Source organism: Atractosteus spatula, chromosome 3 (genome assembly GCF_055471065.1).
Source record: "Atractosteus spatula isolate fAtrSpa1 chromosome 3, fAtrSpa1.hap1, whole genome shotgun sequence".
NCBI classification, from domain to species: Eukaryota; Metazoa; Chordata; class Actinopteri; order Semionotiformes; family Lepisosteidae; genus Atractosteus; species Atractosteus spatula.
In genome coordinates this window covers 75,714,050-75,835,906 of record NC_142708.1, presented here as the reverse complement: position 1 = coordinate 75,835,906, position 121,857 = coordinate 75,714,050, and the positions used below count along the sequence as shown (strand labels likewise).

The 121,857-nt window shown below is 46.3% G+C and overlaps 8 protein-coding genes across 15 annotated transcripts; 6 read left to right on the top strand and 2 right to left on the bottom strand.

Annotated features, from left to right (window-relative positions):
* Positions 1-526: 526 nt before the first annotated feature.
* On the bottom strand, positions 527-1,671 carry dharma. Its single transcript, XM_088910168.1, has 3 exons — positions 1,395-1,671; positions 1,011-1,159; positions 527-697 (listed from the first exon to the last, which is right to left on the bottom strand). The coding sequence occupies exons 1-3, from the start codon at positions 1,669-1,671 to the stop codon at positions 527-529; spliced, it is 597 nt and encodes a 198-aa protein (XP_088766294.1).
* A 4,760-nt stretch (positions 1,672-6,431) lies between these two features.
* alkbh6 (alkB homolog 6, nucleotide demethylase) lies at positions 6,432-13,591 on the top strand. 4 transcript variants are annotated; one of them, XM_088911485.1, is made up of 7 exons: positions 6,432-6,480; positions 7,105-7,182; positions 8,446-8,514; positions 9,091-9,151; positions 11,250-11,401; positions 11,511-11,615; positions 12,526-13,591. In XM_088911485.1, exons 2-7 carry the CDS (start codon positions 7,126-7,128, stop codon positions 12,796-12,798), a joined length of 717 nt encoding a protein of 238 aa, XP_088767611.1. In that variant the 5' UTR covers positions 6,432-6,480; positions 7,105-7,125; the 3' UTR covers positions 12,799-13,591. The 4 variants fall into 4 exon arrangements, with proteins under 4 accessions (XP_088767611.1, XP_088767609.1, XP_088767610.1 ...); XM_088911483.1 differs by having other exon boundaries at positions 11,511-11,660; positions 12,526-12,931; XM_088911484.1 differs by having other exon boundaries at positions 6,443-6,480; positions 7,109-7,182; positions 11,511-11,660; positions 12,526-12,931.
* A 2,780-nt stretch (positions 13,592-16,371) lies between these two features.
* Positions 16,372-37,404, top strand: LOC148838776 (uncharacterized). 3 transcript variants are annotated; one of them, XM_088911270.1, is made up of 13 exons: positions 16,372-16,684; positions 28,451-28,785; positions 29,250-29,400; positions 29,772-29,954; positions 30,426-30,563; positions 31,320-31,514; positions 31,984-32,227; positions 32,506-32,609; positions 32,692-32,767; positions 33,002-33,192; positions 34,257-34,445; positions 34,842-34,903; positions 35,990-37,404. In XM_088911270.1, exons 2-13 carry the CDS (start codon positions 28,472-28,474, stop codon positions 36,222-36,224), a joined length of 2,082 nt encoding a protein of 693 aa, XP_088767396.1. In that variant the 5' UTR covers positions 16,372-16,684; positions 28,451-28,471; the 3' UTR covers positions 36,225-37,404. The 3 variants fall into 3 exon arrangements, with proteins under 3 accessions (XP_088767396.1, XP_088767394.1, XP_088767395.1); XM_088911268.1 differs by having other exon boundaries at positions 16,377-16,684; positions 34,839-34,903; XM_088911269.1 differs by lacking the exon at positions 16,372-16,684 and adding an exon at positions 28,067-28,113 and having other exon boundaries at positions 34,839-34,903.
* Positions 37,405-45,006: 7,602 nt separating this feature from the next.
* Positions 45,007-52,410, top strand: LOC148838775 (uncharacterized). Its single transcript, XM_088911032.1, has 2 exons — positions 45,007-45,332; positions 48,723-52,410. The coding sequence occupies exon 2, from the start codon at positions 48,906-48,908 to the stop codon at positions 51,618-51,620; it is 2,715 nt and encodes a 904-aa protein (XP_088767158.1). The 5' UTR covers positions 45,007-45,332; positions 48,723-48,905; the 3' UTR covers positions 51,621-52,410.
* Positions 52,411-55,423: 3,013 nt separating this feature from the next.
* Positions 55,424-72,324, bottom strand: tmem87a (transmembrane protein 87A). The gene is made up of 21 exons (XM_088911267.1): positions 72,111-72,324; positions 70,386-70,458; positions 69,915-70,006; positions 69,155-69,274; positions 68,889-68,945; positions 67,939-67,989; positions 67,418-67,507; positions 66,891-66,999; positions 66,599-66,660; positions 65,670-65,853; positions 64,565-64,664; positions 63,837-63,930; positions 61,737-61,805; positions 60,576-60,684; positions 59,913-59,971; positions 59,173-59,276; positions 58,442-58,512; positions 57,942-58,003; positions 57,191-57,243; positions 56,736-56,766; positions 55,424-55,739 (listed from the first exon to the last, which is right to left on the bottom strand). Exons 1-21 carry the CDS (start codon positions 72,243-72,245, stop codon positions 55,698-55,700), a joined length of 1,767 nt encoding a protein of 588 aa, XP_088767393.1. The 5' UTR covers positions 72,246-72,324; the 3' UTR covers positions 55,424-55,697.
* A 2,402-nt stretch (positions 72,325-74,726) lies between these two features.
* Positions 74,727-88,522, top strand: capns1b (calpain, small subunit 1 b). Its single transcript, XM_088911266.1, has 11 exons — positions 74,727-74,903; positions 79,272-79,369; positions 80,112-80,148; positions 80,378-80,470; positions 82,745-82,802; positions 83,161-83,225; positions 83,405-83,473; positions 84,599-84,677; positions 86,852-86,968; positions 87,238-87,296; positions 87,581-88,522. Exons 2-11 carry the CDS (start codon positions 79,323-79,325, stop codon positions 87,605-87,607), a joined length of 651 nt encoding a protein of 216 aa, XP_088767392.1. The 5' UTR covers positions 74,727-74,903; positions 79,272-79,322; the 3' UTR covers positions 87,608-88,522.
* Positions 88,523-91,621: 3,099 nt separating this feature from the next.
* On the top strand, positions 91,622-113,535 carry LOC148838772 (synaptosomal-associated protein 25). Of its 2 annotated transcripts, none has more exons than XM_088911801.1 (8): positions 91,622-91,783; positions 101,215-101,292; positions 103,538-103,579; positions 104,570-104,618; positions 105,274-105,391; positions 109,383-109,520; positions 109,965-110,109; positions 110,943-113,535. In XM_088911801.1, the coding sequence occupies exons 2-8, from the start codon at positions 101,221-101,223 to the stop codon at positions 111,006-111,008; spliced, it is 630 nt and encodes a 209-aa protein (XP_088767927.1). In that variant the 5' UTR covers positions 91,622-91,783; positions 101,215-101,220; the 3' UTR covers positions 111,009-113,535. The 2 variants fall into 2 exon arrangements, with proteins under 2 accessions (XP_088767927.1, XP_088767928.1); XM_088911802.1 differs by having other exon boundaries at positions 91,648-91,783; positions 101,220-101,292.
* Positions 113,536-114,395: 860 nt separating this feature from the next.
* Positions 114,396-120,853, top strand: LOC148838771 (uncharacterized). 2 transcript variants are annotated; one of them, XM_088912227.1, is made up of 5 exons: positions 114,396-114,519; positions 116,005-116,198; positions 116,743-117,306; positions 117,905-117,958; positions 118,351-120,853. In XM_088912227.1, the coding sequence occupies exons 2-5, from the start codon at positions 116,063-116,065 to the stop codon at positions 118,788-118,790; spliced, it is 1,194 nt and encodes a 397-aa protein (XP_088768353.1). In that variant the 5' UTR covers positions 114,396-114,519; positions 116,005-116,062; the 3' UTR covers positions 118,791-120,853. The 2 variants fall into 2 exon arrangements, with proteins under 2 accessions (XP_088768353.1, XP_088768354.1); XM_088912228.1 differs by lacking the exon at positions 114,396-114,519 and having other exon boundaries at positions 114,848-116,198.
* Positions 120,854-121,857: the final 1,004 nt, after the last annotated feature.

Here is a 121,857-nt window from a genome sequence, read left to right as displayed (position 1 = left end):
TCATGCTCAGTATTAGATACAAAAATTCAAGTGGACGTTTCTGAAGGTAAATGGACTGGCAGGCACAGCACAAAAACTGCTTTCTGTTCTTATTTTGAAAAAATGTTTAAAATCCTTGTAAGAGTCAGAACATTACCCTTGCACAATTAAAGAAGCCAGAATACACCAATTTCTTAAATGTGCATAGTACAATAGTACTCCCACACGTCTAATTTATGTTTTTGGGGTAGTTCTTGTCAAGTTAATGTTCTCTGTCAAGAACTCCGTTTTATTTTAAGTCCACAAGCTAAATTTAACTACGCAAATTTTGCACCGTTGCCTTTTTTTTTACTTACTCTATTGATGGCTGCCAATTCGCAGATGGCGCCGCAGAATTTTTCATTGAAAAAAATATGTTATGCATAAGCACCTTGCGTTTCAGAATACCATTACTCCTCTTTGCTCTGCCTGTGTGGACATTGCTATGGCCACAAGCAGCCCGATTTCTCTTGGGTCGAGTCCACAGCGGTGTCTCTGAGCACCTTCTTTAAGTCTGAGAGAGTCCCAGATGGTTCTCCTTGTCCGGACCTCCGGCAGCAGACCGCAGACCAGGAGGCCCAGGGGGGCTCTGTGCCGAAGCTGCCCCCGCCGGCTCGCCGCTGGGTTTCTGGCTGTGCCCCTGTCTCTTCTTTCTGGCGCGACGATTCTTGAACCAAACCTAAAAGCGGAAGACAAGTCGCACGTCAGACGCTGCCCTGCCCTTCCTGACACTGCAGCGGGTGTCTTGCCGTCGGCCGCGTCACTGCGATGACACGGGATAGCCCAGCCGAACTGCGACTGTAAAAAAAGGGCGCGCTGTTTGAAACGTGCGCAGGCCTGGGCTTCCAAGGGTTTTGAAAAGTCGCGACGCGTATCTAATACACATCATTAACACACCACGAATGGGTTTATCAAAAACGACAGTCTACAGATAATATGAAAAGCCCTTCGTGAAAAAACCCTAAACGGTTTGCAAAGTTGGGTTTCCTCACCCGGACAGCTTCTTCCGAAAGGCCCAGTCGCCTCGCCAGCTCCTCCCGCTCCTGCGGGCTGGGGTAGTCGGTCCGGCCGAAGAGGCGCTCCAGCTGCTCGGTCTGGCTGCGGGTGAACACCGTGCGCAACCGCCGCCGCTTCTTACCGCCTGAGGGAGAGAGGACAGAGGTCAGCTCCCCGCAGCGCAGCGCTAACACACGTTGCACATGTGAGCTGGTTCGTCCCGAGTGGTTTGCACGGATGAAGCGCCGTCAGTCTTGCATCCATTGCTAACAAATACCCTGTTTTCGTGCACAATTTAAGCTTTTTCACGGGAGACAGCCCTGTCTAGCCAGTTGACGATTATTTGAATGTAAGGCTTGTATTAACCGTGCGCCTCTTACCGGCTGGGCCAGCTGTCGCGCCGAAGTCCGGCGGCGCGTAGCTCCCGCAGTGGCACACGCTGTAGCCGGATCCATATGGGCACCCACGCTGGAAAGAAGAGATGGGGAGACCCGAGTCGTACCAGCGAGGGTACCCGCCGCCGGTAGCGGGACCTGGACCGAGCCCGGGACCGGCCGCGCGCCGCAGAGCTGGCGGGCAGCACGTGCCGCCGGGGGCCGCAGGCGCCGGAGACAGAATATTGTCGATGGTGAAGCCGAAAGACCTGATTATTTCCATGTTAGGCAACGTCGTTTAGCGAAAAATAAATAAATTTGGGTTAAAATAAATGAGTCCTCAGTTGCTCAACAAAGTAATCGGCTCGTTGTCCGTTTTGTCCTTAAAATGCGTGGTCTCCCGTTAGGCGCTCGCCTGGCGCAAAGCCCTTGCGTCGTTTCGCACCTGATGTTTACGGCTCATCTAAAGCACAAACTGAGGAAAATCGCGATTTATCGTTCACCCTGTCCTCTTGGAAGCAGTTCTGAAGAGAACTTCACCCCTCGTCTGAATTTGTACCCTCCCAGCCGAGCTGCGATCGTGCAGTACACAAATAATCAGACACCTGATTGAATCCCATTACCACGCCCGTGGCGGCGCGGCAGGTCATGTCCCAGCTGGGGGACTGGGAAACGCTCATCGCCGAACGACGCCGCCGCACGGAACGGAAGCGTATTTGAAGTGTCTGGTCCAAACACAAAACACACTTTTATTCCGAGATAAAAGATTAAAGAGAACGTTCGTGTTTGCAGATTTAAGAGACCTCCTCTTGGATAGATTAAAAAAGCGTTCGAGTTTGTCGTTCAGTATGACTCTTACAAGGTGTAAACGTTTTGTGACGCTTTGCCACGTCGACATCTGCATTTCACTTCATGGAAGAAATGTTATTTTTTTAAAATATCCCGCCACATAAATGTTTTTATTTTTTCCATGAACTTTAACTTAACTCATGACCAAACGATAACAGAAAATAAACCCTCACAGGCATTATGGCTATATTTAGGACTCCAAACCCCTGTAGGAAATGAGGAACAATAAAGAATCCTTATAAATTAATTTTATATTCCACTTAGGTTACACGGCCGACAAAGACAAAAATACACACAGTTAAGGGAAACAATAAAGATGACTGGAAATAAGCTTCGTGCTAAGGTAAAGGGTGAAAAATGTCAAGAGTTTTTTCAAAGAATATTGTATACAATCCTTCTATTTTAAAGCATTTACAAAACTCCCGGTCTGTTCCTACGTGTTGAAGTGTCTAGTCCACTGGTGCTCGTCACAGGCTGGTCTCAGCGCGCTTTGCTCTGAGCCAAACGAAAGAAGGCCTTTTCTGTCCAAATCAAGTCCTTAGCAACTTCCACACTGAAGGGTCAGAGCGGCGCTATAATTCAAACATGATCGCCTGTCACTGGGCCGGCGTTCGCAAAATGGCTAGTTAATAGAATCGCAGTCGAGTGGAGGCCCTACATGAAATCGTACTCGACATTTTAAAAAGTTGCTATTTTTAGCGTGAAATGTTAATTCTACGTGAAGCTAGAAGATCTAAGGTCCGTTTGATGTCTGATGTCTGACCAGCTGTTCAGTCAGGCTGATCGCAGCTTTCGCTTGTCTAGTTGTAAGCAACTAATAACATGTCAGTTCAAATAAGAAACGAATATTATACAAAAAGCACAACTAGACTTTGCAGAAAAACGTAAGGCTTCCAAATCTGCAGCACAGCAAAGTCTGGTGACATATGAAAATGAAGAGCATAAGAACAGTTGGTTATTTAGAAAACATCGATTCAGGGTAAGAGATTTATAGGACGCGAATAAGTACTTAAAATTGTTTACTTGTTGCGATAATAGTAGTAAACAATATATGATACAGAGGAAAAATATCATATGTGAGATTCAACTTTTCAGACGTAAATAAAAACAACGAAAAAAATCACTTAAATTAGACACTTGTTTTCTAACGCACCACAGAAAGGGATTGACGGGCGTTAACCTGACGTAGTCATCGGCGCTGCGCTTTGCGGATCAAGAAAGAGGATTTGTTAAAGCTCTCGTGGAGGCTGAACAGAGCACAAAGCCAAAATAGCGCACAAGGGCACTTCTACACAGCAATACAATCTACAATTGTCCCACCTCTGGGGTCAGCCTGCAGATACCACTCCTTTCAAAAACTTTCTGATTACTACCTGTCTTCATTTAACACCTCTGACTTGCCCGATTAATTATGAATCTGGGTTGTACATGTTCTCCTTTCCTATGCTATAAAGAATATACTTCCTGAACTTAATATCATCATATGACAGCAAGTGATAAAGTTAAAATGACAAATTCTCAAAAAAAGCATGCAAAACCTAGACATTCAAGTGTTTTAAAAAAATACAGTCTGTCTGCCAAGCTGACTGTCTGCTAAGACTCGTCAACATCCATTAAAGACTCCTAACAGTGTGCAGCAAGCAGTTTCACTGAAACTTGGAGAAACACCAAATAAGGTGGCAACACCATGTGGAGTATTAATTCCATTTTCACTTACTTGTACTTACTTGTAAGGCCTCAAGCTACTGTTCCAACACTGGAGACCGATTGGTCCATGTCAGCCCACCTGGAGCGATGAGAACGTACAAAATGACAAAATTGCTGAAATTGCCATATGTAGTGTACAGTGAAATCCCAAATGTGTACAGCAAATTTCAATACAGGTGCAATCTGATTAGCTCTATGTTAGTAATAATAATAACAATAATAATAATACTTTGCATTCATATAGTAGTTTATCCCAAAGAATCACAAAAACATTTTAGAAAATATTTCGGAAAACATCTGAAAATATAAGAATATGCCTCTTACACAGACGTGATGATACATGCACATACATTAAAAGTCAAACAGGGAGTGCCATTCAGCCTGTATAGCCTGTTTTAAAACTAATAGAATGTCAACAAGCTGCTTGAGAGAAAACTGGGAATCAGCCTCAACAACATGGCTGCGCAGCTCAGTCTATTCTGTCACAACCCTTTGGGCAAAGAAGTGCCTTCTGTTCTCAGTTTTAAACGCACTTCCACAGAGTTTCCACCTGTGCCCTCCAGTTCGTGTTTCACTGTTCATAACTCTGACAGAGGACAGCACAAAGCTAACTGATCCAAAAGATTCACAGCACTTAGCCCAGGGATTCCACAAGGAGCTGTCACCTACAGTACGTGTTTATAAAGCATCCACGATGGGCACCGCGTCATGCGAACCAATCACAGACTCTCTAGAGAGCCGTCTGTACACTAAGGGTCACAGTTGTACTGCTGGGCATCCAGACCAGGAACAGTTGGTAAATCATGCAAAAGTAGAAATGTCATCACAAATACACCATATTCACTGACACAGGGCTGCACTGCTCTTGGCCAGCTTATAAAGTTTGGTGAAATTCTGAGAACATGTTTTAGATATTAGATTTAAACTGGCATGTGTCAGCAGTCTTGGTCCACTGAAAATCCACACGATTAATTCTTGAATGCGCCCATTCGTTCTCACTACATTCAAGCTCAATCAGCCCAGCAGCAGAGGATGTGCGTCGAGAGGTGAGTTTGTTTCACCTGGGATGGTCCCCACCCGTGCAGCCACCCCGGACGTGTGATGTGACTGCACAGCCCCCTCGACACGTCTGTGAGGCTTGAGGACAACAGCTGCAACAGGCCTGGGAAGGGTTGTGGGTTCAGAAAGACACTTGTGAAGTGTGTTTCTTTCTTAGGCAAAAGAAAAAATCGAATTACATACTTCAATACAGCTGAACGCAGCAGTGACCAGGGCCCAGGAAAATACATTTTCACTATCACTGGTGATGGAGAGTTTACTGTAAGATCATTTTTCAACAGTGTATATATGAGTCCCATCATATGCGTGTGTAGCAACATTTGTCATTCACTGATTGCACAGTTCTGTTGTCTGATATGTGTTATAGTTATTGCACAAAAAGAATCAGGTCTGAGCTAGTGACCGGCTGACATTTATTTGCCCTGAGATCTGGCAGACACCTATTTGTGAACTACTTCAGTCTACCTGGCAGCAAGTCTCAGCAGCAGCTTATCTCAAATGTATCACTGCCCTGGGATCAGTCCTGAAAAGAGCATACAGTTACATTCCCTGTTCTGCATCTTTTTTAGTCTTGAACAGAGAGGACTGTGGGTCCCTGATCCTGTTATCAAAATCCACAAAGACAAGTCATGGACACAGGAACAAGTAATAGGTTTATTTCCTGCTGAAAAGAGAAGAGTGAAAACACAATGTTTCGGCTGTGAAGCCTTCTTCAGAGGGACACACGGGGGACACAGGGACTCATGGACACAGTCAAGCCAGTGAATCACAACCATGGGGCACAAAAGAACAATATGGGATGTGCATTTAGAAGAGAAAATAGGAGATTATTTTTACACAAAGTGTTGTGGCAGTAGTGTGGAGCAAGCTGCCCAGCCATGACGGCCACACGTGGAGCTGAATCATGGTCTGTAGCCTTTCTTATGTTTTTACATACAGGTCAATATCATATGGGTTGCCATGACCCAACTGGGAAAAGTGGCTAAGCCAGGGTTTCCCAATTCTGATCCCGGAGGAACTCAAAGCTACTGGTTTAAGTGGAGTATGAATTGACTTAATAAAATAATTAATTACAACTGTTTGTTTTCAGGTCTTAAATTTTTTTGACGTTACCTTTTAAGGATTACAGGTCGTAAAAATAAAATACCAGTCGCAAACATTCAATCAGCCCCTCGTTAGTTTAGCTAAAGCTTTGATGTAGATTTTTAAATTGGGTTTGAACGCACACCAGCAGGCCTGAAGCACAACGATTGGGGTAGTTGCATTTCAAGCGTTATACAGTAAACGGCCACCAGGGGGGGGCAGTGTTCCAGACCTGCAGAGCTTGCTGATGGGGCGGTGCTGCTTGCGCTTAGCACCGCCTTCTCCTCAAATCTCAATTGGTTATCAGTAGGTCCTTGTCCGCTCCGATTGGCTGGCGCTGCTGTTTGTCTCGCACACCCGGAAGTGCGTGGTGCTCCGCCGTACAGTAACGCAGGTAGAACTGTATAAGCATTTAGTTTATCACGATTAATGTAAATACGTGTAAATTGTCATTTATTTCTATCTAAATCGTTTTTTTCCTGTTTAGAAAATGATCATTTTCTGCTTTCTTTGGGCTCACATATCCTTGATTTCGTGGTCGCGCTGATATCTGGGTCCTGATCTGTAGCCGGGGGATTTTTTAATAAATGAGGTTTTATAAAATACTCAAGTGTCTGAACAGTTTCGCAGGGCATGTCTCCGGATTTATTATTCACGGCGACACAATTCCGCTTCTTCATTATAAAACAGTGTTTAGTTTTCCGAAGCACTGCGGCACAGAAGAAGTGTTGTGGTGTCGTTAAGCGAGGTTGGAGTGCATATCGCAGATTGAAATTTTGTTCAAGACATTTTACGTTTATTTTACGATGCGAGGAATGTCCCCTTCTGCTTCGAGTCACCCCAAACAAACTAGCTTTAGATATTTAAATGACTTGGTACTGCACACATCTGTCACCGAAACTGAAGATAGGCTGTTGACCTCACCTGGAATGGTGTTAAAAAACAACAACAAATTGAACTGAACACATTGTAAAAAATATTTTTACGTGTGTTGCTGTTTACTAAATGTGTTTGATAGGCAGATGCCGGCGGCAGCATCATGGAAGAGCCCCAGTCTCATGTCCTGAAGGAGCTGGAGTCGTACACTGTGAAGGAGGTAGGAGGATTCGCCAGGCTTTTTCAGTCAATATCTTTCGCCCCCGACACAGGAACCAGGTTGGGAATTTTCAGAGCTCCTTCTGTCGGGCCAGATGGCTCTGATATTAACTCGATATGGAGACCTTCTTCGGCGTTTGAGCAAACTCACAGTTACATCAAGAACACGCGCATTTAAAAGGCGATCGACATGAATCTTCCCACATTTAATTCTGATATATATATGCAAAACCAACATCCCCCACCGGAGCTGGGAGTGCGTAGGAAGAGATAACGCTTTTAACTTCTGCATAAAATTTCCACAGTCCATCTTGCCGACACTTATTTCAGTAATCTAGTGGTGTATCCTCATCTTTAATAAGTGCACGGTTGTAAGAATGCGAATAACAGAGAAAGTTTGCCACGAAGAGGCAGTGTTGTATCACACTTGACCCGACCTGACTTCTTTTCTACAGGGGAAGCACTTTTGAATGGTTTGACAACGACCATAAACTATGCTTTTATTTTAGGTGAAAAATAGTGTTTAACACCAAAACGTACCGTAGCTGTTTAAATCTCTTTAGATAGATAGATAATACTTTATTAATCCCGTAGGGAAATTGATGTGTTACAGCAGTCCAGCCCGAGACAAGCAAAAACAGACATCAGAATAGTTATAAAACAAAAGACAACAAAATAAATAAATAAAAAATAAATACATAGGTGTGTGCAAAATGTGATGATTGTAGTCACTGTAAAAACAATAAAATATTGTTTAAGGAGCAGTAACCCCCAACAAGAACTGACAAAGACATACCGCAGCACAGGTTCTGCATGTTACATTCACAAATGACTGTTTCCAGAACTGCGTCAAGTACTGTATTTTTGCCATCAAAGGACTAGTGACGGGGTGAGGCTGAACGTCAGTAGCTCACAGACCCTCTTGCCTGTAAGAAGCCTGGAAACACGGGCAGAGGTGCGAGTGATCTGGGAGGCGAGGTTGTGTCTGATGTCATGAAATGCTTGTTTCTTCACCTGTGGTGTCTAGGGTCCACTTCTCCCAGGCCCATAAAGCGACAGTACTACCACATCAGGCTTTTAGCAGAATTACTTGAATAATTTCTAATCAGTAATAAAAATTACTGGTCATCTTACAGGTTTTAACTTTGTTTTGCAACAAATCTCAGGCACTTTGATTTGTTACTGTCAGTAGAGGCTTGTAGACGACAGAAAACCTCAGCATGTTTATCTGTAACACTTATTGTCCTTTTTTCTTTGATCCCAGGCTCCTCCGACTGTTTACTATGTTCCTGGGTTTATAACGGAAACGGAGGAGGCCTACCTCTTACAGCAGGTCAGATGCGAGGGCGTTGGTTGACGTTGCTTCGCCTGAAATGATGCACTCAGCGCAGTCACCTTTCGAAAGAGCTCAGACGGCTTGTACAGCTCTACAACAAAGACTTGATAAGAGAATAAACAGGACAGAATGTAAAAGCTTGGATTATCCTGTTGCAAAAACTAAAAATAAAGCTTTTTAATGCTCCCAGTACTAGACTTCATACAAAGGGGAAAAAAAGGAACCGTTTAAAGATTAGAAATATCAACTGAGAGCCACTCGGGTATTTCTCACCGCTCACTCGGCAAGCCTATAATGAAAATAAAAGCTCTCTAATGAGCTGCAACTCTCAGGATAACTTGTCAAGTTGAAATGACATCTTTAAGCTAAAAAGAAGTATGTGATGTTGAGCTTTCTATTCCCTGATGTGATATAGTGTAGCAGAAGACATATTTGCTTGCAACCACATTTGGAAATAGTTTTGTTCTCTATGGATTGGTAAGGAGCTGTTACTGTATCTACACTGCTATTGCTCTGTGGCAGTCCAGGGTTATCTGAAAATGTGATTCCCACTCTTATCTTTCTGCTCCTTAGGTATACAAAGCCCCCAAACCCAAATGGACCCAACTGTCAGGCAGACGGCTGCAGAACTGGGGTATCGTATCACAGTGAAACACTTCTGAATTTCCAGAAAAACGTCTCTCTTGGATCCTTTAAATCCTTTAATTCTTATCAGTTAATGGGCCCTGTGTGTGGGTCCTGCAGGGAGCTGGTGTCCCGTCCAGGGCGTGTGTGGGTCCTGCTGTGGACCGGTGTCCCGTCCAGGGCGTGTGTGGGTCCTGCAGGGAACTGGTGTCCCGTCCAGGGCGTGTGTGGGCCCTGCTGTGGACCGGTGTCCCGTCCAGGGTGTGTTTGGGCCCTGCTGTGGACCGGTGTCCCGTCCAGGGTGTGTGTGGGCCCTGCGGTGGACTTGTGCCCCCTGTAGGTTGCTTTACCTCCTTGCACCCTGTGCCTCATCATGCAGATAATGGACGGCCAGGAAGGCCAATATCCAAGCATATCCGGGATCTCGCCAAATGTCATTACAGCATTTGCTTTCACCTTAGAATTTAATGATGACGTACTGGTAATTTACTTTGATGTATTTAAGATGTCTTTTCAATGAAACGTCTAAAAAGACCTGTGCGAATTGAAATTTCTAAAGATTAATTTAAGCAGCAAAGATCCGTGTGGCAGACAGGACATTGCCCATCAAAATTCCTGTCTACTAGGGCATCCATCTATTCACCACCAAAAGGAAAAGTCCTGGAATGACATGAAAGCGTCTGTCTGTGACTGGTGACTGACGCACTCTTAATTTGGATTCACAGGTGTGGCTCAGATACACATGTCCTTTATGGTAATTTAGGTTGAATGTGTATTGCCCCAGGGCACTCTCAAACTTTAGTTGAGCATGGTACAATAGGGGCAGTTTATGCACAGGAATCCTGTCTGGGGGAGCTGCTGAAAGAAGCTTTTGTTTTCTTAGGAAATGCCTTTTGGAAAAGACAGTTGCCACTTTGTTACTGTGTGTATTTAATCATGATCCGGTGTCCAAGCCTTAAGTTTTAGAAGACATCAAAAAGAGTAAGCAGGACACTTTCCAACCTTAAAGGGTTTCCCCTTAGAGTCTGGTTGTGATGCTAACACTGTGCTACAGAGAGTGCAGAGAAATTTCCTGTTTCACATCTGTTCTACTTACTAAAGATGGACTTTTGCAAAGTGCTCAGGGTTCCGCCTTATTCAGAAGATCTTACTCCTGTGCTATTTTTAATAGTCTTTCTTTTATACAGCTTAATCGCCACAGTAGTCATTCTGGTGATTAATACAAGCTTTTTCTTGAAGCAGATTTAATGGAGTCGATTCAAAGCACCTTCACCAGAACCTGATGAGCTCTTATCTGTAGGTTTGCATAGTGAAGGGCTTAAAAAAAGAATGTGATTCTTAACAATGTCAAGACATCTTTGCAACACCGATATCCTAAATCAAGTCTTGGCTACTGCTCCCCAGCTTATAGAACATAACAGACCTCTGGGGTTTAATGAACACTTTTACCCAAACTAGTTCACAAGTTACCAAAAAACATCTTCCAAAGATCCAAATATGGAACTAAAAGCATCAGCCTTACTTTTGCGTTTTTGAGTCATTGCAGTTTGATTTACCCCTTAAACTTACAATGTTTATTTTAAGTTTTGCATTGAAAATTGAAAATGTCTTTTATTAACCTGATTCCTTCTATAAGCCAACTAGAGGCCACTGATTTGCAACATGTGAAAAAGGAAGGTCACGTAAAGTTGAGTCTTTGAGACTTTGAATAGGAAAGTAATAAGAGCTGCAGTTTCTTGTGTGTAAGGCAAGGCCCTATGTTGCATAAGGGTCTGTTGTAACTCCTATGCCTAGATAGACAATTGAAGTTAATATTAAAAACCTGTTGCTTTTTTGCATCATACATGAGCCTGCTGTGCAGTGGGAGTCTTATTTTCATTCTGATGGAACACATCCCAGACAGAAAGGACAATCTGTTCCCTGATTTCACACAAAGGGTTGTGGGTGTCTGGAACAAGCTGCAAAGCCATGATGTAAAAGCCAGAACCCCGACTGCTTTCAGGAAACAATGACAAGATCCAGGGATCAAAGATCTACTAGCAACCAAACAAGCTTGATGCGCCGAACGTCCTGCTCTGGTTGGTAATCCTTCTCCTGTTGTGATCCAGGAGGGCTGCCTCATCCGAAGGGAATGCTGGTGGAAGAACTTCCCGACTGGCTGAAAACGTACGCCAATAAAATCTCCGCCCTTGGGGCATTTTCCGGAAAGACCGCCAACCACGTCCTGGTGAACGAATACAAACCAGGAGAAGGGATCATGGTAATGTGCAGAGCTCATTTGCCAAACCAACACGTTGGCGTGCTAGAAAAATGGGTTCATATGGGGTGACGGGGTGCTAATGTGCACCTATCTGTTTTTTTCCTTCCAGCCTCATGAAGATGGACCCCTCTACTTCCCCACAGTGACAACCATCAGCCTGGGATCCCACACTCTCCTGGATTTCTACCGGCCCATTAGCATAGTGCAGGAGCAGGTCAGTGCCAACAGGGGGAGCCACAGGCCACATGCACTGCCACAGGCAAGTCATGCATATGCAGTTTACAGTGCACCGAAGAATAAGTTAAAGTTTATTGTCATTATACTCACACAGGTATATGGTATAATGAAATGCTATTTAGCTAGCTCTCAGATGGTAAGTAGTACAAAAAACAACAACAATACAATCGTATAAGAAAAGAAAGACAGAGACAACAGGCAATGTGCAAAACAACAACAGGTAACAGGTAATGTGCAAAACAACATCAGTTGTGCAAAATCATACATCAACAGAATGAAATAAAGGATAGAAAATTATGGGGAGTGAGCTTCTTGACATGTGAGGCAGAGGTAGATTTCAGTGTGTGTTTGAGTTTTGATGAAGAGAGAAGGCACCATGAGGGTTCAGATCGTAGGTGAGAGAGGCTGGGAGTTTAATAGTTTGATAGTGCAGGGGTAAAAACTGTCTCTGAGTCTGGTAGTCCTGGTCTGAATGCTCCAGTACCGTTTTCCAGATGGTAGAGGGTCAAACAGTCTGTAGCTGGGGTGTCGGGGGTCTTTGATGATGTTTAGAGCTTGCCTCAAGCACTGTCTGTGATAAATTCCAATAGCATTATTGGAATAATAATGGTGCTGATAAACAAGGTGTGTGTAATTAAACTGGGGAGGCCATGCATGGAAAAATCAGACTGCATCCTTTACAATGTTGTTTTGTGGATTTAAAGTGTTCAAAGACTTTTTTTAGGATTTCTATTTCTAAGACCAAAGAGCTTGATATGGGCTTGGCATCCATAAAGTAAGCAGAATCCAACAGGGATGTTGGCAGGACAGCAGGGAATGGGGGTAACAGGACAGGAACAGCCAGGGGGCTCGGCTGACTCTCCTGACTCTGCGCTGCCCCCCCCCAGGAGGGAGTCCCGCAGACGGAGGAGAACCGCTACCTCCTGTCCCTGCTGGTGGAGCCGCGGAGCCTGCTGGTCCTGCAGGACGACATGTACACGCACTTCCTGCATGGCATCCGCGGCGTGGCGCGGGACACCGTCACCGAGAGCGTGGCCAACCTGCGGGCCGTGCCGGCCGAGCCGGGGGACAGCCTGAGCCGGGGGACCCGGGTCTCTCTGACCATCCGGCACGTTCCCAGAGTGCTCAAGACGGGCCTGCTGCTGGGGAGGAAGAAATGACACCGGGGCGGCACCCCCAACGCCCCTGCACTGGACAGGGTCCTGCAACGGGGGGGCAGTTTCATGGAGGCCGAGACAGACGGGTGACCTTCTGGCTGAAGCGGACAGTCGGTTCCACACACTGACTGCAGCGAGAGCCGCAGTGGAAACAGAGGAGCCTACAGTCAGCGACGAGTGGAGCCCAACACCGACAAGAACCGACAAGCCTGCCGAACAGAAAGCTTCGAAAAACCTGAACTCAGATTTCTTGGCCTTGACCGCTGAAGCAGTGCTGAAACATGTCCTGTTAGATTGATGGTTTTGGTTAAGTAATAATGATCCAGACGGGCAGTAAATGGTGCAGTCTGTACAGAGCTTCTTCCCTCTGTCAATCCCTCAGTAATCCACTTGGACTGGGAATTTAAATCAGGACCTCGAGTATCAGCCTGCTGGAGTGTAGACACACGGCTGCCAGGCTGGAAAATGAAAACTGCGCAAGAGCTGGGGCCTGTTCTAACTAACAGTCTTGACACTGAGACTATATGGGTGTGGCGCAACACCAAGAACAAAATGGACCAGACACAAACACTGCAGTCTATGTTTGCTCATCCTTACACATCAACTGATCGTCCGTGCACGGTGTGACACTTTTTCCATGGAGTGCAAAAGTGTTGTGAGAAATCTAGACAGTGCCCCATTACATCTGTGGAGTGCTTGCTTTAATGTATCCAAGCCATGTAGGTTGCCTGCAGACTGCCTTGGCTCCTGGGGGTCTGTTCTGCCTTTAATAAAAGAAGTGGTCACACTGTTTCCCTTAACACATTTTACACTTAGCCCTCATTTCCTTTTGTCCTTTTTGATTACAGAAACCTAAAAAAAAACTGAATTTAGAAAGTTTTAACATAGTGTTACAATTCCATTATCTATCTGTCATCATCAATTCTGTCATTTTAAGGTTCAGTTCTTTAACTGATTTCACAAAGGCACAGTACATGCAAGACTTGCCCTATACTGCAATTCACATATCATTCTCAAGTGCACAGAGCAAGTACAGTGCATCTGGTAAGGTTTTACAGTGACAGACATTGCATTTTACAATTCTCTGCCTTCACTAATAGTAAATACAGTAAGTGTTAATCTACTTACTCTGCGTATTTAACAATCATTTATCTTAGGATTTGGGAGTTGCATTTTGTTGTGCTTTTGGCAATTTAAGAAAGGGTGTGAATACTTTTGTAGCTCCATGAGAGTTGACTTCACTCGGTATTGAATTACAAACAGAATTTGTTGTATATATAGAGTAAGAGATCAGTACAGATATATACAGTAAATTTAAGACTGCTTACTCCAGTGTATAAAGATAGATGTAATGAATGATACACTCATACATTAACACCCTTTGTTTTCTATAGTCCTGGCAAATAGAAGAGATGGTTTCTCGTCTGCGATGCAGAACTTTGCAGGCACAGCCTTTCTAGAGTACACAGCAGAGCAAGGCAGCGACGCTCTGCAGTATCGTGCCCTCGGCGCTGATGAATGCCGTTATCCGGGGAAGCTTTGCTGCTCATTAGTGTTTTCCCTCGCACAGCCTCTACACTTCAACTCGAAGGAAATTGTTTTATTTTTTTTCTAACTTTTGTTAACAGCCAGACATTAGTGCCTTCACCACCCGCCCCCTCCTTTAACACCCGTAAGACAAAATATTTGCCTCAGCTGCATGTTTAATGTGGTTTCTCCGTCAGGAATTATGCCGGCCCTAAGGGTCTGGCGCTATTCCTACATCCCAGCGATCCCACTGCAGCCGGAACAGTGCAACACTACTATGGGAGGCGGCCTGACACGTTGGGATCTTCTTGCACACAAGGCCATCGGTCTGAAGGGTGGAGTGTGCACAGAAGGAACACAGGGGTGAGGTACAAAATCCATCCACCTTATAACGGCTTCTTCCAATTCAGACTCGCGGGCGAGCCAGCGCCCATCTCGGTGAGCAACAGACGAGGCAGGTACACCCTGGGCAGGACGCGCAGGCACAACACACTCACAGCAGGGCTAACTTTCCCAGAAGCCAATTCACCTACCAGCATGGCTTTGGACTGCGGGACGAAGCCCACACAAACCTGGGGGGAACATGCAAACTCCACACAGACAGCGCCCCCGGTCTCGAACCCAGGGCCCCAGCTCGGTGAGGCAGCACTGCTCACCGCTGCACCACCCTGCCGCCAACAGTAGAAAATAGAAAGTTAAAATAAAGTGTGAATCCGAAACCCTGAGCTAAGCTTTGGCATTCCCCCACCCTCTTGGAGAGCATGACTGAATTTCTAACCCCCAGGGCTGCGTCGCTGACATTTTTTCAGCAGAAACTTCCTTGGCTGAGATCCTCCTACAAGCTTCTTGCTAAAGGGAAGGTCGCTGCACGATGAAGGTTCAGGAAGAAAGCAGACGGGCTACAGCAGAGCAAACAAACCGCAGCTGGAAGGGGAAAAAGTGTAAAAGGAGCCCCATTTCCTTGTGGGGTGCCGCTCAGGGGCTGATGGAAGATGAGCTCAAGGGTCGCGCCGATGAAAGTCGGCTCTTGAGCTGGCCAGTCAGTAAAATCAGTAAAAAGAAAGAACATTAAGGGAGATGAACGCTTTCAGTCCCACACTTTTCCTGGTCCGTCACTAGCGTTGGCATTGATCAAGTCATTCAAGTAGTAGCTGCGTCAGGGGGACACCTGACGAAGGCTCCACAGCCGAAACATTGTGTTTCTTTTCTTCTCTTTTCAGCAGGGAATAAACCTTTACCTGCTCCTTTGATAAAGTCAGCCCACTACAGTAGATCCCCTCAGGATCAATAGAGTAAGGCCAGCCCCATAGATCCCCTCAGGATCAATAGTGTAAGCCACACCTGGAAACTGGACAGGTATGTATTGAAAACCGAGGAACAGGAGGCCCCCTTTAGCAGCCTGGAACGAGCTGCACAGACATGTTGTGGGAGCTGGTAACCCTGGCGCCCTGTGGAAGTGCCTGGATGGGACCTCAGCTCAATTCGCTGCTAAACCCTAAACCAGCTGGGCGGGTGGACAGGAAGCCTGGCTGTGATCCCTAAACATTCTCCTGTGCTGAAGTACTATTTGATTAAACAATGAGACTCTGCTTTGCCAAATAAATAATGCACACAATGCCAAAGAACAGCTCCCTATTAACTGTTCACTCCTCCTCTTGTAGTCTTCACACAGAATTGATTTAAAGACAGCGACGCAAGGGTGTCGTTTTTAAGTTTGCGATTTTTGTTTATTGTTTATAAATCCTGAAGAAAACAAGCAATATTTAGAGGTTTTTTTTTCCAGATAAAGTCTCGGAGCTAATAATGCTGAAATTATAGTAACAGTTAAATTTTTTGGCTACTATGAACGGAGTCGTGAAAAATAAAGGGAATAAGTCAGTTTAAAGGAAAAAGCGATCCTTTCCACCAGGGCAGTGTTCATGCAGTGGCGCAGTGAAACGACAGTCTGAGCCCTCGCACCCCGGCGCTAGCGCCGAAGGTGTGGCCTCTGACTGGAAGGAGCATCAGATTACCTGTAACCTCGAAACGCAGGCAAGCCGCCGAGCGCGCAGTGTTTGCTCACCTGTGGCGCTACTCAGAGCGACAGGTTGGTTTCTGGTCAGCACCACCCAGCCTCCTGCTTCTTTGGTGAGATCTCGACAGTTGGTTGGAAACGGAAGAAGCGTCGGTCACCGATTTTCCGTCTGCAAGCAAGCCTGGTGCGGAAGTCTGTTTATTAGTGTTACATATATACATATTGGGAAAAGTATTACGGGAAATGGACTGATCAGGTAGTGTACTGACCTCACGTTACGTGAGTTCCCCAACAAAGAAATATACAACAATTCTCTCCCTGGCTCTGGTATGAAGAGACAACAGGAGCGTAAGTTTTCAAGAGTTTAACTGTTTTTTTTTGTGTGTTTGTGTCTGTGACAGAGAGTTCTTCTAGCGTGTAGTTTCGTTTCTGTTGCATCCCGAGTGGCTTGGGCGTTTGCAGACTCGCACGCTCGCCACTTCTGTGCCGGTGAAATAGTCTGCATTTGTAAGAACGTTTCCAAGTGGTGCAAAGACGACACCGAACGCGACACGCTTGAGAATCAGACTGACCTAACGTGGCATCTTGGGAACACAATCCCGTCGCTGATCTGCGATCTATCCGATAGGACGGAAGCGAACTGATTGAGAGACACCTGCTACAAAACACTCTGCTTGAGGACACAGCGCAGTCTGCCGGCCTCCGTCCGGACTGGGGCCAAGAAGGTCAAGTCGTGTCCAGTTAGTGTGAGGGGCAGCTTTAAGCGGCTCATGTTTCCGATCATAGCGAGGAGTTAAAAGTCATTTCGCTTTACAGCTGGTGGCGCTTTTCTCTTACTTACCGTTTGCATACCGTCACCCTTGGTTTTACCAACAGTAGTTAACTCAGAACTGAATACGCGATTTCTGATCGTGATCAAGGCAAATGCCCACTATATAACTGGGAGACAAAGCCGAGGCTGGGACTGTGTAAGACAGTGTTTTTATCAAGAGAGCTCGAGTCATGAATCTGCACCAATTTTTAAGGTTTATGGCGCAGGATACAAAAGTAGTTTGTTTTTTTTATCCGTGTTAGTCTGTCAGCGGTCATGCGATAGTGATGAGAGGCAGGGCCATGAGCGTGTGAGGGCCTTTGGTAAACAGTATGTAAGCAGCCCTTGCGCTGACACTCGAGGCCTTGCTTAAGAACCGGTTTTTCCTTCGTTTCGCATTAAGGTTATGCCAGTAAGTTCGGGGCATGAATCACAAGTTACTTTAGGGACACGCTTTGTCACACCCGCAGGGTAGGGTATCTGGAATAAAAATACAATATGAGTGTGTTGCGGAATCTCAAACCAAGCCCATAGTATAGAGTTCTTCTTGCGGTGTTGGATTAACAGACTAATATGAGTTGAGTTCGATATTGCGGGGTTGTTTTGTTACAATTACTGGAACCAAAGAGACATCACCTGTCGGCTTTATTTCTCAAAAGGTCATAGCTTTCACAGTCTCGTTTACGTTCCAAATGATGAGCCACGTTGTTCTTGCACTCCCGAAAAACCTTCTACATCAGATTTTACTACAGAAACCCCCCGTTAATGCGAAACAGCGTCGGGATATCTCCAGAAATGCAAATGAGACTCCGAGGAGCCAAACAGAAGCGCTCCTGTTCTTGGGTTTTAAACTTCAGTGTCTGGGTTTAGAATATTCCCCTGAAGGCGTAGAATTGTTTTAATTTGTCCCCTGGGGCTCGTCCTGTGTAAATGAGAAGTCACTTGTTTCTCTGCTTCACCTGTGAAACCGGCCTGCCTTAACGCTGACGTCTTGTTTTGCTCTTTAACAAAGATGTGGAATCCATCGTACTTCCTCAACCTCTGCTCCCTGATTCAAAGCCGCTCCAAGCTCTCTTATCAACAGGCTGCGGAGAAATAATCAAGTACTTCCTTTCTTGCCAGTCCCTGACCCTGGACAGGAGGTAACTGCTGCTAGTAGGGTAACAGCCCCAGGTGTCAGAAACACGAGCTGCTGCCAAGCTGTGCTGCAGTATTGGTTGCCCCAGTGAGGGTCTAGTACTGGAGGCTCTTGCCATGCTGGTATTCACACACTGCTTGTCCCCATGGCTGGGTTGCCTTCGGGCGCCATGTTTTTGCGGAGGACAGAATCACGAAATTGAAATCACAGGGGGAACTGTCCTGGAAAAGCTGAAATAAAGGATAGACTGGTGTCAAGGCATTAAGGGTCTCCTGGAGTAGAGGGTGACATCCGGCTGTGTGAGAAAAATAAGAACGCGTGTGGTGTGAATGAGCTCAGGTTTATTTTTATTTGTGCTCTAAAACACCTGCGGTCTTACAGGTAGTACAAGCACTAGAGACAATAAGGGTTAAACAAATGGATAATTAGATGAAAGTACGCTGAGTGGCAGAGGTTTATGGAAAGTTTCTGGAGTGTTTAATTTAAGGATGATTTTGTGTTTCAGAAACTCCAAAAAGAGAACATAGCCGAGCTTGTACAGCATAATCAGGGCACAGTTCACATCTTTGTGAACCTCGGTAATGTCTGGGTTCTTAGCCTATATACTGTACCAGGTCACTTGAATTACAGATCCTATTATTGAAAAGGTCACAAAATCTATTACCTTGCAGTAAAATTAAATACAAGTAATGCAAATAATTTGATTCACTTTGTATAGGAACTGTTTTTTTCCTTTTTTATTAAAAAAACCTCTAGTATCACAGTGTTTCTTTCAATCCTAATGACAGCTGCTGAGCTGTTGATAAAGAAGACTTCTGTGCCTGTCGTGAGTGGTTTCCATAAGAAACTACTGGCACTGGCATAAGCTAACTTTCTTGTCCTTGTCCTTTGCTGAACATCTCTGGTTATTTTTCCACATCCTAATCCGAGCAGGGAGTACAGAGCCCTGTTTACTGCTTCTGACGCGGTGTTTTTCCAGGAAGTCGGTGCTCCGGGACACTGCCATCAGGGACAGCTTGCTACGAATAAGTCGGGTCCCAGCGTGATGCTTTTTGTCCGTACAGCAGCTGTCAGTTGATTGAAAACAAGATGGCTGCTGCTGGGACTGCACATTTGCAGCGAGATGTGCTGCAGCAGAAAACAGAATAGCTTCCCCCTCTGGACAGGGATAAAAATACCCAGAATGAAAACTGAGGAGTAGGAGCTCAATTTGGTCTCTGTTGTCATCTGCAGAAATGACAGGTATATTTGATTGGATAACGCTGGATTTAAAGGGAGATTTCCTGGGTTTAAGCAGGGCAAATGTTAATGCAGCAGACATCAGACTGAACCACATCAATATTGATACGCTTATCTGGAAAGACTGTGCTGGTCTGTTTTTCTCAACACTATGTTACATGGCTTCACAGTGCACCTTTTTATCAGAACCTTATCAACTTGAAAAAAAGTTTAGATGAAAAGCCTGGCTTTGTTGTTTGAGGTTGTCAAGTGAAGTGATTTATGTCTAAACTGTTTCTTTAAAGATCTTTTAGGTGATAAAGGTGATATTTCAGTGATCCTGGTTATTTGCCAGATATTCATATAATAGCTTAGATTTAAGTGTGACCTAATATGAATAATAAAGGTTTTGCTGTAGTAATTCCACCATGGATTCCCTAATGGAGATAGCTGAATACTTGATATTTATCAACGGCTTATAGAGATTGCTTCCCTGCAGCTGTCTTAATGCTTGTGGGATTTTTGATTACAGAGCCTTGCTATATTAAAAAGAGATCCCTGTCCATCAGGTATATCTGCACCAAGTCTAAATGTGTTTGTGCTTGATTCATTTTGCTCTTGGTGTTGTCTCACAAATATAACTAGGACCTGCAAAAAAAAAAACTATTTATTCAAATCTGGTAGTGATCTGTAAGTGTTTCTCTGTGATGTCCCACTGGGTTTACAAATCTACCATAAAGAAGTGCAAATGGTGTTGCAATTTGTAAGACTGTGTGGGCAGGAGAAACCTTCCAGACTGGAAATAAAGCTTAAATGCAGTAAATGTAATCCCAGACCGCAGCCTTTCCATTCTCAGTCTGCTGGTTCAGAGCTGTGATGTATAAAAACACGCCAGCGCTCGTATAAAATTAAGGACGAAAGAGTCGGGCACCGTACAGAGCCAAGCGCTGAAGCTACAGGAGCGATAAACTGCAAGCGCCTGCAGTGTGGCGGAGTGTGTTGACGTGCGGAGTGCGCTCATCTTGCCAGTGGCCTGGGTGCCATGTCCAGAGGCTGGCACCGGAGCTGCTGTGTTTTCTTCTGGTTTCTTGTTTCTCGTTGTTTTGTTGCAGCAGATCGCTGTGACGACAGACGACAGGTTTGTTTTTTTGTAATCTCACACCAGGAAGAAAAAAAAACAGCCCTGCAAATGAAACATGGCCTACAGCCCAGTTTCGGACTCACGCTTGAGTCACAAAACAAAATGGCTACAGTGTTTTTTTTTTGTTCTTTATTTAACAAGGCAAGTCAACCAACAGTAAATTCACATTTACAGCCATGATCAGTACACTGCAGGGCATTTACTGGAGCACTCTGAGTGTGGCTCCTCGAGGCCCCTCAGGGATGGGTGATGGGCCTGGAGCCCTGAGCTCCACCCACTCTTTGTGCCAACATGGCGCTCTGCTCTTCCCTGTGGGCTGCCTTCCTCCCCCTGGGGGGGGCTAAGCAGTCGTCAGCGTGTCATCGGCGTGACCTCGGGGTGACTCCTGTGAGCCGCCTTGTTTGTCACGACAAGGGGCTGGAGCAGAGCGAGCAGAATGATCTTCCTCGAACCCGTGCATTTCCCCAGGGCTCCGTTCACTGTCAGGGAAACGGATCAAGGAGTGAGCAACAAACGCCAGAGCTGTAGCTAATTGTTTTTTTCATGGGAGTTTTAATTGGGTGGTATGCTTAATTCAGTGTAACTGCAATTGTTTTGTCATTTTAGTGCATTGTTAGGATTGTCTGCCTGTTAATTAGATATTCAGTTTTCTAATGATGATTTTAATCTTAACGTAATAACCTATTAAAAAATTCAAATAAATAATGACACGGCTTTCAGTGCAGACTCTCGTAATAAGTCTTGAATGGCTTTAAAAAAGCCTGTGTATTTAACACCCGGGAGTTAAGAAGTTAAAAGTAACATTAAAAATAAATAACAAGGAACTGTCGTAGCCCTTGCAGTTCTCTCATTTTGCCAGCACTCAGCTCCCTCCAAGTGCCGGTCCTGCTGCGGTGAGATTCAGAAGGAACTCGTCTAGAAGGGAACAGCGAAACAGTCAAACAAAAACATAAAAATTCACCTGTCCGCCTGCTGTCAGAAAGCCACTTGTTCCTAGTGAGGGTGATGGCAACTCGGAGCATCACCTGGAAGCACAGAGAGCAAAGCAGGATTCCGCTCTGTTCTCAGTGCCATTGCAGGGCACACGTACACACAGTCACGCACGCGCAGGTGCACACACACACGCACGCGCAGGTGCACACACACACGCACGCACAGGTGCACACACACACACGCACGCACAGGTGCACACACACACACACGCACGCACAGGTGCACACACACACGCACGCACAGGTGCACACATGCGCGCACGCATGCGCACACACAGGTGCAGGCACAAGCAGGCACACACACACAGGCACACACGGAGGCAATTGCATACACACACGTAGACACACACATGCACACACTGGCAAACTTTAACCCAGCCAGCACCTCCACCTGGAGAGGAGAGGAAAGTCAAGGCTCCATTCGATCCTCGGTGGCAAACTGCCTGCCTAAACAGTTTGACATCCAGAGCAAGAGGCACCGTCTAGCCCAGTTTGTTGGGGGTGTACGGAACGGGCTGCCCAGCCTTGTGGAAGCCAGGACCCTTGAGACTCCTCAGATCAACCAGACTCGATGGGCTTGTCACCTTTCCTTTGTTCTTAGGCCGACTAAGGACAAGGCAGTTTGTCCACAGTGAAACTGAAGGGCCAAAATGTCGCCTACTATACTGCATCTCCCCCGTCCCTCCCCGTCTCTCAGGCGCAGAGGTGCTGAGGAAGGAGGCTTTGCTCCTTTCTGCACTGTGCCCCTCTCTTCTGGAGAGAAGAGCGGCTGCAGGTCGGACAGTGCTCACAGCACAGGAGAGGCAGGAAACGCAGCCGGAGGGAGGTGCGGATCACACACTGTGCTGCGCTCTGTGGAGGGAGTCTCTGGTCCTCAGCCGGGGCAGATCGGGTGTCGGGGGCGAGTTCTCCCCGCGCTGTTGGCGAGCGAGAGGCAGATGTGTTTGTTAGATTTTGGGTGCTTTTGTTCTCCCCATGACAACGGCCTCTCTCACTCCGCTGGAGCAGAGGGACGGGGCCAGCCTGTCTCCGGCGTGTCCCGGAACGAACAGGGAAGACGGGAATCTCTCCTGACAGTGGCAGAGAGCCCGTCAGGCAGGAGCAGCAGGGGCTGGGGGGGGGGCAGTGTTTATCTTCCTCGCTGGGAAAAAAAGATTTAGTTTTTATGCGACCAGCTTTGTGTGATCTCGACAGCGTTGACTTGCTGTTGATTTATTAATACCCCAGGCACCTGACACGGTTCCTGAAGAACCGAAGGGGTCACCTTGTTTTGGTAACAAGTTGGCGTTGCCTTTAATTGGATTACTGCATGCCTCGCTTGATGACCCCAACAATTGTACAGCTCGAAGCTTTAAAGATATCTTTATAACAGGCTGGACATACACTAGGGCTCCTTCTGCAGAGAGCAGTCGTCTCATGTAGGCTGGAGTCCTTGTAGGGCCGATGAGGGAACTGTTATACAAGACAAACCAGAGGACAGACTGGAAGCAGTGGTCAGTTAGAAGATTTATAAATATTCAGCGGATACAGTGACTGCCCGCAGAAGGATGGAGAGACCTCTGTGTGCCGTTTGAAAATCGCAGTGACAAGGCATGACCCAGGAGACAGCGTGCAGGATGTGTGTTCTGTGCTCTCTGGAATTGCCCAGTGAAGCGCTGTAATTCTCAATCCCGCATCAGTTCCTCCGGTTTTTGCTTATCTGAATAAAGCTGGGGCGTTGTGACGTGCACCTCGCAGCCTGTCTCGAATAGCAGTCAAAGTAATCACAAGTAGAGCAAGTCCCACAAACACTGAATGTTCGCAAGAGCCTATAGCTGAAGACCACAACAGTCCCGGGAGGCCAACAGCACCTCTGTAACCCAGCAGCAAGCCTGTTGCAGGAAAGGATCACACATCACTTGTTTTTTCTAACTCATTTCCCTCCAGGGGGAGGGAGAGCCCTTCCAAGACGGGACCATTATGAGTTTTCCATCCTGAAGCCCTTTTGTGAGCTCACTAAACACGGCAGAGCTGCAAACAGAAAGTCAGTTAAGTTAGAAAGCATTTAAAATCACTCTGTAGTTGACAATTGCACATTTTCAAGGCCCCCGGCTACACAGAAACACTAAGTGGTGGTATTTTTCATGGATTCTGCAGATCTACTGGGCTATCTAGTACAGAAGCATTAGTAAGGCTCCTTTTCCTTTCAGAGTTCCCTGTAACATACTACAGCGAAAGGAGAAGCAAAACAATGACACCAGAGGGAAATCATGGTACATCCTACAGTGGCAGAGTAGGACAGGATACAGTTTTGGGATATGGCAGGAACTACCAGCTCACATCTCCACAGTACAGTGGTCACACTGCATCGTCCTTCAGTCATATCAAGCTGTTTCAATATGTCAGTAACAGCCAGCTCAATATCCACAGCTGCATCAATGAACTTGCCAGTCGACCCAGACTGTGCGTAAGTGTATTTTTAACAGCCTTACCTCCAGATAAGCAGACGTTCTAAGATCAATGTTCACATTGACTGTAGTCCCTTATAGTTGGAAGTCTCACTTATTTTGTGATAGGTGACTCTTTTCTGTGTGTGTATTTATAAATAGCTTTACCGCTTATAACCTAAAAGTGGAGGACAAATATTAGTTCAGTGCCTGGAGAAGATGGGCAGAGCTGTGTTTGTTCCTAGATTCCCAGGAAATGTTTTATTGCTGGGCTGCAGTCTGGGGCCATGAATCAAACAGGCTGGCCAAGAATAGGCAAGGCACCTAACTTTGATGTAATCGAAAGCTCATTTTAACAGAACTAAAGTGGTCCTGCTTGTCTCAAAGCTCACTGCTCGCTGCCAAACACACTATTTGTGCTAATCCAATTGCCATTCATCTGTACCCAGAGAGACTAAAGTCGTAGACACTTTGTTAATATCTACAGGCTACTTGGTAAGAGACAATGATCAACAAATGAGTTTCTTACAATTGTTCTTGTCCCAATTTCTTACTTTTTTATCCTTTAATGATTTTCCCGAGGCAGAATTAAAAATGTCAATTAAGTATAAACTATTTGACTGTTAATGTCTGAAATTATCTAGGTCACCTCTTTTCAATGTGACACCACTTCATAAAATTATAACTTTGTTAAATATATTTCAGGATGGGCTCCTTGTTTTCTTATTGCAACAAGCTTTAAGCATAGTTTTGCTTCATGCCTTTTCTTATTTCTGTAAAAGGGAAATTAAGAAAGGCCTCTTTCTTAACCAGATATCAGAATGTGCAGTGGTGGGACTAATCACATACTGCCACACCAGCAGGGGGCTGTCCTTGCTCTTGTGTCAGCTTTCCAAACCAATAGTCCAGTATGATGGCAGTACTGCAGGAGGTGGAGGTCTTTGTTAAAAGACATTAAACTGAGGTTCTGACTACTTCACCATAATAGGTCCCAGAGCACTATTCATGAGAGTAGGACTGTTAACTGTGGGGTCCTGGCTAAATTCCACTCTGGGACTGTATAATTTGGCCATCCTAAAGTTCCCCTTAATTTAACTGGGGAAGCAGTTTCTCACTTTCTCTGATCTGATCTGCTTCCAAGACACAACATACTAACGCGGTGTCTGCTACAGGCCATCTCTTCATTTCTCTCACATAAAACATCCAAATCATCACTTCTCTGATTCTGATTCAGCCTGTTGTGCTTTCTTGTAAGGGCTCTGTGTCTTAGGCTCAAGCCATCTCAAGAAAAATAACTTTTCTGAGGAGCCTAAATGAAACCTGACCCAATTTTAAGTACAGGATCCAGGTCAGTATGTCACACGCAATGAATAAAGCTGGAAACTTGATATGTCCATATACTCCTGCTGAAACCCATCTCCTGTTTCACTCAGATTGCTGAAGATCTGGCACAGGCAGCTTTGTTTTGCCATGCTGAAGAAACTTAAAGCCCTGCAGCAAAGAATACATTTGCACGGTATTATTTTTAAACAATGATTGAAATTCTTCCCAGTATAATGTTATCTAACCAGGCCTTTATTCACAAAAAGACAGAAAGGAACCTATCCTTACATTCAACAAAAAGCAACAGTGAGACGGCAAAGGATTTTTTTACTTTCCTTGGGTATAATTATATATATACACACACCTTGGGTATATATGATCCATACTCAGTATTGAGAATGTATAGGCGTGTTCTCTGCTGGTGTTTTTTTTTTAATTGCTGCATATTGCATTTCTGCATTGTCGTCAAACTTTCTTAGACTCGAGCTGCTTCCATGCTTGTTTGATAGTCAGAATTGTGCCCTTGTGTGTGAAGCATATGTTATGCTGAAATGTGGAAAGGAATTGTAACTGGTATCAACCCTGTACCATTTCCTGAGATTCAGGGCTCCCCTCATTGTCTGTTGTCTGAAATGTATCCAAATGAACCTCTTAAGATAAGATCACTTCATTGGCCATATTCAATCTCTTGTATTAGGAATCTGTCTTTTCACATACCCCAGCTTGCTCTCCATGAGACACACAGACAGGGGGAGAAGCTGGGGGTCAGAGCGTAGGGTCATCCATTTATACTGCGCCCCTAGAGCAGTTGGGGTTAAGGGCCTTGTTCAGGGGCCCAACGGAGTAGGATTCCTCTGCCAGCCACGGGATACGAACCGGCAACCTTCCAGCCACAGGCACAGATCCTGAGCCACAGAGCCACCACACCGTCCTCAAAAAGCATTAGCTGACCCCAACGCGATTTGAACACGCAACCTTCTGATCTGGAGTTGGACGCGCTAGCGTTTAATACATTGACACCCCCAGCTGTTCAGTCGGCAGCAAGAGTGAGCAAGAACAGGAGAGGCTGTTTAAAGTTCTGTGTGCTAAAATTGCTGGAATCAATACCCTTGAAGCAGGGTATCTTTGAAAGTCAGGACTGATGTGCAGAAGCAGTGAAAGGTCTAAACGAGTAATCGGATGTATTAAAGACATCAGCAGGCGCTGGAGATTTAGAGCTCAGCGGGAAGGAGGGAGAACCAGCAAGCACAGGCGTTCCCTAGGGTTTGGATCAGAAACCACTGTTTACAAGCACCAGCTTCTGAAGAGCAGTGAGAAGCTATTTAATTGGTCCAAATAAGCCGGTATTGAGCAGATTTAAGTTTTTAAGAGCTGAGATGGAATAAAGCCTGCTGGGAATCAGCAGTCTAGGACCAGGACTGCCCAGCCCTGCTCTAGTTCAAGACCAGGACCTGGGCAGGAGATGCCCAATTTAAACTATACTCAAAACCTCCATCTTCTAACCAACAGTATAATAGGGATAGACATCCCTATTACACAGGGACACAGGGATAGACAATGTACTGGGGCTGGAAACTAAGCTGAGATCTGGAAGGATTTAAACAAAAAGTTATGGCCAGTATAATGGTGATTCTTGGGGAAAAAAGGAGCTGAATTCCACTAATTACTTGTAGATTTTCCTCTAAGCAACTGGCTGCTGTTGTGGTGTACAACACATATGTTTATGACAGGCACTAAAACCTTGTTAACAGTGTTTGCCTCACCTGCCTGCCACCAATTTCTCAATACACTGTTCTGTCTATCAGGCTGATAAGACTTTTATTACTGGGCTCTGTGACCTTTGGAGCCCAGTGTTTAGAGAGAGAGGGAGAGCTGGGAGGTAAGGGGACAGTAGAGGGGCTGTTGGTTAAATTAGCTTTGCCAGGAGCAGTGGACAGGGTCAGTAGTGGCTAAACCCGTCTCTTATGGTGAACAAGTTCTGGCCTGGTGAGCAAACAATCACTTCTCCATCCTTGTAATTTACTGACAAAGTAACGTTATTGGAGGGGGGTTGACTTCAAGGGCATGTCGTATTAGTTCACGACATACTGTACAAAGTATCTGTGTGTTGTCTCCAGAAACACCTTATGAGCCACTGATTACGTGGAGGTTGACAGGCACTCTGTTGCCTGGGGAGCAGGAAAAAAGCCATTGTAAAACTGGGCTCTTTGAAAAGGGTTTCCCCTGCTGAGAGCTAAAGGAAATAAAAAACTTCTGTACAGCTCCCAGAATCTCCTCTGCAGACATACAGCCACTCAATTAACACATTGTGACAGTCTGCCTCTGCAAGCTCAGGCAATCCTCTGTACCACTAATATATTCTGAATTCTTCTCCAATACGAGTCACAGGCTACGAATCACTGACTGAGCCTTTTTTCCTGATGGGGTCTAACCAGATGAGATTTTAGTGCGGTGCTGCTGTAATTGTGGCTTGAATTATGATGTCTAATTACAGGTTGAGCAGTAAATCTCAGAGTAAGGCCCTCTTATCTTTCCAACGCAGGACTCTGCTGATCAAGTTCTGAAGATTCTCCGATGTTTCCACCAGATTTTTAATCTAGCATGATTACAATTAATGGTTTTTGTACAAACATGAAAGTAAAAAACATAAAAGTCTGTTTTCTCATTTATAGACGCCGTGTACCACAACCAAGATAAGAGCACTGGAGTTTACTGAATACAAGACTAGGTCAGAGAAAGCCACAGTGATCACAGATCGCTCCTTTAAATACAGCTGTTTTTATCTCTGAGAGGGCTCCTCCATGTAGATTTCTCTCTCCTTCTAAGATCTTCTGTCTTAGTCAAATGTTATACGTTTGTGGTTAGAATTGCTTCCAGCTTGATAGTTTTATACTGGAAAACTGTCAGCCACAGCAAGAAGGAACACATAGCGTTCCAGCCTGTGCTGTGCCTGACCTTGCAATGACTGAAGCCAGACTGATGTCTTTCCCAGGTGTGAATGAGGTGATTCTCTGTGGCCCCTCCAGGACCGCTTGGCCAACGGCTCTTCGTCTCCCATCCCGCAGGTTGTCCTCTGTGATGCCGAGATGCCCGGAGATTCCCCAGTGGGAGGAACAGGGAGCTCTGGTGGCCAGCTCAACCCTCCTGGCCTCCGCAGCCTGGAGGCCCTAGGCAGTCGCTGGCATGAGGAGGACCGGCGAGAGGCCCTTGACGGACACGAGGCCCCCGATGGCCGGGCCCGCCGTGGGGAACTGGACCCGGCGCCGACTCCTGAAGTCAGCCAGTACCTCATCCCACTGGAGATGAATGGAAACCACCTATATCCAGCACCTCCACTGGTGATGGGGTGCCAAAATACCCACTGCCATGTCTGCAACACCTCCTTGGAAATGCATATCCAGTGAGTATGGTTGTGCTCATGCTTTTCTTTCTTCTCGAAGAAGAGACCTAGGATAGACAGCGTACTGGGGCTGGAAACTAGGCAAGGCTGAAATCTGGAAGGACTGAAACGAAGAGTTATGGGCACAGAGAGAAAAGCCTCCAAGCTGTGCAATCTATATTTGTCCTCTGGAGTCTTTCAGTCATTTTTTGGTTTCTCACAACATGTACCTGCAAGCAAGCAGGTAAGCAAGACATAAAGGACAGGTGATCTCTCGGATTATTGCGCTGTGTGCTAGTGTGTACAGTAGCATCGGTGACTTCTGCGAGCACTCAAATGAAAGGTGAGGGTCATTGGGTCTTCCAGTTCAATTTAAACTTGCAATCTTAGTTGTAGTCCGGTGTGTATATAAGCGGTGTAGTAGCACTTGTTTCACAAAGCCAGGGTCCTTGTTGCATCCAGCATTGTGTGGCTGTGTATTTGAGGCTGGAGCAGGGCTGGAGGCTGTGGCAGCAGTTCCTGAAGGCCCACTCACACTTCGGCGACTGGCTGCGATTGGCTGAGAGCTCTGCCGCCAACCCCAACTCCGCCCAGGTCCCGTACATCACTGCCAAGGAGGAGCTGAGGAAGTTTGAGGTGAGGTGAAGCATCCCGCCCAGCTAAGATTAGCCTCTTCCTTTCCAGGCCTGCACATTAGGGCTCAGAAATGAAAACTCGCATCTCTCTCACCTGGAGACAGTTCTTCCAGTCCTCATGCAGGTGAAAACAACACTAAATACCATCAAAGAACAGAGTTTGATATCTCTGCATTTTAGAGCCACAGACTGGTTTCTTGCTGGGAATGTCCTTGGTTTGCAATGCGGCTTTAATTAAGCTGTCAAAGGCTAAAGCTAATGAAGACATGTGACCCAAACCTTGGCTTGTCAGGCAGGGTTCTCCTAAGCCTAATTGTGCGAAGCGTGTCTCAGCTGCGGTGTGTTCCAGTGAGGTGTTGTCTTTGGTGCCAGGGCTTGCAGAGGGAGGTGAGAGCTCGTCTGGCTCAGCTGGAGTCCATGAACCAGCAGTACCGGTGCCTGGCGAGGGTCTACGGCTGTGAGGTGGGCACGAAGCTGCAGCTCCTCTTCCAGGACAGCAGCCAGCGCTGGGACCTCCTCAGCAGGACCGTGGACAACGTGTGCCGCAGGCTCAAGGTTGACTCTTCAAGCCACTTTCCAGAAACACCCCCTCAGGGAACCACTTGTTTGCACAACACCGACGCAGAATGCAACATCTAGGCTACGGGGACGGTCCAAACTGAGAAACTTCCTGAGCATGGCGAGAAACAAACCCACAGCACTGCCCAGCTCCTCGGTGTGGTGAGATGTGTTCACACTGTAGGCAATACATATATGCTAATAGCCCAAGGCAATGAGACAGTGGAACCAGATGGTGAGAAGCAAGTTAATGCACAACTGCTAAATCACAGGGGCAGCATGCACCTTACAAAAGCTATATCAAGACAACACAAAACCCACAAGATAGAGACAATTGGTAAAAACACCTGTACTAATTCATTACTCGGAAGAATGGAAGACGTTTCCTCCCCCCCACGAGACAGAGCAGCTAATCGATGGGACTGCCAGTGCACTGGTGAATGTGTTGTATCTTCTGGTCTTCTGCAGCACTTTGTCAACCAGCGGGAGGAGTTCGAAAGCGAGAGAGAGGACATCGCCATCTGGCTGGCAGAGCTGAACCTCCGGCTGACTGAAGTGGAGCACTTCTCTGGGAACAACAGCTCGGAAAAGATGAAGGAGCTGCAGGTGAGAGGGAGGGAGAGATGAAGGAGAGGAGGAGAGATGCAGGAGCGACGGGATAGAGGGGAGGAGAGATGGGGAGAGGGTGGAGACATGAAGGAGGGATGGGGGAGAGGGGAGGAGAGATGGGGAGAGGGTGGAGACATGAAGGAGGGATGGGGGAGAGGGGAGGAGAGATGGGGAGAGGGGAGGAGACATGAAGGAGGGATGGGGGAGAGGGGAGGAGAGATGGGGAGAGGGGAGGAGACATGAAGGAGGGACGGGGGAGTGGGGAGGAGAGATGGGGAGAGGGGAGGAGACATGAAGGAGGGATGGGGGAGAGGGGAGGAGAGATGGGGAGAAGGGAGGAGACATGAAGGAGGGATGGGGGAGAGGGGAGGAGAGATGGGGAGAGGGGAGGAGACATGAAGGAGGGATGGGGGAGAGGGGAGGAGAGATGGGGAGAGGGGAGGAGACATGAAGGAGGGATGGGGGAGAGGGGAGGAGAGATGGGGAGAGGGGAGGAGACATGAAGGAGGGATGGGGGAGAGGGGAGGAGAGATGGGGAGAGGGTGGAGACATGAAGGAGGGATGGGGGAGAGGGGAGGAGAGATGGGGAGAGGGGAGGACAGATGAAGGAGAGATGGGGAGAGGGGAGGAGAGATGCAGGAGTGATGGGGGAGAGGGGAGGAGCTACAGTGACATACAGAGGCCCGCGGCAGTGACGCTGTGTGTTGAGCTCGCTCCTCACTGGGCTGACTGGTGGGAGTTGTGTGCGAGCAGACTTTCCAGGTGCTGGTTGGGGAGAACGCGGAGCGGCTGACCGGCCTGCTGGAGTGGGGCGAGAGGCTGATCCAGCGCAGTGAGCCTGGCGACGCCGAGGAGATCGAGGAGGAGCTGCAGGATCTGCTGCTGTACTGCGCCCGGGTCTTCGACGGGGTGGCGCGGCTGCACACGCGTCTGCTCAGCATGCGACTGGTGAGCTCTGGCACTCCGCTCCTGCAGAACTCCAGGGCGTCTCATTTCCCATCAGCACCACTTCCGCGAATTATCGGCTTTATTGGAGTAAACACGCTCTGTTTCTGGTCTTTTAGCCATTGAGGGTTTTAGGTTACCTAGAATACCTCCAGGTCTGTAATGATCTGTGCTGATCCTGAACACAGGGATGGTCAGCTGTCTTCCTGCACCAGGCATCCTGCAGCTTTCACGGGTGAAGTTTAATGCGACGCCCATTTCAGAGCTGAGTGGTTGTTTTGATAAGTCGTGTAAAATTAGATTGCTCCTTTGGGGATGAATGAAGTATTTGGAGTTGGAATAAAGTCTTGATGTCTGTCTTCCGAATGCAGGGCTGGGCTCAGGAGTGAGCGTTGCGAACTCCAGCGCTGTGTGCTCAGCGGTGTTCAGGTGTGCTGGGTCCTCCCTCACTTCCGTCCTTCCTGTCCCCCAGGTGTTCGAGGAGGACTTGCTGCTGGACCAGCACTCCGGCTCCGACTCGGAGGCGCAGTGGGAAGACGAGGGGATTTACGACCGGAGCAGCGTGTCGGATCCTCAGCGCTCCCTCTCCCCTGCCGCAGGCCTGGGCCCCGGCTCCAGCCTGGACTCCCTGGCCCTGGAGTGGGACCCCTCTGTCGACGTGGGGGGATCCGGTTCCCACGACGACGCCGACTCCTCCTACTTCAGCGTCATCACGGGTAAGCCACGCGCCTGCCCGGAGAGGATAAGAGAACTGACTCCGGCTGCTGCCAGTTTCGATTGCCCAGATTTCTTACGAGTAAAGCTTGCAGTAAAGCTTGCCATCCAGGGCTGGCGGCAAACGTCTTTTTCTTCTGTGCCTGTATCACTCCCACACCCCTGCCTGCTGACGCTGCTGGGGCAGGCAGGCAGCTTTCGTGAGAGGTGAAAAACATCGGCCTTGACCAGTGGCTTCAAATTAAGATGTACGAAAGTCAGACAACAATTTGTTTCACAGGGCTGCCCCACAAGGAAGACAGCTTGTCCAAGGACACGTGTGCCAACAGAAGGAGTTTCCTGAGTTCGCTGGGGTCGCAGTCTGACGTGATCACCGCAGACATGGTGAGGCCCCCGGGTTCGTGTAATGAGCAAGCTCTGGATGGAGATAAGAGGCTCATGGTTTGTTCCCCTGTGTTTGCTTCAGTGCACAGAATGCGATGTGGAATACGAGGGTACGAGGCGGCCTGGCCCCTCTGCGCTGCCAGGCAGCCTGGAGTCAGGTAAGGTACTGGGCCTGTGGGACGCCCATGCACACCTGCACACCACAGCCGTGCGCAGCACTGTCTGCAGCTCAGCCTGGAGCGACAGGGCCCTGCCATTAGAAAATGAGCACCTCAAACACACTGCGTTTGTCTTATCACAGAACGTTCCTCCTCATCCTTTTGCCTCAGCTTCATTCAATACCTTCGCACACCTGAGTAGAATTCATTCGAACGTTTCGGTGTGTTTTTCAGGTGAAGACAGTCCTCACCACATTTCTGGGCCACGCTTGACGCCCAGTGGACACCTGGCTGAGCCTGTGACCTTTGACCCGGAGCGCATCAGTGCGTGGCTGGGGCAGACAGAGTCACCTCTGCGTCAGGCCCCCAGAGCACTGGAGGTGCCGGCTCACGGTGAAGCCTTGGAGACTGAAGACGCTCGGGAGGTACTGACTGTATAAATCGCCTGTCTACCCCTGCTCCATAGCTTAAAAATCAGTTTTGCACAGTTCCTTGTGGCAATTCATTACCATTGTGAAAACACAATGGATATCGGAAATAAGTTATGGGTGTGAAATAATGTGTAAACTGAATAATCACACTCATTCATATACAGCTTTGTTTTAAAAACACTTTTCTGGACGCTCCACTCAAAACACTTTACAGGTCATGGGGATCCCCTCCACCACCCCCAGTGTGCAGCCCCACCTGGATGATGCTCCAGTCCTCTCCCCACACACCAGCTCTCAGTGGGGAGGAGAGCAGAGTGATGAAGCCAGTTCAGAGATGGGGATTATTAGGAGGCCATGACTGGTAAAGACCAGTAGGAATTTAGCCAGAACACCAGAGTCACACCCCTACTCTTTTCAAGAGACACTCTTGGATTTTTAATGACCACAGAGAGTCAGGATGTTGGTTTTATGTCTCACTCAGTTCCAAAGATGACCTGTGTAGATGATTCTTTTACTCTGCAATCAAAAATCTGGAAAGGGCTAAACACAGAAGTGCAGTTCACCTGACAGAATCCTGTTGAGTGCTTAGCTTAGTGGTCAGCCTTGGGCCTCTGGACCTGAAGAGCCACAGTCCAGCAGATCTGGTACAGAAGGTGACCCACAGATCAGCTTGTATAGGGTTCAAACATATGATCAACTTAACATGTCAGTGGGTTTAGTTAATTAAGGGGTGGCCACCTGTGGTCCTCCAGAGCACCATGGTGTTAGGGGGTGTCATTTCAAATGGTCTCTGAACTTTGGTTCAACACTGTACAGTTAATGTTGTTTAGAAATGGATGGTTTGGGGGTGACTCCTAAGACCTGCTGGTGTGCACCAGTGCTCCACGTCCTGTGCCAATTATCTCCCAACAACCCGCCTCATTGGAGCGGAGAGGGAGTGTTAATCACTATTGCTATCAGAACTGTAGAAGCCTGGTGTCGGATCTCCGAGACTTCACTGTCGGGGACTCCATGGCGTAGCTGCGTGAACAGTGAATCTGTCTATATCCCTGTGCCAGTGCTTCAGGCAGCCACAGGAGGGCATGCCATGTGTCCCAGGAAATGTCTCTCCTCTTCACCTCACTTCCTGTCCTGCTGGGGAGGGGCGGAGCGCCCAGAGTCAGACACAAGGGAAGGCGTCGTACGCGAATGGCCCCGCACCGTGGAGCAGACGCAGGAGACACCCGGGCGTGCACCCGGGCGTGCAGGTTAAACATTCGCTCATTTACGTGTTTGTTTCAAGCCCTAGTGTGGACAGCTCTGGTGCCCCCAGCTGAATAGCTGGGTAATGCCTTTACTAGGGTGACTAGCACCCCATCTCTGGGGGATTCAGGTACTCAGGTACTCTCTCCTCCTGGTTCTACAGAAACCAGACTAAGGGAAGGTCTAGACTCAAGTGCAGAGCAGAGCAGACATGGCTGTAGTATAAAGAAATGCCACATTCATTTACTGTATATCAGACCTGAGGCACACTGGTGACATCCAGTCTTCCCACAATACCGTAGCACCTGTAGTGGAAATGTCATCTTACACCCAGAGATATCCACCCCCACCCTCAGCCACTCCCCACCTTGTCTTTCTTTCACCTCTTCTGTTTTCAGCAGGTCCAGGACAAGAGCATCAACTGCGCTGGCATCCCCGAAGTCAAAATCAACATCGACACCGAGTGAGAGCTTTGTTACCTCCTGGAATTCAATCAGACCAGCTTAGCTGGAACAAGAGAATCGGATTCTCTCCCTTTCCTCCTGCTGCCTTTCAGCAGACAGTTCAAGGCTTTATTCCTGAAACTAACTTGTAAAGGGCATTTCTAGATACAGAGTTAGAGAATCGGTAAGATTACGGTATTAAACTGTTAACAGGGATTCTGAGTTTTCATATTTCCCCCTACGTCTGAGTCAGTAAAGTGCTATTTATTTACTGTGAAACAACAAAACTGTCATTTATAATGTTCATTTTTCATAAATAAGGAGAACACAGGAGGGACGTAGTGCAAACTGAAGCACATGATTAGAATGACAAACATAAAAATTGATAAAAACAGCTTTACGTCTTTGATAAAAATTTGTGTACATAACTAAAAAATATATTTTAACAAAACATGGCACTCGCAGTCTCACGCATGCTGTTTTACAGTGAACGCGCCTCTTAGTTGTAGCTAATTTTCAACCACATTCCTACAATAAAGGAGAAAATAAAGAGCAGAACAAATTCTAACCCAGAAGTACAGCTGGGTGCTGTGAATGACGTGATACCCCTCCTTTATATCCTGAAAATCACTTTGAGATCCTTTGGAATAAAAACACTCTACAAATGGAAGCAGATTTTACTTTTCTTAATCATCCGTCGTATTTCTGGCAAGAAGCTCTGGGTTACTGCAACCACACTACACTGCAGCCTGGATGGGGTGCCAGTTCATTGCTGGGCACAAGCACACAGGGACAATCTGGGGGCACTAAATAACCCAGCAAGCTGCAGAAGAAACCAGAACACCCTGAGAGTACCTGCACAGACCTGGGGAGAACATGCAAGCTCCGCACAGAATCCTCTACAAGGGTCTGCGTTGGGCCCCATGTCTGAAGAGAGGAGAGGCAGCTGCACTAACTGCCACACCACTGTGCTGCCCACTATTGCTTCATAATGATTAAATGCCCACTGTATGATCACTGTGTAATAGAGTATGTGTTGTAATATATTCACATTGCACACAGTGTGCCTCTACCTGATAGCGTCTCCCTGTGTTTTGCCTCTGCAGAGCGGAGTCCGTCCCACAGAGCAGGACCGGTCGAGCTGCCCGGCTGCTCCACGTCCCTGTGCTCCTGCGCTTGGCCAAGGCCGCCGTCTTCCTCTTCCTCTCGCTGGCCCTTGTCCTGGCCCTCCTGCGCCAGCTCCCGGCCGGCACCACAGACTCCCGCTGCCATCGCGCCAACACCTTCGCCCGCTCCCTGCGGCTCATGCTGCACTACGTCAACGGCCCGCCCCCCACGTGAAGGAGCCTCGAACCCGTCGCCGGTACCCGGAGAAGTAGAGAGAGACCTGCCAGGTTTACACGGCGCGTTGAAGACGATGGCCATGCCTGCGGGCTGACATGCCTTTCAGGGCTGTGGAAATGAAGGAACTGTCTTCCTTTCATGGAGACATGGAAAGTCCCATTAAGAAAAACAAGGACATTAATGAAAGGTAAATATTTATCAGGAACACGTTAAGAAAACGGCAGCATGCACCGTGTGGCTCTAAACTTCAAATACTGTTTTCTTGTAACCAGATTTGTCTATTTTTGGAGTAGGTCATCTAAAGAGACCACTTCACTGGTTACTGTAGCAGTGTAGAATTCTGAGGGTCACCTTCGAGATGAGATGAGACAGTTCTTTTGCACTGTGATCTACAGAAGAATGTGCCTTGAACTCTGTACTTTATGTTGTGAGCCTCTGTTAGAGTGTTGTCTTGAGAACAGGATTTGCAACACAATCTGACTGAAACCTGTCTTGTTATAAATATTTCCATTCCATTGCACACACTTCTCACACAGACACCTGGGTTGTGTTTCGACTCACGACCTCCAGCTGTGTGCTGGAGATGCTACATTTTAAACCGTCCACATGTGCTGGATGAGAAGTCATCCTCAAAATCATGGCATGATTGTGATCTTTTGTGTGTACTCAGAGAAAACCAACATCACAGATGGAATTTTGTACAATAAAATTTAGTAGTGCAGAAAGTATGTGAGTTTTTATACGAAAGGAGGTCTTTTTTGTCAGCTTCAGTTCTGTCAGCATCAGTCTTACGCAGGTAGGTTGTTTGATTATCTTCGTTCCTCTGACATCGGTCTCCTGTCTGTCTCCCAAGTCTGTCTACACTCTATTGGTGACGTAGCCTTCTCCTGCTGCACCCCAGAACTCTGGAATTCTACCCTCAGGGATATCAGAGACTGAATTAGAGTCCGGACTCTAAACCTTTCTCTTCAGGCTTTTACTTAATTAACATCTCTCTCTTCTCCACTTTCTCAAGACCATGCATCTTCTGCTGCAGTTCTATTTGTGTTTCTTATATGTGCTTATTTTGAATTTCGCTATCCTAAAAACTGTTTTTAACCTTTTTTTACACCTACTATAAAGTGCTTTAAGATGTTACTTTTAAAGTTGCTATATAAATAAAGATGATGATGATGATTATCTATCTATTATTATTATTATTATTATTATTCTGTTAGAAAATGGATGGATACATTGTTATTTGTGACATGCCTCAAAGATGCAAAACTTTCAAAGGAGATCTATGAACATTTATTCTGGAGAATTGTAAACAGTACTATTTTGTGTCTGAACAAATTAATCTCATCTCATATTGATCTTGAATAATGTGCTGCCAGTACAGTCTATACAGAGAACACCTGAATGAATATTTTGATAGTTATTTTTATTTGAGCATTTTCTAGATGTCGCAATTGATGGTCAAGAACGAACATTTTCTCCAAATATGTTATACAGTAGCTGCCTCTGTGATGGAAAACAACATGATTTTGTGTCATTTTTCCATATGTTAGCTGTAGGGCACTTGACCAGTTTGCAGATACCTAAGGCACCCTGGGAGCTGTAGACGGACAGTTTAATTCCCCCCATATCTGCACAGAGAATCCAGACCAGCAGAGAAATGAGCTCAACAAAATGAAATCATTGCCTCCTCCCCAGCCTTCATCCATCACCTCTTGCCCAGACCCTGCTGAGCCCATGACCTAATGAGAGGGGAGAAAGCTAAGCGATGGCAGAGAAAGCGCTCTTGATCACGTGTGCAGACGCCTCCGTGCCTGCTGTGTCTGCGTCTCTGGGGGCCTCGCTGGCTGGAGCGAATCTAATTTACAGCAGCCTGGAAGACGAACGCAGAAGGCTGGCAGAAAGATGGAGATTCGATCCTGGCCAGAGATTTATGAATGAGTTTGTGGTGCTGCAGCAGCATGCCTTTAAATGACGGGGGGTTGGGGAGAGAATAGATCTTCATGCTTTCCGTCAGCTAGGGGAATCGATCACCAGCGTCGGGAGCAGGAGCATGTGGGCGCTCCGACGGAGAAATGAACGTGCCCTCGGCAGCGGAGGACACTGGAACAGAAGAGCGCAGAAATGGGAGTTGAGAGATTTTAATGGGAAAACGATGTGTGGCCACCAGCCTAACGAGGGACACGGCGGGCAGCGCTGGGCCAAGTGCCTAACCCACCTCGTTAGCTTGCTCTTTAACTCAGCGGCTCGCCTCTCAAAGCTAAAGCATAGCGTGAGGCTCATCTATGAAGGCAGCTCATCCCGAGAGGCTGCTCTCCGCAGTCCGGGATCCATTATACCCGGCGCGGGAAGGCTTTCTGTCGGTGCTGTATCCCGGTGGAGTGCTGACCTCTGACTACCTCCTTCGATATCTGTATTCTGAGGCGGAGAAGAAGGATTCCTGAATGCACGTTACGAGCGCAAAAAAAACACACAGAAACACCTGTCTTGGTGTCTGCCCAAGACTGCATTCACAGAATAGTAAATTAATATTCGACTCCGCTTCTTGGTCAAATTTTTCTGCTGCATCCAATTCCCTGAAGAGAAATGTGGTGTAAATGAAAGAATCCCCTGAGCGTCTGCAGCGCGTCTCCCCTGCCTGTCCTGCACTCCGGAGAGGCAGACAGCAGTCTGGGGCTAATGGGGCCTGTTAGATGGACTGTGAAGCACAGGGACCAGATTCTCTCCCTGCGGCTCCAATTCAATCACAGGCCTGGTCAGGACTGACGGGCTGCTCCCTTCCTGAGTTTAAACACTGCAAGCCAAATCACTGAAGGTATCGCATACCTCACAGCAGAATCACCAGGGACTGCAACGGTAAATCCACTGTTTCCCCTGCAAGTCTGCCTGTTATTAACTCCCAGTGTTACTAAGAAGACGGTATTAAGGCCTGCTTTTATTACACCCACATCCGTTTGGGACCTGGGTCTCCAAGCCTGGTCCTGGAGCATAATTGTCACGGAGCGTCTTTCAGGACCCTGTGCAGACAGCCCTATCCGGAGGGGAGTGAGCAGACACAGGGAGGAGACGAGGAACTGGGCAGGTAGACGAACAGGGGGGCGTGACGAAGGTGCTCGGGGGGGGCGTGGTCCAGGCAAACAGTCCAAAGGGTGTGTGTAGGGAAATCTGTAGGGAGGCAAATGTCCAGAGCCGGGTGGTCCATCCATGACGAAGACAAATGAAGTTAAAAGCCAGAGGGATCTGGCGAAGGGTCGGGGGAATAAAAGGGGTAACGGGGTCTGGCGCTCCCAGCCCCGGACCCAGATGTTCAGGACGCCGGGGAAAAGGCCTGCCTTTGGACAGGCCGGAAAATAGGCCAGCCTTGTGGCGTCCATCTTCCAAAGCTGAGCCCGGAACAGTGGGAGCGTCTGGCTTTTAAAGGGGAGGCTGGAACAGGAGGCATGTGCAGGAGATCAGGTCAAATGCGAAAGAGCCGGAGCAACCTTCAGGGGGAGGGATTAGAATCGTGACAATATTGTCAGGTTTGGATCAGGTCAAGAAATAATTTGCTTCATGAAAGGAAGCCTGATCCTTGTGAACGTATAAGGGTATTGTTTTGTTTCATAGGAGTTCAAAAATGAATTGGACCTACCACACTGCCGGAGTGATTACACTGCACGTGGGGTTGACCCCAGACCTACACTATACCGCACTCTGGTCACGCAGCCAGATTGCCAGTGGATTTATTCTCCTAAAAGCAAACCGCCTTCCTCGCAGCACTAGCATTGCCAGCTCTGAATATGGAGCGCTCCACTGCAGCCTCTTTCGTAATTATCTTAATCATTTCATCACCAGCTGGACCCATCCGACTCTGAAGCACCTGCTGTGTTACTGCAGTCCCAGTTTCCCACAATGCTTATTAAATATCAGCCACAAAATAAATTCATAATCGTGAACTTTGTGAAAGTACTGCAAGTTGCCATGTTGTTGCAAACTGGTATTCTAGTTCCCACGAATTGCGATGTGAAATGACCCTTCCTGCTCACTAGTCACTCTAATGACTAATGTACTGTGATGGACGAGCGAATAAGTACAGCTTGTGCAGGAGATATTTCGCCGAAGAAAGTTTCCGTTGTGATCCGCATGAGGAGGTATTTGTCGGCAAAACTCTCGAATCCCAAGAGCAATATTCCTATGGGATTAAAAGAGCTGTATTCACAGGCCTGCTTGTTTAGGATGTAATAGAGCCACTTCACGCCACTGGAAGTTTTGTTGCCTCGTTCTGAAGCGCAGAACATGGCAGTGTGCATCCCGGAACTTTTTGTGAAGTGAACTGGAGATGCTACAAGTTACTGTGTACATTTAACTTTCGTCGCGGTTTGAAATGCACTCATCAATGCTGATTCTTTCTAAACTGAAATATGAACGTAGCTCGGCAGTGGAGTGAAGGGGAAAGGCGCTGGGTCAGTGGACGTGGCCCCTGGGCTGGGGGTCCATTAAGACTGCAGAACTCTCTTGCACAGCTGCGAATCAGAGGGCACGTTCTGCTCCACGCGACGGGGAGTTTCTACTTCGCTAGCCAGTGTAATATCGTGAGCAAGATTAGCTTTAGCGCCTAAAGGGTGAGAGAAAAAGAAATACAGAAATGATCTCTCGGTTCTGTCTCTCGCTCGTTTCCTCGGCACGCACAATAAAAAGATCTTCCCTGTGCAGTGTGGCTGTAAATCTAATTATGCAGATTAATGTCCCATGGAAGGCGTCATTACCTAAATGAACTCAGAGAGGACGAGTTTCAGCACATCAAGCCCTTGATTTCAGTCTAAATGCTAATAGGCAGATCTGAAAATATATAGACAGAGCTCTGCCATTTGAGTGTGAGCATTTGAAAGGCCCAGAACAGTGGAACACAGTTTTCTTGCTGCACATTCATGACAATGGGATCAACTTCACTCTCCTGCATCAGGCCACACACTACACACAAGCCTGCCATGCACTTGTATGATGTGTGCTCCCTTGAGTTATGTTCACTGTGCAGTGCACACATAACAAACACACATTCTCAATATCAAATTATTAAACAGTAGACCCCTGCATTGCAACTAATACAAATATCCATATTGCGGTGTACTGTAGGAACAAGATGGTATTTCTTTGCGTCTTCTTTTTGAGACATTGGCATTTGCCTGTTCTACGTAATACTATTATTCTTCAATGCATTGCAGCGCTCTGGAGCGTTATGTACTGTAAGTTATTATCTACGTCCCTGACATAAAAGGAGAAGATTCAGACTGTATTTGAACGTGAGTGGCAAAAATGGAACGGAGGTCGTGGGCCCTTCCAAAAGCTCTTTTCAAGCTTATAAGCAGCAGAAGAGCTTGCTATTTGTTGGGGTGTCGTTTGGTGGAGTTTGCATCTGTTACAGCTCCTGCATCATGAGCAAAGCAAGGCCCATCTCCTGTATCCCCTGGTGGCAGAGAAAAGAATTGCATGTATTCAGGAATTTGATCTTAACGTGACTATGAATAGTTTATTTTTTTTATTATATATGATGTACTACATATGGAGTACTAATACAGTTTGGATTTATATGTTAATAATGTTTTTTTTATTTAATTTAAGTTTCTTAGCTGTGCCCCAACCCTCGCCATTTTTAAATCTAAATCTTAGTTTGATTGTGTTTTTTCATTATTTCTTTTATGATATTCTTTTAATTTATTTTTATTTTTTGTTTTTTTATGGTTTGTATTCGTATAAAGCACTTTGAATTACCTGTGTGTGTACGGAAGTGTGCTGTAGAAATAAATTTGCCTTGCCTTCCCTTATTTTCTCTTTCAATTCCTCACTCCACTCCTGATTTAGCTTGAAAAATCCCTGCAACTTTAAGGAGTCTGTAACAAAGGTTCAGGAGGGATGATAACAACCAAATTCAATCAGACTCGGCTGTCGTTAATTAGCAATCACTCCTGATGTCACTTCCTCTGCTAAAACACTGCAAATACCTGCGTGATCTCCCTCACACGTCTTTTTCCATCCCTCCTCCACCCCATCTCCCCCTCTGCTGCTGCCCCTCGGTCACTCCTTTCTCTGCAGGGGGTCCCAGCCTCCTCGTCCTCTGGCCGGGAGGTCAGCCCTCAGCCAAGCCGGTTCTGCCACAATTTCACGCCATCCTTTCACCATGCTTTGTTCTTGGGTGTTGTCATTCCGAGTGAATCTGCATTAACACTAGTCCTTGGTTCGTCTCCTGGGGTTCACCCGTGTGGTGATGAGTGACGTCGGTCAGGGCTTCACGACACCGATGCCGGCCCTGCTGGCGCCTGTCGCGGCAAGTAGCTGTGGAAATTCCTCAGGGCAGCCCAAGGCCCGGACCACCCTGCAAGCCAGACAGCAGAGCACAGGGCTGAGAGATCTGCGCCCCCCCCCCCTTAGGAATCCTCCTCACATTCATGGCAGGTGCGCAGGGAGAGGGAGTTTCCTACATGCCATTTCTGTCTGAGTCCCGTGCGACAGCCCGGGGGGCCGGCTGGGCTGTGTGTCACCCGTCTGGATCGCGCGTGCCCCAGAGGACAGCGAGACCGAGACACGCGGCCACTGCTTTGGGCAGGCGATGAAGATGAAGGCTCGTTACAAAGGGCCCGTGCCGGAGAAGATAAGGGGGGGAGGAGGCGGATGTACTTCCATCAGGGGTGTGAAATCAGAGGTAACTGCGTCTGTTCAGAAAATCCCACACTGCATTGCAAGCACATACTGTTGCCGCCCAAATGTCGAAGCCGCCCCCAACCGCAGCTCAAAGTGGTCTTACTGAGGGGGCCGCCGAGCTGTGGCTGCAGTCTCCTCTCTGTGGCTGTGCTCCGTGTCCGAGCTCCTGCGCCTCGCAGACGGGTCCCGGCGACGAGAGGCCTGTCTGCGCAGGGAGGGAGACGAGCAGCGGGGGGGGGGGGGGCAGCCTGCGCCCCCAGAGTGGCGAGTGGCCCTCAGAGGGGCCCGTGGCAGACGCAGGCAGCCTCACCCTATCCGCCCCCGCGCGTCACAAGGCATTCAGCTGTGGCAGGGCATGGGGAGGTAACAGAGCACTGGCTTTCCTTTCGGAGGGTGAGGCTGTGGGGACACCGGACTCTGCACCCTGGTAGTAGTGCGTGGCGTCCTGGCACCCTCTCTCTGCAGCTGTACTGCAGTGATATGGCCCACTCCCTGTCTGCCTCCTTATCTGTGCCTTCCCAGGCTTTGGCCACGGCGTCCCTGTGTCTTGCTGCAGCTTGGCTGTGCTTCTAGCGGGGTACACCAAGGTAAACTCAGTAAGGAGCAGCCTGGGCACGTCTGCGAAGAGTTTTGTTTTGCAAGTGTGCATCAACCCAGAGCGAATGAGAAGAAGCAGAAACGTAAAGACTCGGTAAAAAGGCTCCTGGGTTAAGGTTGCTGTAATGAAACAATGTATAAAGTGCACCGCTGGAAGAAGACGAAATCAAGTTTATTCCCCGTGATTTAATCAAGGAGATGCGCCCACCCCACTGCACAGGACACAAACCAAGGACACTCGTCACGAGCGCCGGGCAGCAGTGGAATTCTGAAAGCACCCCGCCGTTAGCAGCCCAGGGGATATGTTTTAAAAGCAAACGCTTCATGTGGATTTTATTTAGGAGCTGGGGGGAGTAACTGGAGGGGGATAGGAGTGGGCCGAGCCTCCCAGGCCCCCAAGCCCACACTGGTGGGCACAAGTGGGCACGCTGACAGGGTGTCACATGTGCCCCCTGCCTGAGCCCCTGTCTGCTGTCCTTGAGCCCAAGAGCACAAGAAGTAAATGTGGAAGGATTCCTGGATACACTGATGAAATATTAATCACAAAAGCAATACTTTCAAACGCGCCACACGATTTATTTTGTCCACAAGGCAAAATGTGCCCTGATATTGAAAAAACTAAGCAAAGAGGAAATTTGATTTTTTTTCATCACTTGCTGCATCTTTTCCTTTTTCTTTGTCATTGGCCCCCGAGCTACAGAAGACGGGTTTATCATTTCTGCCAAGACACAAGTTTTTATTATGATTTTTGTTGAAGACACCGGGACCTCTGCAGCATGTCAACTCTCACATAATCCTCTTGATTTGCAAAGTAGATGTTTATACACATAAAACCAACCCCTGCAGCATCGCGTCAAGGAAACTGTTTAAAAGAGCAAGTCTGATCACAGCACAGAACCTAATGCTACTGGCGATTAAATGCAACAGCTTCAAAAGTAGTACTATAAATAACAAAGTGGCCTGGTAATCATGCTTTCAGTACAACATTTGTAGAGAAAACATTCTTTTTGCAGAGTGTTCTTCATTAAAATGTGACAAATTAAAGATGATAGTGTAGCAGCGATTAAAAGGTAACGCAGCACAATGAGGTAAAGGCCTCTGTTTTGTTGAAATAATTTTATAGCTTTGCAAAGGAGTCACAGATTTGTGGAACAGAAATGAGGTTCTAAGGATTTGAGATGTGGGAGAAATCAGTTTTGCTCTCCTAGGACAAACTAATGGAAACTACCCTAGTTTTCCTTTTTTAAGGATTTTTAGAAATCCTTTTAAGATTAAAAAAAAATAAATCATCTGAGAAAAGTGTATTAACGTGAAGAGGTTTATATACTTTGGTAAACAGAACTTGAAAGAACACGAAGCACGGAGCTCAATCTCCAGGTTTCAAAGCCTCTGCGTATGATGTCATGTTTGCTGTGGGGCGACTAATTCCTCTTCGCTGGAATGAAAACGGCGCTCCTCGTCCCCAGAGCGCTGGCAGATGTCACATGGGCGGCAGACGAGCGGGGTGCACGTAGCAGGCTGGAAAAACAACCCGCCGGAATGGAGCAGCAGGAGGCTGGTCGGGCTCTTGCGCGGAGGCCGTGCGCCGCGGCTCCCAGCTCCGAGCGCAAGTGAGAGCTCGCGAGGGAGGACCACCCCAGCCCAGCCGCCCCGAGCTCGCTCGCGGGGCCCCGGCCGCCGGGGCCGGTTGCTAGGGGCAACCGGGCGAGACGGACCGCCCGCACGTGCGGAGCCCCGGCTCTCCGAGCAAAACTCTCTGTCCTGAAGTGGCACAGCAGCCAGGCGCACCAGCCCCAGCGCAGCAGGCTCCAGGAGGGACTCGCCCCGCAGACAGAAGTGAGTGCATGCTTCTTATTCGATACCTGGGATGGATTAGGATGAGCAGCTGTATTCGTATTGCTCTTTTAACGCTGTGCAATCGCAAGGCAACTGTTTTGGCCCCTTGTTACGGTTCGTGCATCTTTTTTGCTCTGTTCCCCGATTTCTTTAGCAATCGAAAAACAAGAAGACTTAAAGGAGTTTAAGCGCCGGAATTACGCAGACGGAGTTCAAACCCAGTGTTGCAAGAACAATGCTGTTTCTGTATAGATATTCCTTAGTCTGCTTTCTGCCTGTGCTTGATCATGAATAGAAACATATTTTAATGTATTTGTATTCGTTTATTTTCAAGTAGATGTGTATGTGTATACAGTATACAGTACAAATATATGGATACAGACTTTCCTTGAATGATAGACCTTAGAATTACCTGAGCATGTAAGTGTATAATGATGCGGAATTTATAAAACGATTAATTACCCGTGTGTTTAATGGGCGTCCTGTGGATTGCAGGAGGGTGTTGCTTGATTTCTGAAGTGTCTGTCGGGTGCAGACCTGAACAGGCTTCTGAGTGATACTGGAGATATTTGCTGCAGGTTTTAATTCCTTCATTTTGACCCAGCGGACACACGGCGTCTCGGCGCAAAGACTGTCTCGCAGGGTATAGCTGAGGTAGCTCAACACGTCAAGCGCTGGTAGGAGTGAGGGTCTTGTTGCCTCTTGACTGCCGAGATGCGAGAGAGCACATACTGAGCTGCAGGTTAATTGCAGGTCTGCCCACTCTCAGATGCACTAATTAAAATTAGCCGGGTGTAAATTAAGCTTGGGTCCACTTCGCTCTGACACGAATTACTCTGCACTGGAAATTCATGGGATCCGCGCGCCCGATATTAAAATGAGCTGATTAAACCATCTGTCACTCGAGACGCAGCCCTTGCTGACAAAAGTAGACTTGCGATTTTTTTTGTTGTCTCGAGGTGCTCTAATCTTGATGCTTCTCGGGCAAAAGAGCTCCCAGAGACCCGGCGTTGTACCAGTGAAAACAGCGCGACGGATGGGGCAAGGGGTCGCGCGAAACTGGCAGCTGTGAACCTGCCGTCTCAGCCTGCAGACAGTCTGTTGCTTTGCTGAAATAAGCTTCCTTTTGTCTCACGGGCTTCTGCGATCGCCATCATAACTCTCCCTCGCGTCGTTGTGCGAGACCCCGGAAACAGCGGCTCTCAGCACAGCCGAGCGATTTCCAGGCGCAGCTTGATCGCCGATGTCTGCCTCCAGGCCACCCTTAGGGGCGAAACCAAAACGGATTGTGGGACGATTTACATCTATGTTCCTAGTTATAGCTTTGATTTTAGAAAACGTTTTTTATTGTAATGCTAACGTATTACACCCCCCCAAATGCGTTTCTTTGTGAATTTGAACAGAAAATGCTTTTATGCCCTCTTCAACATAAGGGGCTGTATAGGAACGTTATATATAGATTTTGTCCATCATTTAAAGCTGATTTTAAAGTATCGTTTTGAACTGGTAAAATCTCCTAGAGGAGACCCTTTTAACTTGTCTTCCCTGTGGTATAGTCTCCAATACACACTGTACATGAAATTAAGTTTGATGTTCCAATTAATGTTTTAGTACAAAAATGCCCATGGCGTTTCATTGCGCATTGAGATTCAAAGCTAAATATTGCGTTAAAAAACACACCCTTGATTGAAAAAACAAACAAAATGCTGTTGTTGTTATCACAACAAAGCAGCGCAGTCGCCGCATGAACACAATTTAACAATTTTCTTCAAGGCTGTTGCCCAGCTGAAGCTGCTGGAACAGCAGATGTCTTTATTGCATTGTAATATGCAGCGTTAATAGACATCCAGGGGCACGTTTATCTGCGAGACATATTTACTTTAATTTGCTGTGCAAACGGGAGGAGAGAATGACTTGTTCTCCCCGTAGACATCAATGCACCGCCGCGCGGTCGGATAGGTTTATTTTGCAGGTACTGAGAGGTGTGTCTGCAGCAGAGGAGAATGAAATGCTACTGGAAATCGTTGTAAAATGCCAATGGGTCCACCTGCCTGCCTCGTGCCCCGCGCGCTGGCAGCAGGCGTTCGGGACCAGAGGGCGACTTCAATTACCGACCCGTCTCCGCGCGGGCCCTGTGCTCCACGTCACGATGAAAAGAAGACCAGCCCCCCCTCAAAATCAAGCAAATGAAAGCTTCGTTCTACATGTTTTTTGTTTAATTCAGCCTGAAAGAGTCCAGTTCAGACGGCTAGTGGCTCATTAAACCGCAATCAGCGCAGCTGTCGGGGGATGTAGGAGCGCTGCCACACCCCCACACCCGGGATCAGTCTCTGGCAGCCGTTTCGAATCCAAAGGCTGCAGCTCACTAATGATAGAAGCTGTGTGCATTTAAAAAAAAAAATACTGGACTCCAAGAGCTCGTGAAACCATGCTAAACTGCTGCAGGGGGTGAAATCTGTTTTAGTGTCTGATTTTGAATTGACCTTGACCTTAGATTTCCAAATACATAGACCCCTGGGTTTGGTCTGTCTCTTGCTTCAGAAGCCTCCAGGCCAAGGGCTTCAAACCTTCCCAGGGAATGGTTTCTTTCCCTGGCAACCAGTCTGTTTCTGCCTTCCATTTGCTTTTTATGCTCAGCTACATAAACCCTCCTATGTCTCATTTTTTGCGTTCCATCAACAAACCTATTGCAGTTCACTGTCTCCTAGGCAGTCCTGTGCAAGCCAGCTTTGTGATTTGCTGTTTCCACAAAGCCCAGATAAACGCAATTGAACAGTGCTGTTTGCTCAGGAAATCACACAAGGGCTGTGCTCCATGGCAGCCTTTTCAGCACAGCATGGAGATGGGGGTGTCATGTTTTACACCAGGACTCTTCAGAGACACAGACACGTTTGATAGCAACCATCTCACAGATTCCACACGCGCACGAGGTGTTTTCAGGATGAGAAATGTCACGAAATGGGGAGACATATTAAAAAGAAATGTACAGATGTGCACATAATTACGCGCGCATAATAAGGTTGATTTATGAGCTCATTATGCTCTGATGTTCTAACCTGTCATTCGTTTTTCATCTTTTATGAAGAGAATACTTGTTTCATCACAGCGCACCGATTCCTTCAACATGCACTACACGGCACTGCAGAATTATAAGAGTTACGTTATGAAATGCTGAAGATCAGCTGATGCGACATTGTTAATCCCATAAAGCTGATATTGATCTCTAAGCATTTAGACTTCCAACTGTTTTGCTGTGTAAATGACAAATGCCAGCAGCATTGAAACAAGCACTCGCTACACACTGACTGTGTATCTCTCCACACTGCACGCACCGCCGGGCTGGTGGCAGACTGATTTACTGTGCTGAGTGCTGTTTCCTTCTTCCTCCAGACTGGAAACAAGCACCTGAATGGAGAGCGGGATTCAACCCATCCAACTTCTCTGCTCCTGAAGGGGAACTGGAGGGACACAACGGTGCCGCCGGCTCACGATTAATAAACTGATTTTAAGTTGATCAGGGAAGGAAAAAAACCCACCAAGCAAGAGGCTTTTCAAAGTTCGAGGACGAAAAGCATGGCAGCAGCTAGGAGGGACAGTCCGGCTGCGGGAGAAGGCACTGAGCTGCCCCCAGCGGAGACGATGAGCTCCGAGCCCGGCTCAGGACAGACGGAGGTGCGGCAGTGCTCAGAGCTGCCACGGGACAGTGGGAAAGCACAGCCGTCTTCATCCGGGACCGAAAGGCTCTTCGGCTCATTGTGGAAGAGCAGAGGGCTGGGCAAAGTGATGAGTGGCAGGAAGAAGAGGGACAATCCCGTGGGGGCCGGGGAGGCAGGCGGAGGGGACCTGGACCGCGAGCAGGAGGCGGGAAGGCCTGTAGCTCAGAGCCAGCGCACAGCAGTGGAGGAGTGCCTGCTGTCCCCAGGCCCTGCAGCACCAGGTCCCAGCGAGTTGGACAGCTCGATTCGAGAGGCAGAGGACAAGCACACTAAGAGGCAAGAGGCAGAGGAGGCTTCTGTGGAGCCTAAGCCGTTGAGCCCAGAGCAAGATGCCAAGCCGAAGAAGATGGAGAGATCCGGTGTCCGAGATTTCATCCGGAGACCCGTCTCCAAAATGTTATCGCACAAAAGCACAGACAAGAGGGATGAAGCAGTTGCCAAGGATGGTGGTGCTGGAGCCCAGGAAGATTCTGACAAGATGCGGTCGAGGTCTCTAGACCGGCTGCTGGACTCGGACGTCTCTGCTGCCTGCTCAGACCGGGCCGCTGGACCACCCGCAGAAGGGGAAACGCCCAAGGCAGTGCCACACGGAACTGGGCACATGAGACGATGGCACTCCTTCAAGAAGCTGATGGTTCCGAAAACTCTCAAAAGGGCCACAGACAGTGGAGCAGAGCAGGATGCTGATGCAAAAACCTCGGATGTATCAGAAACACATGACAGGTCAGACCTTGCAGTGCAGAAGAGACGGAGGATGAAGAGATCATGGACATTCCAAGGGCTCAAGAAAGATCAGTCTTTCTTCAGCAGCCACAACCAAAAGGTGCTCAGCAAAGACGCAGCAGAAGGTCATACAGAGGCCTGTCAAAGCGAACCGGCAACATCTGGTGACCCCAGGGCTTTAAAAACTATGGGGGAAGAAATAAGCCCTGAGGAAAATGATTCGGACCAAGCGGAAGATAAGGGGACAGGCACACACAGCCACACAAAATCAATAGACCAGCAAGCCCATGAAGCCTGGGTATCATTTAAAAAACTAGTCATCCTGAAATCAAAGAGAGCCCCAGATGCCACAAATGAGGAAGGAGATGCAGCGACTCCTGCAACAGATGAGCAGGTTGTCCAAGATCTGAACAGGTCAGAAAGGCAGCCTTCAAAAAGGGCCCCTGCCTATAGAGCTGTGTCCTTGAAAAAATTCATACTCCGCAAAGGGAAGAGCAAAAGCATGGATCTAGGGGACACTCCAGGGAGTCCAAAAGGAGAACAGGACAAGGGCATCAGCTTCACGCCTGCAGAAGCTATAGATGAGCAAGGAATGCAAAACCAAAGCACCACAAGCAAAGCCAGCTCTATAAGTCTTAGTTACGTGGACATGAAACCTACCCACTGCAGTACTGATCAGGAAGAGGATGTAGAATCGGCACCACATGGAAGCATGTCTGAAAATCTAGTCTCCACAGACAGAGAAGATAGCCATGGAGAGGTTGTGACCAAGAAGACAGCTGCTGATGCAGAAGACACCACTCAAGAGCACGCACAGGACTATACAGACAGGTCACACACTCAAGACCCAAAACTAAAATCCAACACCACAGAACCAACCTTACACAGTGGATCTGAGGAGGCAATGAGAACAAACAATTCTGAAAGCAAAACCCCAGCAAGTCTTGTGTCAAAACTGGCTTCTAATGAAGAACCTGACAGCTCAGAAAAGGAAGCTTGTGAAAGTCTCCAGGACACATTACCAGATTGCTCACAGGAAAGTGAGAGGCGGGGCATGGCAACTGAGAGGACAGAAGGTAAAAGTTCTCATCAGGCAGGTGAGAGAACCGAAGAAAAAGTCGAAGATTTTTCTGTGACCGACACAGACGATGCAACACTCGACCGGGCACCGAACACTGAGGGCGGACTCGACGATCTGGAATCTCTGGAAAGAGCTAAAACTGTCCCCCAAGGACCGCATCAAGCACAAGGAGAATCGGGGGAAGGCAAAACATTTTCACGTACTGCTGCCAGCTCGAACGAGGGCCTTTGCTCAGATGACACCACCGCAAAGACACTGGGAGGCCAAGGACCTTCTCCCGCTTGCCCAGCTGTCCAAACCACCAATCCAGAAGCAGAACAAACGACACCTGCGGAGGAGGGGGACTCTGTGAAAACCACAGAGGAGGAACAAACGGCTGGAGGGGCCTACTGTTCTTCAGAGAGCCCTCAACCAGCCCGTTCTGTGCTTGAGGAGCCACAGATCACAGAGGGTCTACATGACCAGAAACGGTCAGGCGACCAAGATACCGGCTCCTGTGACACACTGCAGCATGGGGATGAGGTCAACCGCAATGGAAATCCACTTCCTGGCCTCCAAGAGACCCATCCTGACGTCACTGACCCGCAGGAGGAGCAGAAAAGGATGTTTTACGAAGCAGCAGCTGCCATCGTCCAAACTGTGGTGAGCGCGGCCACCGAGCAGATCGCCAAGGAGCAGGACCTTCTGGACAATGGGCTTAAAGGCCCCTCCCCCAGCAATAACGACAGCTGCAGCTACCAGGATCTGGATCTGCAGCACTGCAGCTAAGCAGAACTGCTCCCCAACCCTTCTGTCTCCTAATCCTTACGTTTAGGAGGAAGACAACTCAAAGTCTTCAGAAAACTAGGTGGACGTTCGTGTTTTTTTTGAGTGATGTGTGTAAAGTGTATTAGTTGACAATATGAGTAATTATTAGTACTACTACAACAGGAGCAGCAAAAGTAATAATAGGTTTATCACTATACTACATCTGCTCCTACTGTACTGTAATTAATGGTAATTATTGTAATGCTTTACTTTAAACCATCCTAAATAATCCTTTTCAGATTTTATTTTGGAAGACATTTTATTTTTAATAATAAATGAAAAAAATAGGATCTGGTCAATGAAGTAGGCATTAAATGCAATTGGTTGTCCGTACAGTCAGAAGAAAAGCCGTTTGCATTTTCAGAAACAATAAGGAATACAGTAATATGCATTGAGTTTCTCTTAATGATATTATGCAATACTGAAAGTAAATACATCTTCACAAGCAATAATGAGAATCGGTATCTAAGTCTTAAGAGGCAAGAGCCTTGAACCGGGAAAAGCAAAGAAAAGCATTACTTAGTAATAACCTTATTCATTAATATCAAAGACAACGCAAATTGTTTCTAATTATTTAAGATAAAAGACTTCATAGTCATCACTCCTACTGTATATCGCAAGTCTTTACATGGTAAAGACGAGGAGCATCTATGACTCAACCTTCCTCACAAGCCATTTCTGGAGCAGCAATATGAAAAATCACGTCAACTGTGCATTTGTGTCCAAAAAAATAAATCATTTCAAAAACAAAGATGTTGCTGAGTTGTTGCTGCCATTTGCACTGAAATTTAGAAATGTTCGGTTAACAGGAACTGAATTTTTCTCTTCAAGTCCTGGTTCATTGACAAGCATCTCAGTCGAGGAGGGAGGCACCAGGAGGACATACAGTACTGTAGCAATATGTTCCCCGAGAGAGGGGACAGCATTCATGTGTGAACAGACCATGCACAGACACTCCTTTGCATGCCTCCCCAGCACATACTGTATCTCCAGCCACAACAGAAAGTAATTTAGCCCGTGAGTGCACAATATTCCTCATGAACATTCATATATTTAATATTCTGTACATTACAATAAACAAGCAATCATTAACAGAAGCACAGCTGGAGAATGAAAGCTTCATTTCACTTGTTTTAAAAGATGATAATGGGCTTAACAGTCATGTTAAAATTTGAAAACACTATAGCTATTCAAGGATAAACCATTTTGTAAATGAAAATGTGGTTTGCACTTTCCCAAAATACCTTTAATGTCATTTTAACTGGTCTTTTTATGAGAGTAAAAATGAAAAATCCTTTATCCATGTAATTTGCTAAGAACATAATCAGATCAGGGTATCTGCTGCACTTTGACCACCTGAATACATCAACACAAGCAGCTCTAAGTGAACCTGCCAGTGTACCGTTTAGTCACGAGCTGAAACGGTTTTTAACACGTTACAGCCTGGTCTTCCAACACGCCTGGACTACGTGATGCTGACTGGGTGCGTACAAAAAATATTTAGTTGCATGGTCCTGGCATGCAAAATGTTGTTTGCATGAAATGGACAATTTGCATTGTTTGTGCAAATGAGAGTGAAACCAGAACGCACTGGATGTTCCTTGCCTGGATCGAGGATATTCGACGTGTAAATCTCTCACCTCTGCTTTCACCCAGGTCTGACCACGTTAAGGGCACTGCAGGTGAACCAAGGAAAGCAAATCGCTCATTTTGAACACGATTCTTACAAGATCCAAAACAAAACAGTACAGCTGCATGTCTGTTTAACACTCATTACCTTCATCACCAGATCTGGTACCAAACGGAAGTCTGAACTACTTTGATCGAGAGCGATGGGTAACATCACAGATACAGCGAGATCGAGTGTGCAGTTTTAAAGGACATTCCTGTACAAATTGTCCTACATGCACATTAGGGTAAGTCTGGAATCTAAACAGAAGCCTATACAGAATCTATTACTTCACTCAAGCAAAGTGAAACGATTGTGTGTAATCCTGGCATTCGAAAACAAACCTTCATTTTGAATCTGTGAAATAAGAGCAACTGGTAGTTCAGCAGCACAGCAGTCAGTCATTCCTCGAGGAGTTTTCACATGCTTGTAGTGTTTGTATGGATTTTCTCCAGGTTTGCCAGTTTCCCACGACCACTCATTGACCAGACAAGTCAAGGTTAAGGCAGTAACAGTCGGTAGATAATTTATACTGGTCCTAAAGTCTGCATCGGGTACAGCCTGGCCAGGATGTTTGCATCATGTTAAGTAGCCCTACAGGATTAACCATGATAATGCAATTGGTTCAATTGGGATTCACCTTCAGCTTTTGAAGAAACTGAGAAGCAAACACTTTGAACACAGGTTCTTAGAGCATGATGGAAGGACTTACTTTCAGGAAGGAGAAAGAGGGAGAGTCTCTGCTTTGAGAAGAATTACAGAAAAACAGGTTGAAATAAGGAGGGCCGTTTGCAACAATGGCTAGGAGGGAAAAACTGTATGCACAATATAAATCCGTTTTTGGCACCAGATACATTTTGTATTTCTAAACCTGCTCTCAGTGTTATTGCTCCCATACAGCAATATACAGCAGGATCTGAACGTCTTAAACTTATTCCTTAATTTTTCTGTCCTGCAGCCCTTCTACCAGTTAGCTATAGATTGCTAGATGGGCACTCGTTCTGTCAAAGTAGATTTAAGGGTAGGGCGCAGGGCTACAAACTGCTGGCTCCCAGACGTACAGTACACCGCATGTGTGTACAGCCCATGACGGACTCATACCATCCGGGACAGAGGGCAGCCTTGTGCCCTGAATATGCCATGATCCTCAGAGACGGCGATCTCCAACCCCAGTCCTGGGAAATCTCAACCCAGCAGGTTCCGGGGGTCACCCTGAAATCAGAAACCTCTAAAGATGTTGAGACAATTCCATGGTGACCAATAAAACAGATGAATTGAAAATATGTAAAGATTTGAGACTGAAATCCAAGTAACCTTCAGACCTCAAGGACCTCTTAATTATTCTCCGTTACAGTACTTAGTTCATCAATGGCTCACGGGTTTTCCCAATCCTGAAAATCTGGGGCAGCCCGGGACCAGGGTTAGAAACCCCAGCTGTGGATCGATGCAGCTATGGATAAATGAATGATGGAAATAAAAACACATGGAAGGTTACACACAAACTGCCCTTCTTTGGTTGCTAGTGGCTAATCTATCCTAGCATCTCACCTAGCCATTTCCTCAAAGCTGCCAGCATCAACCTCACCAGTGCAGAATGGGTTGCTCGCTCCAGACTCGGCGCTAACAAGGGTCTCCTATTCTCAGTCCTACCACCCCCTTAAATTTCCACATTTCCTTGTGTGATGCAGGTTCCACACTTCAAAGGACAAATCTATCTCCTCCAACGGAGAAAGGAGAAAACACTGCAGGTTACTGTACAGAATGAAAGAGGTCTATTCTCAACTGCTTTTTAAATCACAAAAAATGATCTCCAATATTTTCCATGTGCAAGGCAATCCTGTGTGGATTCACTTGAACAAGTACACAGATCTCTCCTAATTAACAACTCTAGTTTAAGAGGCAAAAAAACATCTTAAACCAGACAAGCAGACAGCAGTAGAAATACCATCATCAGACAGTAGAATTTCTTCGATTAGAAATTAAGTAAAATGCTCACAGAAATGCTCTCACTTTTAAAAATGTTTTATTGTATGAATTATAATGTGGCTAAAGTGGAATCTTTTTGTCAGAATAATACTGAAAAAAGAGAAATATATTTTCAGACAAGGGTATGGCATTTATTTATCTGAATTCCAGATATGTAAACAGGAAAGTGAAATCATACATTTGCAGTAACTGCATCCTGAAGTCCAACATCAGTTTTGAAGTACAGTATAAATAAAAATATCCAATACAAAGAAAATAAAAGCATCTCATTCTTCACTTGTTTGTTACTTTCATCTCTGCGAATTTACAAATATTTGAGAGTAAAATCAGACCAACATAAAATAATTGTACACACTATTATTTACAATAAATACAACAGGCTTTTATTCCATCTTGGACATTTCAAATTTTGTGGTCATGTTTTCCTACAAAAAAGAAACATTTATTAGAATAAAAATCAAATCACTGTATAATGAAATGTTCTGTGATACTGTAATCATTTATACATGATTAATTACTAATTTCCTTCTGACACAACCTAAAATTTACAGAACTGAGAGAATTACAGACATCTGTAAGGTTATCCGTTTTCAATTTTTTGTTAAGGATGAGTAATAGGTGGTAAAAATGTACACGACTCATCTTTCACAGAAATAGTCCAGGCAACAACGGGGATGTGAGACATCCAGGGAACTGAGAAATGAGGATCGTTTTAAAGTGTTTTATGACCGAATGGGCCAGACACAGACACACAGTAACAATCCTTCCAGTGTAAAATTTGGATGCAGGTTAATGTTTAACCTGCATCCTCATTAAGAGTCAACACATGCAAATTAAACAAAAGCACCACTGCGGTGTTGTGTCTTTTTAACTCCCTTCCACTAAAACTTTTATCGTATTCACTGCTGTAGTCATTTTTATTTGGAACTTCAATGCGGTTTTAGGATTAATAAATAATTTAATTAACAAAAAGTTTTGTATGCGGTCTGTGCCATAACACTGGGCAACAGAACAAGTAAAAAAAGAAGCTAAATCTTTCCAGGGCAACAACATTTCTCTATATAATACTCCATGAAGCTTAGACTCTGACACAAAGACCGATTGTACTGTCTTCATATACAGTAAAACTACACAACACCGTTGGACAGAACCTTTATTCTTCTTCTACACTTGTTCACATGCCCTGGTCTCCAAATGAACATTGGCAATCATCATTTATACAGTTGGTAGATAAGGTTAATGAGAATTATCAAATATATATATGCAGAAGAATCAATAAGAAACATTCACACAATAATCAATCTCCTTTAATGTCCCGCTGTACTGTTCATCCTTCTAAGGCCGAGACCAGTTCTACACGTGAATAGTGCCCCCTTGTGGACATGCGAGGCCTATAAGGAGGAACAAATCAGGTCTCTTACCTCATCTGAGTCCAGCAAGGGCGGTAGAGCTCTGCAAGACAAGGATCATTGTTTCTTTGAAAAGGGGGCAGGAACGTTGCAAAAGGCCAAGAAGTAAAAGATAACAGAAACTGCTCTGAACACGGGAAGCTCACTGTCTTGCTAGCTTTGCCTCACACTACATTAAATGTTGCAAACTATCTGCACATCAACGCCGACAGACCTTTGTGAAAAAATGAAGAAAAAGTAACAGGGAAAGCCTCACTTCCAGCAGTCACTGGTTTTTGCAGATGTGCGCTAGTCCTGACAATGGAGTACTGAATTGTAACCCAAACCCATTCACACTCCACTTTCCCCACCCTGCGCCTTTCACCACGAACCCCAGCACTTATTCTGCTTCGACCACTCTTCCCGACCGACACTCAGCGGCGCCCTTCCTGCCGAGACGGGCGAGCTGCTGCGAGTCCTGTACTTACACATCTGCCATGGAGGAGGGAATGTTCTCCTCGACCCATTTCAAATCTTCATCCTGTCGGGGAAAAGAAAATAACTGGATCATTTCAGTTGCCTGACCCCCCTCGCTTAGTAGGACAGTGACACTGCTTGTTGACTCTTAGGCAAAAAATCCTCATATTACTCCAACTCGTTTTTTGAAACAGCTGTTGGTTTGGCAGCTTGTGTTGTCTCAAGCTCCTGTTAAGTTGCGCTCTTCACCTGTTCTACAGGGTCTTTTAAAATTGCACACAAACTTTTCACAAGTCCAGAGTTGTAACCACTTCTTCATATTCCTGCCTAGGTTCCACAAAATGTTCCTAAATAAAATGCACGCTGTAAACAAGTTGTGATTCATCCATCTCGGTATTTCTGAAAGCACAAGGTTTAAAAAGAAAGTGACTACAACCTTAACGATGAGTAAGCTTGCCCACTGCTTTACACAGTTCACAACAATACTGTGCAGGGTACAGCACCACTGTCCCCAGATCCCTTGTAGAAAAACTGTCACAAAGCAGAGGCTAGCTCGTTTCCCGATTTCCATTTTTATAATGATGTGGCATAAAAAAATCCCCGATTTGTAATGAAGTCACAGTTTATGTGAGCCATTCTTGGCCACGCCTGCGCATGCCGAGTCAAAGGCTGTGCATGATGTACACACAGACAGCACAGTGCGTGAATCCTGAGCTCTCTTTTTCACAAGAGACCCGACACGCGCACAGAGAGTCCTCTCACCACTTTGTTCGTCCTGGCTGTTCCGTTGGTCTCTGATTTCATTCCTCTCATTTTCACACCCTCTGGAACATAAGCAGGAGAAACAACTGCACGTGAATTAAAATAAATTAAAGAAAGTACGAAATTCACCACCTTATACTGCTCCGCCCCACGCATTCCAACAGGAAAGTCAAAGAAGATCACTTCTGCAGTCCTGTTTTTTCACGGTTAGATTTTCAATTCGAACAGCCAAATCAAGATGGCTGCTCTGAAAAGCAGAGCCACTTTCAGCTGACAGGAGCCAAAATCCCTCCAGCAAATGTCATGCAAAAAAATCCAACCACACCCCACAACAACCCCCCATCTTTGACACCCCTCTCAAGGCCACAGGAAATGGTTTGTCAGCTGTTTGGCCAAATCATGGAAAACGTTGCTGCTGACTAGGTTGCTTATCTACTGAAGCAGCAGACATAACCCTGAGAACAGAGCTCTTCTCTCCTGGAGGACAACACGATTCTTACCGAACGCTTCGTTCATCAGCTGCTCTTTCTCTTCTTCACTCATCTCGTCAACCAGAGGGCTGAAGGCGTATCTGATAGCACAACAAACAATCTCTCAAACTTCAGAGAACCCATAGTGTGAGCCATCTTGGGGCTCTCGTCATAAATAAAATATATACCATACTGCTGTATAATTCTCAATTCTTCTCTGGTGTCTATCTTTAAGTGCTGCATTTGTAAATCTTTCTGAACTGTTAAGATTTTCTTATTTCAAGTGGGGAAAAAAACAGAAATTACATGTTAACATTTAGTACTCGAGATTGAGATGTCACTGAAAATGTGACAGTTAAAAAAAACTCTGCTACCCTTTTTCTAATAAATGATACCCTATTGCTCATGTTAAAAAAAACACTGTTAGTATGGGGTCTTTTTCTATGTGAAACTGGGAAGGAAAACAATGTTAATTTTTTTTTCAATTCAAAGACAAAAAGCTTGCTCAGATTAAAGGGTGTGGTTATAAGCCTTATTCTCCACCCCACTCTCAATACCCTTCATTCCCAAACACACAGGCGTAGACGCTGTGCGAGTGCTGCGACAGTGCAGCCAGGAGATCGAAGCAGAACCAGTTCTCCCACTGGAGAGCGCTTTCCGCTTCCTTCCTCGCTCCCAGAACTCCAGCCCCCCACAGGAACCGCACGGGTGGAGCAGGAAAGCACGAGCACCCGACTCCGAGGTGACCCGGCTCTGCTCACCTCTGGTTGTTGGCCGACGGCCTCCAGAGGAACATGATGACCAGCAGAACGATGGAGAAGAGGAACCTCCAGAAGGCGTCGTCAATCCACAGCTCCCCCCAGTCCTGCACAGGGACACAGAGGAGTTACAGCAGAGCTCCAGCTGCGTGGGCTCAGTCACATCCAATACCCTCGCAACACGCCTGCCACTCCAGGGCACAGAGGTGGGGGACCGAGTGCAGAGAGAGGGATGGGATTAGGTGGAGTGGACAAGAAATCATTTTTAAAGCAAATTCCAAATGTGGTGTAAGGGTAACTAACCAAAACTACAAGAAGATGAAATATTCGGCCCTTTCTCAAAGCCTGCAGGATTTCCAACAGAAGCTAAAACTTCGTAAGCAGGGCCATGATAACGAGAATCGTTTGTGTAAAAAAACCCAAAACAAAATATCTACTGTCCTGGTAGCAATGATGGGATTCTACACAAAGATCTCTGCCCTCACACTTATGCCTATGCCTTCACAACCTCTGGGGAAATGCTCTGCAGTGGATATACATTCTCCAGGGTCATCCTGATTAATCTCATCACAGTGGAGACACTCTACAGAGCACTGGACTAAAACAGCCACCCATTCTTTAAAACAAACCTGTACTAATAGACTAAGTACTAAAAAGAGGATTTTTTTATCAGTCATCTCAGCAGTCTGAGTGATGGAGGTAAGAGAGATGAAGGTCTTCGTAATACAGCCTCGGTCACTCACCGACTGGCACTGGGCGAATCTGAAGGTCTTTGTTGTCCAGATGATGAAAATGACAGAGGCTAGTGGGAAGAAAGATATGAAAAAGATCTGAGGATCATTCTTTCTAGAAATGAATCTGCACAATGGAGTATGTGATCAAGATAAAGAATTGTTCAGAGATTTTGTCAGCACTCCTCGTGTCAAAGAGGTCAGTAAGATAGCCCCAAGACAAATCACAAGTTTTCTTGACTGATACGAGTTAAAGGATGTTTATTCTACAGGTCAAATGATACGATAAGGTCCAGATTTTTTAGTTCAGACTTTATGGTTTAAAGTGATTTACACTTAGATCCCAAACCTAAGATATACAGTATGAGGCTCACGGGCCATGAGGAGAGAAGGATGCATTTTTATTGTAATAAACTGAAGCAAAGTGTTCTAGCCAATAATAGCATTTGTCACAATTAGTTTGATGTTCTAAATAATATTATAAATGATAAAAATGTGTATTTCTCTAAATTGCTTGTGAAAAGCAATAAACTGTATGCTTCAGCTTTAAACACAAAAGACGAATCGAGAGCATGTGGTTGAACTGGAGTGTGCAGTAAAACCTCGTGACCAAATCCGACGAGCCCGGCAGTGCAGTGTGAAGAACAAAACGACCTCGGCACCGAGAAGCCTCACCGATGACGGCGAATATCAAGGTGTTGGTGAAATGGCGATAGAGGGAGAGCTTCACCACGTTCCTCCGCAGTCGCAGCAGCTTCATGGTCTGGGCCAGGCTGATGAAGATGTGTCTCTTTGTCAAGGAACCTCCTGAGGCCACCGGTAAAGACACCCTCTCTCACCCTGCTGCCGAGAACTGCCACAGCCATGCCCATCGGGAGACTGGTCTCTTGTGTATCAAGACCAAGAACAGAGCACCTACCCACTGCGGCAAAAACAGTGCTGAACTACTAGAGACCAAGGAGATCGGGAGAAGTACTCCCCATAATAGTATATTATCCAAAATATAACAGGTAATTATTCACACATACCTGGCTGACAAGTTTATCCAAAGCAATTTGAATTTACAACCATTTATTTAGCTGGATGTTTCAACGGAACAGTTTGGATGAAGAATCTTGCGCAAGTGTCTTTTTTGGCTTTGACAGTGTCTCACCTGGGACCTGAACCCACAACCAGTCCAAAACTCTAACTACAGCTCCACATATTACTTGCTAAATATACAGGTGTATATACAGCAGGCAGAAAAGCAGAACCTTTTTTGCATGCACACATTTTCTCTTCTAGAGAACTTTGGATGTTCCTGAAAGATCTAAGCAACAAATTAAAAAGAGAGCAGCTGGGGCAGATTCCCAGGGCACAGCAGTCCAGCCCACTTCCAGATTCACCATCTGTAGGCTCCTGGACACACTGCACTCACAAAGCCAAAAATCTGTACTTTATTTAAAATACGTACACTTTTAAAAATGCTATTTCAGACCCCTGCCTGTCTGGTCAAAACAAGAAACAAACCAGAAACCTGCAGCAGCTGGTTGCTTCACATGCAAACACCCACAGCTTATGGGATCCACTGGTGATTAAAGAATTCTTCTCTGCTGCAGTTATTTCCACCTCCCAGCAACACTCCTTTACAGACAATTAGCCATTTTTTCTTGGCTTTGACTCACATTAGCTGAAAGACTTTTCAGCCACACTTTAATATCAGAATAGTCTGAGGTGCACGGGGGAAAGGACAGGAGTGAGAGGGGGCAGGGAATCAAAAGGACCCATATATATCAGCAGCAAGTTAGTGCAGGGCAGAGGCAGATAAGAGAGAATGAGAGATGCAAGACAGGATATCCACCAGCAGAGGGCAGAGTCGAGCACAGCCAAGGGAATGGCAGCCAACAGCACCAGATCATCCTGAGCCTGAAGAGGACAGAGACAGAGACAGACAGATAGAGAGGAAGACAGGACTGTCACACAGTAACTATAATAGTGTGCAATTTTATCATGCACACATGCTTATTAAATATATTTTGTACAAATTTCCATTTGGCAACAAATCTGAGACAAATCTAACTTCAAATTTATGATATCAGCATTCCTTGGAGGTGCCCAGAGGTCCCTAATAATGCACTTCTTCCCAAATGGGATAGTGTGATTGAGCTCAAGACCAAAACCTAAACCTTTAAAAAGGTCACAAAGCACTGTTAAGATCTCTGGCTTTGTGCTCTTTTCCTCTTACTGTTTTGAATGAATTCCTTATGACGCACATTAGTCTCCCTCCACCAGCCTACCAAAAATGCAATCAGGCAACATGATGAATGGGATTTTCAGTCTTCTCCTACAGAAGCATTGAGGTGCTTTAAATAAAGATGTAAATTCACAGACTCTGCACTCCTCCTGTATGGCCTAACAGCTAACTCCAGTTGTCATGCACATCGACAATGGATGCTCCAGTTCTGGCTCTCGATCAAACAGTGGGCTCACCCCAGAGCACACCTCTTGCCAACACATCTCGGATGTGCCTCGCAGTCTTTTTGACATGACTAAATGACCTGGATTCAACCCCTGTGTAATTAAAATGTAAGCAAGAGCAAACAGTGGCTCTCAACGGAAATTACTTGATTGCTCCCCTGTCTGTCAGATTTCCTTACAGTACCAAAGAAAGCCTGTCACAGAAAGCATGGCTTCAAAAGTCCTGATCCTAACACAACAGGACACATAAGAGACAGACCTACTGATAATCCATTACAATCACAGTGTTCTATATCGCTCTGTTTATCATCTACAGTATCTTTTGCAAATCAAACTTATGTTATCTTCTGCACCTCAGAGGACAAGGGATGCTGAAAATAAAATGTCATGGAGTTAGCGAGTTCAGTGTTCTTCAGGATCACACAGAGAGCCAGACACGTTGCTTCTGGTCAGCTGCCTTGGAGTGCCAGCATAAGACAGAGCTAAAGCTTCCAAGTCAAAGCAAAGAAAGAGAGGAAACCATTCTGCCCATCTAGTGTGTGCTGGGTTTTAGAAGTTACCTCACCCAGCATGACGTCAAGGTAACATTCTGTCCATTTTAAGCTAAAAAAAGTTGTGAATCACCTCTGTACCATTCATGCATGAACAGCAGAACCAGCTCAAAGTGCATGCCAGCTGCTGCTGCTCCACATAGTGATCTGGGCCTGATGATCCTGCAACTTGTCCTAGGCAACAATATTGCTGAAACCCACACTCTAGAGCCAGCCACTGACAGCATGGTCACTCATTAGTTAGAAAACACTGGCTTTTACCTCATTAAGACCAGGAGCCTTGAACCACCAACTTCATCAAGTTTTTGCTAATATAAGAACTACCAATAAGCAACGAAAGTGCAAATACTCCTGATAATGACATGTGCATGAGCCTGTGGCATTAGAATAACGCACAGTGTAATAACACCATACAGCACTATTGCAGATTTGTCTTATCTTCTGAATGGGCTGAGACCCAGATACTGCGTTACCAAAAGGATATCCACCACACAATACAGGAGTCAGTAACGGCCAGCACTATGTCACACAGAAGCCTGCTTGTCCCATCTTGATCCTGCAGAAAGGACAATTTATCAGAATGGGAGCACAGGGTAGCAGCATGGACACAGAAAAACTCTTCCCCCTGTAAATTCACAGGCCTGCAGGAGGAAGTCTGAGGCACTAAAAAAAAAACCAGCACCTTCAGAGATCCGCTTAATTTTGTTATTGACACTGTAAGTAAACATGAAAGTTCCAGCCCCCTATGTACAAACATATTCCAGCCAATATAAGGCAATATATCACTCCAGATGCTTCCTGGTCAGCTCCAAAATTCCTGCTAACAAGTACCGTTTCATAGATCTCCAGACATAATCGCTGCAAAAAAAAGAGGGGGTTGAATGGCTACAGGAAGTGGGGTTTCTGACCGCGTGCGGGAGTTGCTCACCGAGTTGACCCGTAGGATGCCCTCCACGATGGAGAAGATGAGGTAGAGCAGCCCCACGCCCACCACCCTGTGCAGCAGAGCCCCCAGCCGCGGCCTGCAGGGAGAAGCACTTTGTAGCAGTTTTTGCAGAAGGACATTAAAAGAGAACAGGTTTGTCCTCTTAGTGGTCTTCTGAGCAGATCTGAGAAAGGCCCCACCCTCCAATAGAACATCACATTCTTAAATAGCCTGAATTCACTAGGGCAGGGGTTCCTGGCCCTGGAGCCCCACACTCCTACTGGATTTCAGTCCAGCTGAGCTTCATTACCTAACCGAAGCCTGTAACTGCTGCTTGACATCTGCAAGTACCCTTTCAACTGAAAAGTCGGGGATTTGATTTGAATTAGAAAATGCTATCGTGAAAAGGCTGCCTCCAGCAGACTGAAGACCTAAACAACAGTCACACCACTCAAATTAGTCCTGTGATTAAGTCCATTATAAATTAAACGGTGTAACTGACCACCTGGCTGGAACAAAACCTGACAGGTGGGGGGAGGGCCTGGGACTGGGACTACGCCCTTAGTGAAAAACGAAAGCAACAGGACATCACTTCAAGAGATTATAGTATGCAACTGCTTATGAATTTTAATGTTAATTTTTGCCACACATGAGCACTGTCCTCTCCTTGTCCACCAAAGCTCAATTGTTTGAGCTTCTTCCGTTATTCAGCCACGGGCAAAGACACTCACTTGACAATTCCATATCCGAGGCTGGCGATGATGACCAGGACACGAGCAAGGGTCCGCTTCACAGCCGAGAGGACCTCGGCGAACACCACCGCCCCCTGAACTACAGGGAGAAGCAGACGGTAAGAAGAGCGAGCCAGGAACGCAGCAGGGCCACAGCCCAGCAGATCTTACAGGTCACTGTAAGCCTCCCACTATCTAGAGAAAGGAGAAGTTGAAGCCCTTTCCACCTGACTAATAAAGCAATTCAATATGTGAACTGGATAATTAAGAGCACAAAAAACTGGAAGACTGGAAACGGGCCCCCCCATAAAATCTTTCAAGCAATGGCTGCCACGTCCTGGTCTCAGAGGGCCGGTGGGTCCTCAGGTTTTTTCATTTCTCTTGAAAGCAGCAGCACCTAAAGAGCTGGGAGATGTTAAACTCATTAAGTCTGTATTTAGCTGAGGTAGGTTAGGAGCAGAGCAGGAATGAAAACCTGCAGGTGCACAAGCGCGCTAGAAACAGGATTAAACCACCCCGACTTTAAGCGTCTGAAATTCCAGAGACTTAAAGAAGGTTTTTGGTATCTTTCTAAAAAAAAACCTGTTCATCACCTTCACAACACGCCTCGCAGGCGTTTCCTGTTCAAGGACAGGACAGGTGTGTCACGGCAATTGTTGGCTTTGCCTACACCGATTTAACATTGTGCTGAACACAAAGGTGCTGCCTTGTCCTGCCCTGGAGCTATCCAATCACAGCACGCCATGATGAGGATTGCACAGCACTGTGACATCGTGAAGAGAGCAAACTGGGGCGAGGAGACCAGCAGCAAAGGTACCCGAACAAGCTTAACTGCTTCAGCCCTCACACGTCCCATCAAGAGATCTACTAGAAAAAATGGCAAGCACTTCTACAACAGCACTTTATGTAGCACGAAAGCACTGTCACATCCCCTGAAGATTTGATGTTAAAACTGCGTCATTCAGAGCAGAATCTTAAAAAAACGTTGTTAGAAAATGCTAAGTGAACCCAAGCATCATCATCACAAGTCCACCCCTGGGCATTCTCAGCAGCCTACCCTGTATCACACAGACCTGTCCAGACCAAGTGCCCCGCGGCTGCACACCTGAGAGACCGTCGTATCGGATGCTCTGGAACTCGGCGTAGTAGACGGCCTTCTCCAGCATCCCCAGGAAGATGACCCCACCGATCCAGAACTGGATCCGCAGCAGGTCCCTCCAGTAACAGGCGGACAGACCGAGCCACAGCACGCCGAACAGCACGTAGATGATGCACATCACCATGTAGAACTGCATCAGAGAGGAGACGGCATTCACATCAGCGCCTGCTCAGCGAGACCGCGTCTTCCTGCAACACAGGACTGGTCCACTGGACTACTGCAACTAATCCAACCATCATAATATACAATCTCTCATTGCGTCCATTTCAGGTTATTACACAAATGAGTTACAAAGATACTCAGGTTCTGTTGATTTCAAAATAAAGGAACACAGATTTATTTTAACTGAGAGTCAAGTTATTGTATTTTATCAGCGAAAAGTAGAAAGCACTGGCAGTCACGATGAAACACAGTAATTCAGTAAAAGACAAGGAGAAAAGAGTGGGGGGGGGGTATAATTGTATAAAACTGTATAAAAGCACAACAAAACAAAAAACTCAATTTAAATTAAGCAGAATTTTTTGTCTGAAAGAAAAGTCCTCCAGACCAAGTGTCTTTGAAACTGCCTTTGACTTGATCTCATTCTGCAGTCTGTAGAAGTGCAGTAACACAACTCTTTTTTTTTTCTCTTCCTCCCTTGTGTCTCTTTCCCTCAGACTCCTCACACATCTCCTGCTCCGAGACACACCTCCAACCTGCACTACCTGATTCCAAACCTACCTGCCTGATGGCAGATTTGCCATCTGCACAGACTCCACCATTTGCCACAGGCAGGTGGAATAAAAGCTTTTATTTGCGTTCAGGTTTAAGGCTTCAAAAGAGAAGGGGCACTGTCCCGGGACACGAGAGGGACACAGGAGTGGCGCTGGACTTACAATCATGAGAGGCCATTCGGAAGCAGAGATGTACTCGTGTGGCCCTTTCATCTGGACCTCCACTGCGGGAAACACAGTGAGCACAGAGTCAGGTCAAGGTGCAGGGCTCCTGACCACCACTCATACAAACAAGGACATCACAGATGTTAGGCAAAAGAGAAGCCATTAAAATTCACACACTAAAAAACGTATTACATTACGATGTTCTTCTGTTGCCAAGTTGTGTAACCATCGTATTTGCAGCGGGGAGCTCTAGTGCTGCAGGCACTTAAAGGTCAGGTCAGGCTCTTACACTGCAGGCTCCAGGTGCTGCCCTCCTCCGCTGGCTTCTTGGCGGGGCTGATCTGGACGATGAACATGTACGGACCGTCCTCCCACACTTTGGCCACAGCGTTCAGCGGCTGGGAACGAAACACAGGAAGCAGAAAGGAATGCGGCTGAAATCCCAAGCGCTAAACCGAGAGCTGCACGTGCCGGAGTCCACTCCAAACGTACACAGAGCCATCCGAGCAACGAAAAAAGGAAGCCCTAGCTGAAAAAACTTTGATAAGGTAACATCAAACGTTCTCCCAAAATAGCTTTTCAAGCCTTCTTTGTATTTTCCATTCCCACGACGCAATGATTCCTGTGCTGTGCGGACAGGATGAGGATCCCTGCCAACGTCTCCTGAATTGTCAAAAAACACAAAAGTCCCGTTTGTGAATCAACGCGTTTGTTTGAACATTTCAACGCTGGGCTGACGTGGCAACGTGTAATTAGGAGCATGTCAGGCAGAGAGCCCCTCTGTCCTTGCTGAATGCTGAACGCCAGACCACTCACCACATCCGAGACTGCTGAGGTGGTCTTCACCTGACCTTTAACCTCTCCCTCCTCCTTGACTGAGGGCTTATTTGTCGTAAGGGCTTCACCCTGCAGAAATGAAAGAACGTGCTAAAAACTGGATCATTTATCAGTTCAATTCAATTTTTATATAGCGCCTTTCACAACAAGGTTGCCCCAAGGCGCTTCACAAAGCAAGTGACCACACATGTTGTGAATACTGAACAGAAAAGACCAGAAGACAACGGAGGAGAGGAACCCAAAACTCCTTAGTAAGGAGAAAAAAAACCTCTAGGGGTCCAAGGTCATCTGGCTGCCCAACCCCTTTGGGCATGCTTACATCATACAATTAAAAAAAGGAATAAATGAATGAGGATTCATATCCCCAAGTTCTGTGGACCTGTGGAGATTTTGCAAAGGCCAGATATAAACCTGGATGATCTCTCCTGAACCAGTTCCACTGTGTAAATTTAACGTTACCTTGACTCAAGCAATGAAAGGCCACAGGGTGGAGACCATACCTTCTCAGACACAGCACTTCGCTTCCTCTTCCCCTGGTTGCCTGTGCTGGTCTGCAAGACATTTTGCAAGAGATTAATTCAGAAACAGAAACGACCTAATTGAACGTCTCGGAATTTCTCGCACCCTGAGCAGGACAGATTCACGCCCCCTTCATCTAAACCCTCCTAGACTGGACTCTGGGGAACCCCTACTGCACGTGAGGCCATCCCTTTATTTTGGGAAGATCTAAACATGTACATTTTAAACAGGGTTTTCCAGAATGGATTGACTGTTATTTTGTCATATTCAGAGATGGTCCAAGTGGTGCCAGCCTCACTCCCGATGAGCACTCCTATCACCACACGGGCTCCTCGGCCAGGAGTGGTCTGGGATGCCACACTCTCCAGCCCTGAATCCACGAGTATTTCATCAGTGTGTGTGTCAGGGAGGGCACCTTAAGGACAACGTGTGAAGCAATAATTAACATACCTTTTATTTAGAATTCTTTCTTTAACCAGGCATGTCACACAGAAACAGAACCTCATTCTCAGAAGACAGAGAAGGGAGAAAAAAATGAATCCAAAATAAAAACGGGATGAGGCAGTGTTAAGACGATCCAGGGACAACTGTGTCCGGAGAGATGACGTATCCAGAGTCACGATGGACACTACAGAGGAACTGTTTCTGGAAAACTATATCAGAATTCTAAAAGGGCTGGCACACTTCAAAATTATTTTTACATGGGGAAAAAAACTATATTTCTTTGGTTTAATATAATAATTACTGCTAATAAAGTAACGTCAAAATAAAATGGCCTTTTAGGAGAGCCCCGTATGCACAAAGGACAGTGACATGAAAGTGCACTGTGACAAAAGAATGCAGTCTCACAGCTCCGCTTGGTTTGCAGCACTGTGCAAGCCAACGTCAGTCAACTGAAAAAAAAAGACAAGCAGAACTCGTTCTCTCTCACCTCTTCCACCTCTGGTTTCCTCAGCTGCTTCGGTGTATCGAAGTGCCTCACGGTCAGCTTCAGGGACAACCAGCACAAGGGAAAAGGCAAAGTTGAAAAACACATTCTGCATTTTATTGTTTTAACCAGCCCTGCTTATGCAATAAAAAGAAACACAGCAGCTCATACTTGAGCTCATTAAGGCAGCAGTTTTGCGAGCTGTTAGACGTGTGTGGCCGGGAGCCAAGATACTAGAAAGGAGGAGGAGGAAGGACAGCACGTCGCACCTCGTTCCGCGCGGTGTGCAGCACGCACTCCTGTGTGTCGTAGGAGTGGAAGACATAGAAGCCGCTGCCTCCATCAGGAACCTCGCTGTCCGACCTGAAGTACGACCCCACCTGCGAGTTCTGGGGGAGCAGCAAAACCACAAACAGCAGTAAGAAACCGCGAGTCCTGAGTGTCAGCTCAGCACCACCAACACCGGCCAGCGCGGCGCTAGGTCAGGACATCCGCAGCAGTTCGCACACACCCCTCTGAATGGTACGGCCTAACTTAAAACAATTTAAAGCATGAAACCACTTTGCCAGTTTCCTGAAGAGGAACGAATTCATGGTTTATCCGGATCTTATTATACCTCTCTCTACCACAGTCACATCACATGCTTTTCTTCACAAATATTGACCTTTTGTTTTATTTGTATAACATTAAGCTGTTACACTGACAACATCCATATTTTATTGCTCTTCTGAGACACTTCCTACAAGTAAAACTTGCCTTTCGTTAAATGATGTTGATTTAACCACTGCAAAAATTTATATTTCACACACACAACAGTCCAAAGTACAAGAACACAGCAGACTGTAATATTTTGGGGTTGATGACAGAGCCTGTCCTGTTGAGCCTGAAACAATTTGTTCCGTTTACGCAATTCTCCATGACATCCTCATCGCTGCAATCTATCATTCCCAGCATGCACACAGAAACAGTACGCTCCAAATGAACACCTTCCAGAGAGGTCAGGGACTTCAAATCCATCAAGGAACTTACATCCAGAGCAAACACCTCATCGTAGCAGCGGGAGCTGCGCAGGTACCACGAGATGGTGAAGTTCACAGCAGGGTTGCAGTTCTCCGCCAGCCCTGCAGAAACAAGCAGCACATGTCTCAGGGCTCCCAGCTGGAAACCTGTACAGACACCACGTGAGGCTTGATATTCTTCTACAGCAGAATGAAAAAAGGCCAATCATAAGACCATCTATAGTAGACGGAGCCGAGCCTTGAGAGCCCCAGACCCTTCTGGGTTCAGTGCACTCACGAGCTTCGGTGCTGTGCTGATCTGGTCACCTTGCTCGGGTCTTGAAACAAGTGCGAAGAGAACAGCACTGCAAAGCCCACAGCCCAGGCTCTCAGGACGCGGGGCTGCACGACCCTGCTTGGGACCCTCAGAGCCACAAGGATAAGCACACATCAACAGAACAGCACCCCAGCGATCCAGCGCCGCAGCAGAACTGATACTTACATTGCAGGTATACTATGGAGTTGTTAAACAGTGTCTTTTTGAAAATGAATTTGTCCTGCTGATTAATGGAATTCTGAAAAAGACAAAAGTTGAAAGAGACTTAGGTTCTGCGATATTCTAGCCAGAAACATGTTTCTCCTGTTCTGACAAAACCCTAAAATGCACTACAGCACACACTGAAACATCACACTTTATCCATGAGCTCCTTTATTGTATTGACAATTTGGCTAAACAGAGTTAAATAGGTAACACATAACACTTATTAATAAGTGGTCGTATTAAAGATCATAATGCTCATGGACATAAAATGATCTCGACGAATGAGATATTGTGGTTGTGTTTTTGACACAACCATCCAGGTGGGGCTGCACACTGGTGGTGGTGGAGGGGATCCCCATGACCTGTAAAGCCCTTTGAGTGGAGTGTCCAGAAAAAGCGCTATATAAGTGTAATCAATTATAATAATAATAATAATAATGATTATTATTATTATTATTATTATACAACTGAGTCGTCCCGATTAAAAGGGGCAGGGTGACGGTGACCGGGTTTTGTGAAGTTCAGAAAGCTGAACAACTGTTCTCTGTACTGACAAGTGAAAACGAACAACAACAAAAAATAATTTGATTTTTTCAGTTGTAGTTGTATGTTATTTTGCATGATAAGTCATGTCCGTGACCTATACCTCATGCTGGAGGGCCCCAGTCAAGCACGTTTTAGGAATAGCCATTAAATAATCGATTTCTAAAGGTCTGGAACACCTAGACTGTGGCCAATTAAATAGTTGGTTATTTTAGGGATCTTTTTTATCACAATTCAGAATTTCCTTCAGTCCAGGAGTTCTGCAACTTTACTTAGACTCATTGCTTAACTCCTTAAATAAGTGATCCTAATCTTTAAATAACAAGGGACTTAGAGAGACCAATAAGAATACCTGGACTGGAGCTCCCCAGGATGACTGTAACCACAGACCAGTATTGCTCTATAACTGAAAGCACAGCTCTGCCATAAAACAATGTCACTCTGCTTTTGAGGTTAGGGGCTAAACAGTTTTAAACCTCAACAGCAAAAACCCAGGACTGGCTCACATTACAGAATTACTTTACTGTTTTTTGGGCATCTTTCACCTTTTTATTGTTCAACTCTAATAACATTTTCAACAAGGAAGGGTAACTTCTGCAGTTGCACGCAGTCGGGTTAACGTCTTTAGCTTAGGACAAACATTTGAACAGTTCTAATAACAATCTTGTTATTTACAGTAGGCATGTCTTACAATGCAGCGTGTCTTTTTCAGTACCAGAGCTAAAAACACCCTGCCAAAGGCGACTGACAGAATGAGAACCTCATTCGTCGAGGGTGTTAAAATGAAATTTGAGTAACTGGTTTGCAAATATAGAGAAATAATACGCGCTTCTGGCGGAGAAAAGGGGTACGTGTGAGCGAACAAGGAAATGGGTCTGAGCGAACCGCGGCGTGCTGTCGCGCTTACTAAGGAATTTACTGATTGTCCTGCAGTTTCTAGTAGAAATAAATTAAGACCATTGTAAAAAAATAAAAATACAAGCCCCTATGGGCAAGCCAGGTAAAACGTCTACAGAGAGACGAAATCCCCTGTCAACACAGCACAACTTCAGGACCCGCAGAACAAGCCTGACATCACAATAAAGACAGTCTTCTCCCTGGCCGCTCGCACTGCGCAGACACAGGGGAAGCGAAGCGACTTACGCTGTCCACGTTCACGATCCACTTTCCCGGCTCCGACACCGCATGTAGAGGCTGCGCAAGGTGCAGGAGGAGATATACATGTAACAATTTCTTTAAGCCCCTCGAAGGCAGCGCCGTGGCTCTGAAAGCCGCCATTTTTACCAGGAAACAGCTGCGCTACCGACCTCCTGCGACTGGAAACGAGCAGCCGGTGAAGGCATTTTCTTATGTCGTCACCGGGAGGGAGGAGGCGGGGAAGACGCACAGAATGGGGGTTTTGGTTTTGTCCGTCCCACTTCGTGAGGCAAAAACCGACAGTTTTTTCACGTTACATTGCGAGACGGAGCTGAGCTTTTCATCCCAGCCCGTTAAAATTCATCCTCATGTCTGGGGACTTATGTATTGGAGGACACCCAGGGCCTGGGTAGCATTACTTAACATGGTGTAACGCCCTACTCGCTGGGGTATTTTAACCAACACTGATAAACTGATGCCTTATATACCAGCTTCGACACCATGTCTGTGTGGCATGTTCCACACTCCCACAACTTTTTGTGTAAAGAACGCCCTTCTGTTCTCGGTTTGAAACATCCACACCATTCAGTCTTATAATAATAATGATTTCTTACACGTATATAGCGCTTTTACAGCTTCTACAATTGTGACTTTAGAGTTCATGCTCGAAAGGATTCGAAAGGGGGTGGATGAAGTTTGTCATCTTTGTAAAAACAAGTCTAAACATGTGACATGCGCGATGCTTGCTCTTTTACACACGGCGAAGAAACAATGGGCGCTCCAGACTACAGCGTGAACGGTGACCACTTGTACGCTGTAAACCACAGGAATTCAGCTCGTTTTCCTCATTTGAACCAGTCGGTTCTCACAGTATCTGCTGTCCCCTCCAGAACAGTTCAATCCGCACCAACTCTGCTTTCATACCGCTCCCAGGCGTTCTGTACTGAACGGACATTTGTAAACCCTCATTACACGAAAAGCTTCAGGGAAGTTTTCTTAGTCTGTCCATCGGAGGAGTGGGCAGACATCTGAGGTCCTGGGGTAGAGCACCGTAGAGACTTAACGCGAATTTATTTTTTTTGTTTAGAAAATGACTGCTCTTTTCTATAGTTCTCCGCTCTTTTTTATCCATAAGCGTATTTTGCGTTTTTTATGAAGAAGAGCAGAAATTGAAATGTTAGAAAAAGGAAATGTTAAATGGGTTACATATTTTCATAATCTTCTACGAATTTTTCAACGATCTAAGAAACAAATTCACAGGTAATTAACACAGGGTTGCAGTAAAACACCGTTATCCTTTCCCGACCTATAAGCTAAACAAACACAAGACAAGTTTCAGAGCTCGTTTTACTACAAACGCAATTTCCATTTCTCAGTTTCCAACAACACTTGAGTACGCGTTTACTTTAAATATCCCAAGGTTTAAACTAGTTTGCCACTGCCTCCTCTAGCCGGATAAAGAGCGCTACACAGTGGCTATGGCTATAGCTGTAGCAGAGGAGTTGTCATTCCTCTCCCGTCTCCAGGTGATGAAGAGTTTGGCTTTGTGCTGCCTGTTGACTCCGTGTCAGTGGGGGTGGGGGACACAATAGACTTGAGAGAACTCCCTTTTTAACTGTTGCTTTCTCGGAGTCACTTTGAGTAAGACGATCTGCTTATTGTATTGAGGTACAGAACAGTAAAGCCCAAGAGGCTCAGGGCGAGCTGTGTATTAGTGTGTCTGTTTGCACAGTCCCTCCTGGAGCAGTTAATCACTGGTCTGTCTAGTTCTTAGTACTCTGTGCTATATTCTTATTCTTATTCTTGTTGGTGCACGTGTTAGATAAGTAATACGTTAACGAATTATTGCTTTATTTTTTGCTACTTTACATATTAAATATACAAACACTGTAGATTTTTGGGCGGGTGTGGCTGTAATGTGGTGCGACTTGGTTTTGTCAAGACTGAGCTATAGGAATGTGAAACTCACTGGTCGGTTCGCGTAAATACCACGCATACTATAAAGCAGGCACCAGCGCTAAGAATTGGGAGTGTTCTGGTCTCGCTCTTCGCTCAGGGCATTAAAGACCTCCGCGACTTTTCTGATTTATTAGAATGCGGTGCTGTCCTGTACAGTAGTGGCCATCGTTTGCTCAGTATGAAACAGATGTGCTGTTTTGAGCTGTGCAAGCACAGGGACGTACAGAGCCGGTCCTTAGAGTGGACACCGTGTTCGTGACTGACATAATGAGAGAACGTAAAAAGTGTTTTTAAACCACAAACACTGTGATTTCTTATTTCAGGTGACATTAAATTTAATTCATGAACTGTTTTTACTTTTGAAATTTTTGTTTTTGCTTGGGGGGAGGTCCAGCTCCAGTTATCCATACAAAATATCAAATCAATTACACAGAAACAACGGGATGGTTTCAGCTTCTCGTTCGCCAGTACCGTTGAAATATCGTTTCTTCTGGGGGGTTAGGGATCTGAACTGCATGAACTGTTATCGGTTATTTGTAGAATAGGTACACTATTTTAAAATTCTAATCTAAATCAGAATTCTTCACAGACAGTCGTCTTTAGGAGCCTACGGTGCTGTATGTAGAGATACAGTTGCGGGTCCTGTGCGCTACAGTCCGGAAGTTAAGACCCGGGGACGCTTGCAGCTGTCGGGACTGGGTGTGGATCTCCGAGAAGAGAGAGAGAAGGAGAGCTGGTTGCGGGGCCGGTTTTCATACTGTATTCTTCGGTGGCGTGAGTCACTTTAAAAACGCCCGTCTGCTCGACAGTCCGCTCCGGCGTCTCCTATCAACGCTCCCGGTAAGTGCTTCTCCACAGGGCGCCTGGGTCGAGCGTATTTCCCCCTCCTCTGCCCGGTCGGGATCCGGAGCGCACCGAGAGATTTGGTGTTGCGTGTGACAGCTGCACTGCGTCGGGCGGGCGAGAGGACTGGGCTTGTGAAACTTTTTCACCAATAACAGCAGGCCCCTGCGTGCTCAGAAGGGTCCTGATAAGCTCTTCTTAAACACGAAACATCGCCTTTTACATCCGATTGCAGATAGAAACGTGTTAAAGTTCCGCTTTGTCGCTTGTTAAATCTTTTCGGGTTACAGTAAAGTAGACTGCACGGCTTCCTGTAATGGGAACTCAAGGCCATAAGCAGAACATTTGCATGGGCTTTGTGAAGCTTATTTCTGGAAGCAGCCATTTATTTGGAGCTGCGTGACGGCAGGTTTTTCCCTACTCGGGTGTTTATATTGTGTCCATCTGTGTCGACACCTCGGCACAAGGTCTCTACGGTGTGTGTGCACCCTTTCGGTGCGGTGCCTTGAATTCTCCCAGGTTCACTTCAACTGTATGTTGAAAGTGTGCGACCAAGCCGACGCAGCAGACTACCGCAGCCTCACAAGAGGGAGGTACATGAGAGTAGAGACGTTACAGGACTTCATATAGTCATTACATCGCAATGTAAATTAGAATACACAGTGGTTATTAAAGAGACATTCTTATTTTTCGATGCATGTAATTGTTTGGGTTTTTTTTAATTTGCGTATTTACCTTAGGTGGACCGTCGGAAACGTACATACTGTAATAGGAAATATCGATTAGTACCGCACCTCGCCTTTCAGTTGTTTTACAATAACCCTTGGCACGCGAATAAGAGATTACTATATTTTGTATATTGTGCACTAATAGACATTTTCAATCAGCCTTTCAATGCGCAACTACACATTAAACATTTTTTTCCTGACCTAAGCTTAAAGAATGCATATGGTTAAGTTGCAACTTTAAAGCCAAACCGCATTTGAAAGCCCAGGGTTCGCCCCAGACTCTCTGTTTGCTCCTGGACCTCGGGCCTACACCTCACTGAGTGACTGAAGTGGGTGTGTCAGCTGCCACAGAGAACCGCTGTAGGGCGTTGGTGCTGTTCTGTGTATTGACAACAGGAAACGCAGTGGGTTCTGGGCTCTTTGGTTAAGAGGACGAAGTAAGGAAAACGTGAGAGTTTTTGTTGCTAGTAGATAATGAATCAGACAATACCATCTAGCTGTTGCCAGAAAGAACTGATGGTGTCGGCTTTGGCAGTGTCCCCGTGCGGTCATCCCGTTTCTGTCCCAGAATGCTTTGTGTAGAGAAGTGCCTCCTGTCCTCAGTTTTAAACACCTTCCCTTACAGTTTCCGCCTGTGTCCTCTGGTTTGTGTTTTCCATGTGGATTTGGAAGAACACCATGGGGTGACTTGGCTAAAGCTCTTGAGAGGCTATTGAATTCTTGAATCACGTCTCTCATGGGTTTTCTCAGACCAGGACTAAAAAAGACAGATCTCTTAGTCTGTCGGCAGAAGGCATTCCACTAAGCCCAGGAATGTACCTGGAGGGTGGAGTAATCACACAACTACACCCTGAAGTTTGGGGCATGCTTATGTCTTTCTTCCTTTTGAATAGGTGTGGAAGGAATGTCCAGACGTTGGGGAAACTGTGCTTCTAGGCCAATGTATAGGATTACACTTCTTGCATGTGTTTTTTTTATTATTTGTATTTCCATCTTAAAAAAGTGGTTAATGACTTGGTGATTTTCTGTGAAAGTGCTAATTTTTCTGTGAATTGTTCAGCTATTTTGTGGCCAGTATAGGGTGACTGTCCAGTAGAGTTTTGCTGTTGTTGGAGAGTTGCAGACCTTGTTGTACCAGAGAGATTTCCTGTATGTTTTTGCAAGTGGAGACGGGCTAGGTGTGAGGCCTGAGGGGAGGGCTGGTCATGTGACTTGCCTATGAATGAGTCACTGAGGAGATCCGGAAGAACAGTGTGGAAATGTACAGCTTGTGGAAGTGAACAAGGGTGGGAATAAATCCAGGCTGTTTACTTGGGAGAGAGGAAGCCAGCACAAGCAGGGCATTGAGCTCTCGGCTAGAAGTTCTGCATGATGTACTAAGAAATAGCATCACAGAAACTGCAAATGCATAGACCTTTTTATTGTCAGTATCATGCCCTGAAAAAACACATTTTACTACATTCTTGTTCCTTCATCTTCAGATGGTATAAGAAGGGAATATATGGACCACTGAGTGGAGGTCCCAATGTCAGGACTACTTCAGAGCTCTGGCAGTCATTGATGGACACACAGTAGCATGAAGTTGCTGTGAGGATACCTGGCATAGACAAATCTTTTAATTGATTTGGGATTACACCTCCGTTGTCACCTGCCAGCATAATCTTTTAAGTGAACATAAGCACCATACCCTGGTATGGAGCAGAATTCTGTCCTGTATAAATTGGATCGCCTGCCATGTGCTGCAGACAGCTTCTCAAACCTACAGAATTTTTACAGAGATTAGTGCCACTACAATGACTAAAAAAAGGCATCTGTGATTCTGTAGAAAACGATTATATACAGTAGGTATAGTACAGTGCTCAATGTGAGCTGTAGAATCCCATGAAATCACACCCAGCAAATTTATGATTGATATTTCTTAAATGTTTCAATTAGTTAACTCAAATCTTAGAAGCACAGCTGAAAATAGACTCCCCTTGGACCGGAGCGTGGGCCCTGCAGGTTTTACAAATCACAGGTTCTTCTTCGGAGCCTGGCTGACAACAAGGATGGGATCATTCCTGCTGGTTATTGATTTAGAACTGGTACAATTTGTACAGTGGCTTGCGAAGCCGAAGACCTGGAGAGGAACGGAATGCCGAAACCTCAACATTTCCAGAAGATACCCGACTTCAAATTCAACATTCCAGCGTGTGGCACGTGTTTCTAGTTGTTGTTGGAAAGTGAGATGTTTATGCTGGGAGCAAGAGTCTAGTCTGCATGATGAGAAACTCTGTCTGAGTTTTAGAAAACTACACGTGTTCCAAAGGCACAGCAGTAGCTCAGACAGCTCTCTGCATGGGCTCCAGGGTCTGGACAGACAAAAGAACCTTTCTCTTGTTACAGCAGAGGTTGCCAATAAAGGTCCTGAGGTCTTGGCCTTCTGTGAAAGGTCTGAAGATTATTTTCCTCTGATTTCTTGATCCAAAATACAAACCTGAAGCACAGTATATGTACAGTGAACAAATGTGTTAGGCCACGACAGCTGAGCTATCAGTTGGAAAGGTGAATCGGAGACCCAGTCACTACCAAAAAAGGGCAGCTAGACAGGGATTTCTGCTGTGCTACACCTTTGCTCGGTGTGTTTAGGGGTCCGCAGTATGTTTGAGGAAGGTACGACTGTTCACCTGGCAGACTTGAGAGGTGTGTGTTGAGGCTACTTTCTTTCTTGTACAGGCCAGTTTATTCCGGGCTTACAGACTTCCTAGAGCAGGTAGGTATTGTACAGTTCCGGCTTACAGTTGACTAGTCAGTTTGAATAGAGAAACGCAAACGAGAGGACACTAAGGGGGAAGTGCATGGAAACTGAGAGAAGCAGGGGCTTCGCTTACATAAAGTGTTGTGGGCATCTGAGACAAATTCCTTGCTACACTATAGTATAAAGACTGTATGAGATCCAGGATCAATCACCTAGTAGAAACCAAACAAGCTACATTGGCTTAATGGCTTCCTCTCATTTATCATTGTGCGCCTTGGTGTTTGTAATCTTCCCAAAATCTTTGCTCATGCACAGGTTTCTAGTTAAATAATGAGTTGAATCTGTACAAATGGAAAGCAGAGTTTCTTACTCCTGAGTGTTATATGGATTCAAACAAGGGGAATGTTTTCTCTTATTACATACTCAGTAGTACTTCAGGTCACCAGGATCTGTTTTATAAGACCAATGGCAAAGTAAATGTATTGCGTTTTTAATTTCAGTTGGGATCTTTTTCCAAGTACAGCTGATTACACAACGGGCAATTGTGAAGCAAATGGTCAACAGTGCTAAGGAAGTATTTTAATTAGGAAAAAATGAAATGGGTCTAGCCTAGTAATTAAAGATTGTGGACAGAGGTTTACTGCAGGGAATGAACAGCTGTCAGCTCTGAGTTATTTCAGAAGACAGCAGAGTTAATAAAGCAGAGCAAGGTGTTTCCTTCATATGATACACTTGCACTGGTCAGGACTGCTAGAGATGCATATTCTTTTCTCTTTGCTCTGCAAGTTGTTAAATGCTAAGGCTTCATTTAACAAGCAGAACTTTGCACTTTTACTGGACACATTTCTAGGAAAAAGATGCTAACCTGCTCCATCTCTTTTTTTATTTATTTGTTCCCAGCTGTCCTCCTCCTGTGACTCTCTCCCAGTCTCCTTCCTTCAGTTCATCAAGATGTTTCTTGCTAAAAGGCTGATTGGTGGCCTCATAGATGTCGTGGGGTAAGAAGCGCCTTTCACACCATCTAGTTTTTCAGGGGCTCGTTCAAATACCAGCTGCAGCATCCTGAAACTGAGGCTCACAGCTACGGGCACTGTAACATGTAATTGTGAGCTGATCACAGCTCTGCTTTCCCCTGGGGCTCCCAGGTGCCTCAGCCAGTGAAGCTGCTTGCGTAAGGGGGCAGATTCACCCCTGTGTTGGCACGCAGCACCAGAGTCGGAACGTTGACACTCTCTCGAAGCAGCGAAGCACAGCTGACCGAGTACAGCAGAGGCTGGGTCAGGCTAGAGTAGGCCAGGATCTCCTTGGTGTCCGGCGCAGCGGTGTCTCCTGGGAGGTGCCACGCACCTGAGAGGTCGCAGAGCCATCGGAGGGAGGCGCCCCTCTGCTCCATCCGGTGTTAACTCACCTGTCGGGTGGCAGGGTGCCATGGAGCTGGTGGTGGTGAAGTCTGTGACCAGCCATGTCATTCCAGCACATGGCACTGATGGATTGATAAGGAGTTTTTCAATTTCACATTGAGAGTCTAGAAAAAAGAAAATAATAGGTCATTTAAAGTTTATAAAAAAATAAATGTAACAAAGAAAAAAATGAAAATCTCAAACTTTTTTTTTCTTTCAGGATTCAGTAAAAATGCAATTTTTGAGAGTAAGAACTTCTATCCTCTCAAGAGATGACATGCAGTAGGGTGTTCTAAAGCAAGAATAAAGAACTCATTTGTATTTGTTTCATTTTTTACAGGAACATTGACCCCAACCAGTTCCTGCCCTCAGATCCGGTGAGTGAGAGGCAGATACATTGCGTCCTTTACTTAAATGATCGTTATGAGATCTTCAGAAGGAATAACTTCTGGGGATAGTTTAGAAGCACATTTGAATTGCGGACAGAAAGGGCGTGGCGTATTGGCTGAGGGTGTAGACGCTCGAGCAGGTTGGTTGAGTTGGTGCTGGCGAGGTGTGCCGTCTGACGCTGACCTTGTCTCCGTCTCTCTCGCTCCCCGTGCGCAGCCGCCCCCCCGCCGGCCCTTGGCGTACACCGAGCAGAATGAGAGCGACGAGGAGCGCCAGTTCAGGAAGGTCTTCCAGCAGCTTGCCGGAGATGTAAGGGTTCCAGCTCTCTCTCGTCTGCACTGATCGCAGTTTTCTCTCTGAGCTCTCGCCTGTGGCTCTCCAGCAATCAGCATGTCTTGACTGATTTGTTAATCTACATAACTAATGAGGCAAAACAGTATACAAGTTTGTGGTTGTATTGAAATTTTGGAATGTGAGCAGAATGTGTGAATATTGCCACTGTAGGCCATCGGCCAAGGAAAATGAATGTTTATGCAGTATGTCACATAAAACAGCCTTATGTGCCAACCCCTAGGCAAACATGGTCAAAGAACTGCAAGCCGTTTCTTTATAAATGTGTAGATAACATACACATGGACTGCACTGGTCCTGGAAGGCTGGTTTTCTCGGTCACTTCTAAACACAGCCTCCCAAAGAACTGGGAAAGGCTGTTAAATGGATTTCATGAAGCCAGTAGTGAGCTGCAGTAGGTCATTAAGAGCTGAGATGGAACAAAAACCTGGAAGCCTAGGATTGTCTATCCCTGCTGTAGGGTATAGACTTATATTGACACTTCTATCTCATACCGTTACAGGATTGTGAACCTTTCAAAAAATTACAGAATTTATCCTTACTTGCCTAATTAACCCAGTTGCTGATTGCAGAATATGACTTTGTTGATTATGGATCATCCTGGAGAAAAGACTTGCAGTGGAGGTGCCAAGGCTGACCAGCCGCTGGTATAGACTACATAGAGCAGAATAAGTAGTTTTATGGCTGGAATGAAGGAGAGAACGTACTCAAAGTGTAATCACACTGCTCTGCTAAAACCTTAAGCTTGTTAGATACAATCAGGAGTTACAAAATACCTGTAGATGATTTACTCAAAGAATCCAGAAGTGTTGTCTACTATTACAAGATTTCTGGCCAATTTTTATATCAAGGAACAAAATCAGTTAAACTCGCAGTTTGTGGAGTCTTTTATTACTAAAATACAACTCCAGTTGCATTACAGCTCCCAGGTCACTTCATCGGAAACAACTGCAAACGAGCTGTTGCTGTACTACATCTTGGCCAGTTCCTTATAGTCTGGCCACCTGCTGATGAACAGTGCAGCAGGGTTCCACTGCAGTGTGGTACAGCTGCTCCAAGGAACTGCTGAGCTGCCCCGTCCTGTTTTGGCTGAGCCTTCAGCTTCCTGACTCATTTCATGGGAATGAGTAACGGGATAGACATTTGTGCATGTGCTTCTCCTGCGGAGAGAAGGGGAGGGGTGGGGTGGTGACTCAAGTAGGGCGTGAGTAAGCACCCCTTACAATCCAGTGGCTCTCCATTACACAACATGCTTAGCAGAAACCGGTCTTTCATAATTATGGCCTTTTCTCCTCCAGGCTCCTGGAGCTTGAGTGCAGTAGGTGTGGATGATTAGATTTGTGGAGTGTCTTTATTTTCCTTGAAAGGCTCCTGTTCACTTTTACAGTGTGTTAGCAACACCTGGTGGCATCCGCTTATGCAACTCATTTGTGAAGACGTTTGGCGAAATGTCCCTTCTCATGTTGCGGAACTTCTTTTTGAAATTGAGGTCAACGATTCTGTCTACTGCAGCCTTTCATCCAAAAGCAGTTAATGCATCTTTCATCCTTTGAGTTGTGAAATGACTTACAGCTAGAAGACGGATATGTTTCATTTACTAAGCCAATAACAGTTTTATGGAATTATAATAAGGAAAGTGCCAATTCAAGCATGCCAAGCTGTTGCATGATAAAAATTCTCTTCTTATTCAACTTTACTGCATAGGAGATCTTGTTTTCTCTATTTATTCACAGGTTTCAATATTCTAAAAGTATTTGAAAGTTTTAGCTGTTTTGAACCAGATCTGTTCTTTCTTTCTAAATTTAGCTGGCTCATTTTAAATTTTAGCTTTTCATCTGGTATAAAATGTCATAAAATGGTGTGCAGTTACTGTCTAGAGTCTATGAGCTAAGTGGAGAAAGGTGACAGTTAAAAATGATTCTCTATCATCAAATAACATACATCCCCTTTGTATGCATAGTGTTTCTGTGACTATGCTATAAATATCAGCTTAATGCGTGGCAGTCTGCATCAGTCCCTGCATATATCACTTGACCAAGATGAGAGATATGTTACTGTCTCCTTATTTTTATGCTTGAAGTTTTTCTACAATTGCTTTAACTCTCCAACATGACTGCTTGCTTCACCATAGCAGTGCTTCTGTAGCTTCTAGGGCCGTTTTCCATGCACATTTAAGAAACTGAGTATTTGGTGGTGGTGGATAAATATTATTTGTATTATTTTTCTTTGCAGGACATGGAGGTGAGCCCTAACGAGCTGATGAACATACTCAACAAGATCATCGCCAGACGTAAGTCTTTGTTTTCCATTCAGGGTAGACCAGGGTAGGTTGGAGAGAAGCGACACCCTTTCCTGTCCGAGTGTGTTTAACTTCCAGAACGCATTAGAGGATCTAATCCATTTCAGACCTCTTAAAGAGGTTCGTGTGCATGAAGTTTCTTGCCTTATGGTCTCTGTATAACATGTTTTGTTTTCATCACAACTGTTAAGAGCTTAGCAATCATGCCATCTGTCTGGTTGCCGCCATGAGGTTTAGAATACATATTTACACCAGATCTACTTCCTTGGGAGAGATGGCAATGAGGCGGCAACAGGTCTGTGTGGGGCTGAGCTGTGGGTGACAGGGATGCTTGATTCTCTATTTTCAGATGGAGATCTCAAGACGGACGGCTTCAGCATCGAGTCCTGCAGGAGCATGGTGGCTGTGATGGATGTATCCTTGCACTGTTGCCTCAATTTCAGCTCTCAAAATAGAGGGAGGCAGGTTGTTTTAAAAACAAAAAAAATATGGTCACCTTAGGATTTAGTGTTCTAGAGACGGTAGTCTTTTTACCAGCTTATGGTATTTTTGTATGCAGCTGCAAACTTGGGTTCCTTAACCCCGATTTCCAGAGCGATTCTTCAGGCAGACTGGGCTTCCATGAGTTCAAGCACCTGTGGAACAACATCAAGAAGTGGCAGGTGATGGCCGCACTGCAGGGGGCGCTCTGCCGGTGTTGTGTATATTCGCTGCAGGAGGATAAGCACGCGTGCACAAACCTTTAGAGCCCTGGCGAAATAAAATCCGCTGCCATGGCACGCAAATCATACAGCAAGGACAAAAACGGCAGACATTCCCATCTGGCACCTTGATCCCGAGTCATGCAGGAGGGTTGTTCGTCTTATCTCTGGCACTCTGTACAGTAATGCTGGATGCTGCGAGTACCCACTGAGTGACACATGCATTCTACACACAGCTCAGTTTCAGTGCAGAGATGGTCATTCAAGAAATGAGGCACAGACGTGTTGTGATTACAGTCACAGCCATATCACCCTGCAGCTCACACCTGGCAGCCCACTGAAGCTAATCAGGTGTGAGCCTGGTCAGTACCTGGATGGGAGACCTCCTGGGAAAAACTAAGGTACCTGCTGGAAGAGGTGTTAGTGGGGCCAGCAGGGGGCGCTCACCCTGCAGTCCATGTGGGTCCTAATGCCCCAGTATAGTGATGGGGACACTATACTGTAAAAAGGCACCGTCCTTTGGATGAGACGTAAAACCGAGGTCCTGACTGTTGGGATTAAAAATCCCAGAGCGTTTCTCGAAAAGAGTAGGGGTGTAACCCCAGTGCCTAATTTCCTATTGGCCCTTACTAATCATGGCCTCCTAATAATCCCCATCTATAAAATTGGCTTCATCACTCTGTTCTCCTCCCCACTGAGAGCTGATGTATGGTGGGTGTACTGGCGCACTCTGACTCTAGGTGGGGGTACACGCTGGTGGTGGCGGAGGGGATCCCCATTACCTGTAAAGGGCTTTGAGTGGAGTGTCCAGAAAAGCGCTATATAAGTGTAAGCAATTATTATTATTTTTATTATTACAATATCTTCCAAATGACCACACACTCGCAGAACTGCAGCTGTGTTCACATTGGTGCTGCCAGGCCACTGCAGGTTTTTAACACTTGTGCTCCACACAACCCTAAAAATCCTCTGTAAACGAAACGGTCACAGACAACATTAAAGACCCCAGTGCTGACAACCGTCTTGCGTGTGAAAGATGTTGTTCTCCCCTGCTTTCTCATTGAGGTAGATGTCATGTTTTTACAGGCAATCTACAAGCAGTATGATGCTGACAGATCCGGTCTCATCAGTGCTGATGAGCTTCCCAGAGCTTTCAGTGCCGCAGGTAAGGGCTGACACAAGCATAAAGCCTCCCGTTTCCTTGTGGGGAAAAACATGATGGGTGTTTCAAGCTGCTGCATCACCTGCATTTTAGGAATTATCCAGCAGCCATATCACTCTGCAACTCACAACTGGCAATCCACTGAAGCTAATCAGTGGGCCTGGTCAGTACCTGGATAGGAGACCTCCTGGGAAATCTGAGGCTGCTGCTGGAAGTGCTGTTAGTAGGGCCAGCAGGGGGTGCTCACCCTGCAGTCTGTGTGGGTCCTAATGCCCCAGTATAGTGACGGGGACACTATGCTGTAAACGGGCGCCGTCCTTTGGATGAGACATGAAACCGAGGTCCTGACTGTCTGTGGTCATTAAAAATCCCAGGGTGTTTCTCGAAAAGAGTAGGGGTGTAACCCCGGTGTCCTGGCCACATTTCCCCCTGGCCTTTACCCATCACGGCCTCCTAATAACCCCCCTCTCTGAACTGGCTTCATCACTCTGCTGTTCTCCCCACTGAGAGGTGGTGTGTGTGGGGAGCGTTCTGGCGCACTATGGCTGCTGGCGCATCATCCAGGTGGGGCTGCACACTGGTGGTGGTGGAGGGGATCCCCATTTCCTGTAAAGCGCTTTGAGTGGAGTGTCCAGCAAAGCACTATATAAATTATTATTATTAATTATTACTTTTTGACGCATAAAAAAGGATGTATAGGAGGATGGGGGACAGGAGGCCAGTGAGGGAGAACTTTGTTTCATTTAACATAATCTCCTTCCAGGACTTTGTTGTGTGGCACTTCTCATGTGCTGTTAGAGTTATTGCCTTGGGTCATGTGCTTGTCCTTACTTTCCTGAGTGTGAAGCTTTGCAAACACTGCAAAAGTGCTTTGGGATATAAGGCAGTATACAAATGCAAGTTATTGTTATTAAATTGTCTTCAATAAGTGCTTCTGCATCACTAGGGCATCAGTAATACTGAAGGAATCCTTAATGAGGACAATGTCTGATAAGTATGACAACAACACAGTGTATTCATTTTAACAAGGGAAGCTCTATAATCTGGGCAGCGGGTGCTGTCTCAATAATCAATTGATTGTCTGAGGTACACTGCTGTGCAGAATACGTTTGCATTTTTCTGCTCTTTTTTAGAAGAAGCACAATTCTGTGGTGGTTTTGTACTTATACTTTAGCAATTGTGCTTAAAGCTAAGCTAATCCTGATCTGTATTTTGTACTGCAAAATACATCTTTTTAACTTTTTGAATATGTCAAGTGGAACGATGTTACCCGAGAGTGAGTCATTGACATATGATTGGTGAAAGTAATGGATTAGGTATTCTGTCACTTAATATTTATTGCTCATGCCTTGTTTACCCTGAGTTGTTCTGCTCAGGTTTCTGACTATTCGGATCACTGTAAATTAAACATTGCTGATTTGAGTTTTGTTTTTACTCGCCCTGACGAAGTGCATTAATAAAAATCCAAACAGTTGTAATAGCATAAAACACTATTAGATGTTTTGGGCAAATAGTTAAGGCTATAGAACGTTCTAACTTCACTAACTCCAGCTGTGTGGAAATATGCACTATATGTTAACAAAAAGAGTTGCCTTAAACTGAATTGTTAATCAAATGGAAGTCTGGTTTCTTGCTAATTCTTTCTTCTTGTCCTGTTTATAAATGAAATATTTAACTTTTGAAAAGAATGTTAGTTTCAAATGTAACTTCTGAAGTTATAAAACAATGAGTTTCTGCATTATGCTTGGCAGTAACAAATGAAAAGCAACGCAGACCGAGGCACAGAAATTGGGAGGAAGAACTGACAAAGGGGAAAGATACCCCTTTTACTGCAGCTCCCCTGTTGTAACTCCTGATTGTGCCCAACATGGCTAAGACTGAGGTGTAGATGTAAAGCTGAGATGATCTTCGTTCTTCTACTGTTTGCAAAGACTGAGCAATCCTTGCACATGACTCTAAACCCGCAGCTGAGAATGAGCTTGTGCAAAAAGAGGAATAGCTGTGCTGAAGAGCTGAACCTGCAGCTGCATCCGCACGGCCCTCCTGTTACTCCTCAGTTTGAAAGTAAACCGCTGCGTCTCTGTTCCGCGCGAGAAGGGAAACCGTGGCTCGCCGGGGAAGCCCTGATGAGTTCGCCACTAACGAGCTGTCCCCTGTCCCCTCCCCCCCGCACGCAGGCTTCCCTCTCAACGAGCAGCTCTTCCAGATGATCACCCGCCGCTACAGCGACGAGAACGGGAACATGGACTTCGACAACTACATCGGCTGTCTGGTGCGGCTGGACGCCATGTGCCGTGAGTACCAAGGCCTCTCTCCGCCAAGTGGTCCATTCTCCACAGCCTTCAGCTACTGGAGTTTCATAAAGACCCAGAAAAGCAGCTGGATATATTTCAATGTACAGTTCGTGAAGGACCTGTCTAGGAGGAGGGGCGAATACAATTCTGAAACTTTAGGAAAATCCTGGAGATGCTTCGTGACTTTTTTTTCTGTTGCTTTTATTTGACCACTTCAGCAATGTGTGCAGTTTTGAGATTTTAAAAATGTTACAATTTTGTAATTTCAGGTGCATTCAAAACCCTGGACAAGGATGATAATGGAACCATTAAAGTCAATATTCAGGAGGTAAATATGCTGTCAGTGACTGGTGATGCAGTATGCCCTTGATATTGACCTTGTTACTCTTCAAATTCCTTCAGCTTCAATTTCACCGTTCAAGGTATTTTCAAGCAGTTCTTCTCGTCGATGTCAATGTTGTCATTGTAGCAAGATGTCCACAAAGAACACCTGCAAACACAGAGAATATGAGCGGACAGTAAAACTCCAACAACACAAATTTCTTTAAGAAGTCTCCGTACCAGAAGATAGTGTGCGCAGAGCTAACATCTGTTTCTTTTTCCCATTTTCAGTGGCTGCAGCTGACGATGTATTCTTGAACAGTGACGCAGATACAGTGCCTGCACAGAAAGAAGCCATAGAACCAGCCCATCCTCTGTGTAACTGCCCTGTGCCACATTACAACCTGCTATGTCCTTAACACCAGCTCCTGGCCCTCTCACCTTTACTGTGCATGTATACTCATACCTAGTGGCAGATGTAGTTTAAAACCATTAAAGGTTTTTTTTTCTTATTTTAACTGGCTTATTTGGAGGAGGTCCAGAAACAGAGACGTTGTGTTTTGTAAATGATTACATTGTTTTGAAAATAGATTTAGTGGAGGGTTTTCAGTTTTTTTTACTTAAAGCTTTATGAGCTCTTTACAGCAGGGGGTGTCAAACTCTTCTCGGAAGGCCCGGTGCTTTGTTCTAACCAAACTCTGTGACATAGTGGATTCAGGTGTGTAATTAGACCATTTCCAACATGGCCCCAGAGTGTCTACAAAGTTTTATAGGTAATTGAGCTTTGAATGGAGTGAACGTTTTATCAACTGTAAAAGACCTTAAACGTGTTAAGTAAAAAATAATTAAGGTGTTTGATAACTTAGGTTGGCACAAAACTCCAAAGACACTAGGCCCTCCAGGACCTGAGTCTGACACCCCTGTACACTCCTGCTGTCCAGTCAAGCCCTGTGTATCCTGTCTTATTCCTGTGCTGTTCGCTACAGAAAGCGCCTCTTGAAATGGCTCTTGTTCTGATCTCGGCAGCTGCAGTGCTCAGTTCTATCAGTAGGTGGCCACCTTGCTCAAGAGCAGCAACTGTTCTGGATTTCAGCTGCTTGAGCATTGTCTATTCTTCGAACTCTGTCCAGTAGAGAGAGAAGTTTTGTAAAATACCTTTTTTTTTCCAATTATTATTTTACATTAAGTGTAAGAGGAGTCTCAATTATTAAAAAGGATGCTTATCAGCTGCTACCCTTTCCAGTTCCTTTCGCCCAGTGGTGCACTGCTCCAGACCGAGAGGTTCCACTCCTGTTCTGAATTGCTTCCCCGGCCTGGTCGTAGCTGAACGACACCAGTTTCTGGTTGGACAGGTGATGATTTGAAGTGGCTCTAGCCCTCGAAGACTGGAGCTGTGCCCTGTGCCGTCCTTTCTTGCAGCGGTTCCCAGTCCTGGTCCTGGTGACCCACACACCTGCTGGGTTTCATCCCAGCCCACCTTCATTAGATAACCGAAGCCTTAATTGATCAAGGAAGTTGCTTTGTTGAGATAATATACTCTAGTCACACGTTTGGACATTAATTTCACGAAATGTTTGGAGCTCGTGTTGAATGAAAAGCTCAAGCATGTTGAAGAGCTGGGAACAGTTTACATCCGTCTTACTATTATTACGTCAATGAAGGGTTTGAGTGCGTCAGCGAGGGCTCGGCTGCAGTGAAAACCAGCAGGTGTGTGGGTTTTGACTGCTCAGCTGGGTGTGTGGTTGGGGTGCAGTTGTTTCACTGGGGAAGTTAATATTTTTATCTGTTGCCTCTCGGTAAAGCATCGGTTGCTGCTGTCTGAGAGTGCAGTGTGTTTTAGCTGTGTCCACTAGGGAGGCACTTCAGAACAAATCCTTACAAGTGGCTTTCCCACCGCTTCAGTATTGGTGATACTGCTGCTTCAGTATTCCTGGGAACTGATTTTGCAGATTGGGTAAAAGGTGGACAGTAGTTCTTTCATTGTTACCCACAAAGACACCCATATATTAGACCTTATTATAACTTATAACTGTTATAAAACAGTCTGCAAAGGAACAGGTAACGGGTTTATTCCATGCTGAAAAGAAAGGAAACACAATGTTTCAGCTGTGGAGCCTTCTTCAGGTATATACATCTTCAGATATATGTAAAAAAAAAAAGTATCATTTCTATGACCTTTCACCAAGATTGAAACTAGTTTAAACTTCCAAGTGCTAAACTAGATACGTTACTAAAATTAAAACTAAAGTGTCAGTTACAGATGAGTAGGTGTGGCACAGAGGTGTAGGGGTGCTGCCCCTCAGTGCTGTGGCCCTGGGTTCGATCCCTGGGTGCTGTCTGCGTGGAGTCTGTATGTTCTCCCCGTGTTCACATAGGTTCTGGTGGGTTAATTGGCTGCTGGGAAATTTGGCTCTGGTGCGAGTGCATGGGTATTTGTACTGTATATGTGTGTGTGATCTGTGATGGACTGGCGTCCCGTCCGGGTCTGCCTGGGGCCCTGATTTGGATAAAGCAGTCAGAAAATGTGTGAATGGAGTGAGGAATAAGGAGCGGGCTAGAGAGAGCCAACTCCAAACGGACCCGAACGGCACTTCGGATCCCTGCCTGACACCAGCTGCCCAGCGGCCATGACCTCCACGACAGTTCGCAGTTTTCCGTCTCCGCGAAACAAAACCGGAAAGAATCTGCGTTTTACGAGTATCGATATCGATATCAGAAAGGTGTGGTGAACAGTGAAGCGCGAAGTGGACAGCAGTAGCGATGGAAAGTGTTTTCCATGAATGGCAGAACTCCGTGCGAGCAGCAGGTACGCTTTAGAGTCGCAGGCGCGCATGAAGCCGGGCACACGCAGCGAGAGGGACTTTCCGCACAGCACAGCTGTCACCGAACAGCGCCGGAGCTGTTTCTGGTGTCACAGAGGTCTCCTTTTAACCGAGCACCGATCAGAAAACCCTTTACCCATTGAAAGACGAGGCACTGCCCACTTCAGTTTGTAAATGAAGCGGCTGTTTGGCGGTCTACGTGACTCTGGAAGACCAGGACCGCGTCTGACGACAGCTCCTGTTTTAATAAGACCCAAAAGCAGACAGCGCTAATAGCTCAGTTCCAGTCCTTGACGGCGTGGTGCTCGGCTGCTCAGGAAAAGATAAGGACCTATATTAAAACAGACCCTGGGCTCTGATTGCTGTATAATCTCCTGAATCCTAAGAGTTCAATTTTTTCCATGTTGAGTCATGACTGATGACGCGCGTTCACACACACTTCGGGCCGCCGTTTCCAATAAGCTTTTTTTATTATTATGTCTTTTGTGTCATAGGAGTCCAGGAGCAGATAGGAAAGGTTTTTACATACATTTCAAATACTCTCCATATACACACTGTAACATGCAAACAGTTAATAACTTATGATTGCCAAAGCATGTGAAAAAATATTCAGCGTTGAAAATAAAGCGACAGAATGAAAAAACGAAAAACGTCTATATTGTAATCTTTCATTTGTGTATCTCCAGCAACTTCTGCCATCGCAGAACTGGCCACGCCTTTGAACTGAAGACCATGTGAAACTTATTTTCTTTGTTACAGCTTACAGCTGTAAATTATATGAATTCTATCATTTCAATGCGTGAATTAGAACTATACCGGAGGTTTCTCCAAGGGTAAAATTCGGTTCGGATGGTTTGTGCGTGTTGATCATAGCAAATGCGTTTTCTTCACACGATGGAGAGCAGGGCGTGACCACAAACTGTCGACTAGCTGCTACAGAGCTGCAGGTTCAGATCCCCGCAAGTGGGACACAGGTGTTCTACCCCTGAGCCAAACACCGCAGTCAGATTGTTAAATATACTTCAGTCAAATATCAACAGGAGCAGCTGTAAATAACAGAACGTCGCGTTACAAAAATATTTCAGCCCAACATATCACTTAAAATCATCTGAACTCCTGGTTGCCGATTTAATGGTTTCTGCATCCCACTTGGTCTTTACCAGAGTGCAAACACAGTACCCCTTTACAGGCGCAGCGTGCAGCGATCGCTGCGCTCTGGCCCTGAGCGGGACTTCAATCAGCGACAAGACACTCGGGCCCGTGGCCAGCTGCGCACTCAGCTGCCCGGGTTTGAGCCGCAGCCTTCACACACCGCACGTCCGCGGAACCGTCAGGCCGGCGCCCCGGACAGCGCGGCCACACGCCGCAGGTGACGCTCGCAGGTGCGAGTTGCCGGGGCAACCTGCCTCCGAGCGCTTCGTGGGCCGGACCCCGGCCGGGAGGAGGGGCTGGAGCTCACTGGGGCGAGCCTATAGCGCTCGGCCCCCCCGCCACCTCTGGGCTGACTGCCACCGCAGCGGTTCCAATCGCAGACGCGGCTGCGGCACCTGCAGGAAGCCAGGCCGGAGACAGCACACTGGCGGAGGCGCAGAGTCGGCGAGCAAATACAGGTGGCTGAGCCCTTTCTCGTCTCCAGCCGCACAGGGACTAGGAAAACAGCCCGCATCAACAGGTAAGAACGGTTGACGATAGTCATGCCGGCAGTTAACTTGTAAAACGAGTTTCTTCCCTAACTTTATTTTTGTTCCTGGTAACTGAAAGCGAACTTTTCGTTAAATAATTTCTGAAATGACTGGCGTGCTGGGGTCAGATAACGTACACAGATCCCGGTTGCCTTTCAGGTTAGAACGAGTGAAAGAAGCAACCTGTCCCCTTTCACCTGTGTTTTTAACTCTGGATTCGTGCTCGAGGTGAATTCTGGAAGTCGCTTCGCTGGAGCTGTTTGGGTGCGTTATGAGATGGGAGAAGGAGCCGAGCGCTTGTTGTGCTCGAAGCAGATGTACTGGCTGCACTGGTCGCATTTTCGTGTTTTCCTGCGCAGAGCCGGTTTGGCTGGATAGATATTCGCGTACTTCTCATATGCGAATATTTCAAGTTATGTTGTCTCAGTTCAGGGTGGACTGATAAAACTTGCCAATAACCAAGTTGTTTTGATAATTATTGTTGTTGCTGTTGTTGGCCGTAAACTGGACTGCATTTTTGTTACTTCTAAAAGATTAGAATTTGCGGTGTTTCCAGCGGCTGTTTCCCTAGAGTGTCCCCGGACCGGCGCAGACTCCACAGCTGGAGTCGATACAGTCATCGGTCGATACAGCTGTGGTCGCCGATTGATCCGGGGGATAACTCGGATTGAGTTAGCGGGGCATGGAAACCCGTCTGAACAACATGTTCAAAATCGCCTAAACCAACGGCGAGCGCATTTCAGATAATTGAGTTACCTTTTCCTATAATTAATTTTATGGTTGAGGCGGACATCCTAAGCGGTTAACTTGTGTATCCATTCAGAGAGCTGGGCATTTTGCAGGCGCTTCTGAGTGAAGTACCTCGGTCCGAGTACAGCGAGCAGCAGCGTGTCGTCTGGCACTGGAGCACGCCGGCTTGCAGCTGGGAGTCCTGAGCCTCAGCCCTCCCTGCTGCACCCCACATCATGATCAATCATATGGAGGAGCACCACATCTAAGCATCGATTCTGTGAAGTGTAAAAGAAAAGACGTAGTAGAAAACGCTTGTCATTAGGGGTGAAGTTTAGAGATTTTAAATGAACAAGTAAAGGTTTTTTCCCTTACTGGTGAAGACGCCATAAGAAAGCTCCACCGCTAAAACATTGTGCTCCTTTTGTTCTCTTAAACCTTTCCCATGCTTGCTGATGCAGCTCCCTACTTGAGATTTTAAAAGGCTCCTCACCATCAGTGTGAACAACCAGCACCTCATAGTTCACACGTAAGCAACCTTTAAAAGGTTAACTGGTTCACAATTTCGAACAAACGATCATCAGCATTAAAATAAACAAAACGCCTAATTTGATTATTCACGATCACGATGATCTTTTGCCTGGGGGGCATTTCCCACCGATGAAGTCATTTTGAAACCCAGCGCTTGCCAAGTCATCTCCTCCAGCCTTCCCAGCAACAGCGTGTGACCCCTGACGAAAACAGATCGCAACGAGGAGACTCCTGAGTTTCTACATTAGAAGTAAGAAACTTCCATCTGCATAGATAAAAAGGCAGTGTAGTGGAACAGGTAGGCTTTCAGACTGGCTGTGGGTTCGAGACCCTGGCGCGGGCAGTGCTGATGTGCCCTGAGTGAGGTGCTTCTCCCCAGGAGCTCCACCCAGCTGTATCGGTGGGTGGACTGGATAGCTGTATAGCTTTGCTGGAGGGGCACCCCAGCCGGGGGGAGTCACTGGCCTCTAGCCTGCGAGACGCTCCAGAAGCGGTCAAGGCCATTCTCTGTGCGTTAAGGTCTTCACCTGCACTTCTCATGGGAGCCTCTGGGGCAGCGAATGTCCATGCCTGCCTTTCGACGGTGCAGTGCCTGCGAAATGTTAAATTCATGGCAAACAGATGTCTGAGTGTGCTTTAGGAAACCATACAGGAAAATCTCACCGGACTGAGTGTCAGTTAAGTGCTGCTGTGCCCAACAGAGAGCCCTGTCAGGGAGAATGTGGTGTCCCACAGCCTGCGCAGTTCTCTTCTGTGGGGCGGAGGGTAAGTAGGTCTGGTAGCTCCATGTGGGTGTTTGTGTAAAAACACATCTGTGCACATTACCCTGTCTTGCGAGTCTCCTTGTAAATGGCAGGCTTTCCGAGAGGGATGTTTCTGCTGAAGCGGATGTGTGGTGCCCAGTTCCCCAATCTTAGAGAACAGAAAGCAAGCATGCAGCAGATGCTTTGGCTGTCTCTGCCGTGCTGTGGGATACTGTGTTGGGAAAAGAGAAATAAACGTGCACTGCGCTGTCCCAAAACACACAGGGCTTAGACTGATGCAGAGGCAGACCTGTACCTCAACAGCAGTCTAATGCGCAGCGTTAATGGGTTGTAAATGGGTTGAAATGGAGAAGTATGGTGACAAAGTGCTGCACACTTCTTCTGAATAAAGAGCATGGTCTTTATGAATAATGCATTTCAGCAACAGATGTTTGCTGTTGAAATACTGCCCTGCTCGCTCTTTAAACAGTCCCAGCTGGGAGCTTTATTGCTTTTGTGTAGACTTTTTCTTTATAATCGTCAGCAGAGCAGTCCATTGTAGCCGGCGTCTCAAAATAAGTTCTACCTTCTAGCGATGTCCTAAAGCCATTTTTAGTTCTGCAGCATTTTCTGGAGCCGTTGAGGCGGTCAGACAAGAGCAGTGGCTGTAATCCCTTGTCTGCGTTCACACTGCCCTTCTTCTCAATTGCTGCCCACTGTTGTGAACTGCTCTTGTGGAGCGAGGACTTCGACACAGGAGACAGGTGTTTCACAAGGAAATAAAAAAGAAGCTCAGAGTGTGATGGATTGTTTACTCAGATAAGTATAGTCTTTTGATCCTTTCTGTTAAATATTGTGAACAGGGCTTAAGATAAAAGAAGGAGTGGCACATCACTCCTGCCATGTGATGATGTATTAATCTTATTTTCCAGTCACACTGCGCAATATTTAAAATCCCCACCTGTGTATCTTCAGATTTAGCACGCGCTCTTTCCCTCTCCATCGGACAGTCCGAAAGGGTAGAGTGTTTGAACAGCAGCACAGGTGCAGATTCCCTGCGAGAAAACGGAATGCAGAATGTGGAAAGAAATGCCGGAAAGCCAGGCGAATGTTTGTCGCTGCGAAGTGGCTTTTTAATGGAAGCTATTTATAATGGCACTGCTCTGCTCCCTGCTGGAACTGCAGGAATCTCGTTGTGCTGGAGCTAATTCCTCGCCATGGGTATTTTTAACAGGGGTGGAGGGGGGGTTATGTATTCACTACACAAACATATGAAGTCAGCAGTTACCCCAACACTCTTAAAAAAGCCATTTTCCTAGTTTTATTCCAGTCGGATTGTTCAGACGTCAGTGGAGAGGTATACTGTAGGTGCAGTACATTTGCCCATCCTTTCGAATTCTGCTGGGCTGGAGCCTGACCCGACGGGCACAGGGCCGAGCTGGGGCTACACGCCGGACGGGGCGCCAGTCTGTCACAGGGCACCCAGGGCACGCTTAAAGGAGGTGATTCAGAGGTGCTAATGGGAGGAAGCCAGAGAACCTGGGGAAAACCCATGCGATCGTGCGGAATACAGAGCCGGAGTTGAACCCAGAACGCCGGAGCTGTGAGGTGCCGGTGCTGCCCGTGTGCCGTGCAGATGAGTAAAGATCTGCTGTGCTTGGCGTTACTGTGTGGCCGGGCTCTTGGGCCCATGGCTGTGAGAGCAGTTACGATGCTCTGCCCGCTGGGCGCTGGGCCAGCAGGCTGCAGGGTGTCGGGAACTCGCAGCTCCTGGAGAACATCTCCGCTCTGCAAGGAGCACCTCCTGCCAGCCGGGCCCCTGCGAGGGAGACAGTCTGCGCCCAGTGGGGCTGCTGGGTGTCAATACGAGGCCATGCAGAGATGCCGCAGGGAGCTTCCCTGGCCCACGAGGCAGACGCTCGTTAGCTCACTCCTTTTCATGGGCTCCTCTTTCTTTGTGACAGCAAATTTACACCTGGTGAAGGCGATTCTCACTTCACCCTGAACAAGTGGGAAAAAATGAATTGACTGCACCAAAGATGTACTGTAGATCAGCATACTGTATGCCAAAAGACAAGCGTTAGTTGCAATATTTCAACATGACATGGACAAGAGTAAGTGGTGGGGCTCGGAGGGACTCTTTTTATTGTGCAGATCCAGCCCCAGAATCCACTTGCTTTGATTGAAAATGGATAATCACATGATGGAGAATATATTTTTTTGATTGAGTAGAGGTTTATGGTTTGTTAGAGTGTGTACTCATTGTAAGATGTCTGTTGTGGACTAAAGTTTATTTTGGTAGAAAAAAAATCAACATAATACAACAAACAATTCATTACAGTAGTAGATACATGTATGATGAATCACAGGCTCTAAAGATACAATTTAAAGCAAGTCAAACAAAGGCAGTTCAATGCTATTTAAATTAGCCAAGTTGCAGGAATACATGCACTATCCAGAAGATTGGAAGATGTAGTCTGAAAGGGTGAGTTTGAGATGGTGCAGTATTGTCAGAAATGCAACCAGTCTGTTCCCGAGCTGAGCCCCTCTCTGCAGGACCACAGCTGAAATACCAGGCTTGTGTCAGCCCAGCTCCGGACAGCCTGCCTTTCACCTCATTCTTGTTCCACGCTAAATTGCATCACTATTGGGGAAATCAGAAGTTGTGCGAAATCAAGCAGTGATAGTGATTCCATACAAGGACACACAGCAGGGTCTGGGTTCTGGACTTCCTGAAGTACAGCAGTGCGGGGCCAGAGGCTGATGTTTATGCTGTGGGAATGACAGTATGGTTGTAGGAAATCTCAGGCGATTCCACAGATATTACAGTTCTGAGACTCTTTGGGCATCACGTTGGGAGTGCTGGAAAGTTGGATTTAACTGAAGAGTGATCTGCAGCCTGCTGTCCAGTTAAATTTGCACGGAGGAAAAGAAGTGGTCAGAAGCTCCTTCTTCCGGACATACCCTATGGTCTTCTAAGAGGCCCTGAAATCGTCTTTAATATTTTACGAATAGCAGCAGAGAAAAACGCACTTCACAGACTGATGCGCTCTTGTAAAAGATAATTACATACCTTTCACTCCGCCTAATCAGGCGTTTGAAATCTTCAAATGCTGAGCATCCCCTAGGTGCCAATTTCCTTGCCTCTCAAGCTGTGATTCAGCATGCGTTTCGTGTTTGAAATCTTTATTCATTTTTTAAGGACAGAAATAATGATAATTACAATTATTATTGTGAGGACAGGTTATTCAAGCCCTTTGACATCTTGGAAGCAAATTGCAATGTGAAAATGCCTTTTGTGTTTTTTCTGCTATGACAGCTGTGGGAGTGTTATTTCAGCATGTCTGTCAAGCAGATGTTAATGTGTGGGGAAAAAAAGAGCAGTGACATTAGGAAACAAACTGTGGTAAAACTCATAAAGGATTCAAATGTAGCCACAACGTTTTAACCTGAACGTGTCAACGGACAGTCAGTGCTGCTGCCAGTATGTGCTGTGGCAGAGCTGAGAACGCAGGTCAGCTTTCCCTCATCAGCTGTCTGGGGAAAAGAAGTTAAAATCTTGAATGGAAATAAAGCAAGAAGGCTTTATTTGCTGTTCTTGTTGGTATGACCTGAACTCCATCCATTCTATCCTTTCATGTTCTGGTTCCTTTTTAAGTCACCTTCCTTATTTAATTAAGTACTTCAGAAATTCAGCAAAATAATGTAATTACACTTATGAATGGGGCCTCAGGGAGCACATTCCCATACTATAACACCATCCACTAGAGGGCGCTATAACGGATCAGCATGACATGGTGCTCCAGCACAGCCTTCCCGGTATGAATGAATCCATGCAGAATCCCAGAAGCACAGGCGATAAAGGGAATATATCTGTCCATCACAAGCAGTGCACCCACTCACAGGGACAATCACAGACCCCGGCTGGCCAGTTCCCAATGGCAGTTCAAGAGAGAGCCCACACGGACACATGGGGGTACAGGCAAATGTCAGACAGGAGCCACCCCAGTCTGGAATCAAACCTTGAACCCAAGACCCCCGAGGCAGCTGCTCTAACCACACAGGTACCACTTCAGCGCCTTCGGTGTAATATTGAAGTCATGGGAATGGCAGACGGTATCAGATATCGTTTCAGCTTGATTAAAAACTGAGAGCAGTTTGGAACTCGCGTTTTCTGCATTTCTGATGTTTTCCTAAAGCCTTTTAGGAAAACTGAAAACCAGCCTCCAAACACGCAGCCCTGGTAGGGTTTTTGCAGTTGACCTGTTCTGCAGGCCTTTTTGTGACGGCGTGCTCTGCCCCCACCGTCACCTGACGCTGAGCAAACTGGCCCCTCAGCCGGCAGCTCTGCTGCTCTTTCATTAAAACTGCTGTTTACTCAGGCCCTCGCACATCCTGTAGGTGCATGATGTCTCTTCAAAGAGAGAGAAAGAAAGAGATTACTGGGGCCTGCAGTGGGTTAAAACAGCCCTTTACACTCTGGAGGCTGCAGATATAAGTGGGGAAATAATATTATAATAATAATAAACTTATTATAAAGCGCTTATTATGTACCTTTGGTGGTTTAGTGCAATACAGCAGCTTGAAGAAAACATCAAGCACAACAGGCAGCATGAATAGATGTTTGTTTGTTTACGGTCTGATGTGAACAGCCCTTCAGGAGGTTGACGTGTATACACTGGGTGAGCAATCAAAGTAGGAAAACCGGGAATTGGTGCCATTATTTTTGGGATGCCAATTTAAAGGAAGTGGGGTTGTGCAGATCTAAAGTGAGTTTCCAATGTGAGTACTGGGACCTCTTCTGTAGAACAGATAACTAGTTGGAAGAAGTAAGGGCTTTGATCTAGTGTGACCTTTAACGAAGTGGAACATTTGGTTGCAATATCATTTGTTTCCTGTTTAAATGAATGACTTTTTTTTTCTCTCAGCCTTCTCTCTTTCTGCTCCTGTCTTTGTCTCTCTCTTGAGCTCTCAGCACAGGATCAGCATGTTGCCTGGGTGAAGTGGTAATTAGTGTATAATTATAACCTCGCTGTAGTCCAATGCACTGCCAGTGCTCGATTGTATCGAGAAAGAGGAGAGTGTGCTTCTGTGTGGGAGTACGTGGGCATGTGTATTGTGTACGTGAGTGTGTGTACCTGTGTATTGTATGTGTCCATACTGTATGTGTAGGTGTGTGTGTTTGAGTTTCTTTCATAGAGTCTGGGTTTCATAAATAAGAATATAGTCCTAATAAATGTTCAAAGTGCTGTACCAAAACTTACCTGCAGTAACGTACTACGTACTTGGAGTATATCATTTTGCAGTAAAGATGTAAAGATGAGAGTGGCATGATGAACACAGATTAAACTCGGGGACACGAGAGTAAATGCATGAATTACAAAAGGTAAAAGTCACACTGCAAAAACAGTTCACATATTTACTGTGGTAAACATTCTTAGGGAACAGTGAAGAATACAGTGCACTCCAGGTGCTGTGAATTCAGCAATAGATCCTAATTGAGTACAGTTCTGTGGACTAGTTTTATAACTATATTAAATATGCAATTTTCTGCCAGTAGTTTATTTTTAACAGCATGCATACCTGCATTACTTGATGGTAGAATCTACATTGATTCAGGTTTGAATTCCTCAGGTGGGGAACAGAGGGGCCACAGTAATAGGTGTTTTGAAAGGAACTGAGCATGTGATATTCTCACTGGAAATGCGTGTGATCGCTGCAGGAGATGAGAGCTGGGCCCTGAGGAGTCTCCAGTATCGGTAATCGTTCACCCAGCACAAATCACGCACCATGTCTGAGAAACCTCCTATTAAAACATAGCAGAGAGCAGAGCTGAATACAACTGCGGTGGTAACAGAAATTTTGTTCTCTTGTGCCTTTTAAACTCAGCTGATTTATTTAAATAACTATACATAAATAAATAAATTCCACTTATGAACTGGGCCTCAGGTTCTCGCTAGGCGGTGCTGTGCCAGCTCTGCAAGATTTGCATTATTGCATTTATTAAGGCCATAGAGATTGAATCCCCGAAACTTCTCCAATGCGCAGTCTTTCCTGTTTGATTAAATCCTACAGGTAATACCATAAGTACCCTGTGCAGCTATATTGCACATCATGGCCAAATGCGCTTGTTTTATAAACGCATGCTGGAGATGGTGGGGAGGTCACGCCTTGGAGCTCTGCACCGGTCACCACTAACACGCCCCGGGACAGGAGTCCCCCGTTTCTCTCAGCGCACGTGAATCGCGAGCAGGCAAGCAGGCTGCCAACAGAGGTGTTAATGAATCAGTGCAGGTTCCAGCGAGGCCTTTGCAGTGAGCAATTTGCAGCTGTGTTCTGTGTTTTTGACAGCAAATTTTTCTGCGTTTCTCTTCTCTTTTTTTTAACTCATCCTAAGCCTCCATGAAGCTCTTGGCATTCCCTGCTTTCCCAGCTCTCACTGGGTCTGTGAGTGGGAGGCACGGATAATACAGAGACAGTAACAGCCAAGCAGATATTCAGGGCTTTTTTCCCTCAGTGTTGAAGTGGGGACCTTTTTACTTCCTTTAATATACACAACTAGGCAGTAATTATCCCTCATCATTCTAGTCGTTACTGGGCTATAATTTGCGATAGCTCTGTTCTTTTCATACAAATTCATTTGAAGAATAATAAAAATGCATATGAATGGCAAAATAATAGATTTGGATCTCATGTGTGTTGATTAAACATTATGCTTGGATAAGCAGAGGTTTTCTGATGCTTCTTGTTGAGCAAGATAGAAGTGATTTTGATGCCATGGCTGAGACTACCAGTATGCTAATAATACCTAATAACAGCCCTAGTTAATACTTTTCTTCCAGAATTTAAATTTAACTGTATATTTCACTATTTAAACTCATAAAAATGGGATGATACCAGGAGGTCAAGCAATCTTTTTGTATTATTGCTTCCAAAGGTTTTTTTTAAACAATAGAAAAAATGGTAAGACATTATTATTATTATCATCATCATTATTATTATATTAATTCTCATTAACAAAGATACAAATAATTCAAATTATTTTTTTTAGATCAAATTTGTTTACTTGTTCTTCTTGACTGCTCTTTGAAAGTTAATTTACTGGAGGCTGTGGGGTTGTGACATTATGTCTCAGAATTCATAGCTTGTGAAAGAAGTGTGATATATAGGCTACAAATGCATTTCACTAAATTTTAATTGTATACTAAAAATTAATTCCCATTTTACGCAGTGCAATTAGCTAACTTTGGTTCATAAAGTGTTATTTATTAGGTTATTTAATAGGAATTGGTAATGCTTCTTCCTAACCACTAGCTAATAGTCTTGAGGAGCTCAGACGTGTACCTGACAGGACTAACTGAGTGTGGCTTCTAGGGCTTGGTGAATAAGGAAACCCCCTCTCGGTCTGTCTGTCTCAGGGCAGGATGGCCGCAGACACAGCCATGCAGACAGAGCTGGAGGAGCTGCAGAGACGGGCCAATCAGGTGACAGACGAGGTAAGTGCTGGACTGGGGGGGGCTGCTTTCACATGACCTGACCGGCAACCTCACCCTGCAGCTCACCTCCACAAGCCCAGCTCATCGCCACGGCTGCGGCTCGGTGACGCGTTGCCCTCTGTGCATCAGCAGTGTGATCCGTGTGCCCTCTCTTCAGAAAAAGAGTGACTCGGCTTTTTTAAAAAAAAAAGCACTGAAGGGACATGAAAGAGCAAACCTGTTTCTCAGAAATTGCCAATACAGGGCTTTTGTTTGTGATTTTCCACAATCTGTTTTATTCCCAGAATCCCAAAGAAATCCCTTAATGCTCATAAACTTCCATTTGAGATAATGTCTCTGTTATTGCACTTAATGGTTACAGGAAAGATGGCCTGAAAGATTGCAGTGCCCTTTATTAATAACCCCTGCTTTTCTCTTGATTTCCTGTTTGGACTGCAAACCTTTTGATTTCCATCTTCCAACGCTCAAGGAGTGAAGAGGTAGTTGATGTTGTTGCCTGGTTGCCGTAGTTCTCTGCAGGATCCGACATCAGGTGCTGAGTCAGGTCCCCTGTTATACCAGCAGTGAGTAACAGGCGATGGCTGCGTCTCACCGACTGGGCTACAGTTGCAGTGACATCACCACACTCCCAATTCCCTCCTGTTTTTCCTCCTGTCTGGGGTTACCGGCGTTCATCCCTGTCGCTGATGACACTCACTAGTATCACCAGGCCCAGGGGAGTTTTCAGCTTTAAACCACACTAATGAAATACAGGTCACCTGAAAGTAGAATAAAAAAGAGGTACAGCTTGTCCGTGAAATGAAATTCCCCACTCGTTCTTGCGGAGACAAAGCTTTCAATGCAAATTATATTTTGAACACGGATATTGACTGAAGTGTTTTTAGGCCACGTGAGGTCAATGGGATCAGGTTAGATTTTTATCCTTTCATGGGTCAACCTTTGTGTAAGGCAGGGGGAGAAATAAAACTAACACTAAGGTTTTATCTTGTTCCACGTAAATCAAATTACGAACGTGAAAATCGATGCAGTATTAAAATGAGTTTAATAAACCTTTTGTGCCTTGTGCCATAATATTGCATCACAGGACAATTACTGTAAATAAAAAAGCCACTGAATCTTTGCAGTGCAACACATTTCTCTATAAATACCCCATGAAGGTACAATTGCACGTACTGACTTACTGTAACTAAATAGGAGTGTCTAAGATTTTTGGGCAGCAATTTTATACCTCTCCCACTTAATATAAAGTGATGATATAAATTATTTGAGTGTTCTTACATAAATGCAAACCAGAACCTTGTCTGGATCACTGATTGAGAATTTTCAAAACTACTCTGAAACTAAAAAAATAAAATCCATCAAACATCATTCATCCCTGTTAATGTAGCTGGTGAGTCTAAAAAGACTTCACCTTTTGTGAGAGTTTAACTGAGGTTTCCAACAAGGTTCAGGAGGAGTGAAGACTTCCAGAAATCAGAGACATCAACCTTGCTTTCCTGACAACCTGAATAAATGGACTTTTAGTCAATAAAGCGACTAAATGAATTGACAGTAGTCAGTTCGGCTTAAAGGCTTCAGTATTTAAGGTTGTCTTCATTTTGTGTTCTGGCCTAGAGATGTATCTGATCAGAAGAAATAAAAGTTCCTATACAGTTAGAAAACAAGTCTGAACACAAAGCTGAAACAGAAAACAAAGTGCAGTAGAAAAAGTTGTATTTGGGAATATGTATAAAATAGACCGCATTAAGCTTTTGGTCAACTTGTTGTGTTCCTAATTTTTATGAATTCCTGTCTCATCGCCAGTGCAGGACAGTGCCCACTAATCAACAGTTCCTATAGGAGAGTTTGCAGTGAAAGTCAGAGAGGAGGACAAGACCCCAGTTCGACCGGTCAGCTGCTCCCTGATTAACCAGCTTTGCTGCAGCTTTCCTGACGATCTCTGCTCCACCAGCCCAGTCCTCACGCCCCTCCCAGCACCCCCTGGGCTCCTCTCCCCTGGGGCACCAGACCATCTCCAGCCACGCCAGTTTAGGCCAAAACTCTAGAACACCTCAGTCACTCCACAGGGTTTTCATTAAAGCCAGATCTCTCTTTACAGTGCGTGTGTCATGGGCTTTTATGATGTTGACACTGATATCTTGTATTTCTATGTTCTCAATTTCCTCCGTTCTTCTGCTCTCATATCCGCAAGCAGGCTCCGCTGTTTTTCCAGCAGATGATTAACAATCCTTTCGTTCCTCCCCAGTCTCTGGAAAGCACTCGACGGATGCTGCAGTTGGTGGAAGAGGTAAGACGTTCTTGGCAATGGAGCTCACCAGGAAATCTTCCTTTGCCTGCTGTGATCTGTTCCCCCAAATTATCAAGGACAGGGGCTTCATGTGACCCTGTTCTTAACGTTGTCAGTATTACTTATTCTTATTCCTCTGGAACGGCAAAGAGAGAGAGAGAGATACACAAAGAGATAGATAATATTTCAGCTGCCTGGTTTCTTCCAAAATAAAATGGAAAAAAAAAACAGTTTTTTTCATTTTATTTTCATCCTCTTTTCATGCCGAGAAAAAAAAAATTAAATACAGTAATAAAAGCTTAAGGGACTATACAATTTTTTCCTCTTTTGCTCTGATTCTTACATATTTCCGTCGAGGTCAGTGGGATTGTTATTTATTGCTGCCCAGGTCTGCCACTTGAACAGGAAATATGTTTAGGAGCTGCAGCTCTATTTTTACAACTTGTCCTATCCATTAGACGCGTTCGCTGGCAGGCACAGCTGAAAGGGAAGAGCCCATACTGTTTTGCACAATGGCCTGCCCACAAAGAGAGGTAGATGCATCAAGCTGCTAGCTACACTTTCAAGAGCTGCGTCGTTCCTGTGCACAAGCCGTCGAAGCGTGATGTGGGTGCACGCAAGACTGCATCCGACCCTGAGCGATGTCCCACTGACGGGAACAATGGAGCCCAGACAAGCCCGCAGTCCTGGCCTTCTTTCTGAGAAGGCCATCACTGCACTTACACCACATTCCTCTCGGGGCACACATCCCCCGCCTGCCCTGACACACCACACTGTCCACGGGATCTCTCTCAGCTCCCCTCTTTTACAGTGTGTAGTGATTTTAGAGAACTAAGCTTCACTGAAACACACTGTCCAGACAAAGCAGCCTGATTGTTTGACAGTGCAGCTGTATTGTGAAATATAGTTCTGCCCTCACTCGACCTTTATGTTACCAGGCTGGGTATGTTCAGCGTTTTAATGTTAAGAACATTTTTTTTTTCTCACCAGAGCAAAGATGCGGGGATCCGAACTCTGGTCATGCTGGATGAGCAAGGAGGTACCGCTGTCTCGTTTAGACACCCTGTCTTCTGTCATTCTGGGGAACTTGAATTCAACACGGGCCCCTCGGATTACACTAGACTCTGTCTCTTTACACTACTGCATTGTAACATATAAAATCACTGCTTTAGAAGGGCTTTCTCTCCCACAGTTTACCCTACTAAATTTTCGTAGAATTTTCCTAGGTTTACCATGGTTTTAGCCTGCTAGTCCCCCCATTTTCTGTTCTTATCTTTTATTTCCTGTGGTTAACGTCTTAACACTTTTACTATGATTTCACTTTTACCACACATTTTACATTGCATTACATTTACATTGCTTTTACCATAGCATGACATGGTAAACCCTTTATTTGCCCCTGGAAAGAAGGCAAATAATGTGGAGGCTTGCTGTGACAGCTTTGTGCTTTGAGGTCTGTTGTAATCTGTTCTTGCTTTAATAGAGTATCCTTCCCATGAACTTAAATATTTGTTCGTTTAAGCAGACACGTTGGATCAGATGTGACCAAACTCCTTTCCTTTTCAGTGCCCTGTGAAGTTTCAGTTTACCTATGAAGACTCTTAAAGCTAGGAACCAATCCCCTTCTTCGAACTACAACCCTAAATGCATGTCTGTGTCTTTTGTGTGTGTGTGATTCTGCCCCCTTGTGGCAGAGCAACTGGATCGCATTGACGAGGGCATGGATCAGATCAACCAGGACATGAAGGAGGCTGAGAAAAACCTCACAGACATGGCCAAGTGCTGCGGGCTGTGTGTCTGCCCATGTGCCAAGTAGGTACACCTGGCCACTGGCAGTGCCCACTGCTAACCAGTGGGCGACCTCCGGTCAGGTCTCGGTGGCCAGCAGGCAGCACTCTGGTCCTCGGAAAAGCCGCAGTGCTGCAGCTCTGTTGTGGCTTCTCAGTGGAAACTGTGGGGCAGTAACTGTGTGATTAGATGTTTGCTGTGCAGCTGATTTTAACTGAAGACATCCAGATAGTGCTTTAAAAATATGTGGATAAAACAAACTTTTAAATCCCTTGGGAACCCAGAAGGAAGACTACATGCTGTGAGAGAAGCACACAATGTACAGGAAAATGGACTGAATAATCTGTTGCCAGTTTTCAAATGTTCTTTATTTTGCAAACCCTGCTCCCACACAGCCAATTTACTAATGACTGGTGATGGACCCTATAGCACTGTTGTGGTTTTCATTGTTACCGTGGACATGGGTATGGTGTTACCAATTGAATTAAACTGAACCGCAATGCCCTAACCACAATCCATGATCCATAGGTATACAATCTGGCCTAGATCCTTGTATTTTAAGGATTTGCTTTTGTACATTGTTTGGCTCAAACTTCACATGGTCAGATGCAAAATCTTAGGACAAAGCTGTTGTTTTCCCTAAACCTTTTACCTTCAGTAAGAAAGGACTTCTAATCACACAGCTGCTCCTTTGCTTCGCTGGGTACAGTACCAGTGTTGTTGAACTTGAGTGCCTTCGTGGTCTGTGGTTGTGCTTTGTAGAGAAAACTGTGTATTTCCCTCCCCCACCTCCCACTGTTCAGAGCAACTGGAGCACATTGAGGAGGGCATGGATCAGATCAACCAGGACATGAAGGAGGCTGAGAAAAACCTCACAGACCTGGGCAAATGCTGTGGTCTGTGTTCCTGTGAGAAGTAGGTGCAGGGCCGCGGGCCCTTCTAAACATGTCTGAGCGCATGCCTGCCTGTTTGCTTGCCGGCCAGGAGTAGACGGAGACCGACTTCATGAGACCTGCTCATGTTCATGCCCACCCTTCCCGCCATGGTGACCTGCCCCCTCGCCACACCGTCTGTCAAAGGGAATGAGCAGAGGGCTCTGCATGCAGGCTCTCCAAAACAGACAACCAGTGTTTTACAACACAGCCAAACTGCAAAAACTACACCTGAATTCTACACCGCAAGACAAACTGAAGCTGTAGCAGAGCAGTGCCATTCCCTGCACATTCAAACCTGCAGCTCTTTCTGGAGTGGAAGGGAGTTAAAACATTGGTTGTCTGCTTTTTAACCGCGATAGTTTTAAAACAGGTCGTTCACAAAGCATTTACGTCACTTCCCATCGTCATATTGTAAAAAAAAAATAGACAGTTACAGCTTCTCAGAAACCACTTACACGTTGTACAAGACCTGCACATGTTTGCACCCTGTATCTCCAACGATTTTAATTTACTTGAAATGTCACGGTCAAGGTTTATTGAACAGCCTAGCAAGTGGTAATTAAGACCAGTCAGCTTAGAATTAAAAATTTACAACTCCATAGATCTCTGGTCTTGTCAAAATCTAAAAGAATAATCTAACTCCCGATTAATACCTCAAGCTGGAATGTGTCACTGTCTGACTGGAGAGACATTTTTAACTGCAGGTTTCCACTCCTCGTTTAGATCAGGAGAGTTTAAGACTCCCTTCTGCAGAAGGAAAGACTTGCACTCCTCCACAGAACAACAAATCCAGGCACAGGTTGGGTACACATTCTAGATTAGCAAAGGCTGAACTGGAGAGCCTGAGGTTGAAGTCGAGTGGTTCCCTGTCCTGGACTGTTGCCCGGTCTGCAGGTTTCCCACACTCAGCTCCTAGGTGAGTCAAACTAAGTGGAACCATATAACATCTCCCCTGTTGAGGTGCTGGTGACTTAAAAGCACTCAGAAGCGAGAGGCACACCTTGCTTAAGGAAGAACGGTACTTGGACCTGACCCATACAGGGTCATTACAAGGCAGTGAAAGAAACTGGACTGATTCCTAATTGACCACACAACAAGCACGGTGACGCCGACCAGACATTTCTCTCCCTAAGAAAAGGGTGTCACCATGTCTTTACAGCCACAGGCTGCCAAAGCAGACCTGGCACATGTATCCGAGCTCTTCGTGCGGCCCAGTCTCCATCTGACTTCATCCAGAAACACACGTGGGCGACCAGTGAGGTGAAGAACGGGGGCTGCTCCTGTCGATTGTCCATACAAGATACCTGGACAGACGCAGTGTGTTGGAGCAAATCACGCCCTTCCGAAATCAAGTGGGGAAAAAACATCACCCCCTCTCACTGCAAGCTGGATGAGTAAGATCAATGGTGAGGAAAGCCTGTGAGACATCTTTAATGCAATTTTAAATTACTGTAAGAGGGGGTCTTGAACAGCGAGAGAAACAACAAGATGAGGAATCAATTGGACTAAATAAAGACACGCTGGAGAAAAGGAAAAAACACTCTTTCTTTTAAAAAAAGCTCACGTTGGTGGGGTGGTAAATGCTTTGTGAATAGAACCTAAGCTCACAGTGGAAGCGTTCCTGCTTCTGTCTCCAAGAATCAGGGTTCAGGCCCATGATTTTCTACAGCTGTCCCTTGGGCACAAATGCGTCAGGAGCATGTGCTCGTTCAGTTGAATGATCTCCAGTTCAGTGGACCGTACTCTGGTTGGTTGAAAGCTGGAAGCTGGGGAAGGGGTCTGTTGTAGGTTTTTTGGTGGGAGAGGAGACTTCCACCTGGTACATTTGCATGTTGTGTGTTTATTTGGTGCGTCAGACTTGTGTTTACTGTAATGCACACGCGGTGAACTAAAAAGAGAAATGGAGCAGAGTATTTCGAAAACTTATGCAGAAGTAAACACCTTTGTAGCTGCCAGAAGGTCCTGTTGAATATATAGTACTGAAAGAGGCAAGGCTCAGAATTCTCAGTTGTCCTGTTCCTTATGTAAAGTTTGTCATTCACAGGCAGACCATAAAAACAGGTCAATGAAAAAATGAAAGCATGACCTTTACTATGTACTCAGCTATGTACTGTGTACTGGCTGCGATGACAGTAATCTCTGTGGTGTTTCCTTCTGCTGCTGCCTCAGAGCTTTTCACACCACCTGATAGCTCTCACAAAACACTTGTAATGTGTTTTATTGTCCCTTTCCTCTTTCAAAAATATAAAAAAGGACTGAAACTGAAATTAGCTGGGGCATTTCTCACCGCTTTCAACTTTAAGCCTCCAACTTTAAGTCATTAAGCCTCCAGAGCTCTTTGGCATCTCTGAAATATCATCGTACTTTGACATGTTAAACAGAAGCTATGTAATCAGTACTAAAGAAACGATTGCCACAAATTGGCACAAATCATTTTAAGTCCAGAACTGGTCATGTCTAAAACAGGCTCATAAACTCCAGATTTGATTTACCAAGGTATGTACATGTAAGAGCTGTCTGAGCCACATTTGATCTTTTGAAACTGATCAAAATCAGTTCAAAATAATCCCCCCTTTCACATGCTGTAAATGTAATTTGTTCATGTGTGCCTTGCTGTGTTTTCGTACTGTCCAATTTTGAAACAGTAGCATCCATTTCTAGTAAAAAAAAATAATTATTTAATCATATAAATGCCAAAGGTGGCAAAGTGTCAGAGCAGTGAGGACAGTGGCATTCCTGTAATAGAAATGCTGGTTTATTTGCAGTGACAGCACCAGTATGTGCACAACGACCTCCTGCTCTCTGTTCTACTCTTACTAAAGTGCACAGAGATGACCATCGAAACCAATTCTGTGTCAAAATGTAAATCCCGCTTTGCAAAACCTACCCAAAAGTGTCGCAATGCAATCCTCAAACCTTTCACTAGCTTGGAAAAACCAGGCAGAAGGAATGCCAGCTGCTCTCCCTGGCGCTGAGCACAGACATGGTGGCAGCGGGGATGCCCTGGAGCCTCCGGAGAATGAGTGGCGAAAGGGGGCAGAGCAGGCTGTGACATCTCCCTCCTCTCCCTGGGCTGTCAGGCTGAAGAATTTCGAAGCCAGCGGGGCGTACAAGAAGGTGTGGGGCAACAACCAAGACGGCGTGGTGTCCAGCCAGCCCTCCTCCCGTGTGGTGGACGAGAGAGAAAGGATGACCATGAGTGGGGGCCACATCCGCAGGTACTGCTGGCCAGCTCCGCTTTGAGAGCTCCTTCAAAAATCCACACAACCGCCTTCATTCATCCATGCCTTCACGCAAGGACAGGGTGCATGAGGGGGCCACACCGCGGCTGGGACACCAGATCAAGACCAGTCAATGCAGCCATAATGTCCTTTAGGGCTGGGAGAACCCCAGAGCTGGAGGGCGAATCATGCAAACTCCACACTGAAGGTGCTCCAGGCCAGAAACAACCCCGGACTTACGATCTGTGAGGAAGCAGCTATGGTACTACCCCACTCATGAATTGAATTGATCTAAGGAAACATATGTTCCCATGAACAATATTTCTTGATGCGCGGAGTCCTGTACTGTACAGTGCCCTCAGCTGCAAGGCCTCTCCACACCTTTTCTCATTCTTCCTGCAACACCAAGCGCCTCCTCTCCTCTCGTCCCGTCTCACGCAGGGTGACAAATGATGCTCGCGAGGACGAGATGGACGAGAACTTGGAGCAGGTGGGCAGCATCCTGGGAAACCTCCGCAGCATGGCGCTGGACATGGGCAACGAGATCGACACGCAGAACACGCAGATTGACCGCATCATGGAGAAGGTCAGTGAGAGAGACACAGGCACCCAAACACCCGCATGGCACAGAGCCCAGTTTCCTTGATCCAAACGAGATGCGCACCTCTGGAGCTGAATGACAGATTATTACGACAAAAACAGCAATAGACAATTTCAGGGATGTTTACGATTCCCAGTCAATATCCACTGTGGCAATGGATTTCATATTAGACTCATACTGTAATAAAGTCAGTTATAACCCTGACATTGCTCTAGAGCATTGTGAACACCACCCAATAATCTTACAAACACTTAAACAATTGTTGTTAATTCTAATAATGCTAATATGCAATAATTCTACAAGATTTCTTTATTGGCCATATACAATCTCTCGCATTAGGAATTTGTCTTTTCACATACCCCAGCTTGCTCTCCATGAGACACACAGACAGGGAGAGAAGCTGGGGGTCAGAGCGCAGGGTCAGCCATTTATACGGCGCCCCCGGAGCAGTTGGGATGAAGGGCCTTGCTCAGGGGCCCAACGGAGTAGGATTCCTCTGCCAGCCGCGGGATACCAACCGGCAACCTTCCAGCCACAGGCGCAGATCCTGTACCAGCGCACCGCCCCATAATTTACAGTATAATACATGAGTATATGTAGGATATGATTTTGTTCATCACTGAACGATTTCATCCCACTATGTGTAAACAAGGTGTTTACAATCTGAAACAGTCTGTGTATTTTAAATATAAAATATAAAAGTTGCTAACTGTCCACTAGATTGCACAAAGAATAATTAACTACCAATCATCAGTCTAAGTCTTATTAATCAAAATGGCAGCTGATGTGCAGTTCTCTTTTATTCAATGTTTTCACAGGCCATCGTCAACAATTCCCGGATCACAGAAGCCAACCAGCGAGCCACCAAGCTGATATCCGGATAAGGGCAGGGAAAAGAGAAGGAACAGCAGTGGGAAGAAGACGAGCGCGTCTCCACACTGACACACGCACACGCACACACACAGGAACACGCACAGGCTCCACAGTCCCACGAGGAGAAAACATTTCAAGGAGTCACATGGCCCACTGTCCCAGGTGCAGGAGGGCCAGTGATCACACCCCTGCCTTAGCAGCCCTGTCCCCCAGAGGGCCGGTGTGTGAACCCCCGCCCACTGGACATCACCCAGATTCTGCCGTAGAGGCTGAACGCTGTGTTTGTAGGTGTTGTGTACAGTCACTGAAAACGCTCGTCTGTTAATATGTATATTTCTAAACACTGTAGTATCTCCTGTTAGTACCAGACTACAGGATAGTCACGTATTAATCTTATGTTAAGAAGGAGAGGGAAAACTTCATACATGTTAACTGACACTGATTCTTTGTGAAGTATAGTCTGCTCTATCTGCTTTCTTGACACAACCATTCAGGATTTACGTATTTGTCAGCCTGAAATCCATCCTTCCTAAGTATTTAAGTTTACAAAGTGCAACCTGAGACAAAAAGAATATAAAAGTGATGCTGTCTGTGCTCAGGGAATTACGGTTTCCTGCTAGAGTATATAGGTATATATAGCATATTGTACCCTACACAGAAAAACAGCATGTCAATCCATATATTTCAAATATTATTAAAACATATTTATTCTCAATATTTAAAACACACGGGGAAACGATTGGTTTGCTCTGGCCCGAATATGAGCGATCTCGGGTGTAGAGAATTCTTCGACAGATCGGTTGTGGTCTGTCGATTTATTTTTCTCAGCCAGAAATGATCAACCATTTCGCTTCCTCCCCCCCCCCCCCCCCAAGACTGCCGCCTATCTTTTTTTCGTCCCAGAGAATAAAACGTTAATGGAATGCCCTCCAGTGGCCAGAGGCTGTAATTGATTTCTTATTTTAGTCCCAATATTAAACTAATGTGCGTGACATACACGACAGGAAGATATTCGCGTTAGATTGCATTAAAGGTCAGGGCAAATCACGTCTTATCTAGAACGCAATAATAGATGATATATTTATACTATAACACAAGTTACTGTGTCCCGTTATTCAGGGAACAAAACATGTACGAGTCCTGCGACGTCCGAGTAAATGCGGTCGGTCACGACAGGTACAGAAAAACCGGGGAGCGGGTTTCTGTTTAATTGTGTTGGAGCGGACATGTGCGCCACCTCAAGTGTAAAGACGGAAAAAACATCATGGTGTAGCTGCTGTGTCCGACTCCTTTTGGAAGACGGTTTTTTTGTGCGTTTCTCGGAAGCTCTAGAAACTGTCTCGGTGTTGTGCGTGTTTCTGGTGCATGGCTCCCGTGCGCCCACTCGCGCAGAGACGTGTATTTGTGCGCCAGCTCCGGCCGTGGGACGGTGGGAACAGGCACAGCACGACTCATTATCACCCCGCCGTCCATCCTCCCACGGGGATGCCACGGCGTTTTAGCTGAGGCAGAAAGATTTATTTTCGTGGTGCAGAACAAGCTGCAGGGAAAAATCCCCTAGGGGGCACTGTTGTCCTCGATGTCTCGTGTGTGGCAGTCGCCCTGAGCAACCGGCTACAGCCTCAAGCCACTCGATGAAATCCCTCCTTTGAGTATTATAAGAACTAACAAAGAAAACGATCACAAGAGTATTAGCGGAGTGGGTTAGCATGCGGGATGGCTAATTACTCGACACTGCCCGAACCCTTCTCCCCTCCTGCGTGTGTCGCGCAGTTAACAACACGGTCTTTATCGCACAGGAGACACATCGGGCCTCGCTTTGCACATTCTCACGAAAACCCTGCTCTGGAAAGACGAAACCGCTGTAGCTTGTAACACCGTGCACCTCAGGCAGCGCCTGCACCGCAACATGTGTCCGATGGCTGTTCCGAGATGCTCTGTCACTAAAACATTGCTGTGTTTGCACGTCTGTTATCCAGCCACCTGCTCTGCGGGTGACCGAGCTCCGCATCCCTCACGCTGGTCATATTTCCGCACCGGGCTTTGTTCTCTCGTCTCTGAACGGGCCGCCAGCCCCAGCTGTATTTGCACGGCTTCGTCATGTGCCGCATGTCTGTTATTAAACCGTGGGTTGTGACCGTGGCAAAACCTTCGCTTGGCTTTCCTGTTGTCGTTCGCTGTGAACTGGGGCCCAGCAGAGCGAGAGGCCATGTGCTCAGCGGTGTGTGCGGTCGCGCAGGAAGGCAGGCCAGGCAGGCCAGGCCGGCAGCGTGCAGTGCGTCTCTCGCCTCTCGCCCTGAACCAGATCGTGTCGTCCGGTCCCTGATGGTTTCAGTTCCTGTCCTGAAGCTTATACAGCCCCCTCGATAACCGGGAACCGTGCGGTCGGGCTATGTAAAAATAAGCTGCAATGACCCCCTGTCCGAATCTCACGCTATGGATGTGGTCACTTGTATTACAATGCATCCGAGTCTTGTCCTGATTTTGTGTTGTTCTACAGGTATACGAATCATTCAATAATAAATCCTCAAATCATAAGTGACTTCGTTATATCTAAATCTATCAACTATTGCTGTACTGTAATTTTATTATTATTATTTGACTACATTTTTTTTTCTTCGCGCCCAGGTCAAAATACTAAATCCATTTACTGCTTTTCATCCCAAACAAGCGCTTTACGTATAGAGAGGAGTCTGTATTCCTCCCCCGCACAGCAGACTTGTTTCTGCAGTGCAACGGCTACGCCGTGTATTGGTGAAGCGAACGCTTCCTTTTTCAGGGGACGTCTGTGACGATTTCGTTAAACAGCGCCTCTGCGACTCCTGAAAACACGCTCAGCCGAGGCGCCACGCGCGCCCCCTGGTGGTCCACCCCGGAATTAACTCCCAAGCGCACAATGTCTTGCTAATAACTCTGCGCTCATGGCTGTTCACAACGGAGGCACGGACTGGACATTTACAGCCCGTGTGCGTGAATTACGATCTTGCCACGATCTTTGAGTGGAAAAAAAAAACAACGCAAAACATGAGACACACCTCGGCAACTCTTCTTCAGGGTGTAATCATGTGCAATCCACATGTAACAATACTAAATGGCAATATGCGTTTTGGAACTTAATTTGATTAAAATAAAATATATATTTTTTTATCGGGAAACATAACGAAAAATATAATGCTTTTCATTAATTCGGTATTCTGGTTTTAATTATGCTGTTGCGAGCTGACAAATACAAAATAACCAAACCAGCCTATGAATCAGTGTATTTTCCGAGACTGATAAAACTACCGAATTTCCTTGTGCTTCACGCAATTTGGGGAAAACTGCGTAAGACAGACGTCCGGGCTTTGTGCCAAAGGCGTATTCTGGTATAAGTTCGTAGACCCTGCGCTCCTGTCTCCGAGTGAAAAACCACGAGCGCCTCGCTGAGTCTGCGCAACGCCGGCGCTCCGCGGCTGTACGAACTTTCTGGATATACGAGCCTCTGCCAGGCTAGGAAAAAGAAGAGGTTACAGCGCGAAACCGGTAATTTTCGAAAGGGTATATATATATATGCGGAAGGTGCCGCGGGGGTTGACTACGAGTGGGGTGCACGACAGCTAAGGAGCTGTGCGGACCCGCCTCCAGCTCGCCGTCGGTCCGCCTGTGCGCTGAAAGACGCGTTCAGACTGAGACGGATTAGAAAAAAAAACACGCGGAAAAGCGGGCAGTGCCGGATGGCAAAGCGGGGGGGGGCGAAGCAGAGCTTTATAACGGCAGCGGGACGCCTGTCTTGCGCGGAGCACACGTGTGAAGTGTCGGTAGCCGCGCGGAGACCAGTCTTTGTGTGCAGAGCTGCGGTCGGAGGCGCTGGCGCAGCCGGACTGCGGAGGCGCTCGTCAGGACGCAGACGCCAGACGCGAGCCGCTCGGTGGATGCGGCTGTTTAGCGCAGGGAAATGCGCATCGGAGAGGAAGACGAGCACAGCGCAGCAGGCGCCCTAAATGGTTAACTTAAAGACAGAGGCCGCGGAATTGCCCTGCCCTGAGCGCTCAGCTACGAGATGGAGAAGGGCGCTGAGTATTCAGCCTGCTGATCGTGCTATAAAATAAACGTTTCAAAATAAACATTCAGATACTTATAAACCTGTCGAACTGCAACTTATCGTTTTTATATGCATGTAAATGTTCTATTAAACGAATCATTGCAAGTCCCGGCTTCACTGCTGGAGGACAGGAGAGTTCAGGCTGCGCTGACGAGCTCGGTGTTGAATTATTTGTGCGCTTTTGTTTGCGATGATCAATTCTGGCGCTCGGAATCAAGATACTTTACCGCTGGCAAAATTGACTCGGTGTCTCCACACCGTGCAATACCAAAAGCAGTACAGTCAATTCAGAAAAAAACTTAAATACTCAAGTAATCTATTATCGCTTTTTTTAGTGTTGCTCAACATTTGACTTCCTTTTTTTCTTTTAATGAGCAATAAAGGGGCGCTAACGGTTTTCTGCGCCTTTAGCTCAGCAGATACAAACTTACTGCAACTAACATTAAGTGTGCTTTTATTCAAGTAATGAAAAGTATCAATTAAAAATGTATAAAAAAATAACTTAATGGTCAAGATATTACAGGATATCTCACACACAAACCTCACTATTTACTCAGGCTGTATTAATTCCATGTCCACACTTGGATTACTGATTACTGTGTCCTGATCTTGTCAGATCTCTGAGCTGCGCAAGGCTGGGCTTGGTCAGTGCTCATGTAGGAGCAGTAGTTTGCTGCTGTAATGGTGTTGGTGGACCAGTAGGAGGTGCTCTTTCCGCTGATCCAGAATTTCCAAACTAATACCCTGATGTGGTGACAGAAGACCCTGCAGGATAGCAGACGCTATAAATACATTTAAAAAATGGTTTCGTCTTGGAAAGTGCAACAAAAACCGAAATGTGAAAACGTGTGTGTCAGTGGCCTGTCTGTAGCATGGGTTCACCCCTCCGGGGTCAGCTGTATAAAAAGGGGGTCTTTGCCCCACAGGTGGGCAGCAGACTGGGTGAGGGGGAGGGCCTGCCAGCCCGCGGGACACAGCGCCAGCATGTCCTCCTTCCACCAGGGCTCCGGTAACCGGAGCGCGAGCGTGCTGCACTTCAAGAAGAGGAAGTCCCGCTTCTCCTACCGGGAGATCCAGGTCCTGCTGGAGGAAGTGAGGAAGAACCGCAATATCGTCATCGGTAAGTGCACCCTGGCTGCTCTTTCTCTCTCAGCAGCTGGTGCCCGCAAAGGGCACTGCTCACCCTGCGCTCCGTGTGGGTCCTAATGCCCCATTATAGTGACGGGGACACTCCAGTGTAAAAAAAGGCACTGGCCTTTTAGATGAGACATAAAACTGACATCCTAACTCTTTGTGGTCATTAAAGATCCCAGTGCATTTCTCGAAAAGAGTAGGGGTGTAACCCCGGCGTCCTGGCCAAATTTCCCCCTGGCCTTTACCAATCATGGCCTCCTAATAATCCCCATCTCTGAACTGGCTCCATCACTCTGCTCTCCTGGCGCATCATCCAGGTGGGGCTGCACACTAGTGGTGGAGTGGAGTGTCCAGAAAAGTGCTGTATAGGTGTAAGGATTATCGATTTATTTTAAGGGAAGAGAAAACAAGGCAGTGGAAGGAGAAGTGGAGTAGCTGTATTTTCTGGTCAGATTTTGGAGGACGATGTGGTGTTTCCACCAAAGTTCAAAAGCTTCGAGAGTGGCCAGCCTGTCCTTGCGCGTTTGCAGGCAAGTTCAACCGCGGCGTGTCGACGGAGGTGAAGAAGCGCACCTGGGCGGACATCACGGCCCGCATCAACGAGGTCAGCCAGTGCCCCCGCGAGATCATCGAGGTCATCAAGAAGTGGTCCGACCTCAAGTGCGACACCAAGCGGAAGGTGGCGGCGCTGCGCGCGGGCGGCCCGGTGACGGGGGGCAGGGCCCGGCTGTCGCGCGAGCTCACGCCCGTGGAGAGCGTGGTGCACCAGATCCTGCAGCTGGCCAGCCTGCGCGCGCCGCTGCCCCTCGAGGCCGGGCCCTACCTGGGCCTGGGCGTCCGGCTCGGCCACAGCGACCGCCAGGGCCCGGCCAGGGCGGAGCAGGAGGGGGAGCCGGACGAGGAAGAGGAAGTCGTGGTGGGCATGCCCTCCTCCTCCTCCTCCACCCCACTGGCGGGGCCCGGAAACTGCACGCCCCGCCTCCCTCCGGCCCCCCAGGCCCTGCCCATACCTGTGTCCCTGCCCATGAGGGCTCAGGCTGCGGCCCATAAGGAAGAGCTGGCAGAGCCCACTCCAGTGTACTGCATTGCATCCCGTGAGTTGTCCTTTTTTCTGTCTTGCTGTGAGGTATTACACTGAGGTCCTGGCTGTGTGTTCACTGGAGAGCCCACAGTCCAGCTCGGAATGGCATGGATGCCAACCCCGATGCCCTGGCTGATGTGCAGCTCCGGGTTCCAATAACTTGAGGCAGAGACGCTGACAGTGTGTTTCACGCGGCACAGTTTTGGTCACCTTGTTATAAAAAAATATTCTGCTAGTCTATGAGAGAGTGTCAACCCTGAGGTTTTTTCAGAAGGAGCAGTGAAACACTAACCAAAGGACATAAGCGGTAATTACAGGGGAATGCACTTATAACCAATTACAGGAGACACTTGTTTACACAATCAGTTGTGGGAGTGTGTAACAAGCTTTCCAGCCAAGCAGTTAGTCATTGCCTTGGCTGGATCAGTGAGCTGCTATCGCCAGGCAGGCTAGGTGGGTCAAATGGCTCCTCTTGCTTGTAACTTTTTTTATATTCTCATGTTTCCTCTTAATCCTACATCTCCAGTGAACTCCTTAGTCAGACAAAGAGTGTTGGAGCCTTTTGTTTTGACCTGTTGAAAACATACTGCTTTTTCCTGTTTGCCATACAGATGAGGAACCCACGTCATCACCCTACGAGCTGCAGTATGAAATAAGTGTCGACGGTAAGACCTTTCTGACCACCTGGAATTCCGGCTCCGTTCAGCATCTGCGTCTGGTGCAGAATTTAGCTCACTTTTCCTCATGGGCGTTGTCTCTTACCAGACTTGCCAGTGCTTTAAAGTTACTGGTGTATGCCAAGGTGAAAAATGAGTAACATGTATTAAAACATAAAAGACCAGAAGAGATGAAGAAACATGTTAAAGATTTACAGAACACGAGAAGCTGTGGCAATAGAATATACTGTAAATGTGTGATGGAGTTACAGTAAAAGTGCAGAATTACCTGCAGATTTACAGTGGTAAACGTTCTTGATGGTTCCTAAACTTGCCATTTCTAAACTTGATGGTTAAACCTGGTTTACAAACTTTTAAACTTGTATCAAATGACATTGCAGACCATGACGTGGAGTCGATTGATTCGGAAGAGGAGCACAGAGACGACCCCAGGCCTCACTTCCTCCCCAGCGGGCCGCACTCTGCCCCGGCCGAGGACGACCCCCTCCTGGAGAGGGGGCTGCGGCACAGAGCCGTCGGGCCCCCGGCCCCCGCCGCCCCCCCGCCGGCCGCGCAGACCCCCCTGACCGCACGCGAGAAGATGGTGCACAACGCCGCGCTCAGCGTCCGGGAGCAGCGCACCACCAACGAGCTGCTGGAGACCATCTCCCGCTCGCTGGAGCTGCTGTCCGAGTCCGTGCAGCAGCTGGCGGAGACACAGCAGGACTTTGTGCGCGACTCCCTGCAGGTGCAGCGGGAGACCGTGCAGGTGCTGCGCGAGTTCACCGCAGGCGCCCTGGCGCTCATGCACGACAAGCTCAACGGGCGCCCCGCGCCCTAGCCACTCCCAGGAGGACTGTCTGCGGGCACTTAGTGGAGAAAGAGGATTTCGTTGTTGCACAAGCATAAGGTGGCCGTCTGGCTTGCCTGAGCTGAAATGCAGCTAAGGATTCTAAAGAATCATTTCAGGACACTTGGTAGTAACTGGAAAAAAATACAAAACACATTTTGGACCCAAAACGAGTGTCGGAGAGCTGGAACCATTGCTGCTTCACGAGCCCCTCCAGCCCCTGCACTGAGACTGAGCCCATTCACTAGGACTGATCAGCAGTGTGTCTGGACTGCCTGCTGTGCTGAAGTGTGCTGGAAATGGTTCCACACAGAACTGTCATGTGTTGAAATTTCTTTGTGGGGGGGGAGTCACGTTCTTCCAAAGTAACGACCGTGCGCCTTCCATACTGTACCAACGTTTTTTGCTGAAGTTTTGTACAGTCTGAAACCCCATTTCCAAACACGTGCCCTCCGTGATCTCTTGAAACCTCTCCATCGCTGGTCCCAGTGCCTGTGCTGTCAGAGCACGTCGGAGAAGACAGACGTGGGCATTGATTTGTGTAGCATCTGTACCCAGAAAGTGTCTTCTGTCTCACCACGGTTTGTCGCAGCTTTTTAAGTGAAGTAAAATGAAGTGAAAAACATTTGAACCTGCAGGAATATTTATGCTTTTAGGATCTCATGGGAAATTATGCTGGCATTTAGTAATAGTATTGGGAAGAAAAGAACAGCAGACACACCCAAGCTCAGGTCTGTGAACATCTGTGAATTCCTGGGAAACACTCCATTCTTTATGGTAAAATGTTTTTCAAACAAAAATCTAAACCCATATTTGGGGAAATGCTCGCACACATTTTTCATGTTTGAAATGTAGCGTAACAAATATTGCTAACGTGGACATGGCATTATGAAACAAAGATAAACTTGCACAGATTGACATTTTTGAGTCGCAGCTGAAAATCTAAATCATGTAAGAGAAACCTAAAGCAGGAGCTACATAAATGTTTATAAGAGTTTAGATTAAAAGGAAATTCAGACATCTGTTGACGTGTGCTTTAGGTGTGTAGATTCTCAGCTAACTCTTCTTCAGGAATGAGACCGTTAGTTAGTTAGCTTGTTTGTATTTTACTGTTGTTTCAGACAGGATGACTGGGCAGTTCCTGTATACTGTGTGACCTTGCTCTGTGATGCCTCACAGCTGCAGGGTCTGAGATTCAGTGGAGAGACTTGGGCATCTGTCAGTATTTTTAGAAGTGTGCAGGTTCTTCCCATGTTGGCCTGAGTTGTCTGCCAAAGATATGGTGAAAAGTTAACGGGCCACATTTAATTGTTCATTCCATGAGGAAGGGAGCTGAGTGTCCCCACCTCATTATTCTGTGCTCTGCTCGGGTGCTGGTCTGGTGGAGTTGGGGTTGCACAGAGAGATGCTCTGACCAGCCTCTCAGCTGCCAGTGGGTTGCGTGGTCCCGGCTCGGCCCAGTAGATTCAGATCCCTGTGCCAGCAGTGCAGGAGTGGGTCCGAGCGGTCTGAGCTCTCTCCTGGCAGACTGCAGTGGTCAGGCTATAGTCATTGCCAGGGCAGGCTTGGGGCTGTGCAGTCCTACCAGGGGATGACACTGTTTCCATCCTATTTGTCTTCTGTATGGCCTGATTAAAAGAATCACCATATTTCTTTCCCTGACCTGTGAAGCCCTGGCTTGTCTGAAGACACCTAGGAAAGGAGCATGCTTGCAGCCCTCTGGAATTGGAGTTGGACATTCCTGGTGCACACTCTGTGTTCTGTCCAAGAAATTGCCAAAGATCTCTGTCTTGGTATTTTGCCTTAAATGTTCTCCTAATAATAATAATACTCCTCAGAAGTGATCTCACACTTTTCAGATTGTAAAACAGGCAGCCTAGTCCTTTGACATGACGTTGAATATTTATTTATTTTTTGCTACTTGAGTCAAGCTTAACCTACTAACGACTGTTTTCACGGTGGTAACAGTTTCACGAGCTGTTCATGCAAAACTGCTGGTTGTGTTTTTAACTTTTTTTTTTTAATGTGTGAAAACATAAAACTGAAAGTTCCAACACTGATCTGGATAATAATTTTTTCAGCCTCTGGTGCTTAGCGTATTTCGCCTTGCAGTTGATGTTTCACTCAGGTTTAAAAGAAATCACAAAACGGTTCATTCTGATTTGGTTTACACATGACTGGAGTGTGTTAGGCGCTGGGGAAGGGCTTAGGCACCACCACTGCACTGCACACAGGTGGTTTCATTGCCACCTTGTAGCCTGTTCCAGTCAGATTTTAGCAGTTAAGCAAGGCGGTCCTGGGCAGGAGTGGGATGGGGGACCTCCAAGGAATCACAGGAAAAAATCAATATTTTGTAACAATTTCCATAATTCCCTCATGTTAACATGAATATGTCTTTATCTTGCATATTCATGGAATTCCACAATAGAAGTCACATTTGCGGCCTGATGTTTGTGAGCCATTTGGATGGGTGGCAGGAATGAGCTGGGTGTCGAAACACATCTTTTTGAGCGTTGTGTCCAGCCACACAAATGGGGAGTGACAGCTGCTGGGGGATACAATTTTGACTACAGTGTGCATCGATGTCATGGTGTTTATAAAATTAATCAATTTTACGATGTTTAATATTGCATTTCCACTCATGAAGGACGCTTGGTGCAGTGAAAAGGTCTATTAGAAGATGATTTAAGTATTTAAAATCACATAAAAGGAAGAAGATTGAGCTGAATACCCTAAACGTCTTTGCAAATTAACTAGGTAACATGGACCTGTGTGCCTATGGATTTAAACTACTGTCTTGCCATAATCAGACTTTGTATTCTGTACTTTCAAAAGCTCATTAGCACCACTGAGAAAAAAAAATATTGTTCGTTTAAACAAGATAGAATTGCATTTAAACGAGAGACTGCGTTTTTAGGAAATATCAGCATTAAAACTCAAAAGTTAAAGGTGAACAGTACTGTCATTGGTGGTAATTCATTGAAGTTGTCAGCACAAACCCTCAAAAGCTTTTAGACTATGCTCACATCAAATGCATTTAAATTTGGACTTGCACATC

What these genes read in the sequence shown, in the direction of transcription:
- LOC148838775 (XM_088911032.1), top strand. Translation starts at nt 48,906, where the DNA reads ATGGCAGCAGCTAGGAGGGACAGTCCGGCTGCGGGAGAAGGCACTGAG.
- LOC148838771 (XM_088912228.1), top strand. Translation starts at nt 115,880, where the DNA reads ATGGTTTCGTCTTGGAAAGTGCAACAAAAACCGAAATGTGAAAACGTG. An exon ending in AGTGTACTGCATTGCATCCC is followed by an intron (nt 117,307 to 117,904) that starts GTGAGTTGTCCT and finishes TTTGCCATACAG; the next exon opens with ATGAGGAACCCACGTCATCA. An exon ending in GTATGAAATAAGTGTCGACG is followed by an intron (nt 117,959 to 118,350) that starts GTAAGACCTTTC and finishes ATGACATTGCAG; the next exon opens with ACCATGACGTGGAGTCGATT.
- dharma (XM_088910168.1), bottom strand. Translation starts at nt 1,671, where the DNA reads ATGGAAATAATCAGGTCTTTCGGCTTCACCATCGACAATATTCTGTCT. An exon ending in CGCGACAGCTGGCCCAGCCG is followed by an intron (nt 1,160 to 1,394) that starts GTAAGAGGCGCA and finishes TCTCTCCCTCAG; the next exon opens with GCGGTAAGAAGCGGCGGCGG. An exon ending in TTTCGGAAGAAGCTGTCCGG is followed by an intron (nt 698 to 1,010) that starts GTGAGGAAACCC and finishes TTCCGCTTTTAG; the next exon opens with GTTTGGTTCAAGAATCGTCG.
- alkbh6 (XM_088911483.1), top strand. Translation starts at nt 7,126, where the DNA reads ATGGAAGAGCCCCAGTCTCATGTCCTGAAGGAGCTGGAGTCGTACACT. An exon ending in AGTCGTACACTGTGAAGGAG is followed by an intron (nt 7,183 to 8,445) that starts GTAGGAGGATTC and finishes CTTTGATCCCAG; the next exon opens with GCTCCTCCGACTGTTTACTA. An exon ending in GGCCACATGCACTGCCACAG is followed by an intron (nt 11,661 to 12,525) that starts GCAAGTCATGCA and finishes GCCCCCCCCCAG; the next exon opens with GAGGGAGTCCCGCAGACGGA.
- LOC148838776 (XM_088911268.1), top strand. Translation starts at nt 28,472, where the DNA reads ATGCCCGGAGATTCCCCAGTGGGAGGAACAGGGAGCTCTGGTGGCCAG. An exon ending in AGGAGCTGAGGAAGTTTGAG is followed by an intron (nt 29,401 to 29,771) that starts GTGAGGTGAAGC and finishes CTTTGGTGCCAG; the next exon opens with GGCTTGCAGAGGGAGGTGAG. An exon ending in GCCAGGCAGCCTGGAGTCAG is followed by an intron (nt 32,768 to 33,001) that starts GTAAGGTACTGG and finishes TGTGTTTTTCAG; the next exon opens with GTGAAGACAGTCCTCACCAC.
- capns1b (XM_088911266.1), top strand. Translation starts at nt 79,323, where the DNA reads ATGTTTCTTGCTAAAAGGCTGATTGGTGGCCTCATAGATGTCGTGGG. An exon ending in TCCAGCAGCTTGCCGGAGAT is followed by an intron (nt 80,471 to 82,744) that starts GTAAGGGTTCCA and finishes TTTTCTTTGCAG; the next exon opens with GACATGGAGGTGAGCCCTAA. An exon ending in CAACAAGATCATCGCCAGAC is followed by an intron (nt 82,803 to 83,160) that starts GTAAGTCTTTGT and finishes CTCTATTTTCAG; the next exon opens with ATGGAGATCTCAAGACGGAC.
- tmem87a (XM_088911267.1), bottom strand. Translation starts at nt 72,245, where the DNA reads ATGGCGGCTTTCAGAGCCACGGCGCTGCCTTCGAGGGGCTTAAAGAAA. An exon ending in GAAGTGCTGTGTCTGAGAAG is followed by an intron (nt 67,508 to 67,938) that starts GTATGGTCTCCA and finishes TCATTTCTGCAG; the next exon opens with GGTGAAGCCCTTACGACAAA. An exon ending in CAGCCAGGACGAACAAAGTG is followed by an intron (nt 57,244 to 57,941) that starts GTGAGAGGACTC and finishes TTTCCCCGACAG; the next exon opens with GATGAAGATTTGAAATGGGT.
- LOC148838772 (XM_088911801.1), top strand. Translation starts at nt 101,221, where the DNA reads ATGGCCGCAGACACAGCCATGCAGACAGAGCTGGAGGAGCTGCAGAGA. An exon ending in AGTGGGGGCCACATCCGCAG is followed by an intron (nt 109,521 to 109,964) that starts GTACTGCTGGCC and finishes CGTCTCACGCAG; the next exon opens with GGTGACAAATGATGCTCGCG. An exon ending in TTGACCGCATCATGGAGAAG is followed by an intron (nt 110,110 to 110,942) that starts GTCAGTGAGAGA and finishes ATGTTTTCACAG; the next exon opens with GCCATCGTCAACAATTCCCG.